Source organism: Hoplias malabaricus, chromosome 12 (genome assembly GCF_029633855.1).
Source record: "Hoplias malabaricus isolate fHopMal1 chromosome 12, fHopMal1.hap1, whole genome shotgun sequence".
Taxonomy (NCBI): domain Eukaryota; kingdom Metazoa; phylum Chordata; class Actinopteri; order Characiformes; family Erythrinidae; genus Hoplias; species Hoplias malabaricus.
In genome coordinates this window covers 22,724,322-22,862,034 of record NC_089811.1, presented here as the reverse complement: position 1 = coordinate 22,862,034, position 137,713 = coordinate 22,724,322, and the positions used below count along the sequence as shown (strand labels likewise).

The 137,713-nt window shown below is 38.9% G+C and overlaps 3 protein-coding genes and 1 long non-coding RNA gene across 13 annotated transcripts; 1 reads left to right on the top strand and 3 right to left on the bottom strand.

Annotated features, from left to right (window-relative positions):
- Positions 1-21,744: 21,744 nt before the first annotated feature.
- On the bottom strand, positions 21,745-34,677 carry LOC136664251 (uncharacterized). 3 transcript variants are annotated; one of them, XR_010795097.1, is made up of 5 exons: positions 34,308-34,677; positions 32,494-32,591; positions 32,080-32,327; positions 30,652-30,778; positions 21,745-22,162 (listed from the first exon to the last, which is right to left on the bottom strand). It is a non-coding gene; the product is annotated as an uncharacterized lncRNA (long non-coding RNA). The 3 variants fall into 3 exon arrangements; XR_010795096.1 differs by lacking the exon at positions 21,745-22,162 and having other exon boundaries at positions 30,236-30,778; XR_010795098.1 differs by lacking the exon at positions 21,745-22,162 and having other exon boundaries at positions 30,236-30,778; positions 32,080-32,216.
- Positions 34,678-37,737: 3,060 nt separating this feature from the next.
- fundc1 (FUN14 domain containing 1) lies at positions 37,738-41,101 on the bottom strand. Its single transcript, XM_066640966.1, has 5 exons — positions 41,025-41,101; positions 39,896-40,052; positions 39,502-39,577; positions 39,258-39,386; positions 37,738-38,140 (listed from the first exon to the last, which is right to left on the bottom strand). Exons 1-5 carry the CDS (start codon positions 41,041-41,043, stop codon positions 38,063-38,065), a joined length of 459 nt encoding a protein of 152 aa, XP_066497063.1. The 5' UTR covers positions 41,044-41,101; the 3' UTR covers positions 37,738-38,062.
- A 7,942-nt stretch (positions 41,102-49,043) lies between these two features.
- Positions 49,044-109,263, top strand: kdm6a (lysine (K)-specific demethylase 6A). 8 transcript variants are annotated; one of them, XM_066686940.1, is made up of 31 exons: positions 49,044-49,639; positions 49,778-49,841; positions 58,117-58,225; positions 58,494-58,543; positions 63,551-63,609; positions 65,538-65,582; positions 68,128-68,248; positions 76,111-76,165; positions 76,663-76,697; positions 78,270-78,363; positions 79,669-79,795; positions 85,348-85,446; positions 87,724-87,943; positions 88,873-89,007; positions 91,404-91,541; positions 91,673-91,750; positions 91,852-91,956; positions 92,592-92,828; positions 94,786-95,558; positions 97,908-98,037; positions 100,482-100,587; positions 101,539-101,744; positions 103,584-103,645; positions 103,721-103,795; positions 105,000-105,148; positions 105,587-105,701; positions 105,799-105,986; positions 106,208-106,349; positions 107,299-107,425; positions 107,928-108,098; positions 108,228-109,263. In XM_066686940.1, the coding sequence occupies exons 1-31, from the start codon at positions 49,443-49,445 to the stop codon at positions 108,255-108,257; spliced, it is 4,242 nt and encodes a 1,413-aa protein (XP_066543037.1). In that variant the 5' UTR covers positions 49,044-49,442; the 3' UTR covers positions 108,258-109,263. The 8 variants fall into 8 exon arrangements, with proteins under 8 accessions (XP_066543037.1, XP_066543033.1, XP_066543034.1 ...); XM_066686936.1 differs by having other exon boundaries at positions 92,424-92,828; XM_066686937.1 differs by lacking the exon at positions 65,538-65,582 and having other exon boundaries at positions 92,424-92,828.
- On the bottom strand, positions 109,263-118,107 carry dipk2b (divergent protein kinase domain 2B). The gene is made up of 5 exons (XM_066686945.1): positions 117,848-118,107; positions 115,972-116,236; positions 114,247-114,420; positions 112,308-112,596; positions 109,263-110,053 (listed from the first exon to the last, which is right to left on the bottom strand). The coding sequence occupies exons 1-5, from the start codon at positions 118,069-118,071 to the stop codon at positions 109,707-109,709; spliced, it is 1,299 nt and encodes a 432-aa protein (XP_066543042.1). The 5' UTR covers positions 118,072-118,107; the 3' UTR covers positions 109,263-109,706.
- Positions 118,108-137,713: the final 19,606 nt, after the last annotated feature.

Sequence of the window (137,713 nt, the reverse complement as noted above, 5' to 3'; positions counted from 1 at the left end):
TCAGCATTCCAAGAGATTATGTGCAATTTCATGCTCCCAACTTTGCGGAAACAGTTTGGGGATGGCCCCTTCCTGTTCCAACATGTGCACCAATGCAGTAATGAGTGAATGCTTTAGGCAATATATCCATCCATCCATCCATTATCTGTAATCGCTTATCCAATTCAGGGTCACATTCTGGAATCATTGGGAGCAAGGCAGGAATACACCCTGGAGGGGGCGCCAGTCGTTCACAGGGCAACACACACACTCACACATTCACTCACACAATCACACCTACGGTCACTTTTGAGTCGCTAATCCACCTACCTGTTTTTGGACTGTGGGAGGAAACCGGAGCACCCCGAGGAAACCCACGCAGACACAAGGAGAACACACCAAACTCCTCACAGACAGTCACCCGGAGGAAACCCACTTGGACACGGGGAGGACACACCAACTCCTCACAGACAGTCACCCGGAGGAAACCCACTTGGACACGGGGAGAACACACCAACTCCTCACAGACAGTCACCTGAAGCGGGAATCGAACCCACAACTTCAGGTCCCTGGAACTGTGTGACTGCGACACTACCTGCTGCGCCACCGTGCCGCCCCGCTTTAGGCAATATAGTGTATCATAAATTACACAAGATTTTGACTACACACCTCTGGCTATACAATTTAAAATGTAAATGAAACACAACATCCAGTGTTTTCTGGGACAGCATGCAAACCTAGCAAGGATTTTAGTTTCAGTTTAAAAATGTGTAGTCATGGTGATGTATTTTAGAATTGTTTAAATCATAACTGTATATTGTGTGTGTGTGTGTGTGTGTGTGTGTATGTGTACGTATGTTTCATTAAGGACACCTGAAGATTCCATCAAATGGTATTACATTTGGTATGGAAGACAGAGGTGTACTGCAGGAAGTGGACAGAAACATAATCATTAACAAGGCCCCTATAGTGTCCTAGGGTTAATTTCAAACAAAGCTGCAACTTGTGAAAATTTGCTAAGCTTTGTGAAGACCAGTGTTTACTTGAGCCAAATCAAACCAGGATGAGTGCACTGAAAGAAAGAGGGGATCTCCTTGACATTAAACGAAACTAAGATAGTCTCTAAAAAGAAATGTTTTATTTGATGCGTCTGATTTAAGTAAAATTTTAAGATGTGAAAATGTTTTTGGTTTTTTTATTTAAAGAAAAATACCCTTCATAATTTCTAAAAACTTACTGAACAAGTTATCTGTTATTATTATTTAATATGTAGGTTTTGTTATAGTCATAATTAATAACTGGCTTGGTGTTAAGTATGGTACCCCTGAGACCTTGGAAAGAAAAAAGATATTTTAAGATGCAGGCTTTGAATAAGTTACCTGTGATTTGTGTTTTTTGTTTGCTTGTTTTTCAAATGCATAAAGTTACAGACACTGTTCCAATTGCATTTCAAAGCACTCAGCTCTGAAATGTATTTTTGCAGTGGGTCATGTATTTCTTTGGTTTTAATTAATTTGCATTTAAAAATAAAAAAAAATCCCCCATAGGAATGAATGGATGGAATGTTCAGATTCAAATCTTAACTGCCATCAATGATATCACAGTCACCCTCTAAGTGCCACTGAGTCTCAGACATGCACAGACTCTCGTCTCTCTCACTGACACATACTCACCCAACAAACAGTCACAGTCTCACTCACACACACTCAACTCCCCACCCCACAAATACAGTCACAGACACACACATACACCGATCACCAATAACATTATGACCTCCTCCTTGTTTTTACACTCCCTTGTTTTTATCACATAGGAGCACTTTGTAATTCTACAATTACAAAGTGTAGTCCTTATGTTGCTCTGCATACTTTATTACCCCACTTTACCCCTGATCTTTAAATGGTCAGGATTCACAGAGGACCACCAGATGGTAGGTATGATTTTCATGGTGGACCATTCTCAGCGTTGCAGTGACACTGATGTGCTGGTGGTGTGTTGGTGTGTGTTGTGCTGGTATGAGTGGATCAGACACAGCAGGGCTGCTGGAGTATTTTTACCCCCTCAGTGTCACTGCTGAACAGAGGACATCTAACACAATCTGCGCAGCAACAGATGAGCTATGATCATGATCAATGATCAAAAATTTGATATTCTAACATTTAACAATAAAAGACAAATTGATCTAGTTATTTTGGTCTAGACAAAACATTAAAGTCGTGAAGTTATTCTGAGAAGTGATGGCTTATTTCAATGACAAAAATAAAAAATACAAACCAAGAAGCAACAGATGAAAGTTCGTTTGTAGTTCAAAATATACATTTTGTCTCTCCCACAACGTTATTCCTCTCTTCTACAGTGTAAATTATGAATGGATAATTATGCAAATTATGTAATGACATCATTTAGTGACTTCCAGCGACATTTACGACAGCCAATAGCTAAGTTCTTACCAAGGAGTCGGCAATACTACGTGTGACCAGGTCTGTAGACTTAGACCCTCATAAATAGTCTTGTGCATACAAAACTTAAATAAGTAAATGCATCTTTTACAGCATACATATCTATTACAGAAACAGACATTGTTTGTATCCATCCATAAAAAAGCACCCACAATGTTCTGAACTGTGAACATTTCTGAAATTGAAAAAACATAATTGGCATCCATCACTGTTAATTCATATTGTCGACACTGAAATTCATAGTTGTTGCACAACCTTTTGAGGTGTGATGGAAATTTGTTTATATAAATGATTCATAATCAATAGAGATATTTAATCAGCAATGGCCACGCATGCTTGTGTAAACTGAAATTGTTTTATTCCTAATTCTCTGTGTGAGACCGCAGACTTATGTATGTGTGTGTGTGTTTCAAATAACATATCGACACCTCCCTTTGTCTCCAGACCAAGGAGGTAGAGGGGGAGGCACAGGCCATGTCTGGAAAGTTGTTAGAAATTGAAGATATAAATGTTCTTTGGACCGTTCTCAAAGTATATTAAAATTTACCAACTCATGAGAAAATAACAAAAAGGTCCAAAAATACACCCTCCCTCTTCGGGGGAGGCGTGTCCGTCACGAGAGAGTCGCAGACACCAGTCGAGTGAAGTTCAAAGCAAATCAAAGTATTTATTTAACAATATTGGATCCAAGAGAACTTAACACATTGAGAACAGTGTAATACCCCTCCCAAGTGAAACTCTGACCTCACATGATCTGACTCCAACAGTTATACCCCAGATGACGTATAGCCTGGTGGTGAGGCGTTTCTGGCTGATTAGCGTATATTAATATGCATAATTTCACGTGTTAGTACTCAGCTCTTCACGTGCAATATTCAGGTGCCTGTTGTGACCCTGAAGACATTCATTATCTGGCCAGGCTGACAATGGGCCTCTCTTCTCAGCACTCTTTTCCCAAGAGAATAAAATTTAGGGAGTCAGAAATATTCACTTCAAGGCCACAAATAGCTACAGATCAGCGCCTCCGTGACCAACACTATGATGTCAGTGTGTTACAATCCTGGAGTGCACATCTGTTCAAGGTTAGACATTAAGAATTAAAAATGTGTAAATCTCAAGTTATCATGCCATATAGTGAAGTTAGCTTATAATATGTCTTTAGGATTAATTATCATATGAGTTAGTAGTGCAGAATCAAGCAAAAATGTTTAACTACATGTGTAAGTAATTCATAATGTAAATGCTGGTTAGTCATTCATATAAATGCATATAGGGTACAGGATTTCACACAATGAGTATGCTAATTTAACTAATCATCATTTAAGGATATTTGTCAACAAACACAAAGTAATAAAATTGTTTTCTACAACAAAATACAGGAGATAGGGGAAAACAAATGGTGGAAAACTCTGAGTTTTGGGAACAGGATACAGCGAAAGATGACTGAAATGTAAAAGAGTGAACAGATGGTGTACTTCAAAGGGTTTTCCATGTATAAAAAGACGCTGATCAAAAACCGCTTATCCAATTCAGGGTCACGGTGGGTCCAGAGCCTACCTGGAATCATTGGGTGCAAGGCAGGGAATACACCCTGGAGGGGCGCCAGTCCTTCACAGGGCAACACAGACAAACACACACACATTCACTCACACACTCACACCTACGGACACTTTGGAGTCACCAATCCACCTACCAACGTAGGAGCGGGAATCAAACCCACAACCTCCAGGTCCCTGGAGCTGTGTGACTGCGACACTACCTGCTGCGCCACCGTGCCGCCCTGTTTTGAGAATATTTTAAATACAAAACGATTACATGTTAAATTATTATACATTAATATTTGATTCTGTCTGATAGTGTTGCTCTGGCTTGCCGACATATTGCTGTTGCGTCAGTGGCTAAGTCATGAGGTTGGTTAGTTGGAACAAGATGCGGGAGAGGGAAATGCTGACCTGCACTTACCAGATGTTTTGCTGCAAGTGAGTATTCCATCCTCTCACGCTCAACTATTGAGGCTAATTCTCCTTTCCTACTGATAAATCTCCACTGGAAACTTATATCAAGGGACAGGACTTTATGAGACAATCAAAATGATGCGACACTCGACGACATGGAAGTTTTAACTGAATGTGAAATTTTAAATAGTTAAGTTTGATCCTTTTGGAACCCAAGACTTAGACCACATGACAGTCATGGGCATTCCCCAAGTCCAGTAGCCAATCAGAGAATGGCTACCGCTCAAGTAGGTGTAACAGTGCTAACTAGAAAACAGTTGGACAGTCAGGAAAGAGAGGAGTCAAAAGAAGGAACACAAACGTAGTCGAAAGAAGTCAATCAGAGTCAGAAAAGAACACAGAGGTCCGACCGAGTATCTGACAGAATCAAACGAAAAGAAAAGGCAGTGAAAACAAGATCCAGAACTACACTCCTACACTGGCAGACCCAAACTCACTCAGAAAAAGAAAAGAAAAGAGACTCCCGCTCACTCTGAGGAAAGACGCTAAGGACAAGGACCCATCTTAGAACTGGATAGAGGACGCTCTGGTCAGGTCTAGCATTGTGTCACTGTCAGATATTTAAACCTTTTAGAAATAACTCCGTTAGCACCAGCCTCAACTTGTGTGTTATTTGTTGTTTTGTTTTCTTTTATTGCCGTCAAAGTGTTTTTACTTACGGCTGATCAAAGCAGGTGAAACTTATTTTTGGCCAGAATAAGGAATCACCAGAGATTAGTAAATAGTTAATATAGGTATTTCACAGACTTTCAGACGTCACCTCTGAACTTGACCAAAGAGGCCTCGTTAGACGCCCCCCTCTTCAGGAGATCTCCCAACCAGAACAGCTATGTCATTCCCTCAGGGAATCCCAAATACGTCACCCTGCTCCAAGGACGCCGGAGGCAGCTGGCTCATCCGAGTGGGAATTCCTCCTTAGCAAGCCCATCCTCAGCAGCTTCCACAGGGAGGACAGAAACGAGCCAGGGCCTGGACCCTCTGGTCAACCGACCGATTTGCTGTGTCCATTGGCTGGTGAGAACTACATCAAAAGGTAAGGCTCAGGTATCATTTTCAGAGCTGATGTCTAATTAATCCCTTGGTAAACATACATTTTAATCACTAGTTAACTTTCATTAGAGTAGATCATATTAGTCACACAAGCCATATAGCCTATCCACTGATAAGACTCATAAGAAGGGTTTCAGAATGTAACCTCTCTGGTGGGAAAAGAGCCTGAGCTGGTGCACGAGGTTGAGAGGTACCGGCTAGATATAGTTGGGCTCACCTCCCAGTGGACGTGAGGGTAATTTCCCTGCGCCTTCGGGTTGGGGAAAAGGCTCTGACGGTTGTTTTTGCTTATGCTGTCACGGATCACTTGGCGGACTGACGGAGGTGGACGCACTTGCTAAAACACGGAGGGTTTATTATAACAAAACAAAGACCACACGACAAGAACAGGAAGCAAAACGAAACGACTTAACTGGGAAATAACAAAGACTAGACTCGGGTTAGAAAGGAAACAAAACAACATGACTTAGAAAACAAAACAACTGGAATAGGAGAGGGAAAGAGACAACACGACAGGACTCGGAACATAGTATAAACACGACATGACGGGGCAACAATACCATACGAAGTGAAGTGAAATGTGAAATGAACGACAAACAGGACGTGAGACAAGAGGGCTTAAATGCTGACACAAACGAGACACACCTGGACAGATAACAAGGAGGACGGGTTAACACATGACACGGACTAAGAGGCGGAACAAAGGCGGAGACTCGAACATAAACAAACATAGCCATGTGCTCTCTCTCAGCACATGGCCGGAAAAACAGAGGTGACAAGACGAGGGCGTGACAGATGCCCCCCCTGAACGCGCAACTCCCGGGGTGCGTACACCTAAACCCCCCAGGAGCTGGCACAGGAGAGGGCATGGAAACAAGACAGACTAAGACAAGACAAGGAACCATGGAGGACAGGACTCAGGACAGGACAGGAACAGACACAGGAGCTGGGGACATGTCAGGAGACCGAAAAAAGGGAAAAGGAGACAGAACTTGGGATTGGAATGAGGCTGGGTACTGGAACTGGACATGAGACAAGACAGAGGGTTGAAACGGTGGCTGGACTGGGGGCAAGACAGGTGATTGAACACTGGACGGACACGGGGACAGGACAGTAGACTGACAAAGTGGGGTGACCGGAGACGAAACAAGAGACTGGAGCAGACTGGACAGGACGGGAGTGGACACTTGAGACTGGACAGGCGACTGGACAGGGTTTTTGACACTGGACGGGAACAGGGACTGGACAGGAGACGGGACAGGTGACAGAACGCGAGATGGATACGGTGACTTGACATGTTTGGGGACAGAGGACTGGACATGATTAACAGGGGACTGGACATGTTTGGGGGCAGAAGACTGGACATGGGCAGGTGACAGAACAGGGGACTGGAGTGGAGACAAGACAGGTGACTGAACGCTAGACGGATACGGGGACTGGACATGAGACTGGACAGATGACAGGACTGGGTGCTGGGAATGGACGGGAGCAGAGACTGGTGACGAGACAGGGGACAAGACACTGGACCGGACAGAAACGTTAGACTGGAAAGGGGTCTGTGACTGGACAGAAGACAGGACAGGTGACATGACACTAGACTGCAATGGGGACTGGACTGGTGACGAGACAGAGGGTTGAAACAGGGACTGGACAGGACTAACAGGGGACTGGACTGGACTTGACAGGGGAACAGGGACCAAGACATTCACAGGGACTGACACAAACACAGTGACCGGGACTGGGACAGAGACAAAGGCAGACACGGGCACAGGAACAAGGACAGAGACAGGAACTGAGACAGGGACAGACAGGGGAACCAATATAACATGGGGGTGCCCAGGACTGGCAAATGTTTGTGGGGCAGTCTGAGAAGCCAGCCTGGGCACAACTCTAGGGATCGGCCCCGAAGTCCTTCGGGCCGATCTACGGACATGACCAGGAGCGGCCGAAGCCACAGTCACGGGGACAGCAGCGGCCGTAGCCACAGTCACGGGGACAGGAGCGGCCGTAGCCACAGTCACGGGGACAGGAGCGGCCGTAGCCACCGTCACGGGGACAGGAGCGGCCGTAGCCACCGTCACGGGGACAGGAGCGGCCGTAGCCACAGTCACGGGGACAGGAGGGGCCGAGGGAGCCGTGCTCACGGAGACAGGAGCGGCCGAGGGAGCCGCGCTCACGGAAACAGGAGCGGCCGAGGGAGCCGCACTCACGGAGACAGGAGCGGCGGAGGGAGCCACGCTCACGGAGACAGGAGCGGCCGAGGGAGCCGCGCTCACGGAGACAGGAGCGGCCGAGGGAGCCGCGCTCACGGAGACAGGAGGCCCTGCAGTGACGTCCACGGAGACAGGAGGCCCTGCAGTGACGTCCACGGAGACAGGAGGCCCTGCAGTGACGTCCACGGAGACAGGAGGCCCTGCAGTGACGCCCACGGAGACAGGGGAGCCTGCAGTGACATCCACGGAGACAGGGGAGCCTGCAGTGACGTCCACGGAGACAGGGGAGCCTGCAGTGACGTCCACGGAGGCAGGGGAGCCTGCAGTGACGTCCACGGAGGCAGGGGAACCTGCGACGACGTCCACGGAGGCAGGGGAACCTGCGACGACGTCCACGGAGGCTGGGGAACCTGCGACAACGTCCACTGAGGCAGGGGAACCTGCGACGACGTCCACGGAGGCAGAGGAATCTGCGACGTCGTGCACAGAGACAGGAGAAACGGGAGCGGCCGTTGGCGCCGCGCTCTTGGAGATGGGAGCGGCCTGCAGTGACGTCCACGGAGACAGGGGAGCCTGCAGTGACGTCCACAGAGGCAGGGGAACCTGCGACGACGTCCACGGAGGCAGGGGAACCTGCGACGACGTCCACGGAGGCTGGGGAACCTGCGACAACGTCCACTGAGGCAGGGGAACCTGCGACGACGTCCACGGAGGCAGAGGAATCTGCGACGTCGTCCACGGAGACAGGAGAAACGGGAGCGGCCGTTGGCGCCGCGCTCTTGGAGATGGGAGCGGCCGATGGCAACGCGCTCTGGTGACTGGACTGGACTTGACAGGGGAACAGGGACCAAGACATTCACAGGGACTGACACAAACACAGTGACCGGGACTGGGACAGAGACAAAGGCAGACACGGGCACAGGAACAAGGACAGAGACAGGAACTGAGACAGGGACAGACAGGGGAACCAATATAACATGGGGGTGCCCAGGACTGGCAAATGTTTGCGGGGCAGTCTGAGAAGCCAGCCTGGGCACAACTCTAGGGATCGGCCCCGAAGTCCTTCGGGCCGATCTACGGACATGACCAGGAGCGGCCGAAGCCACAGTCACGGGGACCAAATGCACCAAACAGCAGTTCAGAGTACCATGCCTTCTTGGGGTGCTGGAGAGCACTCATTCTGGGGATTCCATTGTTCTGCTGGGGGACTTCACATTGAGTCTGAATGGGCCATGTTCCTCCATTGTTGAGGCGGCTGAACGGAGCTGTGGCTGCAAGGTTGTCGGTGCCTGTCAGGGTGGCAATCCTGACAAGGCTGTCAATCTGAAGAAAGAGTCCTTTCGAGCCTGGTTGGCTCGGGGGACTCCGAAGCCAGCTGACAGGTACCGAGGAGTCAAGCGGCTCGTGGCTTTGAGATCAGAGGGTGTGTTTCATAGGGGGATCACACTCCTCAACCTCCCCGGTAAGGTCTATGCAGGGGTACTGGAGAAGAGAGTCCAACTGATAGTTGAACCTCGGATCCAGGAGGAACAATGCGGATTCTGCCCTGGTCGTGGAACACAGGACCAGCTATTTACCCTCACTAGGATTCTGGAGTTTGCTCAACCAGTCTACATGTGTTTTATGGATCTGGAGAAGGCATTCGACCGTGTCCCTCAGGATATTCTGTGGGGGGTGCTCTGGGAGTATGGTGTACTGGGCTCTTTGCTATGAGCCATCCAGTCCCTGTATAAACAGAGCAGGAGTCTGGTTCGTATGGCTTGCAGTAAGTCAGAGTTGGACTCAGTCAGGGCTGCCTGTTGTCACCGGTTCTGTTCATAATTTTTATGGACAGAATTTCTCAGCATAGCCAAGTTGCGGAAGGTGTCTGATTTAGTGGTCTCAGGATTCCATGTCTGCTTTTTGCGGATGATTTTGGCTTCATTGAGCTGGGACCTCCAGCTCTTGCTGGGCCAGTTTGCAGCCGAGTGTGAAGCGGCAGGGATGAGGATCAGCACCTAGAAGTCCGAGTCCATGGTACTCAGTCGGAAAAGGGTGGAGTGCTCTCTCCAGGTTGGAAGTGAGATCCTGCCTCAAGTGGAGGAGTTTAAATACCTCGGCGTCTTGTTCACGAGTGAGGGAAGCATGGAGCAGGAGATTGACAGGTGGATTGGTGCAGCGTCAGCAGTAATGCGGGCTCTGTACCGGTCCGTTGTGGTGAAAAGAGAGCTGAGCAGAAAAGGAAAGCTCTCGATTTACCGTTCAATCTATGTCCCAACCCTCACCTATGGTCCTGAGCTTTGGGTAGTGACCGAAAGAATGAGATTGCGGGTACAAGCGGCTGAAATGAGTTTTCTCCGCAGGGTGTCTGGACTCTCCCTTAGAGAAAGTGTTAGAAGCTCGGACATCTGGGAGAGACTCGGAGTGGAGCCGCTGCTCCTCCATGTCGAGAGGAGCCAGTTGAGGTGGTTCAGGCATCTGGTCCAGATGCCTCTTGGACGCCTTCCTCGTGAGGTTTTCCGGGCATGTCCAATGGGGAGGAGTCCCCAGGGCAGACCAAGAACACGCTGGAAAGACTATATGTCTCGACTGGCCTGGGAACGCCTCTGTATACCCCCGGAGGAGCTGGAAGCGGTGGCTGTGGAGAGGGAGGTTTAGGTTTCTTTGCTCTGACTGCTTCCCCCGTGATCCGGACCCGGATAAGCAGTGGAAAATGGAGAAGGGTTTAATCTGCATTGATCACAATCTGTGAGGTTATAATAGTTGTGTTATGTTTATCAAATGGATATAGTTTCTTCCCAATAAAGTATTATTTCATTGATTTGAAATAATATCTTTGTATAAAGTCTGTCACTGAAGTTTCTGAAAACCCAAATTTATGATAAATTATTAATATAGATATTATCGTAAAGTAATAATAATAATAATAATAATAATAATAATGAGGCGGCACGGTGGCACAGCAGGTAGTGTCGTAGTCACACAGCTTCAGGTACCTGGAGGTTGTGGGTTCGATTCCCGCTCCGGGTGACTGTCTGTGAGGAGTTGGTGTGTTTTTCCCGTGTCCGCGTGGATTTCCTCCGGGTGCTCCGGTTTCCTCCCACAGTCTAAAAACACACGTTGGTAGGTAGATTGGCGACTCAAAAGTGCCCATAGGTGTGAGTTTGTGAGTGAATGTGTGTGTGTTGCCCTGTGAAGGACTGGACACAGGTAGGCCCTGGACAAACTGCGACCCTGAAATGGATAACGGTTACAGATAATGAATGAATGAATAATAATACTAATAATAATCCATAATTAATAACCACAATTAAGCAGAACTAATCCAAATACTGTTACCACGCTACAGTATTATGTTTTATTTTACAAAAATGGGCTGCAAGTTAAGCTAATTTCTCAGTAATACAAAGAAATACTGTCTGTCTGTCTTATTTATTGTCATCGTTTCTGCTTATTCCATTTCAGGGTCATGGTAGCAAGAGGACAAGCAAAGAAGCAGAAAGACATGTCTGTCCCCCACAGTGGGGATCACCAGTCTTCACAAAGGGCTGGGGCGGTTGCAGGTTTTCATTCCAACCAAGTTGGAGCACACCATCTAAAACTAACCAACTGTTCAAAGGAACTCTAGGTACAGTCAGTGGAGCATTGCAATGATTTTGAATCTGTAATTTTATAGTAAAAATATTACTTAATTTTTCTTTAAAAAATAAGACAACTTGATTAAAGAACACAGTGTAACATTTTGACCTTAAAATAGCGGCTTCAAAATCATTGCAATGCTCCACTGACCGGTAATAAGAAGAATAAGAATTTTTGAATCTCTTTGAAGAATTCATCAATATATTGCTACCTCCTTGTCATTTGTACTGATTGGGCAGATGTGGGACAGGATTAAATTCACCATGTTTTTAATGATGGGACGGGGTGCATGCAGTAGGTGTGGGTGGTGGTGGGCAAGTGTCATCTCCCATGCGTCCAGTATGTGGACATTTATCCCTCTGAACATGACACGCAGCACTATGTCCTGCTGCTGTGAGAACCAGTCACTGTTGAACAGGCTGTATTCTGGGTCCAGTTTCTGAAGGTTGGGTGTACGTATGAACACCAGAGTGGATGGTTTGCGGTCCATGAGCCTCACCACGGCCCTGCGGATGTGTCGGAGACGCCGGATGTACACCTCCACAGGGAAGGTGCTAAAGTGGGACCAAATTGCCACCAGCACAACTGTGTCTGAGCCTCCCTGGATCCTGTCCAGCTCGTTAGATATATAGTGCATCTCTGAGGAGGACACAGAGGTGAAGCGGATGGGTGGTCCATGGCAGCTATAGGTCAGCAAAATTCCGTGTTCACTGTCCACTGCCATGCCACGCCACTGCAACACGTGTTCAGGAATCTGGAAATTCAGTTCCTTTAGTTCTGCAAGAAACAGGTGGGTGGCCAAAATGGGAGAAAATTAGACCTCTGACCGCATTCTTACCATATTAGGAGTTCTAAAGTATGAGGCTGATTTCTGTAAGGTAGAATATGATTTTTGAAACATTCTGCATTCCTGTCCTTTGGTAAAATTTTGCCAGCATATAGGTGCTTTTATTTGACAGAATGCAAAGCCCAATTAAAATGAATAATAAGAGATAACAACCATTGAATATCCTACTCTTACCTGGAACAAGTGCGCTGAGATACTCAAACCATTGACGCACAGTGGAGTCTCCAAACATGTAGACAAACTTCCCTTTAAGACACTGAGTTATAGCTGAAGAGTCATTAAATTATTGCATGATTGGTCCAGTCAGAGGCCTCCAGACATTGTTATAGTAGTATCCAGCAGGGATGAAATTGCTTTCCATTACATTGTTTCCTTTTATGAAGAAATGGTTTCAAATATCAAATTTGTTGAAAACATTTATTACCACTGACAAGTATCCAGACCTTATTATTAATCATTTTAGAAACTTTATGGTGATGCACAAGCATAGACAAATAAATATCATGATAATTATCAACATTTACTTTGGTTTACATATTATCTCTGTATCAAAACCAATATTAAATTATACATATATTATACAGATATTTTGGATTATTATATAATTTTTATTTACAATCATACACAAGATAAGATATCCTATGCTAATCCATTAGAGCTTTACATAGGGCCCACCACACTCTCTTCCTACCTGCAGCCACCAAAATTCCTGTTGAATCCTACACTACGGTTAGTCATTGAGCCCAACCCATGAGTACCCAAACCAGCCACTGTATCAGTAGCTCTTCACAGGGGTCATCAGGCAGGCACCTCCTCTCATTGGTGTTTCACTGAATTAAGCCCACAATGCCTCGAGAAGGCTCAACAGTGAAGTCTGGCATCCCAGATCCACACCCCTCCAAGCTAGTTTTACAGTCCTACCTTAACCATCAACAACAGTAAAGCCACACTGGCCTCCTTGGTAACTAAGGCTGTACCTAGCCCCAGTGGCACCGTTAAAGCATGCTCAGTGCCACCAGTTCCATGTGAACTTTACCAACAATCCCAATAGCACCTCTACAGTGCATTTCCCCAAGGAATCTGTGCTCTCCTTATCTACAACCACTGACTAGACCTTTCAGCTGTTTCTGATAACTCCTTCACAGTTGCTCTTAGTTTCCGGCCCCTGATGCTGAACTGCACAAGCAGGGATGTGGCAGATTTGCCTACAAATCCTCTAACGCCTATCTCCACCAGTCTTACATGTGCCTGCCACCCGCATTCCCACACCTCAGCCACCAAGTCTGCATACTGCAGCTTCTTCTTTCGAATGCTTCATCTACTGCATCCTCAAATGGAACCGTTAACTCTATTAAATAAACTATTCATTTACTTTCAGAGTAGAGCACCATGTCTGGCATATAAAATAAAAGATAGCAATGTAAATTTAAGCTGTGAAGATTTTTAATTAATTGACACTAAAATAGCAGTAGAAACATTAAATAAACCTTAAAAATTATTGAAACAATTCATTGTCTGCAACTGATCGTCCATTTCAAGGCAATGGTGGGTTCAGAGCCCATCCAGAATTACCTGGAGGGCGCCCAGTCCTTCACAGGGCAACATACACACTCACACATTCACTCACACACTCACACCTGAGGACATTTTGTGTAGCCGATCCACCTACAAACGTGTGTTTTTGGACCATGGGAAACTGGAGCATCTGGAGGAAACCCATGTGGACATGTTGAGAACAAACCAATATGTGATATTTTGGAAGATAAATGGAATATTTTGGAAAATCATTGTCAATTAAGCCATCTAAAATAGACTAATCTCAGATTAGTTCAGGACCACTAAACTTGTTTGTATATCTATGTAGGGGAGACCGGGTATGGCTGTAACATGAGGAGAGTTGTAACACCACCAATTCCACTAATCAGGGATAAGATAGGAGTCATATGATCATTTCAGTGTTTGCCCATTTCCTCCCCGATCCCACATGGTGGTTGTCAAGGCTGGAAACAGGCACATGCAGATTCCATAGAGGAAAATGGATTTTGAAATAAGAAAGTAAATTTTGGACCAAGACTATATTTTGTTTAATACTATTGCAGATAAAACCATAAACCACTATACTAATACAGCTAGCTAAACAATGGTTGACAGGGGTGGGGTGGGTTGTAACACATCTTTTAAAAATATTACAACCATCCACTTACACTAAGAATGCTTTCTTGATTTTAATAATTCACAGAATGCCTAGTCAGTGGAAAAGAAAGATTGACAAAAGTGTGCCTGCAAATGTCACAAAGAATGACTAGTTAATCAGATCAGTTGCAAAGGCACATGGGATCTGCCATGTAACACTGAGCAGATCAAATCACTGCAGAAGTTTTCTCTGAGGTGCAGGAGGAAGTGTTGTCTGACTATTTGACTCAGGCAGTAGACCTGTATTATGGACTGACTCCACGTGAGGTAAGCATATGACAGGTTAGTCATTGGAGACCAGACAAGAATTGAATACTAGCGCAAGTGCCAGACAAATTTAAAAACTTTTTGTGTCTATTTACTCTGGTTTTCTATTCAATTTTCTTTTAGGTCAGAAAGTTTGCATATCAACTGGCAGTAATATATGGCCTGATTTGAGTAATCCTCTGTCACAGAGAAAGAGAGAAAATGTTCTGGATTGTTCTTTTTTTTTTTTTAAATAAACCCCTTTTTGAAGCATACCACATGGTTTGGCCTCTGTTTTTGCTTCTTTTGTGTAATTGTTACATCTCACCTCAGCATGTGTTACAACCTACCATAGTAGTTGGAATTGGTGCCATTTTTTAGTAAAGAAATGTGGGTACTTTTTATAAAAGTTTGTGAACTCTAGCTCCAAAGTTCAGTGAGTTGCAGGTTACATGTTTCAATCATACCCAGTCTTCCTTAAAATTACATAATTACATTTTATCTTTGCATAATACAGTTTCAGGTTGCATGACAATTTCTCAGACAATGTCATCTGAAGACTCATGCACATTCATCAGTGGTGTCTGGTTTTGCACTGTACAAAGTGAGATTTATCTGGATTCCCTGAATCTTCTAAAAATCTTTTATGGGAGGAAAGACCTAAATTCTTTGTAGATTTGAATTGAGAAATTTTCTTTTTGTATATCTGGTTCAAAATTTTAGGTCAAGCTTAATAAAAAAGTTTAATGTATGATCCACATTATTTTTTTCTGCCTGTTATACACGCCAAAAACAGTTGAAAAGATGTTTCTAGCATCACTTGTATAATTTAGGCCATCTAAAGCATTTTTGTCTTCTAGTGAGGTGCACATGAGTTGGGTGGGGGTATATTGAGGAGCTAGGTGCTAAGAATTAACTTGGTGTACCAAGTACACCCACGTCCGAAATACAGCCGTCATACATCCACAGGAGGAACAAATAGTTCAGCTGTTCTTAATTATTCATAATTTATATATTTATATTAAAGAATAGCTGGAAAAAGTGAATGCCGGTACACTATGCTAATTCTTAGAAATGATTTGAGAGTTTAGTGACACAGTTAACTTGAAACATACCTTTTTCTGCAGGCAGTACAGTCATATTTTCCATCCCTGAAGAATGAATAGGAACTTTGATATTTACACCACTGTAAAAAATATATATAACAATAAAAATAAATAATCAATAGCTGGATAAACTACTCTCAAAATGACTAAATAAATTAAATCAAACTTTATAGGTAAGCCCGTCTTTTGAAGAACATTATTTTATTCTGGAAATAGAAATAAATGCTTGGTAAATTGCTTATTTATTAAAAAAAATACATTCACCTCTGGAAGAACTGAGCTTCATATTTTGTGAGGAGGTTTTTCTTGTATCCCCCCTTTGAATGACTGATTCGAGTGTCACAGCCTAATATTTTGGGTTTGTAGCAGTACCAGGGCTCTCCAGTTTTTGGGTCAGTGTAGTTGCACAGCAGCTGTCCCTTGTGGGGCAAACACAGGTTGCACTCTGTAGTCTCTGAAAGTAATCTGGAGTGAAAGAGACTATTGAAAAACACTCTGTCTGGCCGCTCCTCTCTCAGCCGCTTCAGGACCACCACTGCCTCGCTGGGATGCACCATGGTCAGCTCCACCTGCACCACTCCCTCCCAAAGCAGAGGGAACACCACAGTGTAGTTGCCGTCCCGGTGATCATGCACCTGGCCCACCACTCCTGCCCCCAGTTCTGCTGAATGCAAACGGGCCACCAGAAAGTCGCCCCCATGCGTCTTGGGCTGCCCCATGAAATTCAAAATGTGGACATCTACCACCAGCTGACCACCCACCCGCTGCTCTGGTGGGCCCTGGATCACAAAGTAGCTCTGTGCAGGGTCGCTGCTGAAATTCATGGGCATGCCTGGTTCCAGGGGTCCTGGCCAGGAGATATTTTTGAGGAGATAACTCTCTTCTTTGGCCTCCTCCAAAGTGGGCTCTTGGCCCATGTGTTTACAGTTTGTGTGGTTAGGCATCACTGACAATAGTCTCTCTGTGAGTTTTAAAGCGGAGTGGGTGTTATTTTGGATTTGATAGAATTTGGACATCCTCTGGCATTCCTGTTTCTGCAAGCGAAGGCAAGGAGAAGGCATTTGAATTTCTCACAGAATCAAAGAAGCAGACACAAAGCTAAGAAAAGGCTCAAGGGCTCCAGTTTGAGGGCAGGAAGAAATAAATATTAAAGTGGGGTTAGTACATTCAGCCCTTCATTTATAGCGACTTCTTCAAGACATGAATTTGGCCTGCCTGACTACAGCTGGAGTAGTTCTTGAGAGAGAGAGAGCCTTGGGATGAGCACAAAGCATGGCTTTCTTTAAATTTTATTTCAAGCTGTTGTAGGTATTAGTGTAACCTTCTCTGTCAGAGAAGGTGTATGTATTATATGCTCACTAAGTTTCAGCAATATGTGGAAAGCGAATTTTGAATGAAATCAAATATTATATAAAAAGATTCCAAATATAAATGACCTACACTAGCCTTGAGGAAAAATATAGTTAAAATAAATATAATTCATACAGACTGAACACACTTTATTTGTACTCACTTCCAGAAAGGTGATGTAGAATATGAGCAGTATTATTCCTGATAATGCCAACAGAATGAAGATGGTGGCAAACCTGGTCCTGTGTCCTTCCATTAGCAAATGTAATGCAGGTAAATATTCACTGTCTGACAAAGAGATTACACAACAATGCATGTATTTCCAAGCATGTGTTTCACTTTTAGTGGTACTTAAAAAGTCCTGGGAAAGTGTTATTAATTTTTCTGAAATACCTGTAGTTAAATTCATGAGGACGAATAGTATGTTGCTGTAAAACTCTGCCTGTTTATGAAAAATGTCATGAAGCACAATAATTTTGGTAATTATAGGGTTATGCCTGGAAAGATTTTTCTTGTCTATTCCAACTAATGGCTCAGACTGGAGACATGCTGTCCTGGGCTGTCTTTGTGTTAAAACTTAGTATCTTAGTAAGAATTGTTTATAAACTGAAAATTAAGTGTGCTAGGAGCAGAGAATACTTAAACATGCAGGAAACCGTGTCCCCAGTGACAGGCTTAGAAAACACTATAGAAGTTGAAAATTTGCTAGACCTACTGTAGCCCTGAAGCTTTTAACTTAAGCTTTGCCTAAAAAAATCTTCCTGAACAACAAACTGTTGAAGACAAAGTGTTTTTTTTTTTTACGTCGTTGTAGATTTATCATAATTCTTATTTTATAAAGACTGAGTGCATGGGCTTAAGGTGTGTAGAATGAGAATTTACATCAAATAATTTGCACTAAACCATAATCTATGATTGAATATGATTAAATCAATTTTTATTACACTCTGAATCAATACTACCTACACTCAACTACAGACTAATGTACACCAATACTGCTGACCATGTATATATTCGCTCACTCACTAAATTTTGGTGGCATGGTGGCTTGATGGTTAGCATGTTCCCCTCTCAGCACTGGGATCTTAGTTTCAAGTCACATTTGGGTGGAGTTTCCATGTTCCTCTAGTGTCTGTGTGGGTAACATCCCAGAGTCCAAAAACATGGAAATAAGTTGACTTCCCTGGTGTGTGAGTATGTGGGTGAGTGAATGTGTATGTGCCCAGATATGGATTGTCGCTCTCTCCTGGGTGAAACCTTGTGCCCGATGCTGTCCTCCAGGTGGATGATTGTTCCTTGTTGAGAGCATGCAGTGCACATTTGGCTGCAGCTTCTCGCAAGTGTGTGTGTGGATTGAATATTGTGTTGATTGTAAAGCGTCCTTTGGTTTCTAGAATGGAGCTACATAAAAAAATACATTTTACTGAAGTTAAATGCACATTAACACTATGGCTCTGAACTGTATTTGTAAGGGCTATTCTGAAAAAAAATATTTTTATTGAGGTTCCTACAGCCCTGAATCCAAAACCATCACAAAGTTTGAACAAACCTATCTAGAACTGCAGGCTATTATATATTCAATTACGGTTTTTTAAACAAAAGAACAAGTAGAATAAAAGAAATCGTATTAAAACTTACTGAATCTATAAATACTGTAATAATGTATTAGCAGTGGAAAATATGAATGAATGAATGAATCAATCAATCAATCAATTAATTAATTAATTCTGTTTGTATTTCATCCTGATCACAGTCATAGTGGGTTCAGAGCCTGCAAATACAGAGTGTCAATCCATCACAGGGCATCACCTACTCACCCAGCAGTCACACACACTCCTGTGGATAGTGGCAAACAAGCCTATCTACGTATCAGCAGGTTTTGGACAGTGGCAAAAAACCCACAGACACTAGGAACATGGTATTCTTCATAGACAGAAGTATGGATTGAACCCACAAACCCAAGACTCTGGAGCTTGGTGGTAGTAACACTACCTTTGCTGCTGCTCCTTGTGGATGGCAGTGACACTACTGTGCTGCCCATTGTGTCAATAAAAACAATCAGTAGCCCTAATTCTAACCCAATTTTTCCATTTAAAATGTCATATTAATTTTCAGTCAACATTGTTTCATATCAAAAAGAGCATTTTCATTCTTTTCAGCATCTGAGGTGAACACAAACTACATATGTGAACACATCAAAATGTACAGATTCCTCTGAATGGCCTGGCTATGAGCTATGAATACATGTGCTATTTTTGTATTCTCTGTATTGTTGTGTTCTTGTCTGTCTTTTGATGTTGTTTGTACAGGTTAATCTTTGTATTATTATATACAGTATAATCCAGTGTTACTAGCTGTGATATGGCTTCTGAATGAGCTGTGGTGTGAACAAAAAGTGGTTTAAGATCTCATTAGCACTAAATAGGACCAGAAATATAACCATCTTCTTTAAAGTTCACTTATATGAACTCAAAAATCAATTCTCTCTTTCAGGTTCACTTCTACAACTAATTCAGTCTTTTAGCACACCTCAATTTAAGAGGTACAATTAAGAGGACTTGAAATTATATTTCCTGAATATATATATATATATATATATTCAGGAAATATAATTTCAAGTCAATAATTTCATATGAATTTCAATTTTAAGAGGTAGAGTGACAGATTGGGAGGGATAAACATTATAAGTTAAGAGAGTGACAGCGAGAGAGATGTACTATATTCATCTGCAAGAGAATAATTTGGGTATTTCTGAATGGAATCTGGTCAATATGAAAAATTTAACCATTCTTGTACAGACATGGGTAAAGCAAGCCAAAAGGAAACTTTTAAGTAATAATCATAAAAATGAAACTGCTACTTCAGTAAAAGTAATAACATATCTAGAGTAAAAAAAAATACTCAGTAATGATCTGCAAATTATGAAGTATCATAAGTATTACAGCTTGATACCGTACACAAATACCAAATCAATAAATGTCAAAAATAAAGCTGCACCCTAGAATCAGAACACAAACAATTCAGACAAGGTTCAAAAAACATTTGTGTGTCTGTTTATGTTTCCAAATTCTCACCTTTTTTGATATTCAAGTGTTTTGTTTGCTGTTGTGTTTGCACTCTCTTGTCCGCTGTAGTGATGTTTCTTGTATTCTTCAAAGCTGAAATGTTTCTGTTGATTTTAAGTGACATTTGCTTTGTTGTAGGAAAGGAATGCTGAAAATCCACATCTTCTGTGATTCAAATGTTCTATTCCACTTTAAATGATGGGTTGGAAGATTCAAACAAACTGCAAAAATTTAAACCAACTTCAACTCTAATGCACTGTTAGTATGCAGTGCAGGTGAGTCCTAGGAATGAGTGAGGTTTAGAACAAATATTTGTCTGTGATGTTCATCTGGCTCTTTTCCATGGTCAACTTGAGCTACTCATGACATCTATGAACAAATATATGGACTTTGTAATTGTTAACCTGTTTCCACATACAGGAGGAACAGCAGGGGAAACTCATTTGTGACTTGCACATTACGCAATGGGAAGAACATACATTTTTTTGCCTCACAGATGAACTCAAGTAATGATATAAAGTATTCTGATTTAAAAACAAGTTTTAAATATGCAACCTCAAATTCAGATACACTGGAATTGTTACTATCCCAGCCGATGGAGCTAGGGGTGAAGAGAAGTAACATGTGGCATATGATGGTGGATGGAAGGGAAGGACAACGAGAGCAGTAGTTGTGTCTGCAAATACCATTCTTTTTAATATGTCATAGAGATAAAACAATAATAAATTAGACATTATTTTATATATTATTTATTCATTTCATTATTCTGCGTTTGATATTATCATTTACTTAGTTTATTTGAAGATATATTATTAAAATTTCTGTAAATGTTACTAATTTTCATTTGATTAATGCTACCAAATAATCATTTTTTGTATGCATTTAAAATATTTTAAATCAAAATTCACACAACTAAAAAACAGTTATTCCCAGTAACATGGGAAAGTCTGAAAACAAGTATTTAATGGTACATTCCATAGTTCAGCTGATTATTTACAAAAAATGTAGCAATAAGCTTCTAATATTCATCCAATATATCAAGGGATCAATATCAAGCAGAGGGTGGTGGGACTGGAGCCTTTATTACACATGGAATAAAAATCACCTGACAAATTAACAATGATATGGTTGGCATTAACCAACCAACCATTAACCCCCACTGACATGAAATTTAATATTTTGTTATTTATGCTCTGTTAACATAAAAAAAGTATGAGTGAAATAATAAATAAATAAATCAGTTAATATAATTGCAGTATACACTGCAAAAATAAAAGTGCATATTACATAAAAGGAGATCAACAGAATATTCAACAAAATAAGAAAGTTTTAACTTGACAGCACTAGCTAGCATTTAAATGATTAAATGTCTAAATAGATACATTTTAAACTTAGCAACTTTAATAAAAAAAACTGTTAAAACTGTACATCCCTCTGAAGCAGTATATATTACATCTTTAATGTAACAAAAGCAAAAGTTTTCAAATTCAACAAGTTGTGACCATATGTGACCACATCAAACTGAAGACAGCAAATCTATGTGTCTGCACAATGGAATGTTTATCCAAAGACAGTGAAAGGTTCATAAAAAGACAAGCTGCTGTATGTGAGCAGAGAATCCAATGGAACAGTGTCTTTGCAAGATTGTGCTGGACATTTGCAAAGCTTAAAAACAAAGTTGGGTCACCAGCAACCAAGAGTGTACAGTACGTCCCACTGAGATAATCTTTAAGACAGCAAATTTGATTTTAAAACTTGTAACTTTGGTGACTGCTTATACACATCCAGGTCTGAGAAATGTTTCTGAAACTCCTGTAGTGCAGCATTGGGTGATATGCAAGAAAATAAATTAGCCCCATAAGCAGTGAGCAAGCTTTAGCAATACTACCACATCTGGAAACATCTCCTTTCCGTCAAGAAGGATGGATACATGCACTGCATCTTCTCCAGCAGCACCATGAACAATCAGGATCTTGAGGATGTGTTGAGTTAAGTAACTCCGGATGTTCCCCTGCATGCAACTTGCAAAAAAAAATAATAATAATAATAATAATATTAATAATAAAATAAAATAAATAAACAAACCAATAAGGTGCTTGAATTCAAATTACATTCATTATCAGGGCACAATCAACACATGCTATAGACAACAATCATTAAATACAATCATGTGAAAAAGGACACCCCATGAAAACCTTTGTCTTTTTAAACATTTTTAAATATATGGACATATGAGCTTCATTTGAACAGTACTGAGAGGTGGAGCTTATGTATTTAAACAAATAAAACTCAAGAAATTACTTAAAAACACAAGTTGTAAAATTTAATGAACGAAATTGTACATTTCTTCTGAGGAAAATATTAGGACACCCCCATATTTATTACTGTTTAAAATGTCTATATTTAGAAACAGGTGCACCACATCAGCTGCAAATGATTAGACCATCGTTAAGGAGGAGATTGGTGGAAGATCTTATTTAAACCTGAGGCATTAGTTTGATTTGCCCTTGGTTGCTGAAGTGAGTGGTATCAGCATGCCGAGATCTAAAGAGATCTCTGAGGCCTTCAGAAAAGGTTATAGATGTATGAGTCTGGGAATGGATGGAAAAGGATCTCAGAACAATTGTAAATTATTTACATTAGTAGAATGGCTGATTTCTAAGTGGAGAACATTTAAACCACCTAACAAGTTCAGTCCAAAAGCAGACCGCAAGATGCATAGAGAAGTCTCCAACAATCCTAAAATGTAATCAAGGGACCTACAAGTGACTCTTGCCACAGCTGATGTCAAAGTACATGCATCTACCATCAGGAAATGACTGCACAAGGAGGAAACCCTTGCCAAAAAGACATCAGGACAAGTTTGATAGAGAGCACATAGATGGAGACCAGGATTTTTGGAACAATGTGCTTTGGACAGATGAATCCAAAGCTGAATTATTTGGGCACAGTAACAGAAGACGGCCAGCAAAGAATTTGAGCACAAGAACCCCTTACCAACCGTGAAACAGGGGGGTGGATATGTCATGGTTTGGGGCTGTTTTTCTGCAGCAGAGCCTGGCAAGCTCTCCATCACAAAATCTACTATGAATTCTTCACTGTATCAGAGGGTGCTTGAGGAAAATGTGACTATTTTTCCAAAAACTGAAGCTTAAGTGGACGTGGAATTCTACATGGAGGAATGGAAAAACCACACCCCAGTCGATGTTGGAGACTGATAGATGGTTACAAGAAACATCTAATTGAGGTTATTTCAGCCAAGGGGGGAAATACCAGCTATTAGGGCATAGTGTGTCCTAACGTTTTCCTCACAAGAAATGTAAAAAAAGTTTTTTTTTTTTTTTGTTTAGTTATATAAGCTCAATCTTTCAGTACTGTTCAAATGAAGCTCAAATGTTTATATGCTTAAATATGTTCAGAAAGACAAAGATTATCATGTGTCCTAACTTTTTCACATGACTGCATAGCTCAGATTGCATTTTTAAAAATAATTTTAGATCTATTTTACAGTGATTTGGCATTAGTAAAACATTTTAGGAACATGGTGCAGTATGGATGAGCACAACAGCTGCACTCTGTCTAAATCAGTACATCACCAGAGTCAGAGATAAACACACTGAGCCAATAAAATGTCATGGTTTAAACATTTGTTTACAGCGGGGTAAGATCATAGTGATATATCAAACACTAAACGGTACCAAGTTCTGTCAGTTTAAGTTAAAAGTGAGTATTGGTGTATTGGAGTGGTGAACACAACAGTTGAATACAGTCACAGAAACCACGCAGATGAAGAAATTTTATGAATTTTATTTCATTGTGATTTTCTTTGGTTTACAAATTAGAAAGTGTATAACAGATCCACTGCGCCATAATTCTTTACTCTGTTCAAAATAAGCTGCGTAAAAGTCCAGGAGGAGCTTCGGTCAGAGTGCCATTATCGTGTAATACTGGCACTCTTGGAACGTCTCTCAGCCAATCACATTGCAGGGTCGGAACTAAATGTGGTATACTAAATATTACTGCTTCAGTAATCAGTTGGCTAACACTTTCTATGAAGCCTGTGTTTATAAACATTTATAAGTGCATTTAGAACCCTTTGTAATTTGATAACAATATTTTTTAAGATTTAACTTATTGAAAATATCAATGTAAAGTATATGCTGATATTTTAGAATCATGTCAGGCATCACAAAAACAGAGCAGATGACCATTTTCAAACACAGCACAACTCTTCTACTGGTGCACTGACTTATGTCAGTGATTTATGTCTATGAAACCAATCAGGATTCCAACAAAAACTATATTTATATATATTTTTAATATACAACCAATATTTACAGTGGCAAGAAACCGTGATCTTATCTGTACCGAGAGGTGAGTATTCTGTGCATAAAAGCGCGCTCCGTGCGTAAATGCTCATGCTCAAAGTGTGTTCCAGTGTGTTCTCTGCGTAAAACATGATTTTTTTTTTTTGAAAAAAATTTCCTTTCCTGGAGTAAAAGTGTGTTAAGTACGTAAAAGTGCGTTCTCTGCATAAGCCTGTACCCTGTGTGTTTATCTGCATTTTAAGATGCATCATTTAAGCAATAAAGCATTCGAGGTAATGGTACTGGTGTGCTGCAGTTTTAGCCGCAGGCAGAAACCTGTAGATCACCAGTGGCAATATCTCACATTATAGCCCTAACCTCGAGTGTATTCTTATGCTTATACCACAGTTCATTATCACCACTTATTATTAGGTTTTAAGATAAAGAAAACGGGGGAAAAAAACATTTGATTTGTTCATCAACCTTCCGCGAGGTAAAATAGTTCCATGGTTTCATTCAGGAAATTTGAACCTTGGCTGTTTTGTTCTTTTCATTTCTTTGGCACCATCCACAGCCCACCCTCGCTTGTGAAGCCTAGCTCAGCTGTATCTTTATTGTGTACATATTTCTTATCCTTTTCTATAGCTGTACGGTCAGTTAATCCTCTGTATCTGTTCTGTAGTTATGTAAATACTACCATCCGCTGTTTGTGTACTGCACAACCTTAAAAAGATCTGCGAAACCTTAAAAAGAATAGTATTATTTGCAGACACAACTACTGCTGTCCTTGTCCTTCCCTTCCATCTATCATCATACTCCACTTGTTACTTCCGTCCACTTCCATCGGCTGATTTCGTTATATTTGGGCGCTCGTCTGGGATGTTTTTTTACTGGTTTGCATATGTGATGCTGGGAGACAGAGTAAACTAAACCCTAGTTCTGGTCAGGTAGAAGTTGTTGCTTTTGTTGGTCCTTCACTTTCTGAAGACACTGATGTGGGTTCTTTAGAATCATCAGAGGGAGATCCGTGATATCAGCCTTTTATTTTAACAGGACTCACCAGAGATGCTAGTATTAAACCTATACAAGTTTTAACTGACACTACAGGTAGTGTCGCAGTCACACAGCTCCAGGGATCTGGAGGTTGTGGGTTGGAGTCCCGCTCCGGAAGACTGTCTGTGAGGAGTTTGGTGTGTTCTTGTCACGGGGGACGTGAAGAGTGGATATACGGGAGGCGGACACACTTGCTACAACACAGACCGTTTACCGTTGCTACAACAGGGGAACCTGCGGCGACGTCCACGGAGACAGGGGAACCTGCGGCGACGTCCACGGAGACAGGAAGACCTGCGGCGACGTCATCCACGGAAGCAGAGGAAGCTGCGACGTCGTCCACGGAGGTAGGCGGAACTGCGACGACGTCCACGGAGGCAGGCGGAACTGCGACGACGTCCACGGAGGCAGGCGGAACTGCGACGACGTCCACGGAGGCAGGCGGAACTGCTACGACGTCCACGGAGGCAGGCGGAACTGCTACGACGTCCACGGAGGCAGGCGGAACTGCGACGACGTCCACGGAGGCAGGCGGAACTGCTACGACGTCCACGGAGGCAGGCGGAACTGCTACGACGTCCACGGAGGCAGGCGGAACTGCTACGACGTCCACGGAGGCAGGCGGAACTGCTACGACGTCCACGGAGGCAGGCGGAACTGCTACGACGTCCACGGAGGCAGGCGGAACTGCTACGACGTCCACGGAGGCAGGCGGAACTGCTACGACGTCCACGGAGGCAGGCGGAACTGCGACGACGTCCACGGAGGCAGGCGGAACTGCGACGACGTCCACGGAGGCAGGCGGAACTGCGACGACGTCCACGGAGGCAGGCGGAACTGCGACAACGTCCACGGAGGCAGGCGGAACTGCGACGACGTCCACGGAGGCAGGCGTGGCCGTAGGCGCCGCGCTCATGAAGACAGGCGCGGCCGTAGGCGCCACGCTCACGAAGACAGGCGCGGCTGGAGACGCCGCTCTCACGAGGACAGGAGCTGAGACGTCCACCGAGGCAGGTGCTCGTGCTGCTCGCCGAGCACGAGTTGTGGATTTAGCGGGTCTAGGGGCACTGATGGGCGCACTCTCGAGGGACTTCTTTGACTGTAGTTCCCCCGGAGATGCGCCCGTTAGCCTCATCTCCCATGTCCTGTGATTTGAGGCTAACAGCCCCTACCCATAACCCCCCCCCAAAAATCTCCCCGGACCTGAGGGGGTTATCCTCGGAAGTAGGGGTACCGGCAGATCCGCGCTCCATAGCTGGGGTTACTGCAGAGAAGTCCTCGGGCGCAGGTTGAGAGAATCGTCTTTTTAAGAGTCCACAAAATGATTCAACAGTAAGTGTTAAGGCTTTTTCCTTTAGTAATTCCTCTGCCCACTTCAACGCCTCTCCTCTGAGGAGGGATTTAACGAACATGACCTGGATCAGGTCAGGAGGAGCAGGACAGGTTAAAAACTGAAAATAAAGCTTGCACTGCAAAATAAATCCCTCACACTTGGGACCGCCGTCAAATTCTGTAGGGACTCCCATAAAAGACTGTAAAACAGCAGGTTGATCATCCACTGTTCTGGCCAGTAATTTCTCTGCTGTTTTCAGGATGTCCTCCATGGATTTAGCTGTGTTAGCTGTGTCCTTAGTTTGATCGGTCATTCTGTCACAGGGGACGTGAAGAGTGGATATACAGGAGGCGGACACACTCGCTACAACACAGACCGTTTAATAATGAAATAACAAAACAATCGAACTAGACAAGAAACACGAAATAACATGACTTATAAACATAGGAAAGAGCAGGAGACAACACTAGAGGACTGGGGCAGGAATCAGGCAAGAGAGACGGGTAAGAGCGAGGACGAAACCACAACACAAACACAACAAACGACAAAACATGAACAGCGCAAAACTACAAATGACAAACAACAACGACAACGAAAACAAACAATGACAATACAACAAAATGACCGATACCAGGAAGTGAGGGAAGAGGACTTAAATATACGAACTAATAAGAAACACCTGACACAGATAAAGACAAAGAGGCGGAACAAAAGGTGGAGCTAGAGTGAAACGAGGGCGGAGATAGGAATAACAAACAGACAGAGCCACATGGAAGGGGAAAACAAACAAGAAAGTGCCAGGGTGTGACAGTTCTCCCCGTGTCCACGTGGGTTTCCTCTAGTTTCCTCCCATGGTCCAAAAACACATCGGTAGGTGGATTGGTGACTCAAAAGTATCCAAAGGTGTGAGTGTGAGTATATGTGTTGTCCTGTGAAGGACTGGTGCCCCCTCCAGTGTGTGCGCCAATGATTCTGTGTAGGCTCCGGACACACCGTGACCCTGAACTGGATAAGCAGTTACAGATAATGAATGAATGAATGTAGAAGGAACTGTAGCAACATATAGTTATTAAAGGGAATAAAATGAATAATTTCCACACACTCAGCACAAAGAAAGTTGGCTATGCTAAATACGATACACAAATTAGGATTTTATAATCAGCTAATAGCTAAAAGCACAAGGGCTAGTCACATATACTTAAGCTTATACTGAAACAGTCCTTAAAAAAGGCCTACATACAGCTCTTTTACACAGTGTTTCTCACCCTTGGACCAGGATTGCTAATGAGCTGATTACTTGACTTGGGGTGTTGAAAGCAGGGAAAGCACTAAAATGTGCAGGGCAGGGTGCCTCCTGGGTTGAGAAACACTGCTTAAAGGGATTTTCAACACTAAGTGTAAGTAAACGTGCTGAAAATAAGGATTGTGACTGTAACTATATGAAATGCTTACATAAATTCACTCACCCTTAGCCCTTACTACCTACAGTTCATCATGCAGTTGTCACATGTTATGTTTAAATGGTTATTTAAAAAATATTACACTTTCATCTTCAGGATTTGTATAGTCTTTTATATTATGTTTCAAAACTGACTTATAAACAAAACTGACAATAAAGAGATGTGTAGTCAATAAAGTAACGTCTAGTTTTTCCACTGTATGGAAGTCATGTTCACATGTTTCCATCTAGTGGCGTCAGAATACAATTACTACACCATTTAAGGTGGAACAGAAAATCTGAATAAGAATCTGAGCCAATTTATACTGAATTAAAAAAATGCACAATCACATTAAAGGGGAATTCAGCATGTGTTTCTTCTTCTTTTTTCTCTCGTATTCTTTATCTGAACAGTCTGTGATTAAGTCCTGGAAATCATGGCTTTGTACAATTACCACACAGAACTGTTTGCTTGGTTTGGTTTCATTCTGTAAAATATAAATCAATAATATTACTGAGCTAATATTGCAGTTTACCACCTATTTTAAAGAGAAGTGTAACAAACAATTTGAAAATATAAATCTATTTGATGTGCTTAAACGTAAACCTTTGATTTAAAATATGATAGACTTTGTTACTGTATTCACAGTGAGTGTTTCTGTGTATTGCAGGACCAGCGTGCTGCAATACTACTACTACTACTAATAATAATAAAACTTTTGGGTTACAACATAAATATTAAAATGTCTTCCCTGTTAGATTGTTAGATTAACATTTTGGAGATGTGGAGCATTCTTTCTTTTGGCAGCTGATAAAATACAGAAGGTGTTAACAAATAAGACCCCAGACTCAGTTTGCATTAATTTAAAATAAGGAGGAATATAAAACAACAAATTTGCTATTTATTAGGATCTTATTTTATTGTGTCCAAGGGGTCACATGGCACCTTCTGAAGCTGTTTTAAAATCCTGATGCAACATATTAACCATTGTGCTTCATTTCAGTTTGTGACACGTCACCATGAGCTCTTATGGGGCAAAGGAAAAAAAAAATTTGAATAAATTCTGGAGAAACACAACAAATAATGCAGATGCTTACACAGGTGTACCATGCATAGTTTTACAATCTGACTGGCTATGTGCATATTTGATGACAATTTGTCTGCAATGACATTAAAGTACAAGTGCAATCGATAAACCCCTCTTTACAAAGACGAATGCACATTTTTGACTTCAGTGGCATTACTCATTTTTTACAATTTGCTTAACAATTAGATGAGTACATGAGTGACGTACATTAAGAGAATGTTACAGGTGTGAGTGCATGACCCCTACATTTAAGGGATATGATGACTCTTATGTGGGGGCATTTTGGCACTTATCCCATTAGAGGAAAGGATCAATACAATTCAAAGTTTTTCTGAGCAATCACTTTTATTCTATGATGAAACATTTTAACTTTGATGGAAGCTGTCTCTTCCAGCATGAAAGTGCCTCTATTCACAGAGCAAGAGAGGTAACTGCATTATTTGATGAGTATTAAAATGATGTGAATCATATGATATGGTCTTCTCAGTCACGTATCTTAACCCATTTGAACACTTTTGGAAGATTTTGGAATGTCGTGTTAGACAGCGTTTTCCACCACCACCATAACATTTCCAAATAAGGGAACAGTTCTGTCCCTCCAGTACAGTCCAGTACTACTGCTATTCTTCATAGGAGAGCTCCCAGATTTCCCATAGTTCAAATAATACCTTAACATAAACTGACAAACCAATTCAAGAACAGATATAAAGTTTGCACACCTTTTCATGGTACAAATAAGCCCTCAAGAACTTTTATTTTACTGAAAAAAATTATGTTTATTTATAGATTTAAAGCAAAACTTTAAATGTTCATTCAGTTGTTTAAAACACTCATTAGAAACTGTTTTTTTTTCTTTTTTAAAAATGTTACATTTTCATTATTTATTCATTAATTGACGCATATTATCATCTATGGGCACTTTGCCAATCCACCAACCAGTGTGTGTTTTTGGACTGTGGGAAGAAACCGAAAGCACCCGGAAGACACCTATGTGGTACTTTTCATCACATTAAGTAAAAAAAAAAAATAAAAAGAGAGAAAAAAGAAAAATAATGTCAAAACCATTATCCAAATTTTTGGATAAATAACTTAAACTTATTTGGTTACTAGTGTGATCTTAACACCAGGGCTACCAACAGTCACGCATAAGCCCTAAATCAAATGTATTTGTACAGTGCTTTTTACAACTGATGTTGCAGCTTCACAGAATTCCGGTAAGACAAAGGTGACCTATCCTCTTCTGGTCAATCTACTGGTAATAATAGTTAGGAGTCAGTGTAAGAGTCAAAACCTCAGTGTAGGGGCAGCTCGAAGGCAATTGGTGGTGGCTGAAGCGTGGGCAGCTGGTCTGAAGCGTGGAGGAGGAGCTCAACATTCATCCATCAGTGTCCAGATGGACAAGTGGGCAGACATTTATTCTGAAAAAGGTAAAGGGATGGAATTAGTTTTGATCCGTTTGAGTGAATGTAAAGCATAAAATATGAAAACTTCCAGAGTGTGGTTAATGATTCCGGTAAGTCTGACAATGACAGCGTTAACTAAAAGGAGAGAAGCAGAAGGACACACAGACATGGGAGCATCCCGAAACACTGGCATCCCTCTGCTCCACCATTGACAAACCTGAGTGATCACATGAAGCAGCAGGATGACAGCACCAGCGTCTCAGTTTACTATAATTCCCTGTGTCATTAGACCCCTGGGTCTGCTGCCTTTATCTATGGGGGAGCATTAACTACCAAAACTAAACTGAACAAATGAGTTTTAGCCTAGATTTGAAGATTGCGACTGTGTCTGAGTCCCGAACATTTTCTGGAAGATTGTTCCAGAGTTGGGGAGCTGAGGCCTTCTGAATTCTGGGAAGTATTAAAAATCCAGTACTCTGTGATCTGAGTAATCGTGGAGGCTCATAATATGAAATAGTATCTTGAAGGTATTCAGGAGCGAGCCCATGTAGAGATTTATATGTTTATATGTACACAATTTTAAATGACCCCTCATCTACTGCCTCAGATCAATTACAAGGCTGCCATTAAAAGTGGGCAGAGGTGGGCTTAGCCCCCAAAGTTGTCTTGCCCACCCATTCAACAATACATTTTCTAATAACTTAAGATTGGGATGATTTGGAAGGTTGGTCATTCTCAGGGCTGCAGTGACACTGACTTGATGCTGGTGGGTTCTGTGCTGATACGAGTGGATCAGACACAGCAGTGCTGCTTGGATTTAAACTCCAGCAGTGACATTGAGGGTAATAAAAACACCAGCTGCTGTGGCTGATCCACTCGTACCAGTGCAACACACACTAACACCATCACCACATCAGTGTCACAGCTGAGCTGAGCTGAACTGAGACTAACCCACAGCCCAAATCATATCTGCTCTGTAGTGGTCCTAACTATTGAACAACAGGGTGAAACCGGGCTTAAAGTATGCAGAGCAACCGGTTGACCAGGGAACTGGGTTGTTGGGCATTTACCCAACTGCTGAGTAAAAGCAACTCCGTGGTTGGGTTAAATATATGTAAATTATAAATGTAATACTCTTGTTCATGCACCCCCCCACACACAAAAACATTCATTCATTATCTGTAACCGCTTATCCAGTTCAGGGTCGCCTAGCTGGAATCATTGGGCGCAAGGCGGGAATACACGGGGGCGCCAGTCCTTCACAGGGCAACACAGACACACACACTCACACTTTTGAAACACCTACCAACACCTACCAACGTGTGTTTTTGGACTGTGGGAGGAAACTGGAGCACCTGGAGGAAACCCACACAGACATGGAGAGAACACACCAAATCCTCACAGACAGTCACTCGAAGCGGGAATCGAACCCACAACCTCCAGGTCCCTGGAGCTGTGAACATTTATTAAAACAAGAGAAATGTTTTTGATTGTTATATAACAACATTAAACACTCCTGTACCAAGATGAAGAGCTTCTTTTGTTTCCTCATGGACTCAAGACACTGCTTCAAGAAGAAGAAGAAGAAAAAAAAAAAAAAAAGATCAGAGAAAATACTACCAATGGCAGTTGTGTTATGGCTACTGTGCAGTTAATCTCTATAAAGAATTAACTTCTGAAATTAGAAACTGATATGGCTAACATTAGAGTTAGTTTATTATTTTACTCACCAGTTTACACCAGAAAAAGCAGTTCAATCTTTTTCCACAGCTGATGGATAAGCACAGGGTGTGTGAAGCTGCTGCAGTGTCTTCAGTCCAGTGATAACCTAAAGAGCATATAATTATGGGATGATTTAAAAAAAAAAAAAAAAAAAAAAAATTATATATATATACACATATTATAATTAGGCGATTGCTCTAAGACGGCAAGGGAAGCTCAGCTCCCCCTAAAATATCAAAAAATAAGTAATCAAATATATACTGTTGTGTGTACATGTCATTGAATAAATATGCACTACAACGCGCTCAACTTTTGTTCAGAATCAGCTTCTTATCACTGGTAAAGGCGCGTTTTTCCCGCATCTTCACGGTGCTTTAAACAGCGTCCACAGAGTTCAATAGCGAAGCAGCTAAGTGCGGCGAAACGAGAGGAGTCATTGGATAAATGCTGGGCTTTGTCCCGCCCATCGGATGATCAGCGTCTCTGGGGGTCTATGGGGCAGTGGGCTGGCCTCGGCTGGCCCGGACGCTCAGCTTCTGCATGATGATTGGATGATCTGTCTGAGGCTGAATTCCTTTTTGATTGACAGCGAAATGAGCGAATCAGCGATCCTTTGGTGTAAAGCTCCGTGGGAGCATTAAATTTTCATTGGGTTCTGAGTTGAACCAGACTTCTTAATCCTCTTAGCAGCGTTTTCTTTGTTAAAAACGACTAGTGACAAATCGAGCTTCTATTTCTGGTGGGTTTTTTTGTAGCTGCTTGTGTTTGGAGACTGACTTCTATCACTCTTTCTGACTTCTATCGCAGTTTCTGTCCAGCGGGTGCTGCTGAGCCCCTCCACCGTCACAAAGCACTCACAGGCGGACACACTTCACATGGGCCAAGGCCGTTTAAGCCTAGCTCTGCTGGCCATTGAGAGGACACTAGTCAAGTCCCTGGAAAAGACGCCTTGTTGGTCCGACAGGGTCAAAGATCATTTTCTTTAAAAGGAACGGAGGGTAGAATTTACGTATAAATAAACCGACACATTTTATGATGTAAATAGAGCTTCCCCTCCTTGAAAGACCAGCATCCGCCATATATATATAACATTTTTTCAAGCTGTGAACTCTACTCTCAAAATGTATCAGCTATTTATAATAAATAGATACAAATAACATTATATAAATTGTAATTATTTATTAATATAATAGTTTGTCTTCTTTGTTACAAAAACGTGTGCACTGGTTTGGGCTCCGTTTCTCTCGCTCGCTCGTGCGCACGGTGGCTGAATATCAAACCGCTCACTTCTCCTTACTCTAGTCCCCTACGGTTTTGAAACACACATTACTCGCTCAAACTGTGTAGCCTATAATATTTCGGTTTGGGACTCAAACACATGCGCATACCGCACATTATTGATATAAACTGCATTGTTTGCGTGTAAACCCCAACACTTGCTCTGCTCTGAAACAGTGCACTTCATAGGGAACATTGAGTGAATTGGAACGCACCCGCTGTCTGTCGGCCGTGAGATAACGGCTAATTCTTCAACAACATACTCGAACAAGTGCTTTAAACACTTTAAACATACATGACTTTCCAAAGAAACAATGTTATATGTATTTTAAGCTCTATAAATGATTTTGTTTACTCCCCTCGCCCTAATTATTTCAGTTAAAACTTTGGTATCGTTAGCAAGCTAACACTTGCTAGCACTTAAACTGTAATTTAGCTAATGGTTCGGCTACGTTACAGCGCCAAGACAAACCCAAAAGTAGTGTTTTTAGTCGAACATACCTCAATAAACGATCATTTATGACGGTTACTTAGAAGCACTCACCTTAAATTTGTAACACAGCCGCTCTGTCTGTTGTCCTCTGGTGCTCACAATCAAAATGAGAAAAAGGGCGGGAATCACGGACCGACCCAATGCTGGGTTGAACACACAGTAATCCAGCATCTGGGTCACTTTAACCCAAACACGGGTTTATATATATTCAGAGATAAATAAATAACACAACAAAACTACCCAACTCACTCAACCCAGCAGTTGGGTAGGAAAAACAACCCAGCATTTTTTAGAGCGTATACAGTGAAAGTTGAGATTAAAATGGCGCAAGATATGTTCAAAGGGAAGCATGTATACAATGAAAAGAAGGGGCCCAAGGACTGATCCTTGAGGTACCCCTTGAGTAACAGGAGAAGTGCAAGAAGTATGACCAGAAAAGGAAATGAACTGTTTTCTGTCAGTTAAATATCATGTGAACCAGTCCAGGGCGTAACCATTAGTGAAGTGTCGGTCGCGAACGAACAGGTGTTGTGGCCGATTCAGTTCCCCGTTCCCGTCTAAGACCGAGCCATTTTTTCTAAGGCTTGTCAACCAATCAGAGAACAACAAGCAAAGCTGAGACACTTGGTTTTCCTGAATGCCAATCTGCATTCCAAAATGTTTTAATCACTACCGTTGAATGCTGCTGTTTTGCACTTTGCAGAGTATTTGTTTATTTTATTACCCAGAAATGGATGATTATTTAATTTAATAAGCTATTTTGTAATACCTACCTTTTGGGTTCCATTGGCTATATTTCAGAGTTTACAAGTGATTTTTTATTAAGGTGTTTAAATAAAAATCCAGTTATTTATACAATTGAATGTGTGAGTGCAATTAGTGAGTTATTACAAAAATAAAAACAATTGGCCACTGCAAAACTATTTATTATTTTTAATATTAAACAATAATATTTTGTCCATATAGTCATGTAAAATGTAGGTAATATTGATCTGTACCAGTGGAAATAAGTGGTAAAACAAAGAGCCATTTAGGAGCCGAAATTCCCATCACTAGTAACCATCAATGCCCAGCTCTTGCAGCCTGGACAGAAGGATGGGGTGACTTACTGTGTCAAAAGATGCACTCAGATCTAATAGTAATAGGATACAGAGAGAGCCAGAATCCACAGCTAAAAAAAGAGAAAAGTATGCATATTTTTAACTCGCAAAACTAAACAGGCTGGTAGACAAATTTATAAATAAACTATATTATGTTAGAATATGAATATTTTATGTTTCACATTTATTAGCTTATTACTTGTAATTTAAAAGTGTAATCATCACCCTGTGAAGGACTGGCACCCCCTAAAGGGTGTGTTCCCGCCTTGTGCCCAATGATTCCGGGTAGGCTCTGGACCCACCGCGACCCTGAACTGGATAAGCAGTTAGAGATTATGAATGAATGAATTAAAAAAAAGTGTAATCAAATTAAAAACATTGAATTTCAATTTGCCCCCTCCAGAGTGTGTTCCCGCCTTGCGCCCTGTGATTCCGGGTAGGCTCCGGACCCACCGCAACCCTGAACTGGATAAGCAGTTTCGGACAATGAATGAATGAATGAAGGTTAAATTACAATTTAAATAATAATTTATGTTTGGGGGGAGTTTAACTAAAAGTTTTTTCCCCAAAAAAATACTGTTTTTGAAAATAAGTGAGAATGTTCCAGAAAAAAAGTGACTGGGCATAAGTAGAATGAGACATGCTAATTTAATTTAATTGTGTGCATCATTTTTCATGACTGAAGTCTGTACTGGCAGCTCCATCCATCAACCAGCAACTGAGAGCTGCCAGCTGCCAATTAGAGATTGAACCCCCTCTTTTTCACCTCAGTCCCTTAGTGTCTCGGACGCTTGCTGCAGCCTTCCCGGCTAATTTCAGGAAATGTTCTCTGCAAAATGGAAAGATGTGGTATTTTGACAAAATATAATGACTGTAGTTTGTTTTCTGTTCCTCCACGATTAAGAAAATAAATTTCACAGACTTTTCAACATTGTTTGTGAGCAGGAGAGGCGAAACCAATATCTGCTTAAAATCCAATGTCCACCTAAATTTACCAACTTTTAAGGCTCATCGGTGGTGTAAGGGGAATAAGGACTAGCAAAGATTAGCCATCTGATCCACAGAAGCACAATAGCAAAATTATTCTGTCCCTGGTCCATGGCACTTACCGGACCGCTCTCACCTGCAATGAGGCCACATTTCAAATTAGGAAAATATGTCATCCAGAAGCCACTTTTGGTTCACATTCGGTTTGTTAGCTATGTTTGGCATTTAGTGTGCCAGATCGGTTTTGTAACATGGCTAAATAAGTACTTTTTATATTTGTGGGCCACTTTCGGTTCACATGACAGTAGCAGCCCACATCTGCATGCTATTTGTGACTGTGTCTCTGTCGTAGCTGTCAATAACTTTAGAGAAATATGAAAATTTTAATCTTGTGGCTGATCAATGTTTATGTAGCATAATGATCTCTGTACGTTAAGAATGAAAATGATTACAAATGCGAAGATAATTTTTTTTAAAGTTTACCCACTAGAATTTTCAAATACTAACACCTGGTGTAATCATCATTTCCCTCCAGTCATCAGTAAACCTCTTCATTCTGTGTGCACATATCGTTGAACATGCATCTAGTCCATCTGTATTTAACCCTCCACTGCTGGCTGATAGCTCGAAAGCTCCACCACTCACGATGACAGGAGTGCTTCTTTAGTTTTGTGATGTATAAAAAACCTGAATTCAAAATAATAATTTGATGCTCTCATTGAACAAGTAGGGCGCAAGGTGGCGCAGCAGGTAGTGTCGCAGTCACACAGCTCCATGGACCTGGAGGTTGTGGGTTCGATTCCCGCTCCGGGTGACCCTCTGTGAGGAGTTGGTGTGTTCTCCCCGTGTCCGCGTGGGTTTCCTCCGGGTGCTCCAGTTTCCTCCCACAGTCCAAAAACACACGTTGGTAGGTGGTTTGGCGACTCAAAAGTGTCTGTAGGTGTGAGTGAATGTGTGTGTTGCCCTGTGAAGGACTGGCGCCCCCTCCAGGGTGTATTTCCGCCTTGCCTGATTCCAGGTAGGCTCTGGACCCACCGTGACCCTGAATTGAAATAAGCGGTTACACATAATGAATGAATTGAACAAGTAATGTTTTCTGACTGTGATTGCAGCATAACATTGTTACACTGTTGAGAGCTCTGTAAATTTCATTTGCAACTTCAAATAACGTTACATCCACCAGGAGACACACAAACAATGCCTCTTTTAATAGTAGTTCACCTTCCTACATTACTGTGGATAAGTTTCATATTTCCAGTGAAACGATTGGCACCATAAAGTATATGCATAAAATTACACTGAACGAATTAAAAGTAGCTATTACTGAAACAAAAAAACAAGGCATACAAATGAGATGCAATGTTGCACTGTTTGGCAATAGACCTAATACATGACACATGATTCATGTGAAAAAATAAACAGCTCCAGGCTTGTTCTGCAGCATCTCAACCTCAACACATATCAGTGACTATACAATGATCATACTAACACATTCAAGTTACTGTGTCAATAAATAAAGATGATGTCATATGCTACTTTCTTTTCATCAGAGGCTCCCAAGTCTATATTTCCCAGCTCTGCCTCAACCCATTAGTGCAACTTTTGTCTTAAAAACAACCTATTTAATATTGTGCCCCGTGATACAGCAACTGAATAAAAACACTGAGCAGAATGTCTCTGTATGGCACAGTCCATATGAACAGCAGGTCCATCAGTGACTTAGGATGCCAGACCCAGCAGAAATCCTCCAATGAATCCACTTGAGACAACAATATTTCTCTTCACAAATTCTGTTGACTGCAGAAAAAAAAAACAATAACCAAAAGAAGATATGAGAAATTATCATGGTGGTTTTTCATCATGAAAATTCTGAACTCAAGGCATGTCTGTGAGCCATTTATCAAGTAATAGTGATTTGGTGTCCAGGATAAAACATTTAAGATTTGTGAACACCAGCTTTTATCTCTACAATATCTTCAGCAATAACCCATCAATGATATTCTGATCAGTTTGACAAAAGGACTTAAACCAGTTACAATTTCATAAGATATCCAAGATCTACAAGTAAGCTGGGATTTCTGATATCATTTTGGAAATAATGACAAAACAATCTATGCTATGAACACACCATTAACCATAACATTATGATCACCTCCTAGTTTATATGTTGACTGTCCATCCTCTCAGGTACACAGACCATAAGGTGAACTTTATAGTTCTACAATTACAGACTGTATTCTATCCTTTGCTTTACATACATCATGTGTCTTCTTCTTAAATGTTAAGGTTAGGAACCCCATAGGAACACCACAGAGCAGGGGTATAATTGGTTGGTGGATCATTGTCAGTGCTGCAGTAACACTGATGTTGTGGTGGTGTGTTAATGTGTGTTGTGCTGGCATGAATGAGTCAGAGACAGCAGTGCTGCAGGAGATTTTAAACAGTGTTCACTAACTCCAAAATCTTTTAGACACATTTACCTTGTTGGTCCACTGCATAGATGTAAACTCCAGTCTTTCATCTAGTCTTGTCTTTCATCAGTGGCTACAGGACGCTGTTGGCTGGATATCTTTGGCTGGTGGACTATTTTCAGTCCAGCAGTGTCATTGAGGGCATTGTAGGCTTATGTGTGCCTGTTCTACCACAATACTTTCTGCTGGTAATTATAGAAACTGTGTGTGCACAAATGCACAAATGTCTGTGCCAGTAAGGTTTGCACCTGATTCAGTAATGAAAGATCAATCTGAATACATCCGGACATATAGTTTCATTTTCTCAGGAACAGATTAGGCCTAACCTTGGATTAAATGTCACTGTAGTCGTGGATCAACTCCTGGAAATTTTGTTTAGTCTAGGCTTAAGCTTAATCTAGCCCATAATGGAAAATAAATTTAATCTTATATATGAAACATACCTCTTCAATAAATGAGTTAAGCTCAGGAGCTGCTTTGTTGGCGTTTTTCTTCAGGTGCTTTTTTGCTTTATTTACATCCTTCTTTACTTTCTTCCAGTCAACCTGCACATAGCCACTGTGATTGGCAATCTGGAAAATAAATAAATAAAAAGTTACAAGATTTTAAAAGAAACTCTACATATTTAATGTTTAAATATTTCTATAAATAAATCTTCAGTGTTTGCATTGCAAGCTATTTCCTTACTTGTAACAATAGGAATCCCCCACCAACTGCAGTTGCTGCAATTTTTCCAACTTTCTGAAAGAGATATCCAGCACACCTATGACACAGACAAAAAGACATACATTCACAAAGGATTCAGCTTTAATTTAAACTGTTATTTATGTCACATTAGAATACACATCATAAATGTACTCAATAGTCTACATTTAATCAAATTATACAAATCTAATTCTCTCTTTGTAATTAATTTAATTTATTTAAGAACTAATGATAAACAAGGTATGTTTCTAACATTTAACACAATAAATATCATATTGCCCACAACTCTTTGTTTCATATGAAATAAGTGTACAGAGACCATATAGGTAAAATAAATGATCTGGTGGTTTATTTTCAAATAAATGTGCATGTTTACCAGCCTGTCACACCACCCATCATGAGCTGTGTTGCAACAGAATATTTTTCAGCAATGGGTCCAGTATTGCTCCCAAAGACTCTACTCCACCACTGATGTCGCCTGGCATAGTCAGTGATGTCCACCACTTCATATAATTCATCCTCGCTCTCTGCCTCTGCATGACAAAAAAGAATAAACCATGTCATGCCTGTTAGAGGTACGCTGGGAAAATTAAACCTAAAAAATAATAGAGTAAAATGTAGTTCAGGACCAGGCTTAATCCTTAACCCTAAATATACCAGCTATTTGGACCAATATTGCTTTATTTTTCAAACTATAAAAAGACAAGTTGATATTTTCCCATTTAAAAAATGAAAACACAACGTTTAGTTGACTGTGCCAATATGTAAATCTGTTCTACAGAGATACTACAATATAGCTAAACACTTGTACATTTATGCATTAATTTATGTGACAAAATGTACCATGCTGCTTGCTCTCAAATGGACTGAGATATCAGGAACAAAAGTTGAAACCCCTCTGTGAGATGTGGAAATGAATGTTAATTTTCAAAGCTGAATGTAGGTCATGTCTAGCTTATTGTTTAATGAGAGTCATACTATTAGAGGTGGAAGTAAAGAGAAAGTCACCGCCACCCTGAAATGGAAAAGCGGAAAAGAAGATGGTGATGATGATGATGATGAGTAAACAGAAAGAGAAACTACCAGTAAGGATTTTTGTGACAAAACAAATTTTTCATATTTAACTGAAAGCGCTTCCTTCAGTACCAGGGGCGTTGGGTTAAACAATAGATTTTATTGTGAATTGCATGCAGGACTCAATATGAGAATACAAAGAAGAGAAATTAGAAGAGGTTATAAGCGTCTTTATGCATTTTATAAGCAAGACAGAAGACAGGGAAATGTTGCATCTCTATTCGCGGTTAATACATGTATAATGACGTTTATCATTCAAAAGCGCCTTTACTAGTCGGCTAACTACAAAAGAAAGCTCACTGTCAGAGAACAAACATCACGGAAACTTCAACGACTCAGATTATTTTTAAGCAGGACGGACAGCTGTGTCGGAAACGGAAGGATATATTGTATTCTCATTGGAGATGTGATGGAATAAACAAGCTGTTTACCTTCTCCGCGTTCCGCCATCTTACGAGGATACAGCAATGTTGATAGTCGGCTCGTCCTCACTGAGCATGCGCAGACTCTTTGCCTTTCCCCAACTTTTCAAAATAAAGTACAAAGAGAGTCTGTCCCAAGTGTAAGGGATTTATTTTAACAAATCTGGGTGAAATTGTACTGCTCCATACGTGATAAAGTGAAATTATTCAGAGTATGAAACTCGATGATTCGAACTGCATAAAACGTTGGTGAATGTGAAAGTAAAAAGCAGAATTACTGTAACTAACAAAACCTAAGCCCGAAATCAATGTGTTCAAAAGAAAGCAGCTTATAGGGAAACTTCAGTTGGACAGTCCTCAGATTGGCTTATCTAGAAACCTGCATTATAGAGCCATACAAATAAACAAATAATTACTATCCAAAAATAGTTTTATTATGGAAAATATTTAGTGATAATTCATTGCTCTTTGGTACTATTTCCTGCCGTTATAATGGCTTAATTAAAAATGTGTTCACTTTTTGATTTTGTTTTATCCTGTTCAGGATCACTGTAGAATGCAATCTGTTCATGGCACATTACTGGGCATTACACATATACCTTATGCATAGCCAATTCATCTACCAACATATGTGTTTTTGGACTGTGATAGGGAATCAGAGGAAACAGACATAACAGACCTGAGGCAGGTATTAAATATACTGCATCTGTGTGACAGCAACACTACTTGTTGCAATGTACTGTCCTTAACAGCACATATCAGAACCAAACAATGTCATCAGGCATTCATTCATTTTATGTAGCTAAGATGAATCAACTGTTTCAAACATCTTGCTAAACACAGTGAATTGTAACTTGCTTTTAACAACAAATCATTCTGAAATGTTTGTTAAATATCTTGGTGTATTTATGTAAAAATCTGAAAAGTTGAGCAGGATTCTTTAGGCTTTAATAGTTGGCCAATTTGTGCCTGCTTGAATTTTCTCCTGTAAATTACATTTAAATGAAATGTAAATTAAATGTTTCAAATATAAATTGAAAATATTCTTTACCTGCAAATCTTAATAAATAAATAAATTAAATTAAATATGTTTTTCTTGGGGCGGCACGGTGGCGCAGCAGGTAGTGTCGCAGTCACACAGCTCCAGGGGCCTGGAGGTTGTGGGTTCGATTCCAGCTCCGGGTGACTGTCTGTGAGGAGTTGGTGTGTTCTCCCCGTGTCCGCGTGGGTTTCCTCCAGGTGCTCCGGTTTCCTCCCACAGTCCAAAAAAAACACACGTTGCAGGTGGATTGGCGACTCCAAAGTGTCCGTAGGTGTGAATGTGTCTGTGTTGCCTTGTGAAGGACTGGCGTCCCCTCCAGGGTGTATTCCCGCCTTGCGCCCGATGATTCCAGGTAGGCTCTGGACCCCCCGCGACCCTAAATTGGATAAGCGGTTACAGATAATGGATGGATGTTTTTCTTGGGGGTCTATTATGGTTGTATGTATGAAATTGTTATAGTGCATTTCTAGACACCCAAATCTCTGTACAATTTTGGGTGTACAGGGGTGGATTAGGGAGTTGTTTCAACCAGAATCAATGTGCAGCATCCACCTGGATGATGTGATGGCAGCCAGTACACCAGTACACTGACCTCACATAAGTTATTGGGTAGAGAAGGGACAAATGGTGTTTGAACTGCAAATTCAGGATTAACTCGGATATTCTACCAGAAACGTACATTTCACTTCTGAAAAACTTGGGAGAAAGTATCTAATTCTTAAATCTGAGAATTGAGTAATGAAGGACATGTTAAACTATAAGAAACACATATAGTGGCATCACCGCATATATTAATGCTTGAATAAAATACATTTTTAGAACCATTTACATTCTAACATATCAGATCCTGTAATGGACAAATCTGTGTATGTTATAATGGTTTAATAATTACTTTTTTGGATATAAATAGGATTCATTCATTCATTGTTTGTAACCGCTTATCCAGTTCAGGATCGCAGTGGATCGGGAGCCTATCCGAAATCATTGAGCACAAGGCAAAAACACACCCTGTTAATCTACTGTTAAAAAGATTAATTTATCAATTGTTTCTCAAATAGTCAATTTTTATACCATAATATCCTGTGTGACAGGACTGATGGTGTTGTGACAGCACTGACAGTAAACCTTTAAGACCCACTGCATATTTTTAGATAGTGTTTTTTGTAAACCTGACAGGACCAGGCAAAAATCTGGAGACAGTGGTAAAATATTATTTATTTGTAGAATGTATGAATAATTTAATGTTTTAATAAATGTATGTGGATGATAACATTCATTAATTGTCTGTAATTACTTATCAGAGTCATGGTGGGTCTGAAGCCTACCTGGAATCACTACGTGCAAAGCAGGAACACACACTGTACCAACACACTGTCACATTCACTCACACCTAGGGACACTTAAGTCACCAATCCACCTGCCAACGTGTGTTTTTGGACTGTGGGAGGAAACCTGACGCACCCGGAGGAAACCAACGTGGACAACACACCAAACTCCTCACAGACAGTCAAACCCACAACCCCAGGACCCTGGAGATGTCTGACACTGACACTACCTGCTGTGCCACCATGCGCCATGAAAAAATGTAGCTTGAATTTGTCTAGGGACAGTCCATTTTTAAAGAATTGTTTTTTAAATAAATTAAAAAACTTCTGATTACCTAATAAATATTCCTTTACAGAACAACTTGAAGGATTTAGGCTTTTTTGGATTATACATTAACTGTGAATTTCTGGTAGAATGTCCCAATTCAACCCAGAAGCAATTGTACACTGTCTGAAAAAAAAGTATTATATATCACTAAGGTTACAAAAAAGTGTACCTTTAAAATTACAACTGTTGTTTTAAAGTCCAGTTGTGTTCCCTAAAGGTACATTACATTAATCTCCAGTAAGTTTTCTTACAGAACTGTAAAAACATAATAATAATAATAAGTCATGGAGATGGGCATAAGATATCCACACATCTATAATTATTATAGATAAGGCTACAATTGTCTAACTAAATTCTAATTCCTTAACTAAAGATACTGATTATGTATCCTTGATGGTACCAACACAGTGACTGTTTGACCTTTGTATTTTTGTCCCAGGACCACATGGAGTTTTAGACAGACTGATTGTCTATGCACCAGTCAGGTATAACTTTAAAATTTGTGTTTTTTCCACGCCAAAATGTGTTGCTTGGCATACATTTTTAGTCTGTTCTTCTATAGTAAGACCACCAGAGAAGAAGGTTGTCTTCTGAAAAAGAGCAGAGATATTATCTGTGATTATTCTGAGTCTGCAGAGACAATGTTGTGTATGCTTAGTTGGTATGATTAGATCAGACACAGCAGCACTGCTTGAATGTGTAACACCACATTCTATCAACTGAATTAAGAACAGTCTAACATGAACTGTGCAGATTTACAAAGTAAAAAGGTAGGTGTGTCTAATAGAGTGGACAGTGAGTGGACACAGTGTTTATAAACTCCAACAGCCCTGCTGTGTCTGATACACTTGCACTCCTGCACATCCACACTATCACCAGATCAGTGTCACTGCAGATCTGAGAATGATCCATCACCCAACCGTGAAAGGGGGTTAACAAAATATGCAGAGGAACAGATGAGATGTTTAATAATATTTAATTGTTGAAGCACAGAGTGTACATTTATGCTAAGTGGAACTGATAATATGGACAATGAGTGTATAAACAGGGAGGTATTTTTAATATAGTATAGTATATTCATTGTGGGCACTAAGTTATCTACTGCTAGATGATATTGATTTCAAGATGATTTTTGTCCCAGGGCTTGCAGTTTTGTTGACAGAATCTAGAATTATGAACTAATGTAATGGAAACTTCCATAAACTCAGGCTGTTTTGTGTTCATCCTAAACACATATTAGCTGTTATTATCTGGCATAGCTGTTGCCTGTCAGTGACAATAGCATTTTCCATCACTGAAGCTCAAATGCCATTGATTCTGTATCGTCTGATATAACATTTTCTACAATTCTGTGTGTTCTTTCAATCCGGTACATTATCCTCTTGTGAATGTGTAGCAAAACAGTACTGAATACAAGTCAATAACCAACCATTTTAAATATACTGTTTAAGATTTAACTTTAACAGATTAAATCAAGATTTTCCTGCTTGAATTTACCCTTGCCCTGAAGAAAGAGCAAGAGGAAGAATCCTTGAGAGGAACCAAGACTGAAAACAGGGAACACATCCTACTCTGGTCAAAACTAGGGAGCAAAACAAATAACAGCAATTGAAAAGATCTGGTAGAAATAATGAATGAGGTATGGTTATAGTAATATCAAGACCTGAGTTGTGAAGATGTGTGTGAGTGCAGGACACATGCTCACTGTTATTGTGGGAGGGGATTAAACTGTTGTAAGGTTAATTCAGGCTAAACAGGCCAATACAAGTGGGGCAGCAGAATGGGGGAGGCTGGGTTGGAGCAGTACTGGGGCAGAACTACAGGAATAGGTCATCAGCATTGAGCTGCTCAGAACATGGGAGAGAAAAAGAAAAATAGAAGAGGGGGTTTACTGGATAGTTAGTAGCATGTAGTTAAAACAGACTAAAACAGAATTTTAAAAACTACAGGTGCATCTCAATAAATTAGAATATCACCAAAAAGTTAATTTACTTCAGTAATTAAATTCAAAAAGTGAAACTTATATATTATATAGATGCATTACCAACACAATGATCTAGTCCAAGCGTTTATTTCTTTTAATGTTGATGATTAAGTCTCACAGCCAATAAAAACCCAAAAGTATTTATTTCAGAAAATTAGAATAATCAACACCTGCAAAGGTTTCCTAAGCCTTTAAAATGTTCCCTTAGTCTGGCTCAGTAGGCTACACAATCATGTGGAGGACAACTGACTTGACAGATGTCCAGAAGGCAGTCATTGACACCCTCCTGCTGTATCCAAGTATATTAATGGAAGCTTGAGTGGAAGGATAAAGTGTGATAGAAAAAGACGCACAAGCAACAGGGATAACCACAGCCTTGAGAGGATTGTCCAGACATGGCCATTCAAAAATTTGGGGGAGATTTACAAGAAGTGAACTGCTGCTGGAGCCAGTGCTTCAGTGGATACACACAAATGTATCCAGGACATGGGCTACAACTGTTGCGTTCCTTGTGTCAAGCCACTCATGACCCAGAGACAACGGCAGAAGCATCTTCCCTGGACCAAGGAGAAAAAGGACTGGTGTGTTGTTCAATGGTCCAAAGTCTTGTTTTTAGATGAAAGTAAATTTTGCATTTCATTTGTAAATCAAGGTCCCAGAGTCTGGAGGAAGAGTGGAGCTGCTTCAGTCTAGTGTGAAGTTTCCACAATCTGTGATGGTTCGGGGAGCCATGTCATCTGCTGGTGGTGGTCCACTGTGTTATATCAAGTCCTAAGTCAGCGCAGCCATCTACAAGGAACTTTTAGAGCCCTCCATGCTTCCCTCTGCTGAGATGTGGATTTCATTTTCCAGGACTTGGCACCTGTCCACATTGCCAAAAGGACCAATACCTGGTTTAATAACTACAGTATCACTGTGCTTGACTGGCCAGCAAACTCGTCTGACCTAAACACCATAGAGAATCTGAGTGTACTGTCAAGAGTAAGTTGAAAGACACCAGACCCAACAATGCAGACGAGCTGAAGGCTGCTATCAAAGTAACATTGGCTTCCATAACACCTTAGCAGTGCACAGCCTGATCGCCTTCATGCTGCATTGATGTAGTAATTCATGCAAAAGGAGCCCCAACTAGGTATTGAGTGCATATACTGTACATACTTTTAAGTAGACCAACATTTCTGCATTAGAAATTATTTTTTAAATGTGCCTTGGTCTTGGTTATATAACATTCTAATTTTCTGAGATAATGACTTTTGGGTATCCATTGGCTATAAGCCAAATTCATCCACATTAAAAGAAATACATTCTTGTAATTAATCTGTATAATATATGAATTTCACTTTTTTCAATTGTATTACTGAAGTAAATAAACATTGATGATATTCTAATTTATTGAGATGCACCGGAATAATGAAAGTAGCACAAGACAGGATTAACACAGAACAGTGGTAATATGTATACTGGCTACAACAATGATAAAGAAACAGAGGGTTAACCAAAAGCTTCCAAAGATTTCCAAAATTTGAAGATTGAGTGTGTCTGAGTCCAAAACAATAGCAGGAATGTTATTCCAGTGTTGGGGAGCTTTGTGACACAGTTTCTGCCTAATGTAAGGAACTGAGAGTAGGCCAGCATTTTGTGAGCAAAGAGTACATAAGATACTGCGTGGAAAGACATCTAAGATGTTTAAATATCAGTAGAAGTATTTTATAGTCAATATGGAATTTAATAGTTAGACAAAATAGTAAAACCATGTAACATAGTCAGATTTCCTAGCTCTGGTGAGCACTCTAGGTGCATAATGAACTAATTGAAGGTTACTGAATAACTTTCATGAGCTCTCTGCAAGAAGAGCATTGAGTCAAAAACAATTTTTTTAATGCTGGCACTGGGTATTATTGAGAAATCATCTACATTATTGGCATGATTAGCAAGGGTACTTTTCAGAATATTGGAATGTAGTAGTAAGCTACACAGCTGGGTGTAGTCAGAGTAGCAGTGAAGTTAAATATTGTTTCTGGATTAGACAGTGAACCGAGGTGAGACTCGAAACCACAACCCCAGTGACACGATTCATTCATTGTAACCGTTTATTCAGTTCAGGGTCACTGTGGGTCTGGAACCTACCTGGAATCACTGGGTGCAAGGCAGGAACACACCCTGGAGGGTATGCCAGTCCTTTACAGGGCGACACACACACACTCACACCTAGGGATGCTTTTGAGTCGCCAATCCGCATACCAATGTTAGTTTTTGGACTGTGGGAGGAAACCGGAGCACCCGGAGGAAACCCACGCGGACATGGGGAGAACACACCAACTCCTCACAGACAGTCACCCGGAGCTGGAATCGAACCCACAACCTCCAGGCCCCTGGAGCTGTGTGACTGCGACACTACCTGCTGCGCCACCGCTTCTTTGTATTTTTAAAACTTAAATCTTTAATTTGTGATATACATGATTACTATATGAGTACACTCATTTTACTAACTATGTACTTTAATTCAGATATGTTAAAAGTTTGAACATTTATAGATCCATAGAGACACAATCAAATGTGACTGAACAAACAATGGAATAAGAGGCATTATATAAAATTTCCATATGCATCCTAAACTCACCCCTTAAAACTTTTTTTTAAAAAATGAATCATTTGTGCCCTCATTTTGTAATTTTTATTTTAACGTTAATTATCTCACTTAGCTTTTATTCTCTCCTCTCTACTACAATTTTGTTTTATGTCGGCATTGAACTTTGCTTTATTGCTAGCTAATGTTTGACACTTTGGTCTCTATTAGACAAGGCAAAATAATAATAATAATAATAATAATAAATGGAAAATGAAAAAGAATGTAAGAATATAATGGCTCAGATAGAATATTTATATTAATATTTATGATTAAATGTACATTACAGAACTTACCAAAAAACAGGTATTGTAGATATCATGAAACGAATCTGAACAAATCATTAATCTAAAAGCAAATATCTCTTATGGTTAAAAAACAAACAAACAAAAAAAACAAAAACAAAAAACAAAATGTTAACCTGTCATGTTTATGACTAGATGTAATTTAATATATAAAGTGCAATGTATTACGGAAAAAATAAAAATAATTATTTCTATTTAATATTTAAAAATAAACAATTTTATTAAGGAAAAAACAACTTTTAAATAAGCGGAACTGGCAACCCAACGCCTATGTATTTGTGATTTTGGAGTGACAGCTTTCTGGCCCAATGAGAAAATGCGAGGCTAATTCACGCAACAACAATACAGCGGCACTGCCCAATCAGCGCACGGGACTCGAGAGCGTAAAGTTGAGGGTTTGTTTTTTTTAACCCGCCCTCTTTAAAGTTTATGAAAAAGAGGGATCCCGAGACAAGGCCGGTCACGTGACTGCAGTTCCGTGCGTTGATTTGCTGAAGCGACGCGAGAGGCGTTCCGGCAGCGACGGCGTGGGTTCGCTTGAGTGACACAATTATAACAAGTTTGAGCCGGAGACCGAGGGCCAAGTTTAATATCAGTTCATCGCAGAAATAAACCCAAACCCGAGCTCCATGCACACCAGCGCTGCAGGATCACCGGAACACGGAGAGGAAACCGGACCGAGGACGATGTGAAGAGAAGGGTTGCGTTTTGAAGGAGAGTCGACGGATTTGGGATTTTTATTCTCTCTTATTTGCGCGGTTTCGCGGCTCGGTGCTGATTAAACTGCCCTGGCCAAGTGTGAGCGCCGCTTGAGCCCATGAAGTCGAGCGGAGTGTCGGTGTCCGACGGAGCCTGCACCGCGGCTCCGAGTCTCCGCACTTCTCCTACCGCAGCCGCTGCCGCCGAGGAGGATGAGGAGGGAAAGAAAATGGCGGCGCGAAAAGCGAGTGAAACCGAAGAGGACTTTCCAAAGCTCACGGCGGAGGAGAGGGAGCGCTTAGCTGGCATTGACAGGTCAGAGAATCCATGCGACATCGGAGCCGAGCTGTTAGTGAAACGCTGCTTTGCAGAAGTCGTACAAAGTCAGTGCGGGGCAACTAAAGTAACACGGAACCGTGTGTGTGTGTGTGTGTGTGTGTCCTCTACTTGCAGCTCACTGTTTGGATTTCAGAGGCTTCATGAAGATGGCGCCAGAACGAAGGCCTTGCTGTTAAAGGTAGTCGGCACTGAGCTGGCACTCATCGTTTATCACTCCACATTCTCAGTCCCTCACGCAGAGCTGCCCAAGACTTTTTCGGGGCTTTGGTGTATGCACATTAACGTTATTTGTTTTAAATAAACGCATAATAATTACTCCCTTATTTTGTACCACTCTTTCCGTGCACAGATCTTACTTGTGTTGTAACGTTACTGCCCTGCAGTAAATACGCACACTAGAACAAATAAGTAAATAGCGTGATTAATTTCACTGCCGTTTTTTAAACCTAATAGCATTAATCCACGTTATGCACAGTGTTTGAAACACGTACAATTGGTTTATAATAGATCACCACCTGATGACGTTAGAAAAAAACACCAGACTTGTGTATGGAGTCAGAATCAGTCCTATGTCACCTGTTAAACCTTTAGGACCCTTAACACTGTGATATCAGCCCATCAGGAAAAACTCAAAAAAGCAATTTCACACAAAAAGCAATTTCAGACATCAGCGGGAGCTTTCAAACTTTAACTGGTGTCTGTGACTTCAGAAGGGTGGATCCTGTTTATCTTTGCTAGCTTACTGCTAACGTTTGTTCAGCAAACAACCAGTGACTTAAACTAGTTGACTAGTTTCCTATAAACCAGCCAACATTAGAAACTTACAAACGAGCTGAGATAATTTAAGATACATTTAGTGATTTGAGATGTGTATGTGAGTTTTTATGGTTTGTCAAAGGGATAGTGTTTGTATGGCTCTCTCAACGTTAGACAGGAGAAAAGCATGTGGAAAAGCAAGATGTGGATTAATTAATGTTTTTTTAAGCAAACTAATTTAATAGCGGGTCAATGTCACAGTTTTCCTAGGTTTGACTTTAGTGTTGCGTTGTTTACAGTCGTGTGTTCATCTGTGTCTAATTTCTCTGAACTGGGACTCAAAGTATAGGTGTCGTGCTGCAGGACAGAGACGTTAGTCACACGTTCGTTAATTTAACCAGAAAAGACAGCTAGAATTTGAACCCCACGCCCTGAATACATTTAGATATAGTTCACTGAGTGTTTGTTTGGGTAGACATCATTTTTGTGGCAATTATTTTTTGCTGTTTTTTTTTTTTTTTTTTTTTTCCTCAAGTGTTAGAGGCCGGTGGACCGCTCCCCTCGACAATGTTAGTTATATTTATCATTGCTTGCCGAGTAACATTAGGTTTAACAATTAAATCCTTTACGTGCATATTTTTCAACACCACGTATCTTGCATAAAGGGGAGGTCTACAAGGCTTCCAAAATGTCTGTATAATTATATGGCCAAGTTACTCAGTGATTTGAAGTGTTACAGTTTTAGAGAAGTCACAATAATGGTAATATTAACCAGACGTCGCAAGATTTTAATGTTAATTTCGTTAAACCTTTCTTAACAAAGACTGTACATGAAATGCCTAATATATGTGACATAGTTTTATGTTTTGAGGTTAGATTTTGACCCCAAACCCCTTATGAGTGGTAGCCTACATGCATAACAGAATAGTTCCCAAAGACCACGTGATTTTTTTTATTTTCCCCTTTATTACCCTAATTTTTTAGGATGGTTAATATTGCATATACATCAGTCAGGCGTAGCATTGCAATTATCACCACCCCTTCTCTCTCTCTCTCCCTTTCTCCCTAAACGTGTCCAATTTATTATCTTCATTTGTCATATGGGGACACTTCATAATGGTACTATTACAGGCTGTATTCCATATATAGTTTTGAATATTTGTACCCAGTTTTCACCCTTCAGTGGTCAGAATCCTTACAGGATCACTACACAGGTATTATTGTTGATGATGGATTAAGATTTAAGTATTAGGTCTGTTTAGATGGTGGCTCATTCTCAGCACTGCAGTGACCCTGATATGAAGATGGCATTGTAGTATGTTGCTCTTGTACTAGTTGATCAGCCACAGCAGTACTGTTGGAGTTATTAAACCTACTAGTGAGTATAGAAATAAACAGGTAATTAAACAATTGTGGTTGTAGGTTTATTGGTGGTCTTAAATAAGTTAAAACATATAGTTATACTGGGCAGCACGGTTGCGCAACAGGCAGTGTCACTGTTACACAGCTCCAGGGTCCTGGGGTTGTGGATTCAAGCACCGATCTGGGTGACTGTCTGTGAGAAGTTTGGTGAGTTCTCCCTGTGTTCGTGTGGGTTTCCTCTGGGTGACAGTTTCCTCCCTTGGTCAAAAAACACGTTTGTAGGAGGATTGGTTACTCAAGTGTCCATAGTTGTGTGTGAGTGAATGTGCGTCACACTGGTGACCCCTCCAGTGTGTGTTCCTGTCATGTACCTGGTGATTTTGAGTAGGCTCAGGACCCTCCGATACATTGAACTGGATGGAGTGGTTACAGACGAATGAATACAGTTATATTTGTGCTGTGAACTTCTCAACCCCCATTTCCTATGACTATCAATGTAAAGAACTCAGATTCAAAAGGGCTGTCCCTTTGTGACCCAGTGAGCTGCCTAAGTAGGCACTGACTATGTAGACAGCAGCTTATGTAAGGCAGCATTCTAATGATCCTATGTTCTCATGAGACATATTATTGAGGCACTAGTTAGAGAGCGATTGCTTCAAGGCTGGTTCCCGTTCACCGCATGCAAACAGAGCTTACTTACCTCGGTGGCTAGAGACGCCTCAGCATTTCAGCGCAGCGGATTCTACTCTGCCCATTATTATCGTGTTTTTAATTATTTTTGCTCTGGGAGAAGAGCAAATGGATGGGAGTTGTTCTCGCGTTGCATCCTGGGATTGCCTTCGCGGCTAAGGAAGGGTTCGATGCTGCCTTAAAATTTGGCAAAATTAAATAACTTGGTAGACATCATAACGAATGGGACGAATAAGAATTGGGACGGCCTAAATGTCGAGAGCGCGCACACTGTGACGTAAAATTATTTCTAGTTAGCTCACTAAGATTGGGGACAGACCCTATGTAGACAGCTCACTAGGTTTTGGGACAGAGCCAATATCTTTCTCTACGTGAACCATTTTACATCACTGTACTGTCAGTGATTTTTATAATGGCAAAAAAATTTGGAAAATGTGTTGTTTCTCATAAAGTCGGTTTAACTTGAAGGAACACCAGGTACGATTTGGCTTGTTTGCTCTTGGGGCTCCCCCTAGTTTAATTTGTTTTTACAGCACTGTAATGAAATCGGTGGGGAAGGGGGGTGGTTTCCTACCTTCCTGCAGAAATTACATAGTGCAGAGGCTGCAGCGACTGAGGCTCTGTTCTATTTATTACAGCTCAGTAAAGCATCACAATGATTTTGAAGATGTTATTTTAAGGTAAAAATATTGAATATTGTTCCTGTGTCTCTGTTGGGCTTGTTTGCTGAATGATAGTAATCAAGTTATACCACAGATGTAGGGTTGCAAAGAGTGGAAAATTTCTGATACACTTTCAGTAAATTACAGATAGCTTTCCAGGGGAATTTTAGCTCGGAAACTTTGGAAATATACCAAATTGTAAACTTTTCATGGAAATTTTGGGAACTTATCCTTATTATTGCTTTCGAATATTTGGAGGTCTCTCCATGTGTTTAAAAACTCTAGATGTCTTGCCTCTGCCATAAGAAAGCTTAACATACTGGACCGAGACAATTGTTTTTTTTTTTTATTTTTATTTTTTTAAATTATAGCCAGTTACTGATATTGGGACTTCGCTAACACATAAGATTGATTTGAGTATGCAAATAGACTGGCGAACTAGCAATTGGTTAGGAAACATAATCAGAATTTTATAAAAAGTGTTTTTTGAATTGTGAATGTCACATTTTTAAGTGATATAAATTAAGGTTCACTACAAAAACCTAAAACTGACCAAAAGTGCATTGTGCCAGACTGGCAGCTCACAATCTCAACAATATTCATTCTTCAAATTATTCCTTAATACAGTTCCTACATTAATTAACACTATCTGTAATTGAGATTTAAAAATTGCATTACAAAAATTGTCATTTTCTGTAAATTAGCTTCTATGACTATTTACGTTTGAACTGAGAGGATTTGGCTTTATTTTTCAGCTCTTTATGTATTGTCAATTAGTTTTGAATGTTTCTGGTTTGGTTCAACTCTGGTGAATAAAGGCTAAATGTTCCCATTTCAAACTTGTTCTGTGCTCCTCAAAATCACTGGTAATGCAGAGAAAATGGTGCTTAAGTAATAAAGGAAAAACATGCCAACTTACGTGGCAGTATAAACTCGGAACAGTATACGTTGTGTAAGAACCTTGAAATTCTATTTATAGGATTTAATCTCCAAGTGAAGTAAATTAAATAGATTCTGTCTAGTTATCTACCTCACGTAAGATATGATATTGCTGTGCTCAGAGAGCCTGGTCATTGGCCACGTCAGGCACTGAAAAGATCAGGCATTTTTTGTGAACCAAAGCAATGTTTTTGTGTGAAAGGGAGACTGAACTACAGATGTAAAGGTGTGTATTAACAGCACTTAAATTTATTTACCAATCAGCCATAACGTTAAAATGACCTCATTGTATTTTCACTCATTGTCTATTTTATCAGTTCCAGTAACAAAATTGGTGCACTTTCTGGTCATGGACTATTCACTCTGAAGACCTAGACTGGAGTCCACATCCGCTGTAAACTTTTTTGTGCATTTTAACTCTGTTCTTCAAAGGTACCCCCACAAGTATGATTAGGGTGGTGGATCATGCTCAATGCAGTTACTTTGATGTGGTGATTGTGTGTCATTGTGTTATGCAGCGAGTGACACAGACACAGAAGGGCTGCTGCAGTTTTTTAACACTGCTGCGTCACTGCTGCACCGAATAGTGCTCCAACCAAAAATATCCTTTTGGCAGTCTGTGTCCACTGATGAAGGACTAGAGGTCCTTTCATTAGAGTGATGAGCTACTGTGTCCAATATGCAGTGATCAGCTACTGTCTCTGATGGAACTACAAGGTATGTATGTTTTAGAAATTGGCTAATGATTTAGCACAGTGTTTAAAAACTAGCAGCTCTACTGTGTCTGATCCACTACTACTAACACCACCACATCTGTGTCAAGAATGAACCACCAGACAAATCATACCTGCTCTGTGGTGTGGTGGTCCTGTGCCTGTCCTGGCCGTTGTAGAACAGTGTGAAATGTGGCAAAGTGTACAGGCCAGCACACAATATGTACTTTGTTTCGTCTTCAATTGTAGTACTACATAGTGCTCCAAAATGATGAGTATAGTTCGTAAAATTGACAGTGAGTGTAGAAACTAGGTAATTATCATTTGTCAGGTCTAGTACTAGGTTTATTAGTAAACAGCTTGGAACTCGGTTCACTTATTTTCATACTACACGTTAGTTTTATTTTACATGTTATTTTAAAGCATCCTTGGGTTTGTGAAAGGTGCTATATAAATTGAACTTAATATTATTGTTTATGTTTTGTGTTAAGTTTGCAGTGAAACATCATAGAGAGAATAATACCTGCTTTTGGCTGTTTAGAAAGTTTAATATTTTCCTGCAGTTTTTCTCTTGGACTGTAGTTGAGTGAGACTTGGTGATGTCAGGTCTGAAAATGTTCATGTCAACTTGTTAGGAGATTGTTGCTCAGTACTGCTACAGGTTTTTTTTTTAAACAAATTTTGCTTTTAATTTGACAGTGACAAAATCAAGTACCCTTTTCAGTTATGTAGAGAAACAATTGAACTGCTTTCGGAAACATACAATATACAGTATTTGCATATGTCTGACTTGTGTATTGTCATAGTTTGGCAAATGTACAATACTGTAATGCAAAGTAAGAATGTTTAGTCAGTTTAGATCTTGCCTTTATTGCAGCTTCTGTTATTTTCAAGAGACTTGGTTTCTGTGTTCCATAGTAATCTGCATAGAAATTGCATGTCGTCTTATGATCCGAGTATTCCAAACTGTAGTCAAGTAACATTGAAGTCTAGGTTTTGGGACTGCCAGCCCATTTCAGCGGCTTTGTTTTTCTCTTTTATCATTAATGGCATAGTACACTTTTTCTAAGATAGATTTTCTGTTGTTGTTTGAATGTGGGTTATCATATCCCAATTTCTTAAATGTCTTCCTGCAAAAACACATGAAGTTGATGGCTCTGTTTTCTGGACATTAGCAGTAGTGTTGCTGTCAGACAGTTCCAGGGTTCAGTGGTTGTGTATTTCGAAAGCTGTCTGGGGTCATGCCGATTTTTAGATGGCAGTAGTGGCCGATATGTAAAGCCGATATTCTCGTTCCTCAGGCAGTGAATAAACTAGAGGCATTATCATGATTTCTTTTTACAGAAAACCCTTCAATTTGTAAAAGAAACCATTTAGAGGTCCTGAAATATATATGAAGTGGTGAAAAGCTTATGAAAATCACAAGACAAGCACCTACATTGTGTGTTTTTTTTTTTTTTTTTTTTTTGGGGAAGTTCATGAGTTCCGTTACTTTTTTCTTTTTAAAATTGTGTCTCCAGGGGACTACTTTCATCATTTAATTTTTTTTCGGCCAGTGCTCTTGACACAGACATGAGGATTACTCACAAACGGTTTGATAGAGGGACTCAGATTTAGTCTCGTTTTGAAGGGGACTATATAAGGTAAGCGCTGCTGTGGTAACTGTGTGTGAGCCGCTTGTGGGCTCTTCAGGCATCGAGAAGCAGCGGTTTTGTCATTGACGAGGAAGAAACATGAAGTTTGGATCTTATTTTTTTTTTGCCTTCAATTACTCAGTCTTACATTTTAGCGTATATCCTCTTGATCCTGACAGTCTGCCCGTTTGATTGGTGTATGATATGTACACATTACTCAAATATGGCACAGTGAAAAATCAGAAAATCTATACTGTCACTAATATTTCTTTCATAACTATTTCCAATAACATAAAATAATACTTATTAAAAAAAAAATACTTATTTATCAGTGAGATTATATATAAAATGATTAAATCAATGAAAATCAGTAACATTTAAGCTTTAATTTGGTACATTAAATGTCTACTTTGGACCTGTAGTACTTGAGATATACTGACGGATATAACAATGAGAGATTTTTTATTTTTATTTTTTTATAGGTGTCGTAGACCAATGAGCGAAATAAGAGGCTAAATAACGCTGGGTTTCTAGGTTACAACTATCAACTCAGACGTTTATGATGCAGATTATTCAGTGTATGTTACAAAGAGCAGCCAGTAACAAATAGTGAAAGCTGAAGAAGAGAAAATAATTCGTACCGTTTTATCTGATGAGATGGCATGCAGCTACAGGTTGGAGGCTTGTGCTCAATGATGACAAAATGAACACAAGGGGCACTCTAACAGATAGAATGACGGAGCTTCACACAGCATTGGCTGTGTGCATTGTGTAAATATTGGCCTCTCGTGCTAATATATCGGCAGATGCCGATTTATATAAGAAATGCCAAAAATTGGCTCAATTAATTGGCTGGCCGATATATCGGTCGATCGTTACTGTGTTTCGTGTGTTCTCCCTGTGTTTGTGTGAGTTTTCTCCAGGTGCTGTGGTTTCTTCCCACAATCCAGGTTAGGTGGACTGGCTTTCCAAAGTGTCAATGATTGTGAGTGTGTGTTGCCCTGTGATGGGTGGGTCTGTTCCTGCACTTAGTGATTTTAGATAGGCTCTTACCCACCACAACCCTAAACAGGATGAAGCCCTTGCAGAAAATGAATGAATGAATGAATTAATAAATGATTGGACCATAAAAGTTTTAGTCTTATCCAAATGGCAGAAAAACCTGAAGTTTACAAACACTTCATACACAATAAACAAAACTGTATTTGTAACTGCACTCTGCATGTACAATCTGTAGCAAGTCTGTTTTATAGTGTACTCTAATGGTTTTTATGAGTTTTGAACAGCCCTCCAAAATTATAACACATGCTTGCAGAGACAGCTGTGCAGTGTTTTGTTGGTGACTTTATTTTTCTGGGAAAATGAGCAAGATGATAGCAGAGGTGCCACCATGCAAACTTTTGCATTACATAATGTACTTCACTAAATAGCACTTTTTTAGACTGGACATAAATAATAATCCCTGACCTAATTGGAATTTTTTTGCACAAGTTGTCATTTGTCTTGGAAAACTCTTTCTCGTCAAGGTTTTATTTAAACTTTATCTGGAAAATTAGCCTAAATGTTCATTTGAACACATTCTGAAATTGACATATGCAAAACGAATTATTTTTAAATAAAACATTTAATGTTTTATTTTTTTTTTATTTTTATTTTTTTTCCCCATTAATTATTATTATTTTTACTATATTTTTCAGGCCATTCGTTGCTATGATGCCTATATCTTAAAAACTGAAGGAAAAGTTGAACCAGAGGTGTTTTGCCAGTTGGGGCATTTCAACCTTTTGCTAGAAGATTACCCTAAAGGTGAGTCATGCTGTAGTTTAAATATCTTACTCCTTCGTATTCTTTGGCTATAGGTCCTCAGTTATTATTACTTGAGGTTTAATTCCAAAGAAATAACTTCTGTGGTGAGGTTTAGTAATGTAATAGTGCTCAGTTTGTCTACAATGTTTCATATTTCACCTTGTTTAAAATCTTGATATAAATTACAGAAATGTTAACAGTTTAGGTCGCATGTACACCAGTTAAATTGAGTTGTCTCTTATTTTTTTCCTCATACTTCTTTTATTAGCATTATCTGCATACCAGAGGTACTATAGTTTACAGTCAGACTACTGGAAGGTAAGAGATGCATTCTTCATGATTATATTCAAAGGGAAAGTGATTCCATTGTAATTGAAGATGATTATTTTTGATATGTCTTGTCTCCAGTCCAGTCATAATTATAACATAATTGCCTAAACACATTTGTTCGTGGCAAAATGCAATTATTTAAGCTAACCTTAATTATTTTCTTTGATAATGAGTGTATGCATGTGCTATATTTATTTCACAACAAACAGAATGTGTACACATTTTAATCAGTGTCCATTAGGCAAATGCTTGAATGAACATCTATACTATTAGAACAGCTATAATACTTCCTCTTTGTGGTGATGTGTAATCTTTTATGAGAGCTCACAAACTGAGCGATTTGATTTAAAAAAAAATTAACTTAAATGCACACAATGTTCCCTAAATAAGCAAGTGTTAAAGTATTTGTTAATAAATCTGTGTTTGTGACATTCCTGTATGCCTCTAAATGGGTCAAACAGAAGCTGAATCCCAAAGCCTAGTATGCTGCCAAGAAAGAATTTGCTCTTATAGCTTAAATAAAACAGTCTGAGGCTCTATTATGATATCACCAGAGAAGTTCTGCTTTGAACCCTTGGGTTTCTTGTTTCCCTAAACTAGAGCAGGTAAAACTTTGCAAACAAACTATGATCTGTAGGCATTCCACCCTGTTTGATGTGTTAAATTTTTCCTGTGTATGGCATCCTTTAAGCATTTATAGCTTTTAAAAGTGTTTATTAAATAGTTTGCTAGAGATTTAAATGATTTTAATGTTTCGTGTGCTGTATTTGTAGGATTCTTAACACTGAAAAAGCTTTCTGTGACATAGTGTCTGGGAGAGTTTAGACTTTAGGATGTATTGTTTGCTTTCCTGGACCAAATGGATGTTTGTGTCAGAGTGAAAGAACGTATGATGGAATGAAGATGCATTTTGTTGTGTGTTTTTGTATAAGAACCTGTGATGGAATTCATCTCACTCCAGTTAGCACTGTCACAAGCAGACCTAATCTAGAATAAGCTAGATCACTCGAAGATGCTCTTTGGGCATTGTGTTGGCAGATTGTGGTGGAAAAAGTTTCAGTTTAAAGGCTAAGCACCAGCTATATTAAAGTGTCAAACAAATAAACTTGTGTTTATTGATAGTCAGAAAACATGTTATTTCTTACTAATTCAAGGAATAAGGTTTAAAAGACCATTGGTCCACTCCCCAACGTTGTTCGGAAACTCTAATATGCGTCTTGCATGTGACGTAGATGGTGGACAACAAATCTAGAAGTTGTGTTGTTTTTGGCTGCAATAATTCAATGTACAGTGGGACATCTGTGCACAAATGGCCCAAAGATCCCAAAATATCCAGAAAATGGACTAAATTTGTCAACTTCAAACGGGCACTTTGGAAAGGACCATCCGCTCACTCCGTTATCTGTAGTGCTCATTTCACTGGTGCTTTTCCAACAATACAGGCATGTAAGGAAAAAAAACAAAAGGTGTTCAAGAGCCTCTGTATACATGGAGGTAAACAGGGTAAGTACACTTACTTCGCCTGTTTTAGTTGGTGTTAGTTAAAGTTAAATAATATTCATGGAGGTCCATTAAGTGGTGCTTAGCCTTTAAATAATTCTTAACTGATAACTTTCTATTGGAATGTACACAATCATTTGTTTTTAAGATAACAGAAAAATGATTTAATAAAAATAGTTTTTAGTCAGAATACACTATGAATTTATTCACATTTGTGTTGAAGGCGTTGGGAGTTCTGTCTTGGAGCCCAGATTCCTTTGTGATTAGTGCTGGTTGTGAAGAGAGGGTTTAACCCACTGCTGTCATCCTGTCAGTGTGACGGCCCATGTGCCTGCTCAGCTGCCAACAGAGATTACTCTCAAGCTTCTTTTTTGTGTGTGCCTTTTACTGAGGTCTTTGTGCTTCACATATTTTCCCGTTTAATTTTTTACCTCTAGAATTACTAGATGTTAAAATTTTGGTAATCAGTACTAATGCCAGTGTAGTAGCATGGTTCTTGATTCTTTTTATTAATAACGGTTCTAAAACTAGAATCCTCACCAAACTGGTCTCTTACTTTAAGGATATGTAATAATACTACGGTTCAGTTCTGGTGGTCCAGACCAAAGTATTGTACTTTAGTTTTAATTTGTTTATTCTTTACACTGGCATAGACATTGAGGGAGGAGGATTGGTTTCCTACCCTCCCCTAAATAAAGTAGAGTAGGAATGAGTTTTCAGTTCTCCCTATTACAAGTGTAGCATCACAGTGATTTTGAAGCTGTAATATTAGGGTAAAAATACTACCTAATGTTCCTTTGATGTTCAAGGGGAGTGATCAACCAGAAACTGCTCATTTTCAGACTTTCTCATGAGGTGAAAGGCTGTAAAATCTGTGTAAAACACAGATTTTAAAGATTTCTTGTGTACATCTGTGAACATTAAGATAGAAATAGAACACAGTCAGTTTTTTGCAAGTTCAGTTGCAAGCAAAGCTTGGTTTCCATTGAGACAAAGTGTAACTCTGGTATTATAAACACACAGCTGCCATAGAACAGCACTTATTCCACGATTCAATGCCTATTGTTAAAAAGTGCACTAATGTGGCTGAAGTTAACAGCCGCAAACCCTGGCTCACTGCTAAGTAATGCTCAAAAACCTGATGGAAAAGCACTTTTGTCAGCAAAACTTATTAAAAAAAAATAAAAAATCACTAACACCGCAAAACATGAAAAAAGGACAACAATGTTTACTATTCCAACTCGTATCATGTCTGTTTCAGCTCTCTCCTGAGTACAGTCAGTCCAGTATTAGCTCTTGAACAGCCATTCTCACTGTCTCTATTTCTCCTCATTGCTGTCTTTGCCACAATGTCTGTACTAGGAAAACTGAGCTAGATTCTTTTTGTAGCGAGTTAATCACCCATGAGCTATGTGCTGTAAAGTGTTACGAATTTTTTGCAAGAGATCTCCGCCCCATGGTTTTGAAGTTGCATGGCCAAACTTTTTAGAGGTGAAGGCTCAGGAGCTATGAGAGAGGCACTGTTCTACTTATTACAGGTCAGAGGAGCCTCTCAATCTTTTTGAAGTTGCCATTTTTAGGATAAAAATATACTATATGTTGTTCATATAAAGTCCATTCTGAACAGGGTTGTTTAGACAGGGATAGAAGGGTGCTTGATATTTGTGGTATTCAAAATGTTAAATAAAATGTTTCTCCAAAGCCCCAGAGAACTATGTGAACTTGTGTAAAAGGGCTATCTCTAACATGCTACCTCTAAAACCTATCTAGAAATGATTGCTCAAGGTGCTATAAGTAGCCCTTTTATTCAAGAGGGATGTTGGTTAAGCAGATATGTGTACTTTTACCTGACACAGATACTGAAATACATTGGACCTTGTCTGTCATATATAACAAACCAGTCAGGGTTTGGATTAGATGTGCTGGTATTCAGTAACTTAATATACTGAGTTATAAAATGCAATAATTTTGAGGGTCACTTTGAAATGCTTTAAAGTTTTACCAGTGAATTATAAACTCCTCCTTTATTCTCTCCCTCAAAAAAGGGAAGTCAAAGAAACTATGTCAAAGAAACAAAAGCATACTGAACTTAACATTGTTTAACAACAAGCCTCATTTATAAATTGTTTGGATTTGCTGATTTGTCATATTTGAAACTGACAGAAAAATTGAGAATATATTTTATGTTTCCATTGTAATCTAATAATGGCCCAGCGCAGAATGTTAGATCAATTAAATGACATACACTAAAATAATTTTTGTAAATCTTAAATGATTTATATTATAACTGAGGCCCCCTTTTTTTTCCTCTTCAAACATGTTGCCAAAATGTTAGAGATTGGAAAATTACACCTATGGTAGTATTTCCATAGGTTTGTAGGAGCATGCTTCAAGTGAAGTCAAGTTTTATTGTAAATTCTGCATATGTACAGGACATACAGAGGATTGAAATTACGTTACTCTTGTCCTGTAGCAACTCCATATGGGCCTAAGGTCATTTTGCAAGCAATGGCTTCAAGGGTAATAAAGACCTTGGTGTTGGGGAAGATTATTTCAGAAGAAATGGACCATAGGGCAGTTGATTTCAGAAGAAATGTTAGATAAGAATTTTTTGAAGCCTGTTAGCCAAAGTGCATCTATCTTTTGTCAGATTTGAGAAACCTCAGCAGAGGTTTCGCTGCAGGGAAATGTTGGTGCTTCTGCTAAAACCTCCTTAACTAGTGGTTAAATTTTTTTGGGTGGTGGAAGGGCTTTGAAGTGGGTCAGAGCCGCAGTGACTTTTCGTTTTGACTCAGTTGTGTGGTTATTCGCTCCTGTTTCGTTGTTCCTCTTTCCTCATGTTCACCTGATTGTGATGTGATCGCTCTCTCTCTCTCGCTCTCAATTTTATATATATATATATATATATATATATAATTTTTTTTTGCAGTATTATTTCTTATATAAATACACACACACACAGTTTTAATACTAAAGAAGCTAGGCTCCAGACCCACTGCAACCCTGAACTGGGTAAGCTGTTACAGACAATGAATGAATGGAAGTTTATATTAACGTAGTGCAGCCCTGTGTTTCACTAGTGGTAGAATGTTGTTGTGGTAACAGTTTAATTCAAGGCTGATTAAATTTGAGAAACTTGATCAGGGATACTCTTTTCCCAGTCCTGAATTTAACAACCAAAAATGATTTGTTAATTACCTGAACTTTTACTTTATGTCAGGTGAAAAGATCAGAAGTATGACAAAAAACATATTTTATTTAACTGCTGGCCATTCTTGGCTTTGTGAATTAAACCTCAACGATTATGAATGTTTGTGATGAATGGGATTTTTCCCCCCCAGATCAAGTAAGGGAAATTGTGCAATCTCTTTTTCAGGAAGAAATCAATTTGTTTGTCTGAAAATATAAACAAATATGAAAGGGAGTGCTTAAAAACCTTAATAGTCTATTAAACTTACCTAATCTTCCAACTCCACATTTTTTCTTCTTTTTCAGAATTCTGCCTTTTTATATGGCCTTGGTATGGTTTACTTCCATTACAATGCATTTCAGTGGTAAGTAAATGTATATATTTTTTTCTTCACATATGTAAATAATCACATGCAGTGTAAATATGTGTTGCAACTCACTGATTACTTGGCTTTTATTTTAGCGTGACTGTTTAAAATTGTTTACTGGTTTAAAAACCTTTCAGTTATAAATACAATTTGAAATTGTATTAAAAAATTTAGTTTTTAACTGTCCTACTAACATCTGTTGTCTCTCAAATATCTATAATTTGGAAGGAAAATGTGCTAATGTTCCTAGAGTGGGAAGCGTTTTGTGGCGTACACTATATTTGTTAGGGACCTAGTTCTTGATCATATAAGTGTAAAATAAATCAAGTATTGTAGTCAGTGAAGCCTGATGGGTAATATACTGTAGTTCACATTTTGAAATTTGACAAATGAAAGCCAAATTAAAACTTTTTTTTTAAAGTTGCAAATGTTTATGAATTAATATATTTAAAAGGGAGATAAGCAGCACAGAAAGTAATTTGCCTGTTTTTACACTGGTTTACTGTTTAATTTAAATGTTTCTCAAGTGTATTGTACAATTACATTTATAATGTAAGGAAGCTAAAATAATAATAAAAAAAAGGTAGAGAAAAATCATACTGTACTGCTTAGTAAACTAACTCTTTATATTTCTGATTGATTCTGTTGTCCATTTTTCAGTGTGAACTGTTTAAGGATAATTATGGGTGTTAAGAACAGAGTGATGTCAGTAGAAACTACAAGACTGACATTGGAGAGAGTAATGCAAGGGGTGTGATGGCATCCTGTTTTTTAAAAAAAACACTTATGTGATGTAAAATGTTCAAATATGAAATGTCAAAGTATTTTCCACCAACTGTAAGCTACATTTAAGTTAGAGTTGAAAAGAAAGAAAATGTTCTTATATCTTGAGGTTTCAATATTAGCATTTGCAATAAGGATATTATGTCATCTATGAGCTGCCATGTCTCAAGCAAAAAATACTTTGTCTGCTTTATGGAGAAATTACTGGAGTATGTGCATTTTTTGTGGCCAATGCTGTTGTTCAGGGAGACTTGCAGATAAAGATGAATTTATTTTTACAAGTCTTTACAAGCATTACAAGTCTTGCTCAAGGACTCATTTGTATAGCATGCTTTGCTGCATGGAGGGGACAAATATGACCCACTGTGCTGCACCTACCACTAATGCAACAGTTCATCATCCATTAGGGAAATGAATGTGTGGAAGACAATAAATTAATCTAATTAACTAAATATCATCTTGGGTGTATGTTTGAGGTTAAAAATATTTGCTTGCATGCTTGAAAGCAAACCAGCAACAGTTAACTGATGTTTTTGCTTTTTTTGAATACTTGTAAGCAAACTTCCAGTTAATAAACTGCTTGTTATATTTAACATTTAAATAATAATTAGTCTGATCCTGAACACAAGTCATTCATTCAGATTGGCACAGTAGAGTTTTCTACAAATGCAGTATTATTAGAATGATAAAAGTTATGTAAAGTGCTTTTGTATTTCATCACAATAAAACTTTCATAAATTGCATTTGAAATTTGTCTTAGAACTTGAATTTTAGAACTGGATTTAAAGTTACCATATTGTCAATTATGGCAATACCCCATTCTTGTTTTATCAGTATAGCTGCTTTAATATTGTTCAATAGCATTGATTTTTTTCCCTATAACTTCCCAAAATACTTCAATAAAAGGCCTCAATTAAATGGAATAAAATGTTGAAGGATAAATGAGGTTTTGCATTTAATCTACATAGATTTCCCTTTAGTGTTTTTATGTATTTATCAGGATATTTTAACATTTCTTATGCAATAATGTTAGTTTTCTTAATAACATTTAACTACTTAAAATGCTTAATAAAATGCTTTGAAGCAAATGTCCTTAGATTTTTGATATTTACTGCTGGAGGTGCCCTCTTTCTCTGTCGTAGGCCAGTGCAGCCCACTTCCTCAGATGCCTATCCTGGACAGAGAAGGTAGGCATGCCTTGTTGATTTTGTGAGGGTATGCCTCAGGCATAACTTCATGTATATATATATTTTTTTCTTTAATCCTAGTTACATTTCTTATTAGCTGTAATCTTTAAGTGTAAACATTTAGATTACTTAACCTGAGTAAAATAAGCAAGACCCTGCTTATGTGTTCTTCTTAAGTCAACATTCAGCTTGATGAAGTATTTATTTATTATAAGCTCCAAACTTTATTCTAGGTTTTATTTTGGATCCTGAGGCTGTGGATTATACATTGGCGCTCTCGAGTTTGACACAGCTGTACATTCTTGCATTCTCATTTCTCAAACCGATGAAGTCACCCCCCCCCACCTCGCTGTGTTACAGATTCAAATGACGCCCACCACCACCCCCCTCCCCCTCTCTCTATCAACTCACTTTCCCCAGAAGTAGGATTTAGCAGCCTTTCCTTGAGAGGGCTGTTAAACCTTGGCACTGTGACAAGAGCAATGAAGTTCTCAATGCCAGAGAGACTGAGACAGTTTATGAAATGTAGCTACATATACAAATGCTCAGTGTTTGAACGCAATAACTGGCTTAGCCTTGCCTATTTTGTTGAATTTATCTTTGCTGTATATATTCATGGAAAGTCAATTTAATTAGTAGTTTCTCATTTAACATGAAATTACAACATTGTTATGCAAGACTAATCATCATTTTTCACTGATTTATCATGTAAAACAATGTAATTAAAGTATAATATTATTAATGATATTCTGAGCATTATAATCCGAGTCAATTAAATATAGAGCAAGGTTTTCCTCCTACATAACAAAAATATGTTAAAAAAATCCTCCTACTAGAACAAAAATTTGTCTTGCTAATTTTTTATTTAATATTGCAATCTTAGCCTCAGCTATACAAAGAAGTCCTTGGAGAAGACTATGTGCAGGCAAACAAGACGATCTTAATAAATATATATGTGTAATTCAAGTTTACTTTAATTATTGTTTCTGATTTAGCTTTGTCATGTCATTCTTTTAAACTGCAGAAAGTTTAGTTTATTGGATTATTGTATTACTATAATTCGTCACTTAAAATATTTATAGTATGTGTGAGGTGCCAGCATTTTGAATACTGATGTCTCTGAGTATTAGTAATGGGAAATTTAAGAAAGTGTACAGGCCATTAATTCAGTGAAATGCTGATTTTAATAGGATAGTAAAATGATTAAAGGTGTTCTATTATATTTTCATATTGCAAAATATGAGCACCAGAGTTGTTAAGGGCAAGTGTGTGTGTGTGTGTGTGTGTGTGTGTGTGTGTGTGTGTGTGTGTGTGTGTGTGTGTGTGTGTGTGTGTGTGTGTGTGTGTGTGTGTGTGTGTGTGTGTGTGTGTGTGTGTGTGTGTGTGTGTGTGTGTGTGTGTGTGTGTGTGTGTGTGTGTGAGAGAAACAAGTTTATCTACTCTAGCAGATGTTACGTAGGTCCAGAAATGGTGCGATTATAACATCTTTGCACATTGCCCATTCCCATTGTGAAGGAAATAATTTGTGCCAAAGATTAGAATATCTCATCAGATTTTGCAATTGTATCTAGCGATAGCTCACACAGTGTCCAGTTCCCATCTGCTTGGAAGCCTATTGATTTCACTTGGCCAATTCTGAATAATTAAAATGGTTCAAAATATATTATTCTGCTTATATTTTTTGCCTTCTTGCTGCTGAGTATCTATTAAAGAACTTGGATTGTAGGACAGCAAATTTAGTCTGATTGCACATACTTTTTATTTATATTCACCCAGACATGATGAATTAGTGAGTGGTGTTGTAAAGCGAACAAAAAGGAGTTCAGTTATATGTAGATTTTGCATTTCAGTAGGTTAAAGAACAGGCTTTGTGTTGCATAATTTCTCTGATGACCCTCAAATAGAGATTTCTTTTGTGCTACGTCCATTCCTTTGTCGTGTATTTTGAGTCTGCACATTGTCATGTACGGTCTGTTCCAAAATACGCCATCAGTAGTCAAACAGCGCTCTGCAGAGAATGCGGTAGAGAGTTGGGAGGGGAAATGGGGAATCAAGTTCAATGAGTTCAGTGAGCCATGCTTCACAGAAATCTCCTGTGTTTGCATTTGCTGAGGATGTATAAGCAGGCAGAACACACTGCTGTGAGTTGACCACGTTGCTCTTAGCTCTGACTGAGGCATTGCTCAGGTTTATTAGGAATTTTTACAAAGAATTTGCATTTGTTTGGTACCTGGTTCATGGTCACCATACCAAACAATGTGCTTTTAGCAAGCTTTTGTCAGAGATGCAATAATGTTGCCACGGTAATAGTTTTGCCTTTACTTGTGCTGATGTTAATCTCAAAATGTATTTAAACTGTACAGGTTTAAATAGCACACATCTATGCAATCAAATTATAAAAAAAAAATCTGACATGAAATTTTGCTTGGGAGTTTTGTTCCACATGTGGTGCCGGCAAAGGTTTTCATAGTGCAGTATTAGTAAGTGTTTATGGAGGAGTATTTTTCTCACTCAAAATTCTACTACTTGTTTCTCTCTCTGGCAGGGCGATAAAAGCCTTTCAGGAGGTGCTTTACATTGACCCCAGCTTCTCAAGGGCCAAGGAGATACATCTGCGTCTGGGGTTGATGTTTAAAGTCAATACAGACTTTGAGTCAAGCATGAAGGTATGTCTCTGTTTACACACTTTTTAATAGGATACCAAAATTTTATAGAATCATTTTGTATCTAGTGTTCTCTCTGTGTCATGCTGGTTTCCTCTGAGTGCTCCGGTTTTCACCCACACCCACACTCGTTGGTAGGTGGATTGGCACCTGAAGTGCGTGCGTGTGTCTCAAAGGACTGGTGCCCCTCCAGGGTGGGTTCCCACATTGTCCCCAATGATTCTGGGTAGGCACTGGACCCACCGCCACCCTGAACTAGAAAAGTGGTTAAAGATAATGAATTAATGAATTTTGTATTTATATCTTTAGCAAAAATCTTGACTTCTCACATATTCATTGGTCAAAAGTTCTTGTATCTGTCATTTTTGTTGGCAGGTGATAATTTGAAATACCCACGTTGTCCAAGTATTCTGGTTACTATAGTTGTTGCTTTATTGATCTAGGTCTACCTTTGCATTTGATATAATTCTTTGAATTCATATATTGTTCTCCAGCAACTCCATTGCCTGGAGACTTGTCAGCTTTATCACACCCTTTAGGCCAGGACTGAAGAATTGTACTTCAGTCAAAGCATTGCTACCATAGCTGAACAATATTAAGCTATTATGAAATAATTTAACAAAGCTTAAAATGGAAGCATTGAGGATTGTTAAGGGTGGTGTTAGTTATATTGCTTATGTGATATGTTGTAAATTTTTCTTGATAGTTGGCTTTACACCTTATCGTGCTAGTCACTAGCACTGACAGCTTTTCTCACTATTGACAAGTGCCAATTTGATTTGCGTTGCAAATATGTTGACACCAAATCTGGTATGTCCCTAGTTAGTGGGAAGAGCTTGTTTAATGTTGGTTTTCCTTCGGATGCTCTGGTTTCCTCCCACAGTCCAAAAACACATGTTGGTAGGTGGATTGTCTGCTCAAAAGTGTGTGGGTGTGTGGATGTGGGTGGGTGTGTTGTCCTGTAATGTACTGGCGCCCCCTCCAGGGTGTGTTCCTGCCTTGCACCCAATGATTCTGGGTGGGCTCCGGACCCACCGCGACTCTGAACTGGATAATCAGTTAAAATAATGAATGAATATTATATTTTATTCATACATATATATTTTTTTGATCATACGTATGTGTGTATTCAAGAGCAATGACCGCAGTGGGGAAGCTCGCCTCATGAAAAAACTGACCTGCATGCTCTAAAGGATTATTTCAGGTGCTGACCAGAAGGAGATTTCTGTCTGTTTCATAAAAAGCATTTTTGTTTTTGAAAAGAAGTTGAGGCCGGACTGGTGCTTTACTGTGCAGTGCTGTATCACAAAACTACCCTGTTATTTATTCCAAATGAGCTCTATTAAAAAGAGTATTAATTATCATTATCATTTTTAAAACGATCAGTACCCCGATATTAGTGATATTCTAACTTGTTTAATGACATCATGAAATTTCACACAATATGGAATACGTTCTTCACCAGTCATTTAGGCATGGTGGACAGTGGCTCTGAGGTGGCGGAATTTGCTTCAAAAAGGGGAGGTACTTCAGTTGTATGGAGGTAGTTTGGTTACAAAATATGAGATGTACAATAAATCATGGTTTTATGTAAGAAATTAAAGAAGCCTATAACAGAAGGGTTAGTATAGTTATACAGCCAATGAGCTCTAACACATGCAGATAAACTACACTTATTCAGCATATGTACTATTCTGTATTTGTTTTGTTATTTGACTCTCTAAGGTTACTTTTTGTATGATTGTTTTTATGTTTGCTGTGCACACAATGTTATGCATTTGGTTGTGTGGTGGGCATATGCTACACAATTTTTTATGCAAAATTAGAATCTTTTTAAGTTAATATTTTTTCAATATAAGCAGTTGTTTACAGATTGTTTTACTTACATTTGTAGTAAAACAATAATTTTTCAAATAAAAACATGTAATTAAAAAAAAAAACTATATTTGATATTACCCAGTCATGCTATTCCTAAGCTGGAATAGTTAGAACATGCTTTCTCCAAGATATAGGAATGCTAGACACTCTTCAAACGGCTTCTAAGAAAACATTACTGCTAGGCCAATAATGCTTTTGGAGAAGACTGCAGTTGAGTCACTGGGGATCAAACTCTGTTATAACACTTTTATTATGTAGACACATTCTTAGACTCTGGATAAGTGAATGTTAGTTTTGGACAAGTGGATGATGACCTTGCTTGTCTGCCCACACAAGCAGAGGTTGTAATGTCAGGTCCAGAAAATAAAAGTCCTTTCCAAAATATTGTTTTAACTTCCCTGATGCCTCCTAAGGCTGTTTTTATATGAATAGATAAGCCAGGCTTTTGTAATAAAATCCTGGAGATTTAAAAAAAAAAAAAAAAAAACTTTTGTCATCTCTCCACACAAGTGATATATAAGCAATGTAAACCATGGTACTTTACTTGCATTATATGGTAAAAACCTAGTACTAGGAAGCATTATATTTGGGCAGAGTCCAAAGAATAATGCTGATTTGGGCATATCAGGAAGATCATAAGGTTCTGAGCAAGGTTAGGTAGGCCAAAATTTGCCAATACCAGTTGCTAATATAGCAGTCACTTACAGATGATATTGCTTGCAGATATTGCTATTAATATGGTATGCTCGGTGTGACTAATATGGATTGTTCTGTTTTAAATTGTGACAGACAGATACCACTTTTCCCCTCCTCATAATAACTGATGTATAATACCAGTCTAACAGAACTACTTGATAGGCGCCTATAAATTATATTTGTAGTTTTCTACTTTTGATAGATTTTATACTGGTAAATGCAATGTCCTGTATCGCAAATAATTTGTTTGGAAGAACAGCATTTAGTGGCGGAATAGTGTCAGAGCCATGACAAAAACATTTTTGCTATAATGCAGTTTCAAGTAGAAAACCACAGTCACGGTGAATAGGGGATTTTCAGATGGTCAGAGAATAGAAGAGAATGGATACTAGGATTGACCCTTGAGGGACTCCACATTTGACCTCTAAGGAAAAGAAAAGATCTCCAGTGGTTATTAAAAAGTTTCTATTTTTATGATAAGATATAAAGTACAAGGCCATGAATGCCAACCCAACAATGCTTTAAGCAATGGGAGAGTATGTTTTGATCAATTGTGTCAAATGCTGTACTCAGATCCAGAAGTATCTAGATGGCATAGTCACCAGAGTCAACAGTATGTATTAAATCATTAGTCACTTTTAAGAGAGCAGACTCTGTACTGTGGAGTGTTCTGAACAAGACTGAATTTGTTCAAATATGTAATTTTACTAAGAAAGCATGATTTGTATGTGTAACTATTTGCACTAGGGATGATGGGGAGAGAGGTTCAACAGTCATGGTAACGGGATAGTGACTGTTGTCGCCACTGGAGGGTGTGTCATTTACAATTTGCAGATGTCTGGACTTTGGGCTACCACTTTGTGGATTTAGAATAGAATTTATCGTATCAAAGAAAATTTTAAATTTATGACAGTTTTTATAAATGACGTCTGAATGATACATTGCCTTGCTGTTTTAACAGCTACTTAAAATGCAGTCAGGATTTTTTCAGAATATCACGAAACACATACATTCATTTTTTGGTTTTTCCACTTCCGCTTTCCTGCAATCTTGCCTAAGAGCCCGGATGGTGTCATTTAACCATAGCTGAGACCTTAGCTTAGGCTGCCTGGTTTTTAAAGGGGCTATATCCTCCAGTTTGGAGGAGTGTAACAAACGGACCAAATTTTCTAAATTCTGCAAGGCAGTGTCAGCTACAAGAGGGTTCATGGAGGACCAGTTTGAGCACGCATTTGCAAACTGAATTCATGAATGACATTCTGAGATTCTAGGTTTAAGGGTTTTAACATGATAAAATAGCACAGAATGCAATAGATCCATAGTCAGAAAAGCTGGGATTCTCAATGACGGTATTACTGCGTTAATTCCAAAGGAATAAAATAAGGTCAAGTGTATGGCCACATTCATGAATAGGCCAATGTACTTATTGAATCAAGAATTTGAATAAGCTCATTGACCAAACATTTATATGGACAACAAATGTGGATGTTAAAATGCTGATCCTGTGTAGTTTTATCAGATAGTAAGGCATCATAAGTCAGAGAAATCATTTTTAAAAATTCTTATTTGCTTTTGCTTTTCAGTCAAAATTAGTAAGTTCATGGAAGATAAAGTCATTTAGGATCAAAGTTTTATTTGTAAGTGAATTTATGTTGACAAGAACCGTCGTCACATCAGTATATGCGGTTTCTATTTGGGGTGTGAATTCCAGCTTCCGTAGACTGGGGTGATCCACTTCACTGATGCAGATGCGAGGTCTCAGTGAGAAGCAGTGAGCAGCTCGAGCTCTGTATAGTATGGGAAAATGGCGCAAACTAATGAAACTCTGTTCCAGAGAGCACTGACAGATGCGATGCAAGTTGGCAATTGTAATGCATGTTTTGAGGAAAAAAAAAACGGAGATAGGGAATAATGGCTTGTATCCCTAACTTTGGATACAAGCTTAGTGAAAGCTAGGTTGGCTCTTGTTGAACAAAATAAGGCCTAGGCTACCTGTTTTAATATACATTTAGTTAGTACTATTTTTCTTTTGATCAACAACCACAACAACCCAGTGGCAGCAACATGTGAGCATAGTGTACCATTTTGTGTATTTTATAAATATTTGTGCTAGCTTTTGCCTTGCAGCAAAAAGCAGAAATAAACCCAAACCAGAAATGTGTTTAAGAAACAGTAACCTGCTCATGCAAAAGAATATAACCTGGGGCATTTTCTAATTGATGCCTTGTTTGGCAAAATGGAAACGAACTTCAAAGTTGAAATTGGTTCAATAGACATCTTTCATGACATCCTTACCAAAGTATAGTCATGTTTGCTCTTTGCACCCAAGTCCTCAGTTATATATTTAGCCCTGCACTTGTGGAGGAAAAAGTGATATACCCATTCATGCAGTTTCTGTGCAACGTATTCTTCCACACAGTGACCCAGAGCTTTAAAGGCAGGGTGTTGAAATTGTTTAAATGCAGTGAGATCGTTGGCATCCACAATCTGTTTACCTGCTTCAGGTGAATCAGTCAATTCTGTTGATTAACTCTAGAGCAGATTCTGGACCATTTAGCCCAGGTTGACTGAGTGAGCATGTGTTAATAACATGCTGGAGCTGCATGTGCAGCACGTTCTCTCTCTTTCTCTATCTCTCTTTTTCTGCTGAAGGCAGTCTTGGCTGGCTGCCAGCCCTGCTATTACACGTTGACTCTGTGTGTGTCCCACTTATGGGAACAAAGGCACAGCTCTGATAGGATGCGTCAGTGCACGCTGTAGCTGGTGTGTTCTTTTCTGCCGGCTCCCTCCACACAGTGCGGCCCATGGGCCCTACTTCTTTTACCTGCTGGTAAGTGCTCATAATAAGAAATGATAGGGCTTTTATCTTACGGTTTCATCACTTTTGTATGAGAATAAAAGTCATGTTAATTATGTCTATTTGTATTATTATTAATACAATTGGCATTATTTATTTACATTTTGTTTATTAGTTGTGAACAGACTTGTATGCTGTTGCATTGATCTCAATGGTATTTGAATTTTACTGTACCAATTTAGGTAGTATTACATTTTGGTACACTGTATTCATAGTCTGTGTTTGGTTTTGTCCTGCCACAGCTGGAGAACAAGATTGTTTCAGTGCCTAACATGGCCAAATGGAGAGATCCCACAATTGGAAAAAAATCTGCTATTTATTTATTTATTTAGCTGACTGGTACAACATTTGAACTGCTCCTATACATCTTCCTCACTTAAATGGTCTTTTTCTTTTCTTTTTCACTGGCTTCCTGCACTAAGGTAGTGCTGGAAGAGTCTACTACAAGCATATGAAATGTGTGATTTAGATGCCTGGAGGTTGTGTGTGTGTGTGTGTGTTGGGGGGGGGGGGGGGGGGGGTTGCACGTGTCTGAGTGTGTGTGAGAGTCTGGGAGTGAGAGAGAGCAGCGTGTCATCTCTCAGCTGCTGCTCTCTTGAATAGTAATCAGTGTTGGAGGGAGAGGGAGAAGCTGGCAATTCTGCTGCATTATCTTGAAGCCAGTTGAGTGCCATAGAGCTCACAGAAGATGTATAACTGCTAAAGGGACAACCTGTATATCACTGACATCTTGATATGTTTGGTAAGGTGTGCTTTAGTGAATTTATTTTTTTGTTTTTGTTTTATTTTTTTTGCATGTTATTTCCAGCATATAGACTCTGCATTGTTTTGACTATAAAGAGTGTGTTCAAAGAATGGTTGGCAGGTTGTAATAGGCTCAGATTTTGATCTGAATCTTTGTTGTTTAATAACAAGAAGATCTGTAACTTATAAATATGAAAAGGGTATTTATTCACTTCTTTCAATGTTGTAGATCAATTGGGCATTGGTTGTAATTTTCTGTTATTTCTCTTATATTTAGTCTTGTTGTTGTTGTTAATATTATTAGATGGAAATACTGATATGAAATGTGTGAAGAATATCTGCTTGTCTGATTTGGGGGCTGGGGGGCTGTCTTATGAAGAACTGTCCAATAGGATTTTGTAATTCATGCTCATGTCTCTGCCCAGTTGTTGCTATGCTCTCAGGCAGCTGGCAGCATTTTTCTTTCTACATAACTTGTTGATATATTGGGTTTCACTACTGAGTGAAAGCAGATTAAATCAGATGATAACTTGTGAAAGGGGTTTCCCTCAGGCTTGTGGACTAGATAATTGCATGTAGAATAAATACAAAACACAGGTTTGTCCTTCATTACAATTCAGCTAGAGGTTCAAGTGTTTGTATGCATCTTATTCATTTGGCCATATGGTACTAGACACTTTTGGTGCTTATTTGTACTTCATATTTAATGCTGTTGCAATTTGAATTGTATTTTATTGTAGTTTATTTACTGAGCTTTAGTCCCTAGTGTGTGTCTTCATAGTTTAACCAAATATCCTGCGTATGTAATGCATTCTCGTGTCAGCTTTTGCAGTACAAAATAGCATGCCCTCCGATAGTGTGATGACTGTTGGGTATGTTTCCTATGAGGCTGTAGTGTGTCTGATAAGTTAGAGGTTTCTGTAGGGGAAACTGCTGAAAGATCAGTACAACTTATTGTATGCGGGTGTAAACAGCCTGACCAAATTAGGGGTGGGGGGGGGGGGATTTAAAGCCAAAGCTTACTAATTAGTATTTTTGGCAGCATTCAAAATGTAAACATTTGGATTAATTCTTTTTCCAATCTAAATCTAGTCATTCAATTCAAAAGGTTTTAACTTCGTTAAAATGATAGATGAAATGTAATATTTAAGGCTATGTTTGTTTATTGGAGCTACCGAGAACATAGTAGGAAACATTCCCTGTCTGTTTAGTCAGGATTAAATACAATATTGCAGCTTTCGAGAGTAACGTTTTTAAAGTATGACCATATTATGTAGCTTTCTACATTGTTGTGGTCCAGTTTGACAAAGTATTTTGACAAGAAATTGTGCACAAAAGTAGGATGAATGGGCTTTTTGATTTTTGTAAGTCTTGTCCAACATTGCAGCTGTTACTAAGAATAAACCCAACAGTGGGAGCTGATGTTGAGTCAATAGTGAAAGCTGTTGGACTCAATTTTCAAGTCTTTACCTAAAGCCCTCTGCAGTGTTTTTTAACATCATTGGTCTTTTTCATGTTTCATAATTTTGAAAGATTTATTTAAGGTTTAAACATTTTTTAGATATTTAGATATATAAACTCCTAAGAGATATTGTGCCTCATTTATTTGCTGCAACGTGAAATGGAACTTTTGAAGTGTTGGGAATTAATCTATGTTGCCTCTGATCCTGTCTGTTCTCTCTTTGTACAGCACTTTCATCTGGCTTTGATTGACTCAACACCGTGCACTTTGTCCAAGGCTGAAAGTAAGTATGACCACATCACAGTAATTCTTCAGCTTTCTAATCATGTTATTGAAGCAGCATTTATTCAAGACCTAGCTTCCACAGTAGTCAAGATTAAAGAAGTGCTTACAAGACTTCCCTTTGAGGAGAACTGAAAAGGGACTGGCCAGATTTACAGGATACCTCTGTGATTCCATTTTTCTCCCCATTGCAATTTTTACACTCTCTGAGACTCCAGTTGCCAAGGAAACTGCATTACAGAATTCAGCCTTGTGCAGCCTTCCTCACCGTCGGTAATGATAGGCTAGAAGTGCACACAGGGTACACTAACCTTCTGCCTTTCTTCAAATGCATCATATTTGCAACTGACTAAAGAACCACTGCTGACTGCTGTGGATAAGGAACACACATCCTACATTTTTATCTTTGTCTAGCTGCCAATATTGCTCTAATGTTGTTTATTTATTTATTTATTTATTTGTTTTTTTTAAACCCCCCCCCCCCCCCCTATTTTGCAGTTCAGTTCCATATTGCTCATTTATATGAGATTCAGGTGAGTGCTTTCCTGTACATTTAAGTCTATTTTTATTTCATTCATTTGTGTGCCATTGAAATATATATTGACAGATAATTGATTTAAGATCAAGGGCCCTATTTTGGCAATTTTACTTTTGTGTATTACTATATTAAAATATATTATTTATTCGTCTGCATAGATGAATTTCACAATCCTAAAGAGAGATGTGTAAGATTTTTCTAAACATTATTTATTACTTAAAGCTTCTAGAGAAATTCTCCAAATTAGAACTAGCAAGATTGGTGATGTTACTTATGAATGAATACACTATCTGATATGAAACCTTGTTCTATGTAGTACTAAAAAGTACTGCCTTCTGGGATCAGACACAACAGTGCTGCTGGAGTTTCTAAACACTGCCCACTCACTGTGAGCTCTGTTGGGTACATCTATTTTTTGGTCAACCTTGTAGACGCAAAGTCAGAGGGAGGACACTCTTGGCTGGTTTTTGATTGTTGGACTATTCTCAGTCCAGCAGGGACACTAAGGCATGTTTATACTTGTAGTTTGATGTCTTTTACTGGGAAGTACATGGTTATTTTGACACAACAATGCCAGGTCTCATTTTGCATTTTGCATTTTGTGGCATTTCTGCGACAGCAACATGGCTTTGTAGACCAAGTGCATTTGCTTGTTGCATATGGTACGTCATTAAGAGAAAAATCAAGCTGTTTGGTCTTTATTTGGGGATTTCAAACTCTTGAGTCAAGGCAGCATTGGCAAAAACGTGCACTAACAAAACAGTGTTTTTTTTTTTTTTTTTGGTATGTCCGCTTCCCAAATAATTTAATAGTTTAATTGAAAGGAAAGGTGATATGATAAAGTGCGCCTCTGTCCCACCTGTTTTTGGTATGTGTAACAGATGTTACATTGCAAATCTGTTTATATTTACAAAACACCATCAGGTTGTTCAATGAACAAAATAGAATTGTTTTCTTTGTGGTTGTCAGTTAAATAAACTTCAAGAGAATTAACTAATCACATATTTGTTTTTATTGCATTTCAACAATATGTCCCAACGTCTCTTGAAATTGGGTTACTCTTTAAGTTGTGAATTTTCCCTTATATAGATCCCCTGTTTTCTCTCAATTCCATTATTTATACACACAAAAAGTCAGAGCATGTGCCAGATCTTATTATCAGTAAGAAATAGAAACATATTTGTATGTGTGTATGTATTTTAAATAAGCTTTAGTAAGCACCAAGACATAGGAGTTCACACACTCGAGGTTGGAAGGTCACCATAGAAAACAAACACTTCTTATGTTTCATGGGGCTATGTGTTAGCATGCTCGTCAAACCACTGATTTGTTGAGTCTAGTCTGTCTTGTCCTTTCCTAGACTGACCCTCCCCCAATGTCTGTGCTTTTTGCTATCACTCTGTCTGACCTGACTAGTTAAGTCCTTTCCTTCTAGACAGCACATATAAAGGCGGGTCATTGTGGTCAGTCTGATAGAGCTCCTTTTTTTTGTCCACCATAGAGGCCATAAAAGTGCTGCCCCCTCAGTCTGCTTAATACCTTCTCCTCTTGTTCCCTCTAACTACAGAAAAAGTACCGGGCAGCCAAGGAAGCTTACGAAAGTCTGTTACAAACAGATCATCTTCCAGCACAGGTGAAGGCAACTACCCTCCAACAATTGGGTAAGCTTTTAAAGAAAATTGCAGTTTGTGTTTGTTGGATGCAGCTTGCTTATTATGGCTATTGAATTTTTATAAGCTAAATGCTTTTATTTATTTATTTTTTTTTTTATTACTATTTTTTTACTATCATAATGAAAGTATATTATATTAAGTGCAACAGACGGGGTTCCCAAACTTTCAGAAGTTTCAGCATGTAAATTTTGACATTTTTTACCACTGAAGGCACTACATTGTGAGGGTATGAGAGAGGATGAAAATGGGCCATTGGGTATATTAAATTATTTCTAAATAGTTAATCTACTATACGTATTCAGGCAGGTATTTGTTAATAATCTGACCATGGATGAATGACTAGATGAAGCTGAACTGTCAAACATGCAGGTGATTAATCATGCATGCAACTTAAAGCACCTATTAATGGTAGATCTTCAGTGAAATATTTGGCTACTTGGTTTGATCAACTGTTGTAATGATACAATAATGATAAATGGTGTATTTTGTTACTTGTGAGACAAATGCATTGCAAATGCTTGATTATTGTATGAGGGATTTCTGAAGTCACAGGTGTTGATTAATTTTACTATGTCTGTGGTCTGTATCAGGTATGATTTGCAGATTTTGGAGCATTTATCAAACCTGGAACAGGGCAAAACGCAAATTCCAAATATGAGTATCCCTATTCCATAGAGTTTGCATGTTTGTCTGATGCAACATTAAAATTATGTTAGCTACACAACCTACTATAAAAAGCAGGCTCCCTGTGCCTTATAAATGAAGAGGGGCCTGTCATAAAACCATTTCCATGTTGCTCTAAAATTGTCTGCACTGGTTTGGTTGCCATGGTGACATGTTTTGGCGCAGGCGCTTGCCACAGGTGTTAAAACTCAGCTGGGATGATTGCCTGAGAGAGGCTGGGCATGTTGGGAGGAGGTGCTTTGTCTACACACACACACACACACACACACACACGCTCACACACTTCTTTTAAAGCCCTGTCTGAAGGGCTGAGTGTGCAATGGAGTGGGGCTGTTTGGGTAGGGCTGTCTCTTATGGGATCTTTTGAAGCTCTTAGTTGTAGGGGGGGGTCCCCCTCCTTCTGTTCATCTCATGTTTCCTCCCTAAGGACAAAGACTCCAAGAAAACAAACCATTTGCTCCATTTCAGGTGTAACCTGACAGAATTTATAAACCGGAGGTTTTGGTCAGTAGTGAAGGGATAGTATGTAGTTACTGATATTTTTCCCCCCACTGTAGATGAATGTTAAATGTGGTACTTGTCCTGATTTATTTTCTGCTTCTGTTACAGGCTGGATGCATCACACAGTAGAGCAGCTAGGAGAAAAAGCCAATAAGGACAGCTATGCTATTCAGTGTCTGCAGAAGTCCCTGGAAGCAGACCCCAACTCTGGACAATCTTGGTACTTCCTGGGCAGGTACTTCACATTAATCATTACTTTTTGTTGTTTTTATTTTGATGCTAGTTTGACTGTATGGGAAAACATGTGATGAGTGTATGTGAGGCTATATCTGAACTTTTTAAGCTGTTTTTGATTTGTTTTCGTTTGTCATTACTTTAACTAGAATATCTTAGGAACATCTAGGTTGTTGGTTATTAGTTTAGCACAGGTACGAAAGATATGCATTCTGGCTTCAAAGCGTTATGCATTGTCATGACTTAAAACTGATTTTTTCTTGAAGATTGGAGTGAAGTTTGGATTAATAGTTTTATCAGATGGTTATATAGTTTTAAGTTTGAAAGTATTGTGGTGAACAATTAAAGAAGAGGTCAGAATGGGCATAACCCTGTGTTGAGAACTGGGAAAACCTCACACATACTAAAGCTGTCCTGAATGCCATTTTTAGGGCTTTGGAGCTTCAGTTGCATAATTCTGCAAATATTTTGATATTCTGTGGGTGTCTGTCATTCAGAAAATCTACGTCTAATCCCTGCTTTAAAATCCAGAGTCTGTGCTGCAGCTCCCGCTAACTTACACACATGTGGTACGGCTAAGGGCACAGAAGTACACAAGTTAACCAGAGCTTCGTGGAGGTGGTCTGGTCTAATTCAAGGTGTAATGCTGACATAATGAACTGTAGCTTTGCCATGCTTCATTGAAAGTAGATTGTTATAGGGGTTAGGCTCTTTTTAGGCTTCATTCAGTACTATGCTGACAAGGCTGAATAAGGGTGGAGTGCTGGGTGAGCACTTTTTTAAATATTACCCCTGCAGAGCCTGAATACAGATGAGGTGGAGCATTGCCTTTATCGATAGCCACATTTATCCAAAAAAAACCAAAAAAAACCTGAATCTCAAAATTAAAAATCAAACACACACACGTACGTACGTAGTGACAAACAGAGCTAACAGGGTGTGCTCATATTCCCAAACATGCATATAAAATAGGGATGCACCAATATTGATATACACTAACCAGTAAATAGCACCTTGGTGTAGTCAACACTGATATTAATAACTGACAATTTTGTCTTTTTGTATTCAAAGCAGATTTACATTTGTTTACACCAAAATAAAATTATTTTTGTCATAGGTTATTAAAGGATAAACTTCTTAATATATTTCTTCAGAATTTGAACATTGCTGTAGTTTTTAATTGTATATTTAAGTTTATTAGGTGTTTTAAATGTAATTTTTAATGTATCAAAGATTTATTGATTGTTCCACATGAATGGTCTCTGTAGGGGTGTTTATTAGTGCAACATAGGCTTTTAATTTGAGAGAGAGAAGCTGTATTCCATAGCCTAGGCTGAGGCTAAGCTCGGCTGCATTTCTCAGCTGTTACGTCATAGAAGGCTGTTCCAACGTGAAGGATCCTACGTGTACAGCTTAGAAATGCAGTCTATGTTTGGAGCGATTTGGAGAATGCAACAGGTGTATCCTTCATGGCCCTCAGTTGCCCACAATACTCTGCCCGCTTACTCAACATAAACTAAATATGGTGAAAAACTGAGCTTCAGAGGTTTCTGTCATTTACCTTGTAAAGCTTTAAATAACTGATTACTTAACATTTTTCTCTATACCATATTTAATCAATACGTTTACTGAAATATTACAGTACTATAGAAAACATACATTTTATTTAGTAGTATTAATGTTTAAAATTGAAGCTCGGGTGGTTAAGGTTGAATTTTGTTTGTTTTAATAATTACTTTAAAATATTATTATCTTGCAGGATAATAATACCAAGCAAATACAATCTATTTTATCGTGCAGACAGTTCACTATGCGGAACTGCATTTCTAGCAAATGAAACAGTACCATATTACGGACTATATTTGCATTTCCTGAAAGAAGTTCATAGTGTTTGAAAAGATAATGTGCAGGCGTGTGTGTGTGAAACTGATAGTGATCGCTGCAAAACTATTACACCGATTGTGTCAAAGACACATGCTTCAGGCACAGACTTTGAAAAACAAGCACACAATTCAAAATTAGGATCCATGATCCTAATCACCACTTAGGTATCCGCTTGTTAAGTTGCGACATATAGACCTCGTGAAACGTCACGTCCGGGTCCAAACCACTGCTTAGTATAGACAACTTGGTGGTTTTGCGACCTTTCAGACCTTCTGGGGAGGTTTTTATTTTTATTTATTTTTGTATTTATTTATTATTTTTTTTGTGTGTGTGTGTGTGCGCAGCAAATCAGTGCTGGACGGTAACAAAGTAAATGTAATAGAAGGTTTTTTGTGTATCTGTGTGTTACTGAAGTATTTCCATTTTGGGTGATTTTATTTACCTTAACTCCTCTGCATTTCAAAGTCAAATATCTTACTTTTTACTCCACCTCATTTTTGAAAATCTGTCATTCCTTTTGGTTTATGTGTGGCTAAAACCATAACATGTCTGAACAAATCTCCCAGCTCTGCACAGCTCTCCATGCAGCGCCTTTGTCAGGAGATGGACGGATACAGAGTGATAAAACAAGCGATCCTCAAGGTTCTCTGCCTAAAACCAAGTAGTAATTATGATATAAATATAATAAGGCAGACTTATTTATTTTAACTGTTGTGCGCAATTGAGACTGTAAGTAATCACTTGTTTCAGTTCTTAGAACTGTTAAGATTTACAAAATCATTTGTACCGTTTAGTTGTAGTCAGAAATGGCTTCTATTCATTCATATTACATGGTTTTATGGCTCTGTAGATATCATTAATCGCTCTAAACTGAGGGTGAGAATAAGTTGCAGGTTTATTTTACAGTGTAAATTAACAGAATACTTGAAGCAAGGTCAAAATCAGTAATATTCCAAAACCTGAAAATTAGTATAGTGAGTAAAGTCCAATAAGCAAATACAAAAAACAAACCTGAGTATTGGGCAAAAAGTCAGAAAAACTAAACTTATTTAAGAACAGATGACTCAGTATTGCAAAAATAACTTAAACAATAGGCCTACTTTGCAACTATGAAGTTCGATGTGTGCCCTGAATTAGGCTTAATACTCAGGAGACAGCCACTTCTATTGGTTTGCAGGGGAAACGCTTTGGATGTATGTGACAGTTAATATAACATTGATTGTAATATATCTTTGGCCATTTTTGTTGTGTTCATCAGTGTAAGACAAATTAATGACATTCTATTAAAAGACTTGTGAACCAAGTGTGACATTAGAGTAGGGCTGGCCCCGAATATTTGGCTATTCAGATATTCGTTTTATTTTTCATAAATGTGCCAATAAAGGCAACCTTCCACTCCATATGTAATCAGCCTTGTCAACATTCTTGAACAAAGCCTAAAACAGCCTAATATGCTACAGCAACCTACTTGCAACGAAGCATGGCAAAGCTACAGTTCATTTTTTCAGCTTTTCACCTCAAATTAGAACACCTCCACAAAGCTCTGATTCATTCATATACAGGGTATATGAATATACATACCCTATATATATATATATATATATATATATATATATATATATATATATATATATATATATATATATATTCATATAGGGGGAAACTTGTTAAAATATCAAGGCATGTCTGATCACCTAAGACATGGCTGAAAGGCCTCAGACTCCAGGGGGTTAACTTAAGTACATGGTTTATGTACTTTGTCCAGCACTGCTGCGAATGTACAAATTGTGCTGCCAAATACACTTTTTTTTGCTTCTTTTTAAGTTTAATGTATTCCTTTTTCTGAACTCCTGAACTGAGGTCACACAATTGATTGAGACATTCTGCTTTATTCAGTTAATTAAAGGTAAACACGTTTTATGTATGACAAGGGACCAAAGGCACAATTTGACCCGGAAACAGCTAAAGGTCTCACGTGGCATCCCACTTAACCAGTCAATAGGATGTACAAAGAGTAGGGTCTGTTTAAACATTGTGAGGAGTAATAAGAGTTAAATTAAAATTAATAGGGAAATCTCTGATCCAAGCGCTTTTTTCATTTCAAACATTTAAAGCTTAGAAAATAGTTCCCAGGTTGTTTAACTTATGATTGTAAGGACACCATACTGTCAATTTGTGCGAAAACTGTGCAGATTAAGCCAGAATGTTTTATTAGGCATGTTAAAACATAGATGTGAAAAATCCACTGGGCAAATGGCGAATGCCATGCAGTCAACCATCCCAAGTGTTGGGCTTGAAACCTCTGTTGTCAAATATTGTATTAGAGAGTGGGAATTCTCTAAAATCTAAAGTTTAAAGGAATACTGTGTATTCTTTTTGGGTTTGGTGGACTTCCCTTGTCTTTTGTGAAATCAAGTCCAACACATTTCCAAGCTCTCTCTCTGTCTCTCATACTCTCTTACTCTCTCACTCACTCATTTAAAGAAATGAATGAACATAACCCAGGTGTGGATATGCTGAAATACTGCTAGCGTTACCAAACTTTTTTTTTTTTTTTTTTTTTTTTTAATGGCAGTGTTTGCTAAACATTTGACTGTTAAGCCTGTGGAATTTGTGTAATTGAGTAAAATGTTGAATACATGATAAAGGCTATGTATCACTCAATATACATTGGACTGTGTTTTTACAAACATAAAATGTAACTTTGGTGGAAATCTAGCCATTTCAACTACACAACAGCCAACAGAAAATCACTTATTACCTGAAATCGATGTTGAATGCCAATTAGCATTTGGTTAGCAGCCACAAACCCTGGCTCACGTATCAGTAACTCTCAAAAACCTGATTATAACACTTTCATCAACAAACTTTATTAACTAACACAGCAACACATCAAGAAAGTGCAACATGTTATTACTTATTAATCCAACAAGAAGGCAGTGTCTGTCTTGTGCCCTCATGTCTCTTTCAGCTCTCTCAGCTGAGTAAAGTCAGTTCATTGTTAACTCTTGAAGGGCCACTCTCACTCTTTTTCCTCCTTGCTCCAGCCTCTGCCATAATGCCTATAGTGGGGATACAGAGCTAGATTCTTCTTATAGCAAGCTAAACACCCATGAGATATGACGTAAAGCATTTCACAGTTCTCGTGAGAATTCTCCACCCAATCACTTTTTAGAGAAGCATTCCCAGAGAGCAGTGAAAAGGTGTTATTCCCCCTATTACAGAGGAGCATCACAATCCTTCTGAAGCTGTGATTTTAAGAGTAAAATACAACATAGTGTTCCTTTAAATTAAGTGTCTTGGTGAAAGTGTAAGGATTAAAGAAGAAAATGCTGTTCTGAAAACAGGAAGTCAGACCTTTTTCAGTCCAAATGGATGACGTTATGAACTCTAGCATTATCCATTCAGATAGAAAGGGGAGTGCTTTTAAGAAGTATAATAAATAACTGTAGTGCTTTTCAAACACTAGTAGTGACTTGTAGGTGTCAACCAAAGTAATTCCATAAGTTACCCTTTTTTTTTTTTTAGTTAAGGTGCCCTAGGATTTCATTTGAAATGTCACCAGAACTCACTTCAGTAAATTGCTTGTTTTGTTTTTCCTTTATTTGTTTACTTTAATAAATTTATTTTATTTCTGATTTTGTTTTTCTCTCTCCCCGTCTCATGTAGGTGCTACTCCAGCATTGGAAAGGTCCAAGATGCATTCATCTCCTATCGGCAGTCCATTGATAAATCAGAGGCCAGTGCTGATACGTGGTGTTCAATAGGGTAAGCATTATCTTGTACTGGTGAAGTTTGTGAACACACACAAGACTGTGTCAAGTTGTCTATCAAAGTAGCAATATTATGAAATTGCTGAAATATTGCTGTCTACTGTTGATATTAAGTCTTAGCAAAAGCTGTGTGTGAATGAAATGCTGAGGGCTGAGTTGAACTACTTGAATAAACCTACCAGAACAGTTGTTAGTTGTTTGTAACAGTAATCAAATCTACTTACTACTGTAGGGTAGACAGGTGTGGATACTGCTATTAAGACAAATTCATTTTGACCTTCAGCTCACCTTTACCAATGATGGGTAAGGGGCAGGTTTAATGTGTGTATATTAACTTAAAAATAATTGACAGAAGCAGATAATTGTTTGACTGATTTCTAAATATCTTAATGCAGAAGTTGATACATAGACAAACATGTATAATCTATGTATGCTTTTTAAGAGGCTAAAATTGTTCTAAGAGTTTAGACGTGTATTGTATGAAAAAAGAAAGGAACAGTTTTTGGGGAAAAAAAAAAAAAAAAAAAAAAATATATATATATATATATATATATATATATATATATATATATATATATGAATATCTCATTATTCTATATAAAAATATAGAGGAAAATGTCTGACATGGTATGATTTAAAAGCCTGGTGGAGCACTTCAAGCCTAGGTATAATCTACCATTGAGAAAATGCACAACTGACATGGCAACAAGGTGATATGTGAGGGCTTAGGTGTTCTCCAGGTTGCATTGTTACCAGTGGTACATTTATAATTGCATACACATCAAATCTATTTTTATTTTTTTATGTTTTAATTATTCAGGACAATACAAAAAAGCACAATAAGGTTTGCTCCCTGATCAGGGACTGCCTTGCAGTTTTGCTTAAAAGTCACAGCTTGGCCCTCCATGTCTGTAACCCACCAGTTTGCCAATTTGAGAATTACAAGCCTAAATCTGTCCAGCTTGTTGTAACCAGGGTTTTGGCTTACTTTTCTCTCTTCCCTTATTTGCTTGTTGGCTTAGCAAAGAATATTTCTTCATGGGTGGCATGTACCTTAAGGAAGCCTCATTTAATTTGAGCATTTGAAGCCAAACTGTAGCTCTACAACTGGTAATATATGGAATCTGTATGTGTGTGTTTGTCCTACTGGTTTTACTTTCATAATGTGATCCAGGGATGATGATAACACTGCAGTTATACAATCTCACATATCGAAACAAATCTGGCAGATTGCTGTTCTTAATTTGTTACTCAACCACTATCTTCAAAATGAATGAGACCTGGACAGATAAAGATTTGAGCATTTAGTGTGTGTACTATATCAATACAGGTGTGGCATTTAAAAAAAAAAAGAAGCATACAAACAAAAACCATAAATTTTGGACCAGTAATTGACCACCACTAATTGACACAAAATCATTAACCCTAAAAACAAGGATGTGATTCAGTAAAATATGAGTTATTAAACGGCCAGTCCTCATATGATGAAACAGGATTGATGCTGCACTAAATTGCTTAATATGAGTGATTTATTTTTATTGACTTACTGATATTTGGTTCCAAACATAAGCTTTGAAATTAAGTAAATGGTCCAAGCTATATTAATTACATCCAGCATAACCTGATAAAGAAACTGGCTAAATATTTAATGACTCTGTATTCTAAATTTATAAACATATTTATTTTTCATTACTGGTCCAAGTTGCAAGCAACATAACTGACATGGGCAGGTCTGCGTTTGTCTTAGGGTACCTTAGTACTTCTTGATATGCCTTGTGGTGCAGCATTTCATCTCTGTAAATTTGAACAGTTGTGTTTTCCTCAAAATGCAGTGAATTACATTTTCTTTCTGAGACTATGGAGGAAATAGTTGTCAGTCTTATAGCTTGTGAATATTTGCTTTTAGACTGGTGTGTCATTTCTGTGCTGTTAACCTTTTGAAAATGGTACCAAACACTTCTATTTTTAATTATTTACTTCAACGTTGTCTAATAGAAATTGCCTATTTCGTTCTCATGTATTATAAAAGACAATTTTGGTTAAATAATTGCTTGAAGATTAATGGATAAATCTAAACTAAATCCCTGATCCTGAGTATTTGGTTGAACTGGCTAACACTTGGGATTCAGTGTACCCAAGGTCTGCCTTTGAGATTCTGTTTTTTCTATACCATTCCTTAAGTGTGTCTCTACTTACTTTCCTTGATACATTTCTTATTCATATCTCTTTTATCTCTTTTTCCTCTCTTATTTTCTGCTGGCTGGGTCCTCAGTGTGTTGTATCAGCAGCAAAACCAGCCAATGGATGCCCTTCAGGCCTATATATGCGCAGTACAGCTGGACCATAGCCATGCAGCCGCCTGGATGGACCTAGGCACGCTTTATGAATCTTGCAACCAGCCCCAGGATGCCATCAAATGCTACATTAACGCCACTTATAGCAAGTCCTGCACCAACATCACTGCCCTCACTTCTCGTATTAAATGCCTACAGGTACTATCCCATTTTACAGTCTGTACTGATGTTAATGTACTTTTGTGTGCACTAATTACTGTGTAGACCATGTTTTTGTTGTTTGTTTGTTTTTTCACTTTTACTATGCTTTTATTCATTTGATTGCTAAAGTGGACCATTCACATTTCCTTTTATTGAAAAGATGTACAAATTATTATGCCTAACACTGAGGAGAAAAACAGGTTTTTCACAGGCCAACTTATTTATCAAACATGTATTTTATCAAAAAAATTTTTATCTGAAGTGGTTAAATCTATGAAGGTATTTTTCACAAAAAATGTCCTTATATTAAAATAGTATATCCCTCTGTCTGAGAGCTATAGCAGTATTATCTCAGTTATTACAGAGAGCCTACTTTAGCTTGTGTTCTCACTTTCAATTCATTGCCCTGAATTACGAGGTTCTAGCTTGGATTTGATTATTTTACAAAAGCCAGCTTACACATTCCCAGTGAAATTTTCAGTGTTGAAGTGTTTTGAACACATGCAATTGTTTCTCAACATTGTGGTTATGCCTTAGCCAGTTGAAATAAATCAAAGGAACTCTAGGGTAAAAGTTAAACTCCAAAGTTCCTGTTTTGTATACATGTGCTGAAAAATTTCATCATTATTGTTCAGAGAGTCTGCAAGGTTTTTTGACCATAGTGACTGGTCCTCTTTAAACAGTTACCATTGCTCTGTTACTGTGAATTATCAGCATTCAGAATGGTCATTGCCATGTAGTATTTGAAGACATAATTCCATTACATTGCTTGGAGTTGCTCTTCCTATTGATTACTATTTAGTCTGGAACTGTATTACATTTGAAACACCGTGTGCCTTTTGTCATAGCAGGTTTCAGCTTAGATAACAAATCTTTTATACATACAATTTTGATTTTTATTTATTTTTTTACACAATCTCTTCTAGGCTCAGTTGTGTAATCTACAGCAAGGTAGTCAACAGAGTAAAAGTAAAATACTCCCTAGTATTGAGGAGGCATGGAGCCTACCAATCCCAGCGGAGCTTACCTCCAGACAGGGAGCCCTGAACACAGCACAGCAGGTGAGATGAGCTCAGCTAGATGAGCCTGTAGACACACACTGTTCTACACCCTCAAAAATTCATGTTAAAACACACATACTATTTATACAGTCAAGCCCGAAATTATTCATACCCCTGGCAAATTTTGACTTAAATTTACTTTTATTCAACCAGCAATATTATTTTTGACCAGAAACGACACGGGCATCTCCCAGGAGATAATACGATGATGTACAAGAGGCATTGCTGTGTGTTTTGGGTCGTTGTCGTGCTGAAATGTCCACTGGTTCCCAAGGCCAAGTTTCTGTGCAGACTGCCTGATGTTGTTGTTGTTGTTGAGAATCTTGATGTATTGCTCTTTTTTCATGGTGCAATTTACTGCAATCAAGTTCCCTGGTCCATTGGCTGAAAAACACCCTCAAAACATTAGCTTCCCACCACCATGTTTGACAGTGGGGATGGTGTTCTTAGGGTTGAAGGCTTCTCCTTTTTTATGCCAAATGAAGGACACATCATTGTGGCCAAACAATTCAATTTTTGTTTTATCTGACCATAAAACAGAAGACCAGAAGTCTTCTTCTTTGTCCAGATAAGCATTTGCAAAGGTCAAGCGGGCTTTTGTGTGCCTTTTCTGGAGAAGTGGCGTCCTCCTTGGTCTGTGTCCGTGGAACCCAGCAGTGTGCGGTGTCCGTTGGACTGTCTGCCTTGAGATGTTGCCACCAGCAGAGCCCAGATTCACCAGGAGGGCCTTGGTGGTGATCCTTGGATTTTTCTTCACCTCTCTCACTATCCTCCTGGCCAGCACAGGTGTCACTTTTGGCTTTTTGATATGGCCTTATAGCCCTTTCCTGACTTGTGAGAGGCCACAGTGCACAGCAACAAATCAACTTCAGAGAGCTGCTGTTTTTCACCTGTTGTGTTGATTAAAACAGCTGTTCCCAATGAATCAGGGTAATTAGGATGCTTTAAAAGAGCTTGGACTATTTGGAATGGTATAGAACTTTGGATTTTCCCATAGACTGTGACAGTTTGCAAAGGGTATGAATAATTTTGGACATGCCATTTTTGTTCAAATGTGAATATAAGCTGAGAAATATTTTTTTCCACAATGATGCCTCTCATCGTAATATCTCCTGGGAGATGTCGTTTCAGGTCAAAAATAAAATTGCTGGTCGAATAAAAGTAAGTTTAAGTCAAAATTTGCCAGGGGTATGAATAATTTCGCTTGACTGTATATATCTATCTAATAAATCCTTAACTGGATATTTGTTGAATTTCTAGTTTTCTTACCACGTATTTGGACTTCAGTACAAATCTTAATTTTAGACATTATTCATAAGATTAATAATGGTGATAATTAGCTGTACATTTAATCATGGAACTCATCAGTACTGTTCACTCATTCACTTCTATAGAATTAGGGGTGTTCAGATGAATGCACTGTGACATCATTTGGGGTGATGTTGGTTGTATTGAGCAGGGGTGGGTTTTATTTTTTAATTCCTTCCCCAATTTCAATCTGTTTTTGTATCTTGGCTGCATTTACACTTGCATCATCCTGAGAACGAAAAATGGGGTGTAAAAAGTGGTCTCATGTTACCATGGTCTGAGCTGTCTTTTTTTTTTTGCCACTTTAATCTAGCACATGAACCTGGCACTAAGAAGTATATTGTCTCTGTCCAAAGGGAAAAAAAAAGCTATAGGTCTATAGAAGTCACCATAAGATTTTATGCCTGTTTATTTCACTGTTTATGTTGCTTTTTTATGCATGAGACACTCCATATACTGCATTAAAGAACAGTGTCATCTGAACATTCCATTACTGTTTAAAATAAACAAAACAGTATAGAATGACCACATGCAAAACAGTTTCAGTTGTTGTGTGGGTGTTTTATCATGTGTTGAAAATATGGTTATAACACTTGGTAGGATGAGTCACAAACTTTCTTTGTTCTTGTTATACATGGGTTTTTTTTCCCTCCTTCTTGGGCAACTGTTTGACACTGAAATGTTCGGTATTGATGCTTTAGTGTCAGATCGTGTTGATACAATGCTGGCTTTTATTGTACATGTCATTCCATTTCTTCTGCCAAGGGAAAAAAATCTTATACCTATAATTTAAATTTTGTAAAGTGTTTGATGAATTGAGTAAAAATATCTTTTTGCTTTTTTGTTGATTTGGAAGGTTATACAAGCAGCCAGAATTTAAAGATCAAAACATGTGAATAAACTTTTTATTAAATTGGAAATTGTATTTTGCAAGCAAATGTGTCTTAACACTACTTACTACAAATTTATAACGTAGTTTTCCACAGTTAACCTCTGGACATCCTAGCACATAGCTAGCTTTTTTATCAATGTTAAAGTGCTTGTTTGGTGATCGTCTCCCATCTGCTGTTCTGTACTCTTACCAACAGCAAGCATGTAAATCTAATCAACATAGCGAAGGCCAGGATCAGCTCCCTGGTCAGTCCCTGCCTCCACATGTGGTCTCCTCCAGCCAGGATGACACATCGAGCCCTGCAAAGAGGAAGAGGACCACCAGCCCATCCAAGGTATAGAGCAACTTTATTTTCTGACAGTTCTTAATATATTGGAATTTGGAAATTTGAAAATTCTCTTCAAATTTCCAAATAAATAAATAAATGCCATTACAATGGGTTTTTTCCCCCCCAAACATGCACAGAACTCTATACATTCTTGGCCACACAACCCAGTCCAGAACCATGTTCCTAACTGGTACTTATCTCCTCAGAAGCTGCAGGTTTGTAGAATTATTTGCATTTTCTGATTTTTGGGCTCTATAGTATACAGAGTAGAGTTGATATAATGCATTTTTACCCCCCCCCCCCCTTATATGCACAGCTGCTGGAACATTTGAGGGTCAACAAGATAAATCTGAAGCCAGTAGAGCTGCAGATGTTGGAACAACTCGAAAAGCAGCTTGTACTTATGCAGCAGCATCAGCAGGTATAAGTGTGTCTCAGCCTTCATTATGTAATTATTGTGATGTGCATTGAATGTGTTCTCACTGTAATAGTCCCATATCACAGAAGCTTGTTTTACTTGCATACTTTTTGTCATATGGAAGCACTGTTCAGATTTAAAATGGACCATTTTTGTATTGTACTCACTTGAAAAATTTTGTCAAGAAATTTAATGAAATCCAAGTGTTTAGCTTACAGCTTGTTAGGCTCACCCATTCGTTTTAAGGGGTATTTGAGCCTGAAAAGCATTTGGAATGGAGGCTAGTTAGAGCATAGGTCTTCTTAAAAGCACATTAATAAAAATAACTATGGTAATTATAATTCAAAGATATCAACAGGCATTCTAACAGTTTACATAAAGTTACAGAATCCATTAGTGGATCTCAGGGAGAAAAACAACAACAACAACAAAAAAAAAACACATTGTATGAATCTTCTCTTTTGGAACAGATAAGGCTGAATGCTGTTGGAGAGTTGCGGCCCACTTTATCCAATGGCCCTGTAGCTGAACCCTCACAGGCAGATTCAAAGTCTCTGTCCTTACCACACCACCCACACATTGCTCTCTCCCATACCCCTGCATCTTTGCAGCCCTCTGTTTGTTCTCCCTCTCTTCAGCCAACGGCCAATGGACCTGTTGTTGGGAGCCCCACCCCCTGCAGCACTGCTGCTGGAGCCCTAGGTCACACAGAGAAACACTCTGTGGGCAATAATCACATACTGGGACAGGGGAGCAATGGAAATGTGCCTTACCTAGAGCAAAACGAACTACCTCATAAATGCACAACTTCCACCAGCAGCAGTGGCAACATAAACGACCTGCCATGGAAAAGCCAACATGCCAACTCCTCTCAGGTTAGTTAATACAAAATCATTCTAGTACCAGTGTAGTAATGTGTCTGTGTCTGCTTAATATCAGCAAAATATGCTGTCTCAAATCTCAAAGGGGTAAAAGGGAAGAAATCCTATTTATTTGTAACAGTTGTTAGTATTTTGTATCATACTAGAGTTCCTGTCATCTCTTACTGAAATGATGTCTCACACACGACTTTTTAGCAGCTTAGAAATCCAATTTATATATATATATATAAAATGTACGTACACACAGGGGTTGGACAATGAAACTGAAACACCTGGTTTTAGACCATAATGATATATTAGTGTGGTGTAGGGCCTCCTTTTGCGGCCAATACAGCGTCAATTCGTCTTGGGAATGACATATACAAGTCCTGCACAGTGGTCAGAGGGATTTTAAGCCATTCTTCTTGCAGTATAGTGGCCAGGTCACTACATGATGCTGGTGGAGGAAAACGTTCCTGACTCGCTCCTCCAAAACACCCCAAAGTGGCTGAATAATATTTAGATCTGGTGACTGTGCAGGCCATGGCAGATGTTCAACTTCACTTTCATGTTCATCAAACCAATCTTGCAGTCTTGCTGTGTGTATTGGTGCGTTGTTGTCCTGATACACGGCACCGCCTTCAGGATACAATTTTTGAACCATTGGATGCACATGGTCCTCCAGAATGGTTCGGTAGTCCTTGGCAGTGACGCGTCCATCTAGCACAAGTATTGGGCCAAGGGAATGCCATGATATGGCAGTCCAAACCATCACTGATCCACCCCCATGCTTCACTCTGGGCATGCAACAGTCTGGGTGGTACGCTTCTTTGGGGCTTCTCCACACCATAACTCTCCTGGATGTGGGGAAAACAGTAAAGGTGGACTCATCAGAGAACAATAAATGTTTCACATTGTCCACAGCCCAAGATTTGCGCTCCTTGCACCATTGGAAACCAACATTTGGCATTGGTATGAGTGACCAAAGCTTTGGCTATAGCAGCCCAGCTGTGTATATTGATCCTGTGGAGCTCCCGACGGACTTTTCTGGTGGAAACAGGAGAGTTGAGGTGCACATTTTATTCTGCCGTGATTTGGGCTTTGGGTTTGTGTTATGGATACAATCAGGGTTAGCACCCGAACATCCCTTACAACTTCCTCTTGCATCCACAGTTCATCCTGTTGGATGCGTTTTGTCCTTCTTGGTGGTATGGTGACATTCCCCTAGATACCGTGGCTCTTGATACATCACAAAGACTTGCTGTCTTGGTCACAGATGCGCCAGGAAGACGTGAAGCAAACAATTTGTCCTTTTTGAACTCTGGTATGTCACCCATAATGTTGTGTGCATTGCAATATTTTGAGCAAAACTGTGCTCTTACCCTCTGCTAATTGAACCTTCACACTGTGCTCTTACTGCTGCAATGTGCAGTTAATGAAGATTTTCCACCAGTCTGGTCCAATTTAGCCATGAAACTTCCCACACTAAAATGACAGGTGTTTCATTGCCCAACGTGTGTGTGTGTGTGTGTGTCCGTCCGTCCGTCCGTCCCCAGGGCCTTCCTTCCTAACATTGACTGTGTACACACTAAACAATTGTTACCTGTCTTATTTAATATATTTTCTTTTTTACCATTAGGTTTTGAAAAGGTGCCAAATGCATGTTTCTTGGATTAAAATAGTGTTTAAACTAATTAACCAACTAGCACGTTTTTGCATGCTACAGTATAATTGTGAAAATACAGGTGATTAAGTGAAATGGTTGAATTGAATACTTTTTTTCAAAGACAGAAGATACTTGTATTCAAAATGAGTGATATCACATGCTACAGATGGTATTATTTTAAAACACTTTTATTATAAATATGTTATGTTGTTTTGTGCCACATTTGCATGATGATGAAGGAGGCATTAAGGGTATCTACAGTGATTTTAATCTAAAGCTCATTCCTTTTATCTTCCTTTTTGGCAGGGGCTGAAGAAAAGTCCAGGTTCGCATTTGGCAGGTCCTAATGGAGAACAGTCTGTCCCTTCCGCTGGGAATTCTCCATCTACCCAGGCAGCCAGTATTGGCGTTCCAAATCAGCTTGGACATTCCGGCACGGCCAGCGGATCGTCAGCACAGGAGGCTCCTCTCAATCATCTTCCCTCTCCCCCTCTCCCACACTCTGCTACCTCAGGTGGACTGCAAGGTGTCACAGCCTTGACCAAAGAGAGCAAGCCTTCAGAAAATGGGCATTCCACGGGGACGCCTAACAGCACTGCCACTGCAGGACTGCCTAATCACGTCCATCAGGGCTTGGCAGATGCTGCTGCAGCAGAGCCCCGCTCACCAGGTGTACTTAGTTCAGACAATCCTCAGCTCTCTGCCTTGTCGACAGGAAAAGCCAATTGTAGTGATAATAGTAATGACCATGGGGTGGTGGCTGCTGGCACAAAGATTAACAACCTTCACCTGGCCCTGCACCAGGGCTCCAATACACAGGAAAATTCAGTGGCCTCTTCCCCATACTCTGCAATGTCTACAGCCACGCCCTCCCCCAAATCCACAGAGCACCACACCACCACCAACAGTGTTGGCAGCCTTAATAGCCCCAAACTCAATGGCAAGGGCTTGGAGGACTCCCAAAGTCCCCTGAAGGTGGATTCTCCTCTGGTCTGCTGTAAACAATCACCTACTTTGTTTGGTCCATGGTCCTCTGTATCCATCTACCCCAGCTCCACTGAGGTGCTTAAAGCCTGCAGGTAGGCACCACTGGGTTAATAAATGTTTTGTTTTGAAACATTTTCCTTCTTGCTTTCAATAAAATTGAGTACGTTTGGAATGACTTATCCAAAAGATTTTTTTTGGCACTTAGGAAATGTAGAGGCCTGCTTGTTGCTGCTTGTTGGTAGCAAGCCTGGAATTAAAGACTTGAAATACCAGTATTGCAGACAACTCAGCAGGATATAATGGGATGGAAAAGTTATTAGCCTTTTTGTGTGTCTGATTTGATCAGTAAGGGTTTTTTGTATGGTATTAATTTTAAATAGATTAATAAATTGTCTGTTTACCTTGATCAGCGTCATTGCAGTTGGCCAGCAATATGTGTGCAATATGGCAAAAATATAGTAAAGACATTTTGTTGCATGTTTTGTAGCATCTTTGATAAAATCACAATTAAAAAAACTCACATAACAGAAACAGATACTGAAACAATGCTTTTTTTTATACATTTTTTTTAACTGTAAAAAAAAAAAATGTACAAAAAGGGACAATTATTCTCAAACAATGTATTTATTCATTAGCCAACATGAGTAATCTCAGTCTCGTACTGTCACCATGAGAGGCTACCACCTTTTTATTTGTATCTTGTTGGAACAAACAATGAGCATTTTGTGCTGCTTTATTAAGAACAAAAATGTCAGCAGCTTAAACTATAAAACGTTTTCCCCAAGCATATTTCTTGATGCAGTTCTGGTTTTAAGAGTTGTTTTTAAGAAATATGAGCATGTCTGCCTTCTCTGGTAAAATGTTAGCTCTCTCCTGACTGATGGTGTCACTTGCTGTGGAAAAAGTCCACTCTGATGGTGTAGAACAGTGCTCAGCAACCATTTTATGTGCAAGATCACCTTTTGAAACCTGAATAAATTAGAGGTCTACCATCATAAATACCAGGCTTAGGCTAAAAAAACATAGCCCTATATGTCCCCATAGCCTCCAATAACATAAAACAAAACAGTTTACTTACTTTATTTACTTTATTCCAGAACTGTACATGCTGAATCAAATGTGCAAAAAATTATACATTAATAAACAATTTATTATTACAGTATTTACCATATATTTCCCTTCATAAGGGGATTTAGTCTGTGCATATCTCCTGCTTATACTTTAGTTGGGATCATTTTCTGATATAATTCTTTTAGCTTATTGAAATATCTATTGTTATTTAGGCAGCTGTACCATACTATAAAACACTTATATTAGCACATTTCCACAAGTTAGCACAACTCGATAGAACCGTCAGAGGTTCCGCCATGTGGGCTCAGACAGGGCAGAGACAGTACAGAGCAGCAGCGCTATTGGTCGCATGTCAAAATTTGTGGACACAAACCCTGTGACTGCGGCGTTATATGTTCCTGCTTAACTAGCTTGCGAACCACTGGATACAGCGTTTGAATGTAGTTCTAAAGTATTTAGCTCATGTTCTCCTGTCCCTGGCAGCACTGTCTTGTGGCATTTTCTACAGCTGCTCTCAGACACTCTTTGGAAGTAGAGCCAGACTTTGGACCACTTCGACCTATTTAACTAGCTGTGTGTGCTCTTGTCAAAGCACCTGTTGTGTGGGTTTTTTTTTTTTTTAAAAGACTTTTCGGTACTTGGTAATAGCGAGACGTTTTGGTCTGTACCTTTTTGGTATTGATTTTCAATACCCAGCCATAAGTAACATCTGAGGGCTTTAAAAACTCCAGCAGCACTGCTGTGTCTTATCCACTTGTCCTGGTTTAGCTCCTGAAATGTAAAGCCTCTTTTAGTTCAACCTCATATTGATCTGGAGTTTTCGCCTGCACTTGTACACAATCATGGCATGTTATTGTGAGATTTGCTCAGTCAAGCCAAAAGGAGAAATGTTAGGACTTTTTAAAATGACCAGTACTCAAGTCTCTCCCAAAATAAGTGTAATGTTTTGTAGAGCTACACACCAAGTTGTGCTGAAGCTTAATTATAATTATTTTGGAAAGGCCCATTATTCATTTGAACTTTTGACATTTCTATGTTGCATAAAATTGGAACCCCCCACCCCCCCCAACATGCACTCTATAGAAGAAAGCAGTTTGTTCAGCTGGAATGAAGCTACTGTTGATACAATTAGAAACTGACCTAATTCCACAAATATCATGTCTACTGGTGTTCTCGACCTGAAATCATTCTATATGTCACTATTTTTATTATTATTATTTTTGGGTTAATAATACATTGTCAACATGTGTAATTCCCACCTGCAAGGACTCAGAAAATAATAACTGAGCCCTTGCAACATTTATGTGGGGTGCACTCTAATGGAGAACTTAAATTTAACAACTTAATAAACTATTTGTCTCTTCATGCAGAAATCTGGGAAAAAATGGAATATCCAACTACAGTGTGTTATTGGATAAGAGTCCCCCTCCAAGGGTCCCCCCTTCACCATTCCCTCCACTAACAAAGGACAAACTCAACCCCCCTACGCCCAGTATTTATGTGAGTATAACATGTTCTTTATTTACTTTTGGAGGACTTCATGTAGCTGTAGTGTTTTGTTTCCCCTTTTGTGATATTTGAACTACGACTCACTAATGTATTCTTAAGTAGATTCTTCTGATTGATGTTTTAATCCGTATTTAGCCCCTTTGGACTTTCACGTTTACATGAACTGGATTATCTGTGAACATAATGGAAACCCTAGGAAGATTCTTGACAGTTGATATAGACTAGGCCTAGTGCAGGTTTTGTGGATTTATTAGGGGAGCTAATTTGTGGACACAAGCCGGAACATGTCGGATAAAGTTTACCAAACTTTATCTCAATCCAGTGTTTTCTCAAGCCAGACTTTTCAGTGCTGCAAGTGATGGCAAAAACAATTTGCTTTATTTAAAACTATGTATCTTAATAATTAAAATGTGATTTGTTTTTTATTTATTTTATTTATTGCACACTAAATATTACTTATTTTTTTGTAATATTGTATAAACCTCTTGCATTCATCACAAATGTTGTCCATTTGTGCCAAGAATATCATCATGTGTTGCAGGATTCTTTGGCAAATATTGTGTCCTGTTAGAAAATTAATGAATAAATGTTTAAGGTTATTGTGTAAATGAAGCACAGCTTGCAAATTTATTGCAAAAAGTATCTGCAGATCATCTCCTTATTTACATTTTGTTGGGTATTTTTCGATACAAACAAAATGTAGCTGTGTACATATTTAAGGTTTTGACAGTGGCTATATTTTGACTACATTTTATATATTTATATCGATTATATTTTGGACTGCAGATTATTTAAAAAGTCCATCAGTGATAGTTGCATGAGGCGTTACAGTCAGCTTGTCAGTATTGTACATTTTAGAACTTTAGAAGGCTTTTCAGTTTATGAAAGTAAGAACTAACTATTTAATGAAATACTGTTGCCATGGAGTGCAGTATAGTTAATTAGTCATCACTATGAAAGAGTTCAGTTTCAATACACAGACCTTATGCTTATTGACTTGTTTGGAGTTGAGATCTCTGCTTAAATGCATACAATATCTGTTTACGGGTAAAAGCTGATTTTAAAATTGCAGGGCTTCTGATTGGTGGCCTTCAGGGCTGCACTGTTTAGTGGAGATGAACTAGAATCAAATATAGATAACACTAAACAGTTTTCAGGCTTCCTCTGAAACTTAGGAATTGCCTTGTTCTGGACTAAATTATTGTGCTTTTTAAGCTTGGCTTAGCCTTTTCAAATGTATAGTTCCATGGAACAGTTTCAGCAATCTATATATAATATTCCCCTCCTGGTGCCCCCACTAGTGAAATTTATTTTTACAGCACTGTACTGAAATAAATAGAAAGGAGAGGGAAGAGGTCTTTTCCTGCTCCAGAAGCTACAAAGTGCAGTTTCTGCAGTGCTCTGAGCCCAGAGTAGCAATGACATGCTTTATTTTCCTATTACATGTCAGTATAACATCAGTGATTTTGAAACTGTAATTTTAATGTGAAAATATTACATAGAGTTCCTTTAAATGGTCATTGAATCTGTTTTAACTGGTCTTATAACAACATAGTGTATGGAACTACTATCATAGAACAACAATATTAATTGATATATAAACCATGAGTAACGATTACTGTAGTTTATAAGACACCCCATTGATTTTCTGCTCCTATCGCACTTGAATAGATGCATTTAAAAAAATGCTCACTTTGTCAACCTTGCTGGACAATTCTGCTTTTAAACAATCTTTGCTCAATTGGTTGTGTGATGGAACGTGTTCTCCAAATGCACAAAAGGGTTTGGGCTTCTTTTTGGCACTGGCCCGAAAGACAAAGATGTTGGTGTATCTGGGGAATTTGGTTAAATCAGGTGGTTTGTTTGATTCAGAAAACACAGAAGTTCTCCATGACTTTTTTCATTATTCCCCAATTTCACTCAAAATTATTTTTAGAAGTATTTTTAGATAAAAAGTGAAGCACACATTTTTGTACAAGTTTAAATGTAGATCCAATTTCAAAGGTTAAAGATTTATTGTAATGTTTTAGTATATTGACTTAATGTAGCCTAAAAAATAGCTTGCTAAAATAAATTTTTATAACACTATAGTACAGTTATGCAACATACATGAATGTACTAAACATGCTGTCTTGACTCTACCACCCTAGTGATGAGAGGGTACTGCTTAATCCCAAGACCAATGCATCACAGCTTTCTCTCACAAGAATCCTTTTTTTCGTGCATTGCATAGTGCTTGTGTCCCTGTTTGTAATTTGTCATTTTTAAGCCCTTGTTGCCATGGAAAACCAGCTGAAGTATGAATCGCCACCTTTGACAGTGCTCATAATTGATGCTTGTCTTATTGCACTTTCATTTTCAGCTATTGTTCTTGCAAACTGCTTTTGTTTGTTTAGCAATGTTTTTTGTTTTTTTTTCTTTTAAATTGCCCACAGTTGGAGAGCAAGAGGGACGCCTTCTTTCCCCCTCTTCACCAGTTCTGCACGAACTCAACTAACCCTGTTACAGTCATCCGAGGCCTTGCTGGAGCGCTCAAGCTGGGTAAGTGTGTGTTTGTCCTTGGTTTTGAGTGCATGCCAAGTTTATACAAATGCACAATGGCGTTTTCATCTTCCTTAATTTAAAACATGTAGTCATTTATGGAAACCGTTCAGTGTTTTAAAAATTGAATAAAAAAAAAAAAAAAATCAAAATGTTGAGTGAAATTCCCATGCCTGGGAGAGTGAACTTGAGCTGTATCTCTGTATGGATGTCCAGAACATGCATGACAAAACAGCACCACCTGCAAGATGAAAATGTCATTGCAGGCAGCAACCGAGAAAAAAATTTAAAATAAAAGCAGCAGTTTTATTTGGACATTTATATTTTGCCTCTTCTATTGCGTTTTCTTATGTTTTACTCTGTCTATTCTTGGTTAAAAACAGTTTTTGCTGTTTTTACTTTTTTCTTTTAAGAGCATGCTATTTGAATTAGCTTATTTCTTGTTTCATACCTCCAGTTAGGGAGTTGCTACGCTCCTCATGATGCATGGTTATGTCTTGTGTGATATTTACACTGTGTGCAATTGGTCTGTGACTCTCCTCTGCCACTAAACTGGTAATGTAAACTGTAGAAAATGCTCTCAGTTTAAAATAGAAACACTCTGCCAAAATTAAATATCACTCTAACTAGTTTTGGGGATAGACTAGCATCTGGCCCTGGACTATACATTTTACACTTATATTTTATGCTTTTATGTCATTGTGTGCTTTTTCATTTATAACTTTGGCCGCATTACTAATGTAAAGGTGAAGGATTTGAACTAATGTATTTATTATTATTTTATTTTATCTTGTGGTGGGGGTGGGGCTGTTGGCATGTTCATTTATTCATCTTAAAATTGGTTGTCAGGCTGTTGTGCAGGATTGTTGTAATGGCAAAATATGTTCTCTGTATTAAAATGCTGTCTGCTTGTCATGTCTTCATTATGCACGCTCTTCTCTTTTGCTTTAGACCTGGGCCTTTTCTCCACAAAGACACTGGTGGAGGCTAATCCAGATCACCTGGTAGAGGTGAGGACTCAGTTTGCTCAGCCCACCGATGAGAACTGGGACCTGACGGGCAGCAAGAAGACGTGGCGCTGTGAAAGCAGCCGCTCACATACCACCATCTCTAAATATGCCCAGTACCAGGCTTCATCCTTTCAGGAGTCCCTGCGGGTCAGTCCTGTCTGAACTTTTCATAATAATAACTATGCTATATCAACATAAGTGCAACGTTTCTTTACAATTCTTATTTTCATTGTTGGATATATACACTGTATTGTCAGTAGTATTCATTCACCCATTCAAATCATTACATTCAGGTGTTCCAGTCACTTCCCTGGACCACAGGTGTATAAAATCAAGCATGCAGACTGCTTCTACAAACATTTAGAAAAATTCCCATAAACACACTCTTAAACCTTGTGGAAAGTCTTCCCAGATCACTTGAATCAGTTTTGAACCCTAACCCTAGCTGCAAATGTTGGCTTGACATCATATTAAACCCTATGGATTATGAATGTCCTTGTGTATTTATATGTGTTCAAAGGCAGATGAACGAATACATTTGGCAATATAGTGTATAATAAAGGAACTGGAGTGTAAAGAGAAGCATCTTCTATGTTGGGTGTGTTCCTCATTTATGCCATGGGTAGTATAAGTATCATAACCTATACTAGATGAAACACATTTTTTGCTGCTATTAGTTATTAGTGGGTTTTGTTGGTGGTGAATCATTGTGGTGGTGGTTTAGGTGTTGCTTGATAGTTGTTATAGCCAAGTGTGATTAGTGGTGCTGGTGGTGGTATTTTGTTATCATTAAGCTACATTCATGTATTCCAATCCTAGTCTTAGAGTACCCCTTCCTTGTGTTTTTTCACAGTTTCCAACACATCTAAGGGAGGTGATCAGTTCATTAACATTCCCTTTCTAAGTTCAAATGGATGTGTTAAAGAAAGGAAAAGTTCATTTGTACAGGCACAGGGATTTGGGAAACTGGCCCACATTGACAGTTACTAGTAGTGGCCTGACAGAAAAATAGATGTCCCTTTTATGTGCTTTCTAATGTTTTTGTAGTTTTGTTTGGGTGGCTTTTGTTTAGTGAAGAGCAAAGTCTGTCAAATAGCTATTAAAATCTCAGAATCTAAAAATACTCGTTATGAGATTCCAGGGTGGATTATACATTTGTATTATTCGTTCTTTGTTCAGGTTGTCAAAAAACTTTTACCATATGTATGGTCCCCCCCCTAAGATCTTACTTATTACATAATCTCACACATGGAGTGGTCACCAGCACTTGAACTGGAGATTTACTTTTAGGCAGAGAAGTGAAGATTAAGTGACAATACATTACAATCTTTAGATTCTTGTTTTTTCTTCTTGTCTCTTTCCTTCATTCCTTCTGTACCTTTCCTTATTAATTAATTTATTGTTTATTTGTTTGGAAGTTTTTTTGGACCATGTGCTTAGCTAATATATTTTTTTAATTGGCTAAAAATTAGTGATGTAAAATGTGTCAGCCATATTTCATGTGCTGAAATTAACCGTCATCTGTTGGGCAGCTTTTACCCCAATGTCTGACTCAAACATGACAAATCACAGTTCGGGAAACTAATATGATAGAAGCATGTCAAATCATTACATTTTTAATGCTGTTAAACCGATTTAATGCTTCAGATCATACCATCCAAACCACTACAGTAAGGTTAAGAAATGAACAGAACCACCAGTTATGTAGTGTGAGAATCAGTTTATAGTTAAATATTTCTCCAGCTCTCACAGTTGTCACAGTTTCACAAATGCATATTTGCCCCCAATATCCATTTTCACTTTTTAAATATGTATACACTGGTCCATACAGACAGGGTATGCATCATTACCTTAAATTGTATTTTGCCAAATTTATTTTTCTCATCCATTCCTGTAATTTCAACACGTTACTGCTGTTACTGTAAAAAAAAAAAAAGTGTCCAAAAAGAAATGTAATAATTCCATTTCTCTTTGGCTCCCTTTCAGGAGGAAAATGAAAAGAAAGGGCAGAAAGAGCACTCAGATACAGACTCAGCTCCCATGGATAAGTAAGCCCTCATAAACTAAGAAACAAGGTCTTACACTACTGTAGGGGGAAAAAAACACTAATCTCTGTTTTTCAGTATGGTACGGCGAAGAAGAGGTCCCTTTAAGCACATCAAGTTTGGGACCAACATAGACTTGTCAGATGAAATAAAGTAAGTGTATACATGTTCATGTGAATTCATTAGAGATTCGGACCACTAAATCTTATTGGTGCTTTATTTGAAAGCCTTGCCATGACTTTGTCCATGAAAATGTTCATTGTATTATGAACCATGCTACATGAACTTTCGTAGGGTGCTGGAAAACTGCCTGCATTGGGGAAAATTTTAAATCCACTGAGAACACATTTTAATTAATTGAAAGGTTTTATATAATACAAAATATGGGTGGTATGCAAAGGATTCTGTAAAGTTTAAATAAAATGCAAAAAAAAAAAAAAAAATGTTGCCTTAATATTCTTTTGAATGGGCTTGACTTAGTCATGTATTACGGGCAAACCATGCTACCATGGTAACTCACATAGCCTTGAGACAGAGAATCTGCATTTTTTCAGCCGGTTACTTAGAATTTCACTACAATTTCACAGTTCTTTGGGGGTTACTGAAGTTTTGATATCTGTAATTGAGTTACAATCCCATTTATAGATATAAAACAAAATGGCACCTGCAGGGAGAAGCGAGATATATCTACGAACCTGTTGTTGAGTGGCTTGAAAATGATTCACTCAGCATGACTGAGCTCTGGAGCCGGATCTAGCAGTAAAACTAGAGCAGGTTTTACTCCCTGTCAGACTTGTAACAATTTTACTCAGTTTGAGCCTTTAAAAGAGTGAAGATTTTACTCTGGGTAAGTCATGTGGTTCAGAATTACTGTCTGCTCAAGTGTGAGTATGCACTGAGGCTCATATTTGTCAGTGTGGGTCAAGTGTATGTATGCACTGCACAGTTCAGCTCTGCGCAGCACAGCAGTGCACCTACACGTGTTGAAATAAACCTGTTTCTGAGAGAACAAAGTCATATATATGTATTCTAAACTATGGCTTTTGCTACACCTATTATTTCATTAGCTCTATAGAGAACTGCTTAGGGATGAGCTGTTTAAGATGGAAGACTGACAGTAATAACATACTAGCCAGTTAGTTTAGTTAAATAAAATAAGCCGTGAATTTCTGCCAGTAAATTCTATCCGTATTTTCAGGGGAAAATGTTTAATTCACTCTGAATAGCAAGTCCTGAACCTGGTTTATGTTATTTCAAGTTTAAGGCTTGTATGGAGAATGAGTATTTGAATTTCAAACTCTCTGGCCTGCCTAAAAATAAATTAACACAGCCTCTACATCTCTTACAATTTGTGCAGGTGGAAGCTGCAGCTGGCAGAGTTGAGTAAGCTGCCTGCCTTTGCCCGGGTGGTGTCCGCAGGGAATCTGCTCAGTCACGTGGGTCACACCATCCTGGGCATGAACACCGTCCAACTCTACATGAAGGTCCCAGGCAGTAGGACTCCAGGTTTGTAGTGTGTTCAAACTGGCTCTGCTTTTCCCATTTGTCCTATACAGAGATTTTTAAAGTTACCATCTGCTTTCTAATAAAGTTGGGGGGGGGACTGGACTGCGACACTACATGCTGCGAGATTTTATATCTCAAACATTTGTGCTCCTAGATACTCTCGTCAGTCCCAAATTAGGGACACCAATGCTCCTTGGCAGAATGTTTAGTGCTAATAATTAGCAGTTGTCCTTCACATTGTGTGACAATTTCATGACGAATTGACCAATAGCAATGCTACAGAATTTCTTGGAATGAAGTCTTTTTACATTGACTTCCATTTAAATTTAAGAATTTCTACTTTGAGATATGTTTTTTTTTTTTTTTTCTTTTCTTTGGACAGAGACCGTATATTAGATGTAGTGTCTCTAACAATACCCCACTGCTGTTTTTGTACAGGCCACCAGGAAAACAACAATTTCTGTTCTGTGAACATTAACATTGGCCCTGGAGACTGTGAGTGGTTTGCTGTACCTGAGCTATACTGGGGTGTCATGAATGACTTCTGTGAGAAGTGAGTGAATGTCTTTTTCACTTATTATATAACCTTAAATGCACTATTTTTATAAATGTATATTGATGTCATTGCCAAATTTTTGTCCATTTTGTAGGAATAATATAAATTTCCTAATGGGCTCATGGTGGCCTAACCTGGAAGACTTGTATGAAGCTAATGTTCCAGTGTGCCGGTTCATCCAGCGCCCTGGGGACCTGGTGTGGCTCAATACAGGAACAGTGCACTGGGTGCAGGCCATTGGCTGGTGCAATAATGTAGCCTGGAATGTAGGCCCTCTCACTGGTAACTATGAAATCCTGCGTTTGACATTCATGAACTTTGTGTCTAATGGAAAGCATAGGAGGATCCTAAGACAGCTTTTACAGCTCTTAGTAAATGTCTTATCATTAACATTAAAAGTAGCCATAAAATCACAGCCATAAAATCATATAGGGCTGCATCAGTCATGTTGAGTCATTTATGCTTTTGGTCTTTAAAACGTCACATCCTCCTTCTCACCTCAGCCCATCAGTATAAGTTGGCTGTGGAGCGCTATGAGTGGAACAAACTCCAAAGTGTCAAATCCATCGTTCCCATGATTCACCTCTCCTGGAACCTGGCCCGAAACATCAAAGTGTCAGACCACAAGCTCTTTGAGATGATCAAGTGAGTCAGCCTGGCAGAGGGCCATCACATCTTCAACATCACACCCATGATTAGCATCTTAATCTTTTAATTTCTCCTTTTAACATAGTGTATAGGAGTATTTAAATAAATTCTAAAGGACGCCCATAAGCTAATTACAGGTTCTTTTGCTTTTCTTAGTAAAGAAATGCCTACAAAACATGGCATTTTCTTCTGCACATTGTTGGTTCAGTTATTTATACACTTTGTGGAGAATCTGAAAAAAAAAAGTTGCAGGTGTCTGCTGTGTTTTTTTTATTTTTTTGTATTTATTTATTTTTAAAATCTATTTTAAATAATCAATGGAGAATCTGAGCAACCAAATAATTGGAAAACATATGCATCATTACCTTCTTTTAGTAAAAGGAAAGGTAATTCAAGATGTTATATAGTTTTCATTTTAGTTCTCATTATGCATTTTAAAATGTGAAAATAAAACCTATAGTTTTCTCTATACCTAAAAACAGAAAAATGAAACAAGGATATTTTTTATAAGAGGTTTTTTTTTTTTTTTTTTTCATTCTCCAAAAGCAATTTAACGAACGAACCAGTCATACACTCATCCTTTTGCCAGTTGTAGTGCCTAATTTTTGTTAATTTGTTATATATGTATGTCAATATATGGCACATGTAAAGTACAGTAAATAACACTTAGTTTTGCATTAAAGCATGCAGTAATATTTTCTGTAGAGGATGTGCTCTTATTTATAAAATTATTTGAACATCGGCACTAAATCTATTTCTATTTCAATAAGCTTTATTGGCATGATCATATTCATACATAGTATTGCCAAAATAAAAAAAAAAAAAAAATCTTTGTATATGTCTGTATACTTCAGAAAAAAAATTGTAGGTTGAATGGCACTAACCCCAACAGTGCTGCAGTTGTATAGAATGCACTGATCATGAAGATGCTTCCCTGTGCTTGCAGGTACACTTTGTTTAGGACATTGAAGCACTGTCAGATGCTGAGGGAAGCTCTGATAGCTGCAGGGAAGGAGCTGGTGTGGCACGGAAGGACCAAGGATGAGCCAGCACATTACTGTAGCATTTGTGAGGTATGGTATAACACACTAGTGTAGAGAAACAAAAATAAAGCTATAAAATGAATGTTCCATTCCAAAAAATCTGATTGGCTGAACCACATTCAAAGCCGGTTTCAATAATTCAAGTACTTATTTACAAGGCTCTAGAACAGCCCACATGCCTAATCGTCAGCTCTGTCATTTGGGAGGTCACAATGAGTTAGCTTTCAGCAAATAACTTATAATTGTGTTTTAAATTGTTTAGAAGTGTGTTCCCTGCAGAAGATGGTCTTACTTATACCATTTATACACAGTGTAAACTGCATGTCGTATATGTTTGAGCTCACTGATGGTATATTTTAAGTAGGTCTTGTGTTTTAAATTGTTTAGAAGTGTGTTCCCTGCAGAAGATGGTCTTACTTATACCACTTATACACAGTGTAAACTGCATGTCGTATATGTTTGAGCTAACTGATGGTATATTTTAAGTAGGTCTTGTGATTAAACTGTTTGCTTGCTTGTGTTCTATCTGCAGGTGGAGGTTTTTAACCTGCTGTTTGTGACCAGTGAGAGCAACTCAAGGAAGACGTATGTGGTGCACTGTCAGGACTGCGCGCGGCGAGGCAGCCCAAGCCTCGACAACTTTGTGGTTTTAGAACAGTATAAGATTGAGGACCTCCTGCACGTCTACGACCAGTTCACATTAGTGAGTCAGCCTTCAAGATTTTTCTTTACTGTTGGATGTTATGCCAGACTTATGGTGGCTCATTTCTGCTCTTCAGTAATGTACTGTTTTTGTTTGTGTGTTTGTTTGTTAATGTTCTTATCTCTACAGGCCTCACCTTTGCCATCCTCCACTTCTTGACATTAACATTAACAGTTCTGAGGACTGCCCTCCAGAACGCAACATAACCCTTTCTGATATTCAGGAAATAAGTGACCCAGTTCCACACCACTGGTTTCTGTAGCAAATCCCACAAGGCTGCTGGCTCCAAGCTGTTTGTCTATGCAACCCTGCCAAGTACGGAGTGTGGACCCCCCGCTGGACTGGAGGGGGCGCCACTCCATTTCTGTTCTGACTGTTTCAACAAGCTCAGCAACAGTCCTCCCAGGAAAAATACAAAAAACACACAAACTATAAACAGTGGACGAATTAATAAAGGGATTTTGGGTGTGTGTTTGTGTGTGAGAGTGTATATATCACAACTGGCAAATTCACTCAAACTACTGATGTTTCCTATTCCTATTTTTTTTTTTTTTTTCCCTCTCATTTGCTCTTTCATATTTTTCAATTTCCTCATGTATGAGCTCATACAAGACCTTATTCCTTTCAGTCCCCATTCCCCATAAATGAGTACTGGGTGATCTTTCTTAGGTCCTTTAAACAACACAACTTAATCATAGAGACCTAAAATGTGAAGATAATTTTCATTTGTAACAGTTTATACGTTTGTCTTTTTAAGAAAGATAAAAGAGAAATGGCCAAGTCACAAAGTAAAATGGGTTGCACAAAGCTGAGGAGTAAACTTTAATTTGTAATTATTTTTTTTATTATTATTATTTTTTAATATTTCTAATCTTGTTGTAAATTTACACTATTTATAAATACGTATTTATTGCTTGAAAATATTTGTTGATGGAATGCTGATATTTTTTTTCAAGAATACCTGCCATTAAATTTTATGGAGCAACGTTGTTTTGAACATGTCTCTTTTTACGTTTTCTATCTATGAATAAAACTGCTTAGTAAGCGTTGTACAGAATATATGAAGATTCTTTTATTTTTTTGGTGTTTTTGTGGTATGTGGGTTAATTTTTGATACAAACAGTGACACTTGGTTTTGATAAGAGTTAAATTGTGTTTATCCAACTGTGAGTTTTACCCATCCACCTGGTTTTAATGGGTGCTTGCTGATTTTTGTACATTACTGTCTGAAATGTCCATCTTTAAATGTGATTCACATAATCATCCTATAGATTTTTGTAGTAGCCATGTATATTTAATATATTTTCCCCTAATGGTGGGATTTATTTCTCCTAGATGGTGTGTGCTGTTAAATTAAAAAAAAAAAAAAAAAAAAAAAAAAAGCACAATTGACCAATGGGATCCTCTCTTCTTTGCATAGATATGTGATTGAGGTAAACTCCAAATTTAAAGCTAGATTTTCAGTTTAGAAAAAATTGTTGTGGTTTCAGTCTTTGCCCTGAAGACAGCAGCACATGCTCTGCAGCTTTTGATTGTCATTGCTGTTTGTCTTTTGCTTCTGTTCAGTTGGGGATAGTCTTTATAAACACTGTGCTTCTTGTCACTCCTCTAGAATTCTTTGCTGTACTTGCACTCTGGATACCTGTATCCATAGTCTTTACTGCATGGCCTTATGGCTTGTAACATTTCTTTCAGTAACAGGACAGCTTTAAATATCCTTCGGTCAGACTGGGAGGAGTCTGCACATAGAGCCAGCTCTGTGATGGCTGCTCTGGGCAGTCCAGCTGTGTGCACATCTTCAAGAGTAAGCAGCTTGGGGAGGACGTGCTTACAGAGCAGGGAGAAGCTCTGAGACGGACGAACACTCTCACAGGAAGGAGGCTGCTGACAGGAGCCACTCAGACAGGAGAACACGTCCGTGTGGTTCGCCTGAGGGGTATCTTCACTGCTGAATCCTGTGGAAGAGATCCTGCTGTTACTCTGATTCGTAATTAGACTTGGGAGGGCAGGAGGGGTAAAAGAGAATGCGGGATTATTTTTCTGGGTCTTGGGGAGAAATGAGCCAACAGTCAAGGGGAAGTAAATTTGCAGTTAAATTGATTCAACCCCCACTGCAAATTAGATTTATTTAAAAAATGTACAAATTTTAAGCGGTTGGAAATAAACCAGTCCAACGAGCAATGTAAATGGCTAAACATGACTAATATAATAAGTGGTTTCTCCAATTTCAACACAAAATGCCGCTTGTAATGACTGCTGCAATCTCAGAATTACTCAACCCTCTGAATAGAATCCCTCAAGTTCAGTTGTTGTCTCCAGCACACATCATGCAACTACCCAAGAGCTTCATTAGGTGTATAAGATGTGCTTGAGATAAAATACAGGGCGAGGACTTTTCTGACTGCATATTAGAAATATGGGTGCCACTAGAAAAAGACTACACTTAAAAAGGTTTATAAAATGTTAATCTGTTTAATAGTAGTTATGTTGTTAATGCATTAATAGTCATTAATAATCAGTTAAAATATGGATAAAAAAGAACAGTGACATGTTTGCTAAATAGTAAACCCATATACATCTGCTCCGTTAAACCTCAGATCTCGCTGAACACTGACCTTATTTTGTCTTCCCCATCAGTCGACATTAACCCTAGTGATACAGTAGGAAGCTTTGTTTGCAAGTTTTATCGTAAAGTAGAGCTGAGAATAATACACCCAAAAACTATCTGCTCTGTGTGGGTCCTGACCCCATGAAGAACAGGGTGAAAAGGGGGCTAAGAAAGTATGCAAAGCAATACAGGGTCTACAGTGAAGGTGTATATATGGACAGTGGAGCTGAAAAACTGGACAATGAGTGTAGAAACAAGAAGCTGATTGGTTAGAAGAGAGATAAAAGTAATCAACCACATATTTCCCCTCGTAAAATTTTGTCATTGCTTGATTCAGTGATTAAGAAGAATATAAACAATTATACTTTATTTTATTACAAATAAAATGTGTATTTCAGTGAAACTGGAACAAGTTTCTAAGTCTGTACAATTTTGTATCATTTGTAACACATGGGAGCAGAGTAGGAGCAGTTGGATCCTCATTATTTTTGTCAAACTCTTGGGCATCGTGTGTGTGGGAGAACTTTGTCTTGATCTAAAGTTCCACACAGACGATGCTGTTCTGTCATTAACATTACAGGCATGGCTACAGTGGATACTCTGTGCCAGTGCTAGTCTTTATGGAAAAGAACAGAAACATGCTTTTATTCATTCGTTTATTTGTGAATTATGACTGAATAAAACCTACTGGCTTGTGACTAAGCTCTAATTCAAAGCACACAAGAAATGCCTTGGCAGTTTTTCTTAGTCCCCGGTGGTTTTAATAACAGAGGAACACACACAGGATAGCGGCTCCAAATGGCTCCGTAGCTTCCCAAACATCGCACCATGGTCAGATTGAAATCCCACCTTCTAACACAGATCTCATTAAGCCTGTTCTCCCCTCACGAGTTTCAGATTAGTCAAAGAACAAGTCCTTTGTTTTATACCTTCGAAATACCACTTGAGAGGCATCTATTTGATAGTAGTTACGTACTGTATGTGTCAACTCAGTAGCATTTAATGCGTCCCCATATGCAAATGTGAAGCTGGAAATAGGACAGCTTGTGCCACATTACACTACAGGATATAATCTTTGTAAAAATATAAACAATTGTGTGCAAAAGTTTGGGCATCCATGACCAAAGCATCATTTGTGAAATAAGTCCACATCCTTGAGAGAGGACACCCCTCTGTACATGTTAATGCACTGTTGCAGTTTATTACAGGAATGTAACTCACTAACCATAAAATATGTGGTCTGTGCAAAAATAAGGGCACTATTTTCTAAAGTGCCCGGGTGCTCAGCGGTTTGTAAAGACACTCGGCCTTGGGCTGCAATCTATGGAACAATGGCTTGACCATCTGATACAGTGGTGTTGGTGAAACAGGACTAATTGTTCAACATCAGTAGTTGACGTTAGTATTGTTATTATGGCTGCATTCCATCAAATAGATTCCATACATGTTTCAGCATCTAGTGTAAAGCCTTCTCATAACAGTAGAAGCACATTTACAGCAACAAAAGGAAGAAAACGTACCCTATGACTCCCCTAATTTCAGAAGGAATGCTGGATCCACTTTTTTCAACATAGTCACTTTATGTGTCTAAACAGCCTCACCCTGCTGCAGATCGATGATTCCAATGTTAGTGGCATCTGTGATGTGAAGCCTGCTGTCTTCCATGCTGCCAAACATGTGCTCTGAGACTCTGGTGTAGTAGAGTTGGAAGTGGAGGCTGTTGGAGGCCAGGCTGTGGGTGATGTGGAGGAGCTGGTGGGCTGCGTCTGCTCGCTGGGTCAGCGGAGATGAGTACAGCTTCTTCAAAGGCCTGGAGCCTGCCCACACCAACAGCCGGCCACACGAGCCGTGATAGCGGGGGAACGGCCAGCCCTCCGAGCCTGGAAACATCTACAGGAGCAGAGGTGAATCAAGGAAAAAAACTGGATGGAAGGGAGGCCTGAAGGAAGCTGCTTTTATGTGCTTTCTCTGTGTGATGCCTCACAAAGAAGATTTGTTGAGTCAGAGTTTATAATGGATATATATATAAATTTTCCTCCACTCAAAAAATACTAAAAACCCTTTTCATGCTAGTCATAAAAGACAATTTCAAGCCTTCATTGGACTATGACTTTTCATTTTTTGTTGCTGTCCAATGATAAATATTTCCTCTTGCCTGCTTCTTTTCAGCCAAAAGCATCTTCATTCCTGAGCAAATAAACCAACATTTCAAATCGAAGTGTTTTTAACTGTGTTAAAATACTATTTACTGTGGTATTTTTATGCTTCAAATCAAAAAGCTGCTCTTTCCTGTCTCCAGTCTGCAAAGTGGTCTTTGTGGAGAAGTGTGAAACATTTTCACAGCAGGGGAGTTCTTATCTCTCTCTCCACACAAAGGCACTTCAGAGGTCCAGTAGCATCCTAGTTCATGTGCTAACAGATTTATTGGCAAAAATATTTTTATTTCATTATTTGAATGAAAAGAGTCAATTAAACCACTTGAAGGTGTATGGCATATATCATGTCATTTATATGTTATGATAGCGATAATGAATCCAATTCTTTCTAACGAGCACTTTTTAATTGAAGCTCTTCACCAGAAATGTGTTATGTTCAAACTACTACCCTAGCAGGTTCTATCTCAAAATAGGCTTGTTTTTGTTATGGGTAGTCATTTGTTTAAAAGTTGTGTTTTCTGAAAGGTCAGATCTACCATTTTTTCCTGACTTCAACCCCATTCTAAGCATTCATATTGACATTCCACCTACTGCTCCCACCACACTCTTTCCCTTTGTGAATATGTACCTTTCCTAATGGAACTTCAATATAATGTGCATTTAAAAGGCATTTGCTGCAATTCGTGTACCCTTGAGAATTTATTTGCACTGTTCTTTTACCATGATGATTTGCACAGAATAGTCCCAGTACACCACTTCTTTTTTCTGACTGTGTAATTATGGATTATGTGATGGTTTAATAACAGGTTGGGGCTGAAAATAGAGTAAGTGGTTCTTCTGTTGTGGCCATTAATTGTGCGAATGTGACTGTTTCCGGATAGTTTTACGTATTTTCTAGATAATGAAATCTTTACTTTGATATGCTCAGGCCTAGACTTTAGGCAGACATTGCATTTGTTTCATCAAGATAGAAATGGTGAGAGCCATTATTCAATGACAGCAAACAAACAAACAGTTGCTGTGTTTAAAGAGAAGAATGTGTTACTTTATGAATCATGATAAATGGTTCTTTTTATTTATGCTCATGAGTTGTATAGATATATAAAAAACTTATTTATTTAAATGGTTAAATAATTGTATATTTTTGTTGTAATATTATTATAGTAATGTGGAAACATTCTAAACTCAGTATGCAGAAAATATGAGATAAATGTGTGTCTGTAAGTGTGTTGTAACTGGTTGAATAATGAAAGCATAACACCATTTGCATTCTTATATTAATTGGAGCTCTTATATTACTCAGTGGCTACAATGCCTCATATTTATTGCAGTAGGCAAGCAAAGAAAAAGCATTTAGTCCTTGTCAATCTGCTCTGCTGTATACCTGGAGTATAAGAGGGTGTTGATTGACAGCCAGTGTGTAGAGGAGGCGGAGCTTGTCCTTAGTGGTGAAGTGCTTCATCTGCACGCTGCCCACATCAGCCACCTCAAAATAGCGCCTCACGATTCGGTCCAGCAACCTCTGAGACGGGCAGCGCAGCATTGGACTGGTCAGACCCTGCAGAAGAAAGGTCAGAATATAAAACAGTTGTCAGGATTTTTGACAGAGACCTTCACAGGCGTAACGTCCATGAGAAGTTTGAAGGGTTACAACCTCTCTAACCGAGGCCCCTCGTCTCAACCTTGTTTCAAGTTAGGGAGAATAGTTTCTCATATTAATTAGAAGATGAAGCAAAACTATCCTTAAGGATGTGAGAATCAAAGAAAGACTCAATGAGAGTGCGGGAGCAGAGGTCAGGTAAACTGGAGATCATTCTTGTTGTTAATAAACAACAATCTAGTAACCATAGACATTCATTCATTCATTCATTATCTGTAATTATAAAACCGCTTATCCATTTCAGGTTCGTGGTGGGTCCAGAGCCTACCTGGAATCATTGGGTGCAAGGCAGGAACACACCCTGGAGGGGGCACCAGTCCTTTACAGGGCAACACACACATTCACACCTATGGACACTTCTGAGTCACCAATCCACCTACCAACTTTTGTTTTTGGACTGTTGGTAGGTGGACATACGTTTTTGGACCTACGTTGGTAGGTGGACTGGTGACTCAAAAGTGTCCATAGGTGTGAGTTTTTGGACCGTGGGAGGAAACTGGAGCACCCAGAGGAAACCCATGCAGATACAGGGAGAACACACCACACTCCTCACAGACAGTCACCTGGAGAAAACCTACGCAGACACAGGGAGAACACACCTAACTCCTCACAGACAGTCACCCAGAGGAAACCCACGCAGACACAGGGAGAACACACCACACTCCTCACAGACAATCACCCGGAGGAAACCCATGCGGACACGGGGAGAACACATCAACTCCTCACAGACAGTCACCCGGAGGAAACCCATGCAGACACGGGGAGAACACACCACACTTCTCACAGACAGTCACCCGGAGGAAACCCACACAGACACGGGGAGAACACACCACACTTCTCACAGACAGTCCCTAGAGCTGTGTGACTGCGACCTGCTGCAACACCGTGCCACCCTAACCATAGCCATGTGATGCCAAGATATAAATATCGGGGTCGCCAGTCTTTGGACTCTCCTCAAATTCGCAAGCTTCGGAGCTCTTGCAGGACCCAAACTTAGAAGCTACACCTTAAATGCTGCAGCTGTTATAAAATTAGTGCTGGCTCCTTATTCACCAGCAGCTTATTTGATTATTCTCATACACCTTAAACTACAACTTTTTTTTTCTTTTATAATTACTTTACCTTAAAGTGTATGTGTATGGTTAAATGGGTATTGCAAAATACTTGATCATGAAACAAAACTCTGTCTAAAAACTTCTATTTTCTAATGAGAGTTAATACACTATGTCACACAAGGGCTAAGTAATACATTCTCCCATACTAGATGTTCTTTTCATTGGCTGATATTGACTGATACTCCAAACCTCTAACACATCTTCAATTCAACCTCTGACATAAAGCATTGGGTATATTGTAGACAAGACACCATTTAAAAATTTTAAAAGAACATGTTTCAGCTAAACCCTGTAAGCCAAAGTCAAAAGCACAATGTCAGGGTCAGAGACAAACCTGCACCATGCTGGGCAGCAGCAGACTGGACTTTGTCCAGTTCTGGAAACGCTGTGTGGCTCTCAGCACAGCCTCAATGCTGCAGGATTTCCTCTTGCCTGCTGACCTGCAAATGCTGTTGTCTGCCAGCTTATGCAGGTGCGGGGAAACAAGGAGGGAGAGCACAACCGGCCTCCAGCTTTCAGAGTCATCTGTGTAGTTCCCCTCATAGGACGTCCTGTTCACTGAGGACATGTCCAACTGAGAGGACATCCACCTTTCAAATCTTTTGTAAAAAAGAAAAAAAAGTGCAGCTCCTGTTAGATTATGACATTATATATTGTATATGCCGTTTTATGCAAACATTAGGGTCTGTTATGGTGATTGTTTATCAACAGACAGTGAACACTTCTGTGCAAGTCAATGCAACACTGCTGTTTACTTGGGGAACGGAACATCAAGGAAATTAAATCTGCTTTTTTAGTGGCGGGGTCATATGTCAAAGAGTTTCAGATTAAACACTCAATGATAGTTTTGTAACCAACTCATCCTGAATTATTGTTTGCAAGGCCATCATGGAGAATCACACACTCACACAGTCTCTCACACACCCATTCTGAACAGTTTTGGCCTAGGGAGTAAGAATTAATCTTAGCTATATTTACATACTTCCTAAATGTATATTTGTATAATCGTATATTTTATATAACATGGGCCCTTTGATCAGATAGCTTGCCACTCTCGTGTGTTCTTTCTCCAGATACTAAGGCAAGCACCTTTATCTACAGGAAGAATATGTAGCACAAATCAGCAGTCTGGTTGTGTGGGAAATGTGGTTAATGTGGAAATGTGACAAGAACAGCATGCCTCTCTTTCCAGAGTTGAACAAGTGCTACTAGCTCTATCCTTTACACTGTCAGAACAAAATGTTCACCAAAGTTAGAAATCACATAAATTAACCTTTTAAATGGTACAGCAGTGGTGTTAAAATCCAGCTGTATTCCCTAAAGGTATATTACATTCTCTTCTCCTGAAGAAGAGGTGAATATTTGTAAGCTTTAATTATAAAACTGTGTAAAAGGGTTAAAAGTGATGATAAGTATTTGATAAGTACACAGTCTGGACAAAATATACTTGCACACTCTAATATTCTATTTATATTTATTGTCAATTGAATCAGCTCTAATTACAGTATGTGTTCACTTTCCACCATATTTTGTTAGCCTCTTTCACACTGTCCTTGTCCCCTGACCAATAGTATTATTCCTAGCACTGCAGTGACACTGGTGTTGTCATGGCATGCTTGTGTGTGTGTGTGAGTATGTGTGTGTTGCATTTCTATAGTGGATCAGAAAGAGCAGCGATCTTAGAGTTTCTAAAACCCTCATGTCACTGCTGGACTGAGAATAGTCCACCAACCAAAAATATTCAGCCAACAGCTGATCACTCTGTATGAGTGCAACACACACTTAACACTGCAGTGCTAAGAATGGCCCACTACCCAAATCATATCTGTGGTGGTCCTGACTATTGAGGTACAGTGTGAAATGGGGATAAAGTATGCAGGGACCTAGTAGAACTACAAAGTCCACTTATATTCAGTGGAACTGATAAAACGGACAGTGAATTTATAATATTAGAATGTGCAAGATTTCCAGTGTGGCCTGTGTAGACTTTATGGTAACTGTTGTACTTTTCTCCGTATGTGTAACACAGCCAATAAATGGAAAAATACACCAACAGGGAAAGAATAAGGAAAGAAATCCATATTTTAACTAAAAGGGAAAGAAATCCATATTTTACTATAATTTATGGAGTGAAAATGTTCCCATACTGTCACTTAGAAAATCAAGCAAACATGTCTTTGCAGACAATAAAAGCCAGGTCAATGTCTTACCTTATCTGCTCTTTAAAAAACTTCTTGCATATGGAGGTGCCCACACAGGCGTTGCACTTATCCAAGCCTAGGAAATGTCTTCCAGAGTTGGAGGATATGTTTTGTGGTGCAGGTGAAGGGTTGGAGGCCACCAGAGGCATCAGAAAGAAGAGAAAGTAAACCTGTAGCCAAGGCCCTGAGCAGCCTTTAGCAGCAGGCCTGAGCTCCAGCCCCCTCACAGCCATTGCAGCATGGCTAGAAGACCCCCAGAAGCTTGGAGAAATCGAAGTACACAGGTCAGCCTTGTAAGGCTGTGGGCGCTTCACTGAGCAAATAATATCATCACAACCCTTACTGCTGAATACCACACCTCCACAGGAAACACATGGAGGTTACAGATAACCACCGTCGTCATGGAGACTCTTCCTCTCCCTGCTTGAATTGATGGTGGCCTTCTGAAATCCTGCATGACCTACCCCAAACATGGCTCCATTTTAATGCTCTGAACACAAAGAAAGGGTCCTCGTCATTTGCGGAGGAGTATCCAATGAGCTATTTAATAGATTGTTTTTAACACAGCTGGAAAATAAATGAAGGTATAAATGTGATAATTCAGAAGGGCCTAATAAAGCAGTGGAAATTTTTATTCATTATATAATTATACCAAACTCTGCAATATCAGCTGCAATCGTTTATTTATTAAAATGAAAATGGACATTAAAATATTTTCTTAGGCAGGTTTTATAAGAAGATCAGACATAAAACAATCCACCTGCATAACAGTTTCCAATCATAGTTTTCAAAACATGGAGAGATAGGTTCGTAGACAGAGTATTTAATGTCACTGTACACAGGTACAATGAAACTTTGCATGATATCTGTTCAGAGGTAGTAGCATCAATTAAGACAATAAAAATAGAAATATAAAAAAATAATAGCAGCAGTAAAATAGCAGTACAAAAGTGACATTGTGTAAGTTAGGCCAGATAAGAATCCACTCTAGCCAGCGCCACACACACCACATCTGTGTCACTGCAGCATTGAGAATGATCCACCACCCAAATCATACCTGCTCTGTGGGGGTTGAAGAGCAGGGAAACGTGGGCTACAGTCTGTAATTGTAAAACTACAACAGAGCTCTTGTATGGTCAGTGGAATTGATAAAATGGACAGGGAGTGTACGTACAAGGTAGGTGTTCCTAATCCACTGATCCTTGTGTGTATAAAATAAAGAACAATTGCTGACTCACCTTCTTATTCTGTGTGTGAGTTACTTTTCCTCCCCCCAGAAGCTCTCAGCTAGAAGCTCTGATGCTATATTCCTGCAGTGTCTATGACTGCACTCTTAAGGACCTTTCTAGATGTGACACGTCTAGTGTGTGTGTGTGTGGGCTGCTCTCTCAGCTTAGTGGTTATAACCCCGTGTGCTCCTGTCACCAATGGGATTACCATGGTTTTAACGTTCCATTCTCTCTAGTTGCTCTTCTATCTCTATTCTTTCTCCAGCTTCTTATGCTCCTTTTTTGTAAGGTTCCCTCATTTGAATTTGCCACTTCTACACTCCTTTCCACTTCACTCCCCTTTCTTTCCTGTTATTTCACTGTCTGGCTCTGGAAGAGTCACAGGATTGCAGTTTTATCTTTTTCACCATTAACTGTGATCTCTCCCATTTGGACTTAGGAGTATCCCGTTCATATTGCTGCAGATGTTCATGTAGACGTCCCTGCCACTTGATGCCTCTAGTGTATGATAATCTGTCTTGCACCTTTGTAGTTTGCAGCTATGAGCTGTGTGTTTTCTGTGTGATGTCTTTGCAGAGTCTGCATTAAAGGTCCTTTACTGTTATAAACCGTTTATCCATAATCTTATGAGCCAAGTTCCATTGGGCAAGCTTTCATGCCCAATGCTTTAATATTAAAGATGAAGTGAATTAAATATATTAATTTATTGTCTGTAACTGTTTATCCAATTTAGGGTCGTGGTTGGTCTGGAGCCTACCCGGAATCACTGGGCGCAAAGTGGGAACACACCCTGGAGGAGACACCAGTCAGGACATCATACACTCACACATTCACTTACACATAGGGACAATTTTGAGTCGCCAATCCACGTACCAATGTATGTTTTTTGGACTGTGGGAGAAAACCAGAGCACCCAGAGGAAACCCACATGGGCACAGGGAGAACACACCACAGTCCTCACAGACAGTCACCCTTAGTAAGGCTCAAACCCACAACCCCAGGACCCTGCAGCAGTGTGACAGCCACACTACCTGTTGTGCCACCGTGCCGCCCTAAATATATATTAATTTAGGTCAATTCAATCTAATAGTTTTTATTTATTTATGCTGTCAGCAAATGGACCAGTAGAAATAATTCAGATGACTTTAAAGTATACTCTCAAATAACTAAAAGGAATACATACACACACACACACACACACAAAGTTTCAGCATGCGTCGCTCAAATGTGATGGAGAGGGATGATGCAAGAAAAAACTGACAAAGTGGCAAACATATATAGAAACAGAAATGGGGATATGGCAATAATCTTATATCAGGATACACAGAGGCCGACTGAGCATCTTGAGCACCAAAGAAAAATGTCAGTGTTTTGACTTCAGTGAAGATGACACCGAACATAAAGAGGTCAAATTTAAACAATAACAAAAATAAATAAATAAATAAAATAAAAATTTAATGCCAGTCTAAACAGTCTATTTCAAGCATAAGCACATCACCAACTATGAACAGTGCCTTGAAAAGAGAGGCAGACAAGCTCCCAGCAAAATATCCCAACTTTAATCCATCCATTATCTGTAACCGCTTATCCAATTTAGGGTCGCGGGGGGTCCAGAGCCTACCTGGAATCATTGGGCGCAAGGTGGGAATACACCCTGGAGGGGACGCCAGTCCTTCACAGGGCAACACAGACACATTCACACCTACGGACACTTTCGAGTCGCCAATCCACCTGCAACGTGTGTTTTTGGACTGTGGGAGGAAACCGAAGCACCCGGAGGAAACTCACACGGACACGGCGAGAACACACCAACTCCTCACAGACACAGTCACCCGGAGCAGGAATCAAACCCACAACCTCCAGGCCCCTGGAGCTGTGTGACTGCGACACTACCTGCTGCGCCACCGTGCCGCACCCAACTTTAATACTCGAGCATATTCGTTGGTTCATTAATCCTTTCGTAAAATGTTCAGTTAATCGTTATATTGAGTTACGGTCATATTGCCAAGTACCAAGTGGGTTTTCATTCACATTTTTCACATATTGTACTCACTGCATTAAACCCACATTAACAGGGTTATCAACACTGTCTATGTAATTAAGTTGATATAAATTATCACAATAACAAAATGCATCATGATAACCATAAAATATTCCACATCACCATGTTGCAATCCTTAGTTAATCTCTATCTTCCATCTACACCTACTGTGAAGAGGTAGGTAGAACAGACAAAAGCTGGTAAATGAATGGGTCAAATTGAAGTGCCCTTTTGACTTTATGTGGTTTCTTTTCAGCTAGTATGAAATGTATTTGGTACTACAAGGTGGGCCATTTATATGGATACACCTTAAGCACCTGAAACTACGGATACTGGAAGCCTGTGCTAGCATTTCCCCTGTGGTGTTGCTCTCAGTGTGTGAAGAGTGGGAGAAGAGGGTTGCATTGACAATCCAACACAATGGGCAGCACTTTGAAGTGGTCAGAAATTTGTAAATAACTCATGAAAGAATAATGTTACGTTAAAACCTAAGCACACCATTGTTTTCTTGTGAAATTCTCAATGAGTTTGATGTGTCACATGACCCTCTTCCCATTGAAAAAACAAAAGTGGGATCCAAAATGGCAGACTTCAAAATGGCTACCATGGTCACCACCCATCTTGAAAAATTTCCCCCCTCCCATATACTAATGTGCCACAAACAGGAAGTAAATATCACCAACCATTCCCATTTTATTAAGATGCATCCATATAAATGGACCACCCTGTGGGACATGGTCAACTGCAAGTGATGTTTTTAAGAACACCAGTTCTGCCATCAAGTGACAGACCACATAAACCCATTACTTGTTTCTAAGCACCTTCTGGAAGTAACATCAGGCCTTCCAGAATCCTTCAAAGGTGGCATAAATGACTCTGTCATTTAACTCATAAGAAATAAAATCACAGTCTCTGTAGCACTAAATCACACTTTACCATCTGGCAGTCTGACGGATGAATCTGCCTTGTTGGATGCCAAAAGAACACTAGAACATCTACCCAAACACAAGGTACCATCTATAAAATTTGGTGCAGGAGGAATAATGCTCTTTTGGTGCTTTTTTAAGTTTAAGACCCCATATTTTTTAGTTAAAAGATGTTCTAGATAACGTTCACAACACATTTTTCTGGCAACACTTTGCTGGAGGCCTTTTTTGTTTTTGTTTTAGCACAAAAGCTCCTTATAGAAATTGTTTGCAGTGGAATACATGACTCGACTGCACTGAACCTCAGCCTCATCAAACACATTTGAGATTAACTGAATTTTCCTCATATAACACCTGCGTGGGTCACTGGACTTTGAAAGCCCATTTCTGCTACATAAAATAATAATTAAAAAAGGCTCTCCTTTTTCATTTATATGTAAGTTGCTATCTCAGTATTCTGAGATATTATTTTATTATTTTCAGATACTCTCCTTCATCTGAGATACTATATAATAATTTTGATATTATAAGTTAATATATTGACATACTATCTCTTTTTATGTGATATTATCTCATTTTTCTGAGGTACTAAGTCAATATATTGAGATAATATGTCATTATTTAGAGATAGCATCATAATAGTCATAGTAATAGATTTCTCAAAAAAATATCAATATATTGACTTAGTATCTCAGAATAATGATATAGTATCTCAGATAAATGAAACAAATGCTCAATTACATGGACTTCCATCGAAAGTGAAGACGTTTTATTTTGGTTTCTCTTTAAAATTAAGATGGTGGAGATACCGGTTTTTCTTTGGACAATGATGATATGCAGTAAATGTATACACACTCCAGGTGTACTTCAATTCATCCTTTGGCATGAATACTGCACATAGAAGTCAGCAGGCTGTACTGAGGTCTTGTACTCTGAGTGAGTCCTGTCTTTACTGACCTCTTTCATAAGTGCCTTGATCTTAACCACACGGCATGTGTTAGGTGTTTTCATTAATAATATATGTGCATTTGTAAATATGGTTTACACAACCGTTTACTGAATCATAAGCCGAGCAGGCTCTTTATTGTGTCTGTCCCCCGTTTACATAAAAGACTGCTTAGTCAGAGATGCCTCAAAGTCACTGGCGCTGCTTTAAGTCGTTCATTCATGAAAGATGACACTGAAACCACAGCACAAAAGTCCAAACACATCAGTCATCTAACTCTCTGACCACAAGAGTTTTGCCAAAGCTATGAGTAAGAATGTATACAGTACTTATACAGTCCTGTGCATCAGCCTGAGGCGCCTGAGCAAATAAAAAAAACATTAAAGCATTGTATATGACTGTTAATGTTTGAGCTGAAGCTTGTTTTGTGTTGTGCTTATCAGGCTGAGCAGAACTGGGGCTGCATATGAACATACTTTCCTCCAGTGCTCAAACAGACTTGAGAAATTGTGAAAATTATATTGGATTGAAATTGTATACAGCACTTAATGTGGGTAATGAGAGCTTTGCTTGTGAATATTCCGTATACGTTTAGAAAAAATAAATGTATGAATCCAGCACAAAATGCCACTAAAATAAATTATGACCAATATGACCAGTCTTTTGTAGAAATCAGAAGATTAGTTGAATGAAGCTTCATTACTCCATAGAACACAGCTCCACTGCTCCACAGCCCAGTGTAGGGGGTTAATACACCTCTACACAACACTTGGCATTGGGCATGGTTCTTGTAAGCTGCAGAGTGCCCCATTTCATGTCATACTTTTTAGTGAACAGTATACACAAATTGTGAGTACCCCAAATGTGCATTATGAATGATATATTACTCTTTGCACACACACACACACACACACAAAATAAATAAAAATATAAAGAAATGAATGACCACATAGATTTCAAACGGCACCCTTTTAAAAAACAACAAGCCCCTGGCTTAGTTCTGTACTGGGACCAGTGTAAGAATAAAAGTAATGAATGTCCGCTAGAGGGCAGTCTAGAAGCAATCTCCAACTAAGTCTTAAGTTCATTCAGAGCACATTAGTCAGGCCAGTGATTCATACTCAACTAAATACTGTGCTTTAACCCCGAGCTGATTCACATATATGCTGTCCTTGTGCAAACACATGAGATTTATTTAAGAGTAGGAAATAAATATACAGGAGGTAATTATGTTCGGAAGTTTCCTCCAGTAAAGTCATCAAGCCACTGTTGAAGAAAACATTCATTTTAGAAAGGTTGGCTGCTTCCAATGGCTTGCACATTCATTCCAATGGCCCTGTAACAACTGTGATTTAAGAATATCTCGCAATTTATAGACAAACAAATAACCTTACAATCATTTGGAGGGGTTTTTCAAAGACACTCCGGATATCCATTAAACACCTATGATGAATTCGTTCAACAAAATGACATATTTAGATGTTTTTTCCAAGAAAAAAAGTGCAAAAGTGGCTTATATCTATATACGTTTGCTTCTTTTAATATTTGCATATCTATATGAAACTAGCCCCTGCCTCTAACACCGCTTACCCTTCCACAGTTCACCTGAAGCACAAAAGCCCTGACTCACAAGTTGATGGGATGTGTTTCTTAGGTTTATGATGTCCATTTGGTTTAAAGGAGAAATGCTCCACCTTTCCATCTTCTAGCATGTAAACAACACAGACATGTTAATGCTTTCATTACTACTAATAAAACCACCATTATTAATAATAACAATATATTATTTTTAAAGTAATGATTATTATTAAAATCAGTACAACAATTACACCTTATCAATACTGAAGTTTACTGTAATCATAATCAGTTTAATTTTGTTATATGCTATTCTATTTTACATAGAATTTAACTGTCAAACCCCCGGATTGAGCTGCTCCACCTGCCTTGCTATGAGCGCAGTTTGTCAGTCCACCAACTTACAAAGTATTAAAAACGGCATCTGCCATGAAGTAGCTATGATACGTGTCCATGTTAACTAAATGCAAGGCAAAAATGTGCTGTTTAGTCATCGAGTTGAAGCAAGAGTCTGAGTTGGCAGAGCTATAGCTAACATTCTAAATAGTTATAACCTTTTAAGAAAATGTGTTAAAGACCCCTTCAGTGAAAATATGCTCTTTACATTATTTATAGCATGTTTAATTGGTTAAAGCATAATGTAATAACCGACCCTCCAGATCCATAGCTTTCAGGAAGTTTCTGTGGCTGAGAACATTCTAATTGTGCTGTGTTGCTGGCACCTCTCCTTGTAACGGGGATTAGAGGAGTAAATCTGATTTGGATATTTCTGATCAAATATTGACTCTGAGCCAGTCTCTTTTTGAAATTTAGTTGTCCTGTGCTGGTCACCAAATTATCAGACAATATTTCTGTCACAACTACATGACAGAATCGTCTACTGCCTTATGTTCACAGAAATAGAGCCTAATGACTTGAGTAAAGTTAACAGAGTTGGAAAAGATTTAATGATTTAATCACTGTATAAACAAAATGACTCAGTAAGCTGTTTTTTAAGGAGTGAATTTAGTTAAAATGTGGGGAGTGAGGCAGTTAAATTTTATATACAGCCCATCTATCTCATATTGGCTGCAACTACATGCACAGCGGCTATAAATCAATCACTTGGGACGAAATATCTATGCAGTGAGCTGCACTAGGCTAAGCACATCAAACCATGCTAGGCTTATGTATACGGCAGAGCTATTAAATAAATACACCAGCAACTACTGAGTCACTGTTGAAGATAAACTTCTCTTACTGAGTCACTAAAGCGAATTTGCCTGAGTAAATTTAAGGCATGAAATGTATTTTTTTTTAAACACAAGTTGGATAACAGCATGAGATATATGGGCAATGATATTATATGAGTGCTGATTGAGCTAACCACTTTATTGATGGGGTAAATTGCCATATGACAGTTTATGTAGGGTACGTTAAAAAAAAAATAATGCAGGCCTTTAAAATAATTCCACTGTTGAAAGTAATATTAAGCATGGAGTAAAGCTGCTTTATCTGTGACAAACATCTGCAATACATGGACTCAAAGCAGCATCACTTCTAAAAAATATAAGTTGTTATTAATAACAATAACAATGACTCTGCCCAGAAATATAATTCATATGGAGTGTGCTGCTGTTACCAAGTAACTGGAACACTGAAAGTCATTCATATGTCAGTAAAAAAAAAGCCATATGGCCATATACGACCAAAGCAGGGTTAAATGCAATACCTTGGTTTTATAATCATGTTAGTGGCCTTATTAGAACTAAACACCAATGCTGAAATTTTACTACATTTCAAGTGGCTTTCCGCTGCATAAAAAAGTTAGAAGTTTACAAGTACATATAACTTAAAATGTCCTTTAGGAACAGGGAGCCATTTGAGCCCCAGCGTGGAAAAATTTATACAGCTCTAGCTTGGAGATTGGTGACAACAAAGATTAATATTTAATTCTACTTTAATTCATGGCCATTTTCATTCCTTAGAGGTAACTACACAATGAACAATTTAAGCACTGAGTTCTACTTGGTCATTACAAGCCAACGATATTCCTCTAACAGCACTGCGTTCAGTTACATGGAGCAGTCATACAGAGTTGTGATATCGTATGCAAATTATTGGACACTGTTTTGACTGTTGATTTTGGTATTATGTCGTCCACTGGGACACACTTAAATGTCACTGTTTTTTTTTTTTTTTTTGCCTTTTTTTAGTAAAAGTTTATCTTTTGATTGTACCCTTTTCATTTAAAATTCAAAAAGATGTTTTTTGCACTTGCATTATATATTGCATTGCACACAGGCATTATATTTTTTTAGATTAAATTAATAATTTCACAAAATGAAAGGAATAATCTTGCATTAAAATACACAACTGTGTCTAAAGGATTATATGAACAAAATTCATTAACAGGTCCACGGGGTTATGCATTTCATAAACAACGGTTTCTCACGCTGCTCCGTCAGTCTTATTTAGGAGCGGATCTGTCTGTGTTATACAGTTTATGTGTGCTGTTAAATTATGCTGGTAAGGCTGTAGAGCTCAGAATTCCCCCACATACCACTCAGGTTAGTGTCCGTGCTGAGGGGTTGACTCATAGGAAGCGTTGGATTATGTTTCTCTCTCCGCCAAATAGTGCGCGCTCTCGCCTGAGTGAAACAAGGTGATATGGCGGGGCCGTGTATTGTAGTGATTATAGGTTATGTGAGTAATGGCTTAAAGGATCCTGTCACTTCTAACATCAAAGCCTCCTTCATAGCAGGATTTAAACTGCAAGGCTGCGTAATTATAACGCACCTCAGAGCTATAGAGAGGAGAGAACAGAACTTTCACATTCAGAGAGTGGTTTGTGGAGTTAAATTCCACACGATGGCACTGTTGACAACAACAACTCAATTTCCGCCACCTCGCGTCTCCCATTAACGTCTTACCGCGCTGTGAATGGGATTTTCAGCGAGTCTGTTGTTGATATACAGTACACAAGCTAGGTTGATTTGAGCGGTAGACTCAAAATGGTGTCGCCCTGTGTTTTTAGATGAGAGTCAGAAACTTGGAGCGAGTTCCCCATGATTCATTCACACTCCTCACAAACAAAGATGAGTGTAGTATTAAATAGGTGAAAGGTCAGTTCGCTCAAAATTAATGTAATTCACAACTGTGGGGAATTCCGCTGTTTTTCCAAAATTTCTGCAGTTTTTTTCTTCATGAAATTAAAATTCCCCTGTGGTCATTGAGAAAAGGTGCCTCTGTTTAACACATTTTGTTTCTTAAAGGAAAAGAAAGGAAAATTCGTCTTGATGATTTATCATCAGCTAAAAATATAATTGCATAGACGTGGCTCCCCCCTCATTATCTGTGTATGATATTGGCTCTTTCAGTGATGATTATGCTAGAACTGGCCATATCTGCAGTCTATAGGCTAGCATCTTTTACATTTTTTATTTGTATTTTTTTGTTTAGTTTAAAAAATGATTTTATTATTATTAAAAAAAAAACACTTTTCAGCAATTTAATGAACAGATAAATGAGAAGGATGGTCCACTGGGATGCTAATAAAAAGGGTGTTGTTTTTGCTTCACTTTTGAAATGTGATTTTTTTTTTGATAATTATAAAATAAAGTGAATAAAAATTATTTTTTATTTGATTTTGTGAACTGCTTAAAGCACATATCAGGGTCAACAAAACTTTTTGCTTACCAACTTTTGCCAAAGTCTTCCCAAGTCAATTTCTGGCAACACCACAGACTTTTAGACTTATAGACTCATGGTTTCTATTTAGTTTTGCAATATCTGTATTCACATTATTGTCTTCGGTTACTGCCCTGTGAAGGACTGCCGTCCCCTCCAGGGTGTGTTCTCAGGACCCACCATGACCCTGAACTGGATAAACAGTTGCAGACAATGAATGAATAAGTGAATAAATGTCTTCTTTATAAATGTCACTCTACTTATGATATTTTGTTTATATTATAAAGTATAAGAGATTTAAGTGCATTGTTTCCAATACTAATTAATTTATTAAATTATTTATTTATTTATTTATTTTACATTTACAGTGAACAAGCTCTGGATCAGCCCAGGCTAAAAACAGTATTTAAAACGTTGAGAGTTCATATGTCCAGCAAGAAATGTTTGCAAAGTGAGTAATGTACTAAAAACTTCCTCTAGCTGATGCTTGGCATGAAGCATCGTGACTTTAAGCACATTTTCAGCTACTCCAGAGCATTCCATTGTAGTTCATGCTGCTCTAGGGAGGTTATACAAGTTGCATGTGTAAAATTGAACATCTGTGTCCACAATTTGTGCACCTTAAATATGAAACATTTGACATAGTGTGTATGCATATTCAAAGCCGTGAAATTTGGGAGGGAATTAACTGATGAAGAAGCGGTGAAGGAAAAAGGAATGATGCCAGATGTAGATGGAAAACAATAGAATGATGGATGGAGTGAATGAAAGAGGCAATTTTGTGTTGACCAGTTGATGATGAGGATGATAGGCATTGTGAAGTAAAAAGTCAGAGGCCATATTAAGTGAGGTGAAGATGTCTGAAACATTTATTGAATCCATGTTTGTGTGAGCAAACCTTCCATCTGAGAAGGATAAAAGTCTTGTATGTGTGAGAGAGAGGAGGGGGAGAGGCGGGTGGGCGATAAGAGATGTCACTATGATAGGGAAAGTGAGCACTTTTTTCCATTGTATGAAATATAATGGATCGGTGGCTTGTGACGTGTGTTGTGCTGGATATTGGTTTTCAGTTATGACTGGATGACATCAATGGGACAATCCGCTGGTGGCTGGTGTCCTGTGCCAGCGTCACTGTGCGGACAAGAACCGTTGCCTTTTTTATGGCTGGCCGTTGTCTGTCAACAAAGTGGAGAGTGAAGATCCTGCTGCTTAACAAGTGGCACCTGCTGAATAGTACGTCACGTTTGACAAAGGTGTGTGTGTGCGTATGTGTCCGATGCTTAGGGGCTCTGTGTGTTTACTCATGTGCCACATACACACACACACACACACACACAGAACAGAAATTTCCACTCTGTACTCCTGCTTTACAGTTAGTTAATTACTCAAGAGATTAGTCTCTATCTTGTTGTGAGGCAGCCATGCATTGTAGTCAGTGATGAAAAACAGAAAAATATTGATTCTATTATTGAGCTTTTTAAGCTGTCTTCATGTGGCCAGCTCACAGTGTTGAGGAGCAGAAAATAACATAGCAGTAATGTGATTACTATTTTTCCTAATAGAATAATATGATGCATTACAATTCTTGTAATCACATTACTGCTACTGATTTATTTAAAATATCATTACCTGGGATATTCATACACTGTATTAATGTTTATGAATACCAGTTCATCCAACATTTAGTCTAAAATTAAGGTTTTTTTTTTTCTCCATCTGCTGCATTTACAGCACCTACTGGGAAGGGGCTAGAATAGATGTTGGACCCAAGGCCTTGTCCATGTATACACTGACAAATTTGTCCATACGCAAAATATGTTTCAGGTCACTGAAGACATGTTTTAGGAAAATAACCTTCCAGGGTGAAGATATTAAGAAACTTTGTTTTTTAGTGTTGTTGTGTAGACAGCCAAAACAATATTTTTGGCTTGTAACATCAAGAGTGTGTGCCATCATCTTTGTTTGACGTCATAGTATTTGCCATTGTCTCATATGTTTACATGAGGCGATTTTGCGCAATGGCAGGAGCAGCCAAAATAGCACTGGTTTAAACAATGCTAACAGGACTTGTTACATATTTACACATAGATGTACTATTACTCACATGATAATGAACCTACAGAGGTCACTACTACCACTGCTCCAAAACCCTGCCACCGAAATTGTCAGTTTTAGACAAGCACAGCTTGGACCTCTAGTTGGGAACATTTTAAAAGCATGGATATTGTTGCAGAAAAATCATGTGAGAATTTTCATTGGTCAAGGACATTGCTTGGTTCATTGAGTGAGCTGCTTTGCCTGCACGTTGAGGGGCAGAATAGAAAGGTTTTATGTTTTCATGCAGACTGAGGTTTTAAAAAAAAAAGGACAGTGCTTGTGTGGATGGGAGGTTTTTTATAAAAAAGGGAAGAAAACACCTATTTTTAAACAATATTAATATATATATATATATATATATATATATATATATATATATATATATATATATATATATATATATATGTTTTAAATACATGCATAAATGTGGGTTAGGCCAGAGTCTATTGGTTTTGAAAGGTCAATAGCTGTTCATGAATTTAATTGATTAGAACTCATGTGTTTCAAAAGCATGGTCAGTGACCAGATTTTCAGATGATATCTAGTTATCCGCTAATACTTTGTACATAAAGTGCTATAAAGGAATACTGCCTTACCTTAGGCTTGGGTTTTAGAGGGTAATACCAAAGTAGAATGAGGAATGATGATATTATTTATTATCAAAATATAATGGTAATCTCATCACTGTTATTTTTTGTGTATCTGGCTCCACACTACCAGCTAATGCTGTGTGCCTTTACCAAGTGACTCACATTGTTTTGGAGTGGTGACGGATGACTGGCTGTAGGTTTCACTCTGAGTACTCTCTCTTTCTGTGTTGCTCACTTCTTCCATACACCATCCCTTTAATGTTTGAAGTGTGGGGAAGGGAGCATAGATCAGCCTTGTAGAGGAAGCATTGTCATATCCACTAGGAAGTATGACTCATTGCATTTTTTAAGGCTGATTCAGCTCTGCCAAGGAAGTGGGACCTTCGGAGGCATCCGAGCGCCAAGAAAGTGACAGCGATTTGCTGGTGGTCATGTGCTGGCCAGTGAACACCAGTCATTGCTCGGAGTTTGACTGATGGCATCAGTAAAGACCACCGAGGAATACAGCTGTCTGTCAAGAGTTTGGAGAACCAGAGAGAGGGAAGCTATCTGACTTCAGCCCCTCAAAATCCCCCTCTTTCGCTCCTCTTCCTCATTTCCTCTCAGGTTTCAAAAGATTTAGCCTCTCAGAGTAACTCTTTAGAGCCCAGAGTCAAGCTCTGGAGCCTAATGTGGGTTATAAAGGATGTCATAGTGGTTCTAATCTAAATCCCAGCAGTACTGAGCTAAGAGCCACATGGGTTTAAAGTTTACTATGAAATAAATTAAATATAACAAGAAAGCTTCTCCATACCAAGCTCCAGCTTTTCTGCTGGCTCTAATGTACTGCAGACTAGTAGCAGCCAGAAATGGCAATTTGTGTGGCAGGAGCACTGCTGTATTTCAAATGAAGCTACAACACAAGCCTTTGCACTGTAGTCTCACAAATTAACAACAAATGACCCAGAACTGCGTAATTAGTGTCTTTATAGAACAGAGAGATTTGTTGCCAGGCTAATTACACTTGCTAATAGCAGAAAATGACCAAAAACATGAATGAGGTCATGTAAGGCATGGCCACATATTGGTCAAATTTCAGGGTTCTAGCCTATTATCCAGCATTTTGGTTTTGGCTTTGATTTAACATTCAGTAGAACATAGAGTCCAACTGTTTGGAATCAAGGTTTCCGCAATACAAAATCATCTTTTTAATGCAGATACATTTATAAAAGTATTGTCCTACAGGATTCATGTGCTTAGTAGGGCATCAAAATAATAAAGAAGCATAAAGCATTTTCAACAAAAAGAATTTTGTCTGAGAATATTTTATTTAAAAACATTTTAATGTAATCATAATTCAGTAACATATCTATCTATCTCCCCATGTATTTCTTTATATATATATATATATATATATATATATATAAAGCAGATGGTAACTTTTGTATAGGACAAATGGGAAAAGCAGAGCTAGTTTGAACACACTACAAACCTGGAGTCTTACTGCCTGGGACCTTCATGTAGAGTTGGACGGTGTTCATGCCCAGGATGGTGTGACCCATGTGACTGAGCAGATTCCCTGCAGACACCACCCGGGCAAAGGCAGGCAGCCGGGCAAATTGGTTCAGCAGGTAGTCTAGTAGTCACTCAGCTCCAGGGACATGGAGGCTCTGGGTGACTGTCTGTGAGGAGTTTTATATGTTCTCCCTGTGTCCATGTGGGTTTCCTCCGGGTGCTCCGGTTTCCTCCCATGGTCAAAAAACACACGTTGGTAGGTGGATTGGTGACTCAAAAGTGTTCCCATAAACACACTCTGTTTTACACATGAAATTTATTTGCTATGGTCAGAGTCTGTTCTGGGTTGTGAGCAAGAAAACCGGAAAAAGGTCCTATGTTCTGGATGATTGCATGTACTTGTTCTGTTTCACTGGTTAGCTGAGTTAGTTCAAAATTGCTGAATACACCTGATAGATGGGAGTTTGTTTAGGACCAGATCAAGATCAACCCCTTCCAAGTCTCTGGGTACTGTTGTTTTGGTCTGATTGCTGTTTTCTCACCTGCACAAAACTACACAAACCGAAGGGGAAAACTAACCAATTTAGTCCCATTTAAATAGACTAAAATTTGCAGGTGTGAAAATGTCCTAAAGTAAAGATGTCAGGTGGTTTGGACACTTAAAAGACAGTTTATACCATGTATTGCAAGAAACAGCCTCTCAGACCTTAGAGACAGTAAAAGGAGGATAAATGCACCATTGTGTAATCGCAGTTTTTATGCAGGTTTGGCTAGCTGTATGTATAAGCAGGTCCCACATGGGACATAAGCCAAACTTGTCAGTGTTTGTTTGTTGGTGCTTATGTGCTATTGACTCTCTGTCTATAAACCAAGCTTTGTTGTCCATTGGCGCAACATTTCAACCGTCAAACATCAGTAGATTGTGAAGGCTCTTCGAAGAAATGAACCCTCGGAACATCCGGCACAGTGGAAAAAGTGCACTCAGCTGATTAACGCCTCTGCTCACACTCTCTGACTCTCTTTCTCTCTCTCTCTCTCTTTCTCTCTCTCTCTCTCTCTCTCTCTCACACACACACACACATAAACACACATGCACAAACGCAAGTGCACACTTCATCCAGAAGGCTGTGTTGTGATGTGGGGCAGTCGCTAGGCAACCGTCTTACTCTAAAGCTACTCGAAACAAAAGGACTCACTCCAAAATCACTCTGTGTGCTGTGGAGGAGAGGATGCTCACTGGTGAAGGGCAGCTTTAGCTCTTCATTCCAGCCTCCATGGGGCTGCCTGGAGATGCCATTGGAACGGTCATTACGCTCCTGGATGACCTGCCTCATTGGGTTAGAACTATCCCAGGTGCTTGGTGAAATGGTCAAATGCAGAAGTTTGGGTCTCTGATCAAATGATATGTTTTGTAGATTTCCTATCCTGAAGTCTGAAAGTTTGCTAATGTGCACACTTATGCATGCGCTATATTATACATTAAACATACATTATAGACAATGAATATACAGTGAATGACTTCCGCTACACGGATGTTCAACACTGCATTTAAAAGTTGTTATCTCTGTAGAAAAGCATAAATCTAAATAGGATACTGTGGAGCAGCTGAACATAAGCCTATGGTCAACATGCTCAATACCAAGCATCATCTAGAAGAGTATAATCTCCCAGAATGACCCAACATCAGTCAAGTCTAAATTCTTTCCAGAAGGGATGATGCTGTTAATCTATAACATATAATATATAATCTGTAAACATTAAACTTAATTTCACTTGTTCCATTTTGACCAGGAGTGTCCAAATTTTAGCACATAATGGTGATAAAACCAACAAAGTCCTGTGTGAAACAGCATCCAGAGATAAACATAGGGAGTATGTATGAGTGTCTCTGTGTGTGTGTGTGTGTTGGGCATAGGGACTGAAAAATCGGACAGGGGCCTCCTGTCATGTGCTGTTGATTGCAGTCATGCTGCCTTCCTCTTTTTTTCCTCCCTCTATCATTGATGGCTTCTTTCCCCTCCTCCTCATATTGCACAAGCATTTCCTTTCTGTGCAGAGCCATGAATGGGAGGCTAACCCATGTCACATGGCACATGGCCTGGGTCAGATGCTTGACACTCGAGCTGTTTCAGCTGCTCGATCAGTGCCTGGGCACAAGTGGGCATCACACAGAGTGTATACTGGAGAAAGTGTGTGTTGGATAGTATATGTTGCAGTATGTGAGTTACAGAATGTGTTCTGGAGAGTTTAGTGTTAGTTTGGGACATTTTTTGGAGATGAATGTCTGAGTACACATTTGCAAATTGGGGATGACTTGACACTCACAGTTTGAGTGTGTGTGGGATACTGTGTTGAAGAGAGTTTGTTGAGGATTCTGTGTTGGAGAGATGTTTTTGGATGTCTGTTTAAGACTGTTGGAAAGTACACTAAAAAATAACGCGTTAGAGACTGCATTAAACGGCATGTTTTAGAAAGTGTGTGTTGGGCAGTGTGTGTCAATGTTTATGTTGCACTGTGTGTGACAGTCTGTGTTTGAAAGTGCGAGGTAGAGACTGTGTTATACTAACCATACTAGAAGACTTTGAACACCCTACCTCATCTAAAGACAATGTCACAGTTTTAAGATACAGACTATAATTGTGCAATAAACATGGTTTATTTTATCAGAACTTGTTGTTCCAGTGTGTGATAAAGGCTTTGTATTGGATTTTTTTGGTGAGTTTGTGTTGAACTGTGCACTGGAGATTGTATTAGATTCTGTGTTACAGTGTATGTTAGCAATTGTGTTAGAGTGTGTGTTAGAAACCGTGTGATTGAGAGTGTGTATTGGAGACTGTGTGCTGGAAAATGGTGTTAGTTTAGATTACTTTTGGAGACAAATGTCACCACACACCCATGAGGATGGTTTGATAATCCTGGGTGAAAATCAGTGTCCCCATTTTGTTGGTCGGTGTGTTACAGAGTTTTTTTTATAGCATGTCTGTTAGAGTGTGTTTATTGGCAAGAGACAGGCAGTCAGAGCCACTGGCAGGCTGGATGCAGTGCTCTGTTGGCAGACGAGGCTCTTGCCTCACGCTGTCTCCCTCTTAGCCCCCTGCTGTGAGGCTGTGCCATCTGGCTGGGGGGAGGGAGCAGAGGGGGAATCACAACAGCCCACTCGTTTCTGGACAGTGCTAAAAAGGGTGGGGGTGGGGGTGGGGGTGTGGGGGGTGTGTTGGGGGCGGTGGGTGACACAGGGCCAATTATGCAGATGCAAAGATTCGCTGGTACAAAATTGGGATGGGCATTTCAGTATATATTTTTTATTTTTATATATATTTTTTACCCAAATTTTTTCCAATTTTAGTCACTACCAGTTCTACCTGCTAGATTACGCACAATCACACAGAGCTGCCAAGCTGGCCTCAGATGCAAAGGCATCATCTGCACTGAACTCACAGTCCCCTGAATATATGCCCAAAACCTAGATATAATTGGAAATGCATTATTAAAATTATACAGACAATTTTTCTTTAAATGCAAGGCTTTTGGAATGCTCATGCGTTGAATAAAACTCACCAGTGGAAGGACAAACCACAAACCAGCAACAAGGTGTTGATAGTGTTTTGAAGTGATAGACCAGGACGCACTGTGGGAAGTAATAAGCCAGTGGAGAGGGTGTGATGTTCTAAGCAATATTCTGCAATAAATCTCTGGGTCCTGCTGTTCATGTGGATTTTAGTTTTAGAAGTGCCATCTACTTAACAGTATGATCAGCAACAAGATTAAAAATCTCGTAAAAATTAATGAGTCATTAATATTGTCTTAATACATAGGCAGCTTTCAAGAGTGGGGATATATTATGGCGCTTTTCCACTGCATGGATCCTACACGATTCGACTTTGATTGGCTCTTTAGCTTTTCTAGAGGCCAAATCTGGTATACCTGGTCCCTGGAACCAGGTACTATTTCAGTCCCCGCTCGCCTAGAGTTCAGAGTCGAGTAGTTACAAAATCGTGACATGTAAACCTTACAGAGCACTGACTGGCCTTAGAGACCTGTCAATCAACATGAAATTCAGAGCTCCAGCACAAACTCGCCACTTGTATAATCTCTGAAATTACTGCAGCTTTCACATTTATTTCGTCCAACTCAAAGCGGCAGCTTGTAACAGTACCTCGTGGTGTTTTGAAGAGGTTTAAAGCCTCACTTGGCGAGTGGCCGACAAAAATCTCCAGCAAAAGCTGAGCGCGCAACAAGTAAATTGATCTTTGGAAACTGGGGTGTGGAGCCGTGTTCAGTCCAAAAAAAAAACAAAAAAAACACGTGAAAACACAATGAGTAAGCATCATCTAACTTTACCGCCAACATCGTTGTGGTTTTCAAAGCCTCCAGTTCCCATTAGAGAAGGGATTTTGTGATGTCACTGGCTCCAATTTGCGGAGGAGCTGTGCTAGTGGGAAAGCGTCAAGCTGAAAGTGAGAACAGTTGAGTCAAGTCGAGTCAAGCTGATCACACAGTAGAAAAGCACCAGTAGAAAGCACGTGGACAGTCAGTTTTTTAAAGATGACATGGTTTGAAGCAGTAATCTCTGCAAAAATGGACAAGCATAAGGATCTGAGCAACTGGGCTACATTGTGATGGTGTTAATGTTTTGGTCAGAGTATCTCCAAAACAACAGGTCTTGAGTTGTGTTTGTAGTGGTTGGTATGTAGAAAAAGTGGCCCATGGAAGGCCAAGCAATGAACAGGTGACAAGGTCATAACAGGAAATCCCCATTTGACCTGTGTCTGGAGATGCCATCCCCTGACAGCTGCCATTGTAATGAATTAAACATTATTACTGACCTTATCTATCAGTGGTTTTAATCTTGTGGCTGATTGGTGTAGGTATAATTTATGGCTGTGATGGATGGGGGCGATAATAATGACTCATATTACCCCTTAATTATTCCTTTAGTAGATTATAATGTTTTACTAATAAAACACAAACATATTGGTTAAAAAAATTATATATATATATATATATATATATATATATATATATATATATATATATATATATATATATAAGCTACAGTAATTAGTTTATTAGTATTAATAAATACTGGTTCCTTCTAAGACATCAGTCCTCACACCTTTGGCCCAAATTTATTAAATAAACCTTAGTCACCTCAATGCTAGTCACACTCATAAAACTGGTAATCTTTTCTATGGTTCCACAGAGGTCAAAGACCTGTTTAGTGGCTCACTGTTCACTATGCGAACTGATGACCAGAAATCTCCCTAAAACTCCTCTTGCAGTCATCTGGCCATACTCATTCATTTTC

Excerpts from the sequence above, each read along its gene's own strand:
- fundc1 (XM_066640966.1), bottom strand. Across the intron at positions 39,578-39,895 it reads ATGGGTGGTGTGACAGGCTG|GTGTGCTGGATATCTCTTTC; the intron begins GTAAACATGCAC and ends TCTGTGTCATAG. Across the intron at positions 39,387-39,501 it reads GGGGATTCCTATTGTTACAA|ATTGCCAATCACAGTGGCTA; the intron begins GTAAGGAAATAG and ends TTTATTTTCCAG.
- kdm6a (XM_066686936.1), top strand. The coding sequence starts at position 49,443 with ATGAAGTCGAGCGGAGTGTCGGTGTCCGACGGAGCCTGCACCGCGGCT. Across the intron at positions 49,842-58,116 it reads CGAAGGCCTTGCTGTTAAAG|GCCATTCGTTGCTATGATGC; the intron begins GTAGTCGGCACT and ends TATATTTTTCAG. Across the intron at positions 98,038-100,481 it reads CCCCTACGCCCAGTATTTAT|TTGGAGAGCAAGAGGGACGC; the intron begins GTGAGTATAACA and ends AATTGCCCACAG.
- dipk2b (XM_066686945.1), bottom strand. The coding sequence starts at position 118,071 with ATGGCTGTGAGGGGGCTGGAGCTCAGGCCTGCTGCTAAAGGCTGCTCA. Across the intron at positions 112,597-114,246 it reads AACACCCTCTTATACTCCAG|ATGTTTCCAGGCTCGGAGGG; the intron begins GTATACAGCAGA and ends CTGCTCCTGTAG. Across the intron at positions 110,054-112,307 it reads AATCATCGATCTGCAGCAGG|GATTCAGCAGTGAAGATACC; the intron begins GTGAGGCTGTTT and ends TCTCTTCCACAG.